Source organism: Schistocerca nitens, chromosome 11 (genome assembly GCF_023898315.1).
Source record: "Schistocerca nitens isolate TAMUIC-IGC-003100 chromosome 11, iqSchNite1.1, whole genome shotgun sequence".
Lineage (NCBI taxonomy): Eukaryota > Metazoa > Arthropoda > Insecta > Orthoptera > Acrididae > Schistocerca > Schistocerca nitens.
Window position 1 is genome coordinate 50,839,934 of NC_064624.1, and position 139,649 is coordinate 50,979,582.

General features: G+C 42.8%; 1 protein-coding gene across 1 annotated transcript; it reads left to right on the plus strand.

Moving 5' to 3' along the window:
- The first annotated feature begins 20,486 nt into the window (after positions 1 to 20,486).
- On the plus strand, positions 20,487 to 98,993 carry LOC126213122 (uncharacterized). The gene is made up of 7 exons (XM_049940731.1): positions 20,487 to 20,987; positions 22,002 to 22,090; positions 34,107 to 34,197; positions 55,387 to 55,430; positions 76,938 to 77,030; positions 78,063 to 78,155; positions 98,867 to 98,993. The coding sequence occupies exons 2-7, from the start codon at positions 22,019 to 22,021 to the stop codon at positions 98,882 to 98,884; spliced, it is 411 nt and encodes a 136-aa protein (XP_049796688.1). The 5' UTR covers positions 20,487 to 20,987; positions 22,002 to 22,018; the 3' UTR covers positions 98,885 to 98,993.
- The last annotated feature ends 40,656 nt before the right edge of the window (positions 98,994 to 139,649 follow it).

The window sequence follows — 139,649 nt, forward strand, 5'->3', positions numbered from 1 at the left end:
GCTACACCGAAGTTCTTGAGATGCAAGCGCCTATTCACCACCGCCCAAGCACATCGTATCTACGACAGAATGGAACGAGCTTTTCTTCGTGAGCGAATACATACAACATGGAGAGACTTGGCAAGAACGGATCAGCAACTTCTGGACATTTTCTATCAACTAAGTAGCAGAATGCATCGAGACGACTGGGACAAGATCGACAGCATCACTCACAGGAGCATGCAGAACGAACTCGAGCGCTGCACCGAGCGGTGAAAGAAAAAGTTTGAAAGATGCCGGAAGCAGACCGACAAGGCGATTCCCGACATGTCACACACAGTGGTCAACCTCACTGAACGACAATTGACCGAAGAGGAAGTGTCTGTTCTTCAAAAAGGAGGGAATTTCGCTATCATCCCAAGAACTATACCTATGGAGGACATCATTGCCAACACCGAAGCAGCCATTCGAACCTTTCCTTGTGAAAGGGCAGAGGAAATACGCACTGAAACAGCCAGGATACTGCGCCGAGCAAAACCACCAGCTTGCAACCTGAAGAAAGAAGAGGTACAAGCCATTAAGAATCTCAACGCCGACAAGAGTATATTGGTACTGCCTGCCGATAAGGGGAATGCGACCGTCGTAATGAAGATCGAAGATTATGAGCAAAAGATCCGAGACCTATTAGATCCGACGACGTACCGAAAACTAAGCGCAGATCCGACGCAGCGTATCACTCGGAATACGAATCGATTAATCAAGGCGTCTTCTCTGCCGGCGGACATACAGAGAAACCTGCGCAACACAGAAGCCCTACCGCCTCGGCTGTATGGATTACCCAAGATCCATAAGAACAACGTTCCACTGAGACCGATCGTTAGCGCTCCTGGCTCACCAACGTATAAACTGGCGAAACACTTGGACTCTCTGCTCCAGCCGCATGTGGGGAAGACCGACACATACATTAAGGACTCAGGACATTTCATTGAGAAGCTGAAGAAACTGAAACTTGCGCCAAACGACATCCTGGTCAGTTTTGATGTTGTTTCGTTATTTACGAAAGTGCCACTCAGTGACGCTCTGGAGCACATCGGTTCCATGTTCCCGCATGACATCAAAAAGCTCTTCCATGCATGTCTCACCACGAGCTATTTCACGTGGAATGACGATTTCTACGAACAGCTGGAAGGTGTCGCCATGGGTAGTCCTCTCAGTCCAGTGGTGGCCAACTTCTTCATGGAACAATTCGAAGCACAGGCACTGGATTCGGCGACTTGCAAACCTAAGGTGTGGTACAGGTACGTCGATGATACTTTCGTGGTGTGGAGCCATGGTGAAGAACAGCTCCGTGAATTCCTGAGACACTTGAACAGCCTCCATGCCAACGTAACATTTACCATGGAAGTAGAAAAGGACAAGAAACTGCCATTTCTAGATGTGCTGGTCACAAGGGACGGCGAAAACCTGGGACACAGCGTGTATCGGAAACCGACACACACGGACCGATACCTGCACAATCTGTCAAACCACCACCCGAGCCAGAAAAGAGGCATGATTAGTACGCTCGTAACGAGAGCAGGACGAATATGTGAGCCTCAACACCTCAAACGAGAAATGAAACACCTGGAAACTGTTCTGCGGAGCAATGGGTACTCCACAAATTACATTAGAAGTGTAACAGAGCCAAACACTCGGCGAAGTAAGGAACCAGAAAAAGAAATGTCGGGTACGGCCTTTCTGCCATACATTCCCAGAGAGACGGACAGAATCGGCCGTATATTGCGCAAACACGGCGTAAAGACGATTTTCAAACCGACAAGGAAGATCAAAGAGTGTCTTAGATCGGCGAAGGAGAAAAGAGACCCACTTGCAATGTCGGGAATATACCGTATACCATACACATGCGGAAAAGTTTATGTCGGAATGACTGGACGATCAATTAACACCAGGATCAAAGAGCATAAGCGACATTGGAGGTTGGGGCAGGTGGAGAAATCGGCCGTGGCAGAGCATGCACTGAATGAGACCGACCATGTAATAAAATTCGCCGACACGGAAGTTCTGGCTGTAGAGAAGCACTATCACACGCGCTTGTACAGAGAAGCTGTAGAAATCCAAAAACACGCGAACAGTTTCAACAAGAAAGAGGAAAGCCTTAAGGTAAACGGATCCTGGCTGCCCGTACTGCAGCGAACGACCGTCGCAAGTAGCAAGAGGAGAACCGCACCGGAAATGACCGCGGAGAAGCTGTCCGACGTTGGTGCGCCAGCTCCATATAGTCTGCGGCCGCGAGCTCGCCTCCAGTTCACCACCGGCAATGGAGGGTGAAGCTTTGACAATGCCAGCCACTCGTGCTGGCGAAACGTCAGAAAAATCATTAGATGAACGTCGGCCGAAGAACCCGAGACAGAAGCCAATAGGCAGTTTGTCATTGTTGTTAACACCATTAATAGCTTTGTTCTGATTGTCTAGCCTCCGTTCAGTTTTTTCAGACTGAGCTTCTTGCTTGGCAGACTGAGCTTCTTGCTTGGCAGCCTGAGCTTTAATTTCTGCTGATTGAGTTTCTATCTTGCTAGACTGAGCCTTGACTTCGTTAGTCAAAACATTCAATAAATCAGCTAAATTCCCGGAAACCAGCGGTTTTACTTCCGTAGCGGGTGCCTCTTTTCTTGTTCCTCCGTATTCGTCATCAAGGGGTACAGATTTGATTATCACTGCCGATTCCGAAACATTTTCTAAAGTTTGGAATTCCAATTCTGCTCTTTGTTGCGTTTCGGCGGTCGCGTCTTTCATTCTAGCCGGCTGCCCCTGAACAATGGGTACCGCGGTGCGCGTTTCCCACTGTTCGACCGATTGTTCCGTATCCAAGTCTACCAAATTTTGGTAATTGTTGCCTTCACTCATTATAATAATTTTCAATATAAATGCCAGATCTCAAATATAATTAGGATTACTCCAACTACTTATTCTCGCTGACGTAACGGCCTGTTCGTAACCAGTACTTTGTTACGAAATTTGCACAATACAAAATTCGTGTCCAGATCAATCTCAAATCTGAAGATTGTCCTGTCACCAGGTCGCCACGTGTAAACTCCCCCTCACTTATCGACCTCAATGACAGTGAAAAATTAAACCGTGTGCACCCAATGGAAATTTGGGAAAAGCAATCGTCACCGAAGTTAATTTGTCGGTAAAGAGGGAGGAAAGGGTTACATCTAAATGAAAGGAAAAATGAAAATGAAATTGGTGGAAATTAATTTTGAGAAAAAGGTAAAATTAATAAAGAAAGTAATTGTGCAGTCATTACGTTAGCAATTAATTGGCGTTAATTAGCTGTTTGAGTATTGGGGAAAATTATGGTCGCCAGTCCTATGGACCACTACTATAATAACTGAAAAAGAAAGGTTATTGCACATATAATTAGCACTAAAAGCGTGGCAACTGAAGGTTGACACGTGTTGTGTGAAAACTGAAAGTTTGTCAGAAGTAATTAATTTCGCTACACTCAGACTTCATTTAGCAAAAGAATTAATAAAACCGGAAAATTGAAAGTTAATTTAGTGACTGAAATTAATAGTGAACTTTGTTTCTGAAGCACTACGAAATTCAATAAAATAAGCTTAGTCTTGGGCTACCTCAACAATGATTTCAAAAGCTACTTGAATCTACGCAATTTAGAAATAAGAGATTTAACTTTGAACTTGAATTAAATGATTCTGAGCAATTAACAATAGTAAAATTTAGTACATACCAAGCTGGGCTGCAGTCACAGGTAAGCTAAAATATGGTAACAAAACTCGCACTTTTAATTTGTGCTTGTGTAATCTAAATATTGTAGCCAGCTATGAATACTTTAACTGAATTTTGAAATTAAAGCTGCGAAATGGAATGATATTACACTAATGCTGGCATTTGAATTGCAACGACACTCGGGTTCATTCTGGAAAAGGAAGGGAACCTGCTTGGAAATGCAATTGGGACAATGAGCAACAAAGGTTACTGTAATTTTGTGAATGGAACAATTTTAAAAGCTGAGGTCTGCCATACAGTTCTAAAAGTTTACGTGCTTCCAGTCTTCGTAGTTGGTTGATTGAAGGTTTGAAGTCGTCGGTCGAGGAGGTGGCGACAGTCACACAACACACCTGCTCAACCGCACTACTCCAGCCAGACCCTCTCTGCCCGTGCACCATGCGGCAGAGTTAACACTACCAAAGATCCTAAACACTTTGGTTCTCCACACGACCTATCGATGTACTCGTTCGATAGCATAGTTTCCCCTAGGCCAGACCAAGCGTAAAAATACAAACAATATTTACAAAACAAACGAATTATACATCGACATAAATGCATATAAATATATACATACAAACAGTAAAACAATTACAATATATAAAGAGACAAAAATGTCATATCTTCAGGTGACATAATAAGGAAAATATTTGTAGTACAATAGGTGGAAATAGCAGGATATGCATTTCCAGCGTTACAGACACTTGTACCTCTTGTGTTGGAGCTACTGTTGCAATGAATGTGATATTTTAGTATGACATATTAAAAACAACTGCAGTAAAATAAATATGTTTATTGCAAAAGGAGATATGTCTTTTACATATTTTGTATTGTCCCAATCCCTGCTCCCATCCACACCCAGAGAAACTAATTACAGAATCAGGAATCATTGCATAGTGTGTGTGGGGGAGCATCCACTAACAGTTGCTTACCTTTCTTCAAAAGTAAAACTGTGAAAGGTATGAAATTAAAATATTTTGTGATTGGTTCTGCATGGAATGTTGAACGTTTTGTTATAATATATTCATTTATTTGCTTACTGTGAACTGTTATGCATCAGCTGTATTAGGTATATTAGTGACATACGAAAATTTCTGCCGGACTGCAATTTGAGCCTCATCAAAGATTCACGGTATATATGTTTAGAATAAGGTATAATGAGCCAATTGTAACACATTCAGCCAGTGATACATAGCTTCTTATTTGGCATGTGTTCAGTTCTTTTTCTTCGATTCTTTCCACACATCACCTCTCCTCTGCTTGTAAATTCCGATTGATCCATCTGTGAGAGTACATAATGGGCTATGAAAATGAACACTTATTTACAACAGTTCCTTCCAGATATGTTCAGTTTGGTTTGACCTTTTTGATGTGACATGATACTGAAGAAATAAAACAAGTACAAGTAGTAACAGTTATGACCAGTGCTTGAGTTATAAAAAAGAAGAGGTACCAGTACTGTGACTTACCAGAGGTATCGGTATGGCATACCATCACAAATCAAGCACTGGTTATAACAACAAAAGCAGTTGTTTGGTTTAAAATAGTGATGCCAGTAACTGTACGTGGATTGCTTTGTCTTCTTACAACAAGTCTTCAGCCTACACTTCCCAGTGTCGCCGAGCCGAAGTTTGTGTCCTGTCTTCCGCCCAGCTACTGGCTAAACAGCTGGTGTCGTGTCGTGTTTGTCTCAACCCGCTCGGAATCGCACAATCTCTACCTCGCTGCACAGACAAATACTGCGCCCAGCCGCTAGCGAATCCAACATCCTTATCTGCGCCATCTCCTCTCTTCCTCTTTACTGGCGATCTAATTCTACCTTTTTCTCTATGAACTGCATTCACGATATCCCTCTTTACTTACTTCGACAGTTGCACATCTGAGCCACATTTCTTTACTAATCACCGTTTACCATATGCTCTATCAGTTATCGTACTTTTCTTCACTAGTCGGACCTCTAAGCCTAATTTCTCCGTTACTTACTGTTCATCAACTTCTCTAGTGTTTCTTTTGTCCACTTCAGTAGTCCTCGATCTGAACCAACATTTTCTATTGCTCTTTGTTCATTACATTCTCCATCACGTATTCTACTACCCAAAGTAACCGTCGTCGCCTTGAATGTTTAATACCTGCCACACAAACTGATTGGCCTCATGCCTTCTTGATACTTATAGCGAATACTAGCTGCATGGGAAAATGCGATTTTGCCACTTTCGTTGCTACTGTATTAGGACTTGTAATGTCCTTCCTATTTCTAGCTATTGTCCACATTACACAATGCCCAGTCCAGTTAATTAATAAGCAAAGTCTTTATGAAGATTATGAGAGGAGCGAAGGTTACAATAATCTTTTAAGTTTACTTAGCTTGTCATGATGAGTTGGTTCCAGTTCTTCTCGTCTAGGGGGTCTGAATGTCTCACATCAGGTCCTTGCGGTTGGTTCGAGCTAAATAAATTTGAAGATTGTTGTTGCAGATTTTTTTTTACGTTAATATGTTTTCTCATATTTAAATATATCACACAGTCTTTCGATTTTTCACATTAACAAAGCCGAATTTACATTGTTCGCATCTGTTATGCAAAAATACGTGCGATCACATCAGAGGCAAACTTACGATTTTCCCACTCTGTGGAAAAAACAACATTTCAAAGGCTTTACAATTTTTCTTAATAAATGAATTCCTACTAGCTTTCGTTACATTATTAATTTCAATTATTATTTCATAAATGAATCCAGAAATAAACATAGTAAACAGAGCAGGATTGCATAATTAATAATACAAATTTCAAGTGTGCCAATATTTTGTAAATTCAGATCCTTCTAAAAAAAATAATTTTAGCTCTACATTCAGAACTAGTACTTATCGATTATAACATCGAAACTAGAATATTTCATAAAGTAATTCCTTTTCATAAATTTTAGCTTGAAATATAACATACTGTCTTATAAAATTACACGAAATTTTTCAGAAACGCAACTAGGATAATACTCACCAGCCCAAAATCGAAAAATAACACTGGTATCGACAACTACTGTTGAGGAAAACTAATGTTAGAGGGGGATGTCCCATTACACTCTCTTCATAAAATGTCGAGACATCGATGTTTTTCCAAGAAATGACGACATGTATCGGCCATATATTTTTCACCAATACATCGATACCAAAACGGCAATATCTAGTAAGATATTTTTATAGTATATTATATTTTTTTCACAAATTTTCGCTAAACATGTCCTGCACTTTTGAAATTGTAGTAGAACATAATTTTACTTCCAGTCTGTGAGGGTTTCGTCTCGTCCAGTCTTTCTCTTTAACTGTACGGAGCAAGTAAAGGGGACACAAAGACGTACACCCATTGCAGTAGTGGGTGGCGGTGTGAATGGAATAACAAGATTTCCGATGTCAAGAAACAGCTCACCAGTGGCAGTAAAATAAATTTTTAACGCTACTAGTGTGCTACTTCTTCACACCGGCATTCTTCAAAAAACATTCGCTGAAAATGATGAACAAAAACCTGAGCGTAAAGATTGGTCTTAGCAGTGGCGGAGACGTGTGAGGGGAGATGCTGACGTAATCGGCGCTACCAACAGAAACTGCAACGTTTAGCTTCACCACGACATTTCTACACAACTGCTATGTCGCAAGCGTTGGCAGTAATGAAAAAAAAAAAAAAAAAGACAGGGAAGTGTTGTGGACAGATCCGATACGTCACGAAACTGAACGACGGACCCATCGGACACCTTTTATTGTGCCTCTTACATGCAATAACCGTTGTTACCAAAGTGGTTATCGGCAAGCGTGAACGTGCATCGCTTTCCTTTCAATTCTTGTTCTAAGGGGGATAGGCAGGCTGCTAGCTTGTTGATGTACGGAAAATCTAATAATAAATCAGTACTGAAATACACACCTCCATAAGCAGCAGTATACTTACAACGTGCAACCGATATTCTTAGAGGCAGGTACGTCGATATTTTTCTCATCAGCATGTCTATATATCGATCCCTTTTGTCGATATATTGTGTATATAATGACATTTTTTAAATATCGATATATCTTATTCTAGATTTTTTTAAAAATACCTGAGGGAGTTTCACGAAGCTATGCAAATATTTTAATAGGTTAGTAAAACTAAAGAAAAAAGTCCACATAAACACAAGTCCGCAAATGTTTAATTACAGAATTACAGGTAATAAAAGTTTTGCCTGAAATTTAGAAACTTCGCTAATATGAAGCCATCACAATATTGTACGAGGTTAAAGTAATGCACAATTTCCATTTATTTTGTTGTTATTGGTCTGGTGAATCTAATAAAACATGTCGAAGACGTGTATCCGCAGTAGTTTTCCAGAACATCCAGAGAAGCAAAGATTTATATACAAGTAAATTTGCTTACTTTCCATCAAGGATGTAGAAACGTTTATATCATTGTTGGCAACCGTTAGTGAGTTGTTTCAGTCGTTTCCTAACCTTGAAACGAGTTAGTTTTCTCTATTGTTCAGTGAAAGAACATTATAACAACAGTGTATTTAAGTGAAACCACATAGTAACTGTTGTAGTTTGTAGATTATTTATGAACTAAGGATGCCTTTCAAATGTACGACAGAGGAATATGCCGATATGGTGTTTATTTATGGCGAATGTGAAGGAAACAAATTGGGCCAAGTAGTTAATAAATTAAAAATTTCACGAAATTACTTCTTTGTTTCTCTGCACGTTCTGGAAAACTACTACAGATACACTTCTGGGACATGATTGATTAGCTTCACCAGATCAATAACAACGAAATAAATCGAAATCGTGCTTTATTGTAGCCTTGTACAATTTTGCGATTGCTTCATATAAGCGAAGTTTTTAAATTACAGGCAAAATCTTTTATTAACCGTAACTCCGCAACTAAACAGTTGCGGACCTGTGTTTATTTGAACTTTTTTCTTTAGTTTTACTTCTACAATAATATATTAAAATGTTTGCATACCTTCGTAAATTACCCTGTGTACCCATTACCTGCCTCAGCGTTTGTATGTCACAGTGGTTTTTAATAACAAATGTAACTCTGAAAAATGGAGTAAAATATCTCCTACGATATATGTCGTATGTAAAATGGCAACTAATCAAAGAGTCTTAGAATATATTGTTGTCAAATTCTCGAGGTTTCCTTCGTCTCGCGATATAGTGACGTCTGCTCCCTGCCGCCGTTGGATAAGCAGCTGCAGCAGCAAGTCGTATACTCCTAGCTCACTCATTTGTTACATAGTTTAATTCTTAATTTCTTTGCGTGTTTTTGGTACTTGCATAGTTTAATTCATAAATTTCGGGCGTATTATAGTATTTGAGAGTTGTAGCATCGCGTTTTAGTACCTGAACAGTGTAAAATCGTGTAGTCTCCTTCCGCCGCCGAGCAGTGTGTCAGCAGTGCGCAAGTAGCAGCATTACTGCATTTACTAGGCAATCTTGTATTTTAATAACCGTTTAAATTTTGTGTCGATTTGTTTGCGCTCTCTGTAGATTAGTTCAGACGTTCTTTGCGCAACAGTTTTCAGCGAGGATAGGGACTGCAACTGCTGTATTCGGATGCAGGCTGAGTTGGCATCCCTTCGCTCCCAGCTTCAGGCAGTGTTGGCTTCGGTCACACAGCTTGAGGCTGTTGCCAATGGGCATCACTGTGGGGGTCCGGATGAGGGTTTGTCGGGGACGGGTAGCTCATCCCACGCATCCCCCAACCGGACTAAGACTGTGGTTTCCCGGGATACTGCCCGCATTGAGACTGATCCCTCACCTGTGGTAGAGTGGGAGGTCGTCTCAAGGTGTGGCAGGGGGAGAAAGACATTCCGGAGGGCTGAACGGAAGGCCTCTCCAGTTTGTCTGACGAACCGGTTTCAGGCTCTGTCTCAGGCTGATACTGATCTTCGGCCTGACATGGCTGCTTGTCCTGTTCCAGAGGTTGCCCCTCAGTCTGCAAGATCCGGGCGGTCGCAGAGGGTGGGCTTACTGGCAGTTGTTAGCTCCAACGTCAGGCGTGTAATGGGGCCCGTTAGGGAAATGGCAGCAAGAGAGGGGAAGAAAACCAATGTGCACTCCGTGTGCATACCGGGGGGAGTCATTCCAGATGTGGAAAGGGTCCTTCCGGATGCCATGAAGGGTACAGGGTGCACCCATCTGCAGGTGGTCGCTCATGTTGGCACCAATGATGTGTGTCGCTATGGATCGGAGGAAATCGTCTCTGGCTTCCGGCGGCTATCTGATTTGGTGAAGACTGCCAGTCTCGCTAGCGGGATGAAAGCAGAGATCACCATCTGCAGCATCGTCGACAGTACTGAATGCGGACCTTTGGTACAGAGCCGAGTGGAGGGTCTGAATCAGAGGCTGTGACGGTTCTGCGACCGTGTGGGCTGCAGATTCCTCGACTTGCGCCATAGGGTGGTGGCGTTTCGGGTTCCGCTGGATAGGTCAGGAGTCCACTACACGCAACAAGCGGCTACACGGGTAGCAGGGGTTGTGTGGCGTGGGCTGGGCGGTTTTTTAGGTTAAATGGCCTTGGGCAAGTACAGAAAGGGCAACAGCCTCAACGGGTGCGGGACAAAGTCAGGACATGCGAGGACCAAGCAGCAATCGGTATTGTAATTGTCAACTGTCGAAGCTACGTTGGTAAAGTACCGGAACTTCAAGCACTGATAGAAAGCACCGAATCTGAAATCGTTATAGGTACAGAAAGCTGGCTGAAGCCAGAGATAAATTCTGCCGAAATTTTTACAAAGGTACAGGAGGTGTTTAGAAGGGATAGATTGCATGCATCCGGTGGTGGAGTGTTCGTCGCTGTTAGTAGTAGTTTATCCTGTAGTGAAGTAGAAGTGGATAGTTCCTGTGAATTATTATGGGTGGAGGTTACACTCAACAACCGAGCTAGGTTAATAATTGGCTCCTTTTACCGACCTCCCGACTCAGCAGCATTAGTGGCAGAACAACTGAGAGAAAATTTGGAATACATTTCACATAAATTATCTCAGCATGTTATAGTCTTAGGTGGAGATTTCAATTTCCCAGATATAGACTGGGACACTCAGATGTTTAGGACGGGTGGTAGGGACAGAGCATCGAGTGACATTATACTGAGTGCACTATCTGAAAATTACCTCGAGCAATTAAACAGAGAACTGACTCGTGGAGATAACATCTTGGACCTACTGATAACAAACAGATCCAAACTTTTCGACTCTGTATGTCGAATCAGTGATCATAAGGCCATTGCAGCATCGCTGAATATGGAAGTTAATAGGAATATAAAAAAAGGGAGGAAGGTTTATCTGTTTAGCAAGAGTAATAGAAGGCAGATTTCAGACTACCTAACAGATCAAAACGAAAATTTCTGTTCCGACACTGACAATGTTGAGTGTTTATGGAAAAAGTTCAAGGCAATCGTAAAATGCGTTTTAGACAGGTACGTGCCGAGTAAAACGGTGAGGGACGGGAAAAACCCACCGTGGTACAACAACAAAGTTAGGAAACTTCTGCGAAAGCAAAGAGAGCTTCGCTCCAAGTTTAAACGCAGCCAAAACTCTTCAGACAAACAGAAGCTAAACGATGTCAAAGTTAGCGTAAGGAGGGCTATGCGTGAAGCATTCAGTGAATTCGAAAGTAAAATTCTATGTACCGACTTGACAGAAAATCCTAGGAAGTTCTGGTCTTACGTTATATCTGTAAGTGGCTCGAAACAGCATATCCAGACACTCCGGGTTGATAATGGCATTGACACAGAGGATGACACGCGTAAAGCTGAAATACTAAACACCTTTTTCCAAAGCTGTTTCACAGAGGAAGACCGCACTGCAGTTCCTTCTCTAAATCCTCGCATATACGAAAAAATGGCTGACATCGAAATAAGTGTCCAAGGAATATAAAAGCAACTGGAATCACTCAACAGAGGAAAGTCCGCTGGACCTGAGGGGATACCAATTCGATTCTACACAGAGTACGCGAAAGAACTTGCCCCCCTTCTAACAGCCGTGTACCGCAAGTCTCTAGAGGAACGGAAGGTTCCAAATGATTGTAAAAGAGCACAGGTAGTCCCAGTCTTCAAGAAGGGTCGTCGAGCAGATGCGCAAAACTATAGACCTATATCTCTGACGTCGATCTGTTGTAGAATTTTAGAACTTGTTTTTTGCTCGAGTTTTGCTCATGTCGTTTTTGGAAACCCAGAATCTACTATGTAGGAATCAACATGGATTCCGGAAACAGCGATCATGTGAGACCCAACTCGCTTTATTTGTTGATGAGACCCAGAAAATATTAGATACAGGCTCCCAGGTAGATGCTATTTTTCTTGACTTCCGGAAGGCGTTCGATACAGTTCCGCACTGTCGCCTGCGGAATATCAGACCAGCTGTGTGGCTAGATTGAAGAGTTTTTAGCAAACAGAAAACAGCATGTTTTCATCAATGGAGAGACGTCTACAGACGTTAAAGTAACCTCTGGCGTGTCACAGGGGAGTGTTATGGGACCATTGCTTTTCACAATATATATAAATGACCTAGTAGACAGTGTCGGAAGTTCCATGCGGCTTTTCGCGGATGATGCTGTAGTATACAGAGAAGTTGCAGCATTAGAAAATTGTAGCGAAATGCAGGAAGATCTGCAGCGGATAGGCACTTGGTGCAGGGAGTGGCAACTGACCCTTAACATAGACAAATGTAATGTATTGCGAATACATAGAAAGAAGGATCCTTCTTTGTATGATTATATGATAGCGGAACAAACACTGGTAGCAGTTACTTCTGTAAAATATCTGGGAGTATGCGTGCGGAACGATTTGAAGTGGAATGATCATATAAAATTAATTGTTGGTAAGGCGGGTACCGGTTTGTGATTCATTGGGAGAGTCCTTAGAAAATGTAGTCCATCAACAAAGGAGGTGGCTTACAAATCACTCGTTCGACCTATACTTGAGTATTGCTCATCAGTGTGGGATCCGTACCAGATCGGGTTGATGGAGGAGATGGAGAAGATCCAAAGAAGAGCGGCGCGTTTTGTCACAGGGTTATTTGGTAAGCATGATAGCGTTACGGAGATGTTTAATAAACTCAAGTGGCAGACTCTGCAAGAGAGGTGCTCTGCATCGCGGTGTAGCTTGCTCGCCAGGTTTCGAGAGGGTGCGTTTCTGGATGAGGTATAGAATATATTGCTTCCCCCTACTTATACCTCCAGAGGAGATCACGAATGTAAAATTAGAGAGATTCGAGCGCGCACGGAGGCTTTCAGACAGTCGTCTTCCCGCGAACCATACGCGACTGGAACAGGAAAGGGAGGTAATGACAGTGGCACGTAAAGTGCCATCCGCCACACACCGTCGGATGGCTTGCGGAGTATAAATGTAGATGTAGATGTAGATGGTACCAAGACAGGTATCGCCGCTATAATTCATTCTCGCTGTAGGAATTACAGAGTTCGTTTGTTAGGCATTTAATTTTTCATTAACTAGCGTGGTTCTTTCATCTGAAAGTAGAAATTTGAAGTAAATCTGACAAGGACTTCGAAATAAATCGGCCAAGTACTTTTTAAGATGTTTGGTAACAACGCTTCTCGTTGATAAATGTTATATGTACATTTATATATTCTCTATATTAAAAAATATATAGCGCAGGTCCGTCCAAATGTTCATTAGGGCATCCTGTGGAAATTTCAAATAAATCGGGCAAGAACTTGTAGAGATTTTTGGTAACACCCTTTCCACTTTATACATTACATACATGTACGTTTCCATCCGGATTGCGAAATATTATGTAAACATATAAACAGATACCTTCCTCTTGCCTTGAAGGTAAAGTGTGCAAAATTTCACAAGGATCGGAATAAAATTGGATATCCAACAGAAGAAATAAAGTAAATAGCAGAGAAAATTATGAATAATAACTAATGGTATGTACATATATATATGTTATAGTGGAAGTGGAAGTTTCAGGGAAAGTATACCGTCACTGGTGATAGTGCACCTTCACTGGCCCATTTAGTGAAAGCAGATTACTGACTGCAGTTCTGTCAAACAATACACATTGACTAGGGATAGTGCACTATCACTAGTGAATGTATACCTCCATTGCCAGGAGGCAAGGAATGTGAACCATGGCTATAATAACAAAACAGTCGCAGTTTGAAAACGTAGTCATATTGTATAAAATTCATTTATTGCAGCAAGGACGGGCACCATGACACTTTGAGTTGCACAGCTCATTTTTGTTTTTGCAAAAGCGTCTCAGAGTCTGACATTCTTGTTGGCAGTTGCATCTGAATTGTGCCTAACCGCTTCCCATCGACTGAGACGCAGCAGCTGTCCTCAGGGCAACAGTTTGCTCTGCTGGAACTTCCTCCTCTGAGAAGGCAAGTACTGAACTGGGACCTGAAACAAAATGTAGCAACAGTGGCATATTGTATCGACCCTTGAGTAATTATTTAAAAACACACACTTTATTGCCATGTGTATAGTAAGCACAGCAATCGGCCGTTGTCTCGAGGACGACACTCAAGATCGACCTACCATCTCCTCTTCCTCTACTGCAGTCGGGAACTGGAACTCTCACAGTACATCCCTTTTCCACTGTTGGAAAGCAGCGACCTGAACACTTCCGTATTCTTTGCTCTTGTTTTTCTAAGCACTTGTGAGCTTCAGTTCTGTGTTTTTTAACAGCAGGAGTTGACTCGTCTGAATCAGTCAGGCAGTAGTCACTATTATTAGGAATACTCTCTTCCTCTCCATTCTCAACTTCTGTTCCTGTTGGTATGTTGTCCTCCACCAATGGAGATCTACTGTGGTCATTACCCTGCAACGTTTCAGTCCCTGTCTCACTGCTAACTTGATTAATTATATTTTCAAGGTCATCCTCAGAGTAAACGTTCATTAGTGTTTCAGGAATAAACTTGTTGAAGATAAACCATGTTTAGGAGGGCAGCCAAACATCGCTTCGAACAGAGATCTTTTAATCCCAGAATGCGTCCGTGTAGTTAACATATTTTCTGTGTCTTGATTTGCTTGCTCAACGCTGCCTTGGCTCTGACTTTGTCTAGGTTTAACGTGGACAATCTTAAAATTGGGCCAAAGTTCGGTTAAACTGTTCATTATTTTGCTAACGAAGTCTCTATCATTGTCAGACTGCAATACTGAGGGAGCGCATAACAATGTAAAAAGTCAATAATATTCTCGCATACCCCTTCAGCTGTTTTCTACTTCAGTGGCCTGAGAACAATGAATTTAGTGAGGTGGTCCTGGTAAACCATTAAGAATTTGTAATCTCCATCTGGTTCCGATTGGAAGTCGATGAGCTCAACTTGACATCTGGAATTTCGTCCCTTAAACAACTTTGGCTTCACTACTATTCCTTTTTTCTGACCTTTTTGCTTTTCTCAACAAGGCTCCCACAAACTAAGATAAATTTGGACATCTCTGTATGTTAAATTACAGAACTTTGTTTCAAGCATTTCATCATTCAGTCACATTCACCGTGGCCAGTCGTCACATGAGCATTGTGCATTACACGAGCATTGTGCATAATATCACTCAGTTCTTCATCATAAACACAGTATTTAATCTTACATTCTTCATTTACAGGTTGTCTTGATTTGGTTACCCCATTCACTTCCATCACTTCATATCTCTTCAAAAAAAGGTTAGCGTATGTGATATCAAACAGGCCAAATATTGCTCTATAATAGTAGATTCTACATCGTTCTTGTGAAACACAACTCTTTACCCACACGAAGTGTTGAGTGCTATTGACAAGGAATTTCAAATTGAATCCTTATTTTTAGATTTCCAGAAGGCCTTTGACACTGTGCCACGCAAGACACTTACAGTGAAATTGCGTGCTTATGGAATATCGTCTCAGTTATGTGACTGCATTCGTGATTTCCTGTCAGAGAGGTCACAGTTCGCAGTAACTGACAGAAAGTCATTGAGTAAACCAGAAGTTAATTCATGGCATTCCCCAGAGAAGTGTCACAGGCCCTCTGCCGTTGCTTATCTATATAAACGATCTGGGAGACAATCTGAGCAGCCGTCTTAGGCTGTTTGCAATTGATGCTGTCGTTTAGCAACTAGTAAAGTTATCAGAAGATCAAAACAAATTCCAAAACGATCTAAAAAAGATATCTAAATGGTGCGAAAATTGGCAATCGAGCTTAAATAATGAAAAGTATGAGGTCATTCACATTAGTGCTAAAAGTGATCCGTTAAACTTCGGTTACACGACGAATCAGTCTAATGTAAAGGCTGTAAATTCAACTAAATACCTACAGTCAGGCCAAAACACCAGGGATCATCATATATCGGATCGACTTTAGGAACTACAATTACGAACAACTTACAGTGCAAAGAAAATGTTGTGGGGAAGGATAACCAATGACTGCGTTTTATTGGCAGAACACTCAGAAGATGCAACAGATCTACTAAAGAGACTGCCTACACTACACCTGTCCGTCCTCCTTAAGAGTACTGCTGCGTGGTGTGGGACCCTTAACCAGATAGGATTAACGAAGTACATCGAGAAAGTCCAAAGATGAGTAGCACGTTTTGTATTATCGTGAAATATGGGTGAGAGTTTTACTGACAGGACACAGGATATGGTGTGGACATCATTTAGACAAAGGCGTTTTTCCTTGCGGCGGAATCTTCTCACGAAATATTTATCACCAACTTTATCCTCCAAGTGGGAAAATATTTTGTTGACCTACATAGGGAGAAATAAGGGAGATCAGAGATCTTTTTTCAAAAGAAAATTCCACACTGGCTGTATCAATGATTTTTATTAAATTTCAAATTGCTCTAAGCACTATGGGACTTAACATCTCAGGTCATCAGTCTCCTAGAACTTAGAACTACTTAAACCTAACTAACCTAAGGACATCACACACATCCATGCCCGAGGCAGGATTCGAACCTGCGACCGTAGCGGTCGCTCGGTTCCAGACTGAAGCGCCTAGAACCGCTCGGCCACCATCGCCCGGCTTTTTATTAAATCTGCGACCGGTTTCGCACCACTTATCGGTGCATCCTCAGCCAATCTGTACAAAAAATACTATAATAAGAGCTCATATAAACTATTCGATCCCCCAATTCTGAGGTACAAATTGAACTTTTAAACAACCAGTTTTTTTTAATGAGACAAGAAAGTACTCAAATACGCTATTTATAACATGGTAACGTTGAACATTGCCCTGTAGCCACTCCCCACCATTCACGTCCAATATACCGTCATCTTGTGAAAGCGGTAGTTAAAATTTAAAAACTTTTTAAAATTTTTTTTGAATGATGGGAGTGGGAATGACCTAAAACTAAAAATAAAATACGATGCTGATGAAACTCCCCTAGACTCGGACGACAAAGAGCGCAAACAATAGCATGAACAAACAGTGGAATTAGGGCCATGTAAACATATCAGAAGTTACTGTGCAAGCTGAGAGGAGCCGCGTGGCAGTTCAATATTACCATGTCATAAATAGCGTATGTGAGTACTTTCTTGTTTCATTCAAAAAACTGGTTGTTTAAAAGTTCAATTTATATCTCAGAATTGGGGGACCGAATAGTTTATATGAGCTCTTATTCTATTATTTTTTGTAGAGATTGCCTGAGGATGCACCGATAAGTGGTGCGAAACCAGTCGCAGATTTAATAAAAATCATTCATACATATGGGCCGGCTGGTGTGGCCATGCGGTTCTAGGCGCTTCAGTCTGAAACCGCGTCACCCATACGGTCGCAGGTTCGAATCCTGCCTTGGGCATGGATGTGTGTGATGTCCTTAGGTTGGTTAGGTTTACGTAGTTCTCAGTTCTAGGGGACTGATGACCACAGATGTTAAGTCCCATAGTGCTCAGAGCCATTTGAACCATTTCATTCATACAGCCAGTGCGGAATTTTCTTTGGGAAAATGTCGACGTTTGGCTGTGGTTGCCAGCCATACAGAACAACAAATCAGAGATCGTACAAAAAGATGTAGTGTTCGTTTTTTCTGGCCGCTGTTCGTAAGTGGAATAATGGAGAATTATTGTGAAAGTTGTTCGATGAACCCTCTGCCAGGTACTTAAGTGTTTTCAGAGTATCCATGTAGATACCTGGATGAGCAGTTGAACGGAATGGACAGTGTCTTGAAAGGGGGATATAGGATGCACATCAACATAAGCAAAACGAGGATAACGGAATGTAATCGAATTAATTTGGGTGATGCTGGGGGAATTAGGTTAGGAAATGAGACACTTAAAGTAGTAGATGACTTTTGATATTTGGGGAGCAAAATAACTGATGATGGTCGAAGTAGAGAGGATATAAAATGTAGACTGGCAATGGTGAGGAAAGCGTTTCTGAAGAAGAGAAATTAGTTAACATCGAGTATAGAGTTAAGCGTCACGAAGTCTTTTCTGAAAGTATTTGTATGGAGTGTAGCCATATATGGAGGTGAAACATGGACGATAAATAGTTTGGAAAAGAAGAGAATAGAAGCTTTCGAAATGTGGTGCTACAGAAGAATGCTGAAGATTAGATGGGTAGGTCACGTAACTAATGAGGAGGTACTGAATAGAATTTGGGAGAAGAGGAATTTGTGCCAAAACTTGACTAGAAGAAGGGATCGGTTGGTAGGACATGTTCTGAGGCTTCAAGGGAGCACCAATTTAGTATTGGAGGGCAGTGTGGAGAGTAAAAATCGTAGAGGGAGACCAAGAGATGAATAGGATGTAGGTTGCAGTAGGTACTGGGAGATGAAGAAGCTTGCACAGGACAGAGTAACATAGAGAGCTGCATCAAACTAGTCTCTGGACTGAGGACCACAACAAAGCAACCATGTAGATGTAGATGTACTGTGGACATTTCACATATTGATCAATTACCTTTCGTACTGAGGTATGTGAACGAGAATGGTGAGTGTGTTGAACGTTTGCTTTTCTTGTTACTAAACCCAGGAGTCACAAGTCTGGAAACCTAGCTGAGGCCGTACTGAAAGTCCTGTCCACAAATCCCGTTAATACTCCTGACTGTTGAGGACAGTGGCGCTAGCAATTCGTCAAGAGCTTTCACAGGTTCTCAGGCACGCAATTAGTAGCGAAATCAGAGTGTGCATTCTGTGACTCGTGCAGCACATTCTTTGAATTTAGTTGGCACCACAGTTCCGAGCTGTTGTCAGAAGGCACGTTCATTTTTCAACTTAGTGCAAAACTTTTGTAATTGTTCCACTGGTTCCACACAACGCTAGGTTTAACTTCTTTCTTTCATTAAACCGGAAGCAATCAAAAGTTTATCAAAAAAACATTGGTCGGCAGAACAGTCCAAATGAAAATTGGGAGAGTGTTATCGATGCTCTCACGCATGTTACCAATATAATCCCTGTGAGAAATCACTAGCGTGAAATGAGGCTTCAGTTTTACTGAATCAGTATTCCTGTGGCGGCAGCACCGTCCAACGCACGAAGGGCTGAACTACGGCACTGCCGACACAAGTAGGGGCAGCTGTACCGTTACGCAGAATTTCGGCAACGGTGCTTCGCACACCGGACCGCACGGGAACAAAGCAGGCGGCCAGTGCGAGCTAGTCGACGCGACGCGACACACGTCTCCCCAGTTCTTCCGCCGCGGACCACGTGCGTCGAGTCAACGTGACTCCGCCATAAATGCGTACGCGCGGTCGTAAACGCAGTCGCCGTTAAATTGTCTTTCGCTTCTTCGCGGACGTTACGGCGCCTCCGCTCACGCCAAGAGCAGAACATTCAGTGACGCGGCCTTTTGTCTCGCTCGGTCCACGCGGTCGCGCCACGGCTCGTCACTGGAGTGTACACCCTCCGGGATCGGTGACCGAGCCGTGCCGCCAGTGCAACGCGCCTGTATGGACGGACATTAGCGAAGTATATTAGTTGTCATTTATTGTAACGGTAGGAAAAATAAATGTGTCCTGTCCAGAAACCACTTTAGTCGTTTATTGCCACAAAGCCTCTCCCATGAGCATAGTGCGTGGGCGCGGCGATAAATGCCGGTTCACTGCACATGAGCGACTGTAAGCGGAGATACAACACGTTCCCGCCTCAAGCACACTGGACTCGCAATTGGGAGAACGATGGTGCAGACCAGTATCTGAGAACAGAGATTAAGGTTTTCCGTGACTTCCCTAAATTGCTCCAAGCAAAAGCTAGGGTGTTCCATTTCAAACGGCACGGCCGATTTCCTTCCCCATCCTTAACACAATCCGAGCTTGTGAACTGTCTCTAATGACCTTGATGTCGATGGGACGTTAAATCTAATCTTCCTTCCTTCTTCGGATGGGAATGTCGTAAATCAGCGTCCATTTGTTACGCGATTTAAAGAAAACTTTGAAGAAGAGTTTAGAGCTCATAACTCTAATAAGAAAACCAGAAAAATCAACAAGTTCTCACCGTCAAGCACTTTGTGCATGCCCGTCCTGCCTGTAACAAAGGAAAGTTACGACGATGTGATGTCCCTGTTCAGAATAGTGCTTCCCATACAGTACAGTGAAGATTTAAAATTCCAAAAACTTTCAAACGCATTCCTTCAATAACAACTATTTTACGTTATCTCGTTGTTGTACTAAAATAGCGATAAGGGTTTACCAAAGGGATAGAATATCATATGGAATTTAATTTTCGCATTTTATCTTTCCCTTTCTACCATACTGCTTGTCTCATAGCCCACGGCATAGAGCTTCGCCTTGGTGTAAGTTCTTTGGTTTAGCTGGTGTCAGTGTGTATCCAGCTGCAACCTCGTGATTTTGCGGAAATTTGTGTGTGACATTCTCGTGGTAATTTATAAGCGTTTATAAACTGCAAACAAGAATAAGTGAAAAAATTGTTCCGGAAGTAAATTAATACGGTATTTCATTTATATTACAATAACAGCTGAGTTGATGACGGTGTGTGAGTGTTGTAATTTTTCAGGTTATGTTCATAACAGTCAAATACCTGATTTATTAGTGGTTGCTATTTTTGGCCTGTCCGGTAAAGTCGCTACGTGTATCTTCATAAAAGAAACGGTTGAGATTATGACGTGTTGTGAGGAGCAGTTTGCCTATGCAGTGATTTCCGTCATGTATTTCGTGACTGACTGGAAAAGGCGGACAGTGAAGTTCAAACATTCGCTATGTTAGTGCGGTTATGTTGACTTAAGTGTAATAATGTTCGTGATGATAATTTGCTGTAATCTGATGTAGACATAGAGCGGCGCCAGATTGTAGTGCTAACGTAAGCATTTTTTTAATTCGTGGTTTGTTCGCATGAAAGGAAATGATGTAATTATGTTGAATTTTGTTAGTCTTCACTGTGCTTTGATTATTCGTGTCGTTATATTCGTCTAATCATGTGTAAATACCAGTTTGTTGTAGTGTGTGGGTTTTAATGGACTTCTGTATAAGAATACTGTAATTTAGGAACTGGCGAAATAAGAGGTACAAATTAACTGTAATTCGTCAAACATAAAGCATTACATGTCATCAGAACTTAATAGATCACTCATCATAGTTACAGTTAGTAGGAAGTAGTTTCAGTAAACCAGTTTCGTAAGAAAGAAAACTCACCAGTGTTTACTCTTAATGGTAATCAAGAATGAGAGCTTCCGCGTTGCAGTGTGCAATCTACGTTACATTTTTATGGTTTTCCTTAAAAGCAGGTTAAGATTCCAAAATGATGATGCTTATGGTAAATTGATTATACAACGGTGAATGAATACAGATGGAGAAAATTTCAGTAATACCTATGTTGAATATGCATATTCATTGATAAACAAACAATCTGTGTGTCCAGATTTTAATCATGTCCCTATTGAACTGAAATTAACACAACGAACAAAGTGTAGAATGAAATATTTGTTATTATCCAGTATTTTCTCTTCGATCTATTGACTGCTTGGATTGTTTGTAATACTGAAGTTAGTGCATGCACAAGAAAATACACGTTCCAAAATTGCCACATAGGGCAGTATCTATAAGCCAGTGTTACAAAGAAGCAGTAGCGACTGTAAATACTCCATTTCCAGTGCATGTTATTTTATGGTTGCTCTCACTCTTCATGACATGAAAAATGTAAATGAGCTTATATCACTGAACACACTTTTCCTCAGCCACTTTGAATCTGTTTCTTGTGTAATCGCTCATCTACTGCACCCAGTAGATGAGTGAAAATACTGCCTTTGAGCAATACCTCATGGTAAAAATGGAAACATAGTACAACTATTCTTATCTGATTGCTTTTCTTTTTCAGACTGTAGAATTTAAGCCATGGACCAGGACCCAACAATGTGGATAAAAAAAGAGGAAACAGATGAAGTAAAAACTGAGTTACGCTCGATGGTGAGTAGCTTACTCGTATTTCTTAACTGTGTTTCATTAATTTATGTGTATAGTGTGTGAATACATACAATTCATGTCATATTGCTGGAAACATGAGTAATTGTGTATACTAAAAAACTGATGAACATTCAGTCGTAAATATGACATGTTACACATTTTGAAATAAGCCGTGTATTAAACCTCAGATAGAATTGAGCAAGAGTTTCAATTTAATGTTCAGTAAACATGGAAAACCTTAATGCACAATCCAGTTACACTGATAAGGTGGTTGCCATAAAGTGGGCATATTCTGCTCTGATACACTTCTTTTAAATGACAACCTTAATGTGCAGCTTAAGAATAACTGACTATAGTGAATGTTAAGTGCCATTACATCTATAGATGGTATGGCTGCAGTTAATGCATTATTGCAGTGTATTGTGGTGTGGAGTGAGAATTGTCATTTATTTATTGATGATGTACAATAAGTTAGGCCTAATTGTAAATAACTTTAAAGTGACATTTGCATGGTCACCAACCTGAGAAGTATGTTTTGTAGTACTATTAACATTGAATATGACTAACTTTGAATATGTGAACAAAGTGTAAGTAGAACTGTCAGCACTAAAGTTAAATTTCAGACAAATATCACCTGGAAGCATAAATTGGTACACAGCCGGTAGGTGCAGAATGAATTTGTATGTTGGCAACAGTTTTGATGAAGCCGTGGGGTTACATATTAAATATTGATAGGTTTGTTCATAATCACTTTCTGCGTTTGCTGCACATTGTTACACACATTGTTTGTGAAACTGGCAGAATGTTGCAGTTACTGCTGTCAATAATCTTACATATACGTGTCACTTAAAATCTGATGTAGTACAACTGTTCGTAGGGTATTTGGCTATCAGCAGGCAAACAAATTCACTTGGTCCCACTAATATTTTTATTCTTCCAACCAGAACTGAGGGTCCTGACACAATCACACAAACTACTTGTCAACTATCTGTGCTGAACAAGTCTGTTTCAACATCCATCTTGGGTGCAACTGCAGAAGTACTGTGATAGCATTAATGCAGCATTTGCATTTGAATATATGTGAGTGTTTTACTATAGTTCGTACAAACTATGTGAGGCAATTCATTTGATGAGAAGTATCACTTTGAGGAAATGATAGGAAAGTAAATTTACTAAATTTTATTAAATACAGTAAGAGTGGTTAGACCCAACATAGTTCAGGCTTTGGCTTTTACCCCCCACATAATGATTGTTCGACATATAGAATGATGTGTATGCACAACACACAGCATGTGAATGAAAAGCAATTTGAAGAATCATTCACCTTGGACCTGAACCACAGAACTATTCAAAGGCTACAAGGTTAAAATGGGGCTCTAGCCCCCCTTGAAATATTGGTTGTGGTGACTGACCCATAGTGCAGCTCACGGCCTAGCCTAGGTTGAAAGGTGGCAGTTTGGGTGCGAGCTGACAAAGCCTAGAAATGTGAAAGTCAAATAAAGGATGTAGGAAATTGACCAGTAGCACAGCCTAATGTTTATTAAAAAATCCTAATGGTGCCTAGACTGTAACCTTTACCCACAATAAGTCTTCTCTTACAATGTGTGCTGAGTTAGTTGATGGACTGAACTTCCATATGACCTTAACAGATGCATGTAGACATTATATCAATGGAAAGCCACCTTTGCCAAATTAATTAAAACTTAATTTTTGATTGTGTATAGTTTGGGCATGAGGACATGCTGGAAAGTAATGGCTCAAAATTTTTATTTGAAAATTATTGAAGCATTTTAATTAAAACAAACTTAACATTTAACATATTTATTCTTCGTGTTTGTATATTTATTTCAAACATAGTCACCCTGGCACTGAACCCTTTCTCTCAATGAGACACCAGGTTGTTGGTGTCATTACTGTAGAATGTTTGATTTTCTTGGTAGCTCCACAGCCTCACCTCTGCTCACACCAATTCGTCACTATTATCCTTGAAGGTGTTCTTTAGGTTTTGGAAACAGTTGAAAATTCATTGAATCAAGCAAGGACACTATGGTGGATGATCAATAATAATGAATCAAGGGTGTCACTTGCAGGTTGTGTATGGTCCGGCGTTGTCATGCTGAAGGAAAGGGTGCCCCATGTGTGTGTGAACTATTTGAATCAGTGCTCTGTTTTCTGAGGGTTTTCTCACATGTCGACATGGTTAAATAACACACCCATCTTACACACTGTAATTCAAAACTCTCCAGCAGGAGGGTCCTGCATATTGTCAGAAAAGCGGAAACATCAACAGAGTAATATGCATGGCAAGTAATACTTGAACTGATATAAAGAACAGAATAAAAACTTTGGAGGCATTATTTTCTGATAGGCCCTTGTAATAAATTGATGCATTTGACAATTGCCTTGAATGTTGCAGAATGGTTCCCTTGGCATTGCCCAGCCTCCATTTGGAAGTCATAATAGTAAATCCATATACACATCAGCCAAAACATTATGACCACAGATTTGCTATCAATATAAACTCATCCAGGCAATAGCACCTAACCTTGTCTTCTAGTCAGACACACACGGTGCATGGATTATTAATGAGTATGCTGACGGAGTGTAAAATAGGGACTGCGCACAATCTATCTTAGTCTGACCGAGAGCAGATTTTGATGGCTGGAAGGCTTGGCAGGAGCATTTTGGAAGCTGCACAGCTTGTTGGTTGTTTGAGGAGTGTTGTCGCAGTTGTCTTCAACACAAGGTGAAATAGAGGTTAAACCATGCCCTGACATTATGGGGTTGGGCAAGCACCTGTCATGAGAGATGGTAGACATCATAGGTTGGGAAGACTGTTAAAACAAGACAGGCAGCAAATTATGGTGTAACTAACATCAGACTTTAATGCTTGGCAGAGTACAAGTGTGTCTGAATGCACAATGCTCAAAACACTCATAATGATGAGTCTGTTTAGCTGATGACCCACGACTGTGCCAGTGTTAATGCCATGACATCAACAACTTCAACTGAAATAGACATGTAACTATTGGTGCTGGATTTGGCACAATGGCAAACCACTGCATGGTCCTGCCTTTGCGAGGGTACATTTCCATCACCCACAAAGGGAACAGTTCCTTTACTCCAGTACTGGCAGGACCTCCATTATACTCCAGGAAAAGACCATGTGGGCACCCATGGGTTCACTGGAGCTCATGCAAGCCACTATGTTAGAAAAGGAGTATTGTGAACTGGTTGCAAACCACATCCACCTCTTACGTCGTCGTTGCGATCTTCAGTCCTGAGACTAGTTTAATGCAGCTGTCCATGCTACTCTATCCTGTGCAAGCTTCTTCATCTCTGAGTAACTGCTGCAACCCACATCCTCCTGAATCAGTTTAGTGTATTCATGCCTTGGTCTCCCACTATGATTTTTACCCTCCGAACTTACCTTCAATACTAAATTGGTGATCCTTTGCAACCTCATTACATGTCCTTGCAACTGATCCCTTCTTCTAGTAAAGTTGTGCCACAAATTGCTCTCCTCCCCAATTCTATTCGGTACCTCCTCATTAATTACATGATCTACCCATCTGATCTTCAGTGTTCTTCTATGGCACCATGTTTCGAAAGCTTCTCTTCTTGTCTAAACACTTTATTATCCATGTTTCAATTCCATACATGGATACACTCCATACAAATACTTTCAGAAAAGACTTCCTGACCCATACGTTTATACTCCATGTTAATAACTATCTCTTGGACAGAAAGGCTTTTCTTGGCATTGCCAATTTACATTCTATATCCTCTCTGCTACGACCATCATCAGTTATTTTCCTGTAGGCAGTATCTATTTTGCCCCTAGTCATATGGACTCCACATCCTTAAATTTGCTCTGTACCCACCCCTGTTTTGCCATTTTGCATTTCATGTCGATATCATTTTTGAGATGTCCGTATTCCTTTTTGGCTGCTTCATTTACTGCATTTTTATATTTTCTTCTTTCATCAATTAAATTCAATCTCTCTTCTGTTACCCAAGGATTTCTACTAGCCCTCGTCTTTTTACCTACTTGATCGTCTGCTGCCTTCACTATTTCATTTCTCAAATCTACCCTTTCCTCTTCTACTGTATCTCTTTCCCATATTCTTGTCAATGGTGTCCTAATGCCCTCTGAAACTATGCACAGCCTCTGATTCTTTTAGTTTATCCAGATCCCATCTCCTAAAATTCCTACCATTTGGCAGTTCCTTCAGTTTCAATATACAGTTCACAACCAATGAATTGCGGTCAGAGTCCACATCTGCCCCTGGAAATGTCTTACAGTTTAAAACCTGATTCCTAAATCTCTGTCTTACCACTGCATAATCTAAAACCTTCCAGTGTCTCAAGACCTCTTCCATGTGTTCAACCTTCTGTCATGATTCTTTAACGAAGTGTTAGCTACACTATGTGATCAAAAGTATCTGGACCCCAGGCTGAAAATGACTTAAAATTTCGTGGTGACCTCCATCGGTAATGCTGGAATTCAATATGATGTTCGTCCACCCTTCGCATTGATGACAGCATCTATGTTTGTGGGCATATGTTCAGTCGGGTGCTGGAATGTTTCTTGGGTAATGCCAGCCAATTTTTCACAGAATGCTGCACTGAGAAGAGGTATCAATGTCAGTCAGTGAGGCCTGGCACAACGTCGGCATTCCAAAACTTCCCAAGGATGTCGTATAGGATTCGGGTCAGGACTCCATGAAGGGCACTTCATTACAGGAATGTTATTGTCATGTAACGACTCCACCACAGGCCGTGCATCATGAATAGGTGATCGATTGTGTTGAAAGGTGCAATTGCTGTCCCCCAAATTGCTCTTCAACAGTGGGGAGCAAGAAGGTGCTTAAAACATCAATGTAGGCGTTGTGCTGTGATAGTGCCGCACAAAACAATAGGCGGTGCAAGCCCCTCCATGAAAAACACGAAACCAAGTTAGCTTAAGTTTCCTTTAATTTACGTCTATGGTCACAAACGTTTTGTTAACAGATTACCGGTTTCGGTCTATAATGACCATCATCAGATCTGCAGCACAAAATGGGAAAAACATAAATACTCGCAGATTGTCTACAGCTTAAAAAACAATAAAAAGACCATAATGAAAAGTACTACTGACATATTTCTGCATTTTAAATATGAAGAGGCATACCTGTTTCATAAAAACAAAGTCCTAATGTACTGCAGCCATAGTGGCATCGTCAAATGTTAAATGTGGAATCAGCACCAGCATCGTCAAATACATATAAATAACATCACATGCACGAGTCATGTTGTCAGTAGTGCCACTGTTTAAAACAAGCTGCTGTACAGTAGCCACAAGGTGTTTGTGTTGTACGGTCACCAGATGTCGCTAATGTCGGCATACACTAGTTTTCAATAATTAATTGAAACAGCAGAAATAAAGAGGGAAGTCTGTAGTAAGCTTATAATGTATAAAAGGCATTACAGTAATAAAAAGCAGTAAAAAAATGACATACGTAACATTGTTAAAAAGAGGAAGAGTTAAGGAACAGTGGTTGACATGTGCTCAAGTGCCAATATTCTAGATAATGACGTTAATATTGAACACCAGTGAGAGTGCACCTGGTAATATTAAACAACCATAAAACAAATTGCTAAAGGAGCCACAAATGAAAGAAAACATAGTGCTGCACATAATCAGTGCCCTCTGTTAGCGCTAACGCCAGTATTCCGCACAGGTGGGAAGTGGTTGGAGGAACGTGACCGGCAGAGGGCCCTTCGTACCCTGCGGCACTCCGTTGCAAGAAAATGACAAAATTCTGTAACAGTGGATGATCCACACTATCTGATTAATGCAGGCTATGAAATGAATAGTGAAGGAACAAGAAGATACTAGAGTCATGCGTAAAACATATGAAAACTAAGTAAATATGTGATGCACTCAATACTAGGTGAACTTATCAACACACCATATACGAGGGTCGGTCAAAAAGTAATGCCTCCCATTTTTTTTCTACTTAAAGAAATTAAGTTAAGTGAAAAATTTGAATTTGGCGCCATTCCTCAAACCTTCTTCTGCAATCCACTGCAGTAGTAACTTTCTGTGTCAACAGGTGGCAGCACAGCAGAAGTTTGTAAGATGGCCGACATCGATGTTCGTTTGAGACAGCGTTGTGTGATTGAATTCTTGAATGCAGAAGGTGAAACGCCCATACGCATTCATGAAAGACTGAAGAAGGTGTATGGTGTTGTGACAGTGGATGTCAGCACTGTTAGACGATGGGTTCGTCGTTGTAAGGAAGCTGAAGGGCAAACACCGTTGACTGACGAAAAGCGGAGCGGCAGGCCGGTGAGTGCAGTGACTCCACACAACATTCAGCAAGTTGATGACATCATTCGTGGTGACCGTCGGGTGACTGCAGATGAAGTGTGTCGCATTATTTCTCTTAGTAAAGGCAGTGTGATCACGATTATTAAACAATTGGGGTACTCAAAAGTTTGTGCACCGTGGGTTCCAAGAATGTTAACCGATCAGAATAAAGAGGCAAGGAAAACAAAAGCCTCCCAACACTTGCAGCGCTTCCGTTTGGAGGGAGATGAGTTTCTGAAAAAAATTGTGACCGGGGACGAAACATGGGTGCATTTTTTTGAACCCGAATCAAAGAGGCAGTCAATGGAGTGGCGTCACACAAGCTCGCCGAGGAAGAAAAAATTCAAAACTGTGCGATCGGCAGGGAAAGTTATGGCAACAGTTTTCTGGGATACAGAGGGTGTGATTCTGGTTGATTTTTTGGAGCAGGGATGCACAATAAATTCTGTTCAATACGTCACAACCCTCAAAAAACTTAAAGCACGTCTTCAGCGAGTTCGCCCAACAAAATCAATGGCAGATGTTCTTCTTTTGCATGACAATGCAAGACCACACACCAGTCGTCACACCTCTGACGAGATTGTCAAAATTGGATGGGAAGTTTTGCCTCATCCCCCATACAGCCCTGACCTGGCACCATCAGACTTCCATCTGTTCGGGCCACTAAAAGAAGCTCATCGTGGGATTCATTTTGAAGATGAGGAGGCCGTCAAAACATCCGTGCGTCAATGGCTTAGGAAGCAGAGCTGTGATTTTTACCGTGCTGGGATACATGCCCTTGTTCAAAGATGGACCAAAACTGTAGAGATGGGCGGAGATTACATTGAAAAATGACAAAATGATCCTCAATGTTGTGGTTTTCAACCTATGTAATTGCATTTAAATTTACTGACAATTAAACGTAGAAAAAAAAATAGGAGGCATTACTTTTTGACTGACCCTCGTATAACAGAGGCGTGCAGTGGTTAGAGTAAAACATTGTCAAGTAAAGCAAAGTAGGCACTGGGCACAATCATTTTGCCAGTTAAGCAGTTTAGTTGGTTCTCTGTTTTTTGCTTTATAAATTTCAAGCTCCTCTAACAAATTGAGTAGCTGCTTGACCATGAAATCCAAGTTTTCTCACGACTTGCCTAACTGTCATAGTACTTGCAGTTGATCCTGATGCAGTGTGCAATTCCTGTCCGTTAGTCTGGATATATGTCTGCCTATTACACATTACGACCCTCTTTAAGTGTCGGCAGTATCGGTCAGTCGACAGACAAGATCGCCCTATTCGCTTTTGTGCTGTACATGTCCCTCCATGTTTCAACGTCACTATCACATTGGAAACAGTGGACCAAGGGATGTTTAGGAGTGTGTAAATCTCACATACAGATGTATTACACAAGTGACACCCTATCACATGACCACATTCGAAGTCCATGAGTTACGCGGAGCACCCCATTCTGCTCTTTCATGACTACATAGGTCGCTGATGTGGAGTACCTTGCAGTAGGTGGCAGCACAATGCATCTATATGAGAAACTAATGTTTTTGGGGTGTGTGGATACTTTTGAGCACATAGTGTATGATGAAGTTATGTTCTGTGCAAAATTCTATCAGACGGCTTCCTCTTTCATTCCTTACCCACATTCCATATTCACCTACTACTTTTCCTTCTCTTTTCCAACTATCGAATTCCACTCCCCCGTGACTATTAAATTTTTGTCTCCCTTCACTATCTAAATAATTTTGTTTATCTCATCATACATTCCTTCTATTGTTTCATTATCCATGGATCTAGTTGGCATATAAATTTGTACTACTGTGGTAGGCATGGGCTTCATGTTCATCTTGACTACAATAATGCATTCACTATGCTGTTTGTAGTAGCTTACCCACACTCCTTTTCTTTTATCCATTATTAAACCTACACTTCCATCACCCCTATTTCATTTTTATTTATAATTCTGTATTCATTTGACGAGAAGTCTTGTTCCTCATGCCGTTGAACTTCACTAATTCCCACTATATCTAGCTTTATCCTATCCATTTCCCTTTTTAAATTTTCTAACCTACCTGCCGAATTAAGAGATCTGACATTCCATGCACCAATCTGTAGAATGCCAGTTTTCTTTCTCCTGATAATAACTTGGTCCCGAGTTATCACCACCTGGAGATTTGAATGGGGGACTATTTTACCTCCAGAATATTTTACCCAAGAGGACACCTTCACCATTTAATCACAAAGTAAAGCTGGATCCCCTCAGGAAAATTTATAGCTGTAGTTTCCCCTTGCTTTCACCTGTTTGGACTATCAGCACTGCAACACCACTCTGGTTAATGTTACAAGGCCAAATTAATCATTCATCCTGAAAGTTGCCCCTGCAACTACTGAAAAGGCGGCTGCCCCTCCTTCAGCAACCACATGTTTGTCTGGCCTCTCAGCAGATACCCCTCCGTTGCAGTTTCACCTTTGTTACAGCTGTCTGTGTTGCTGAGCCACATAAGCCTCCCAACCAGTGACAAGATCCATGGTTCATGTTAGGTCCACCTCTTCATGATGATCATATTTCGCAATGGCAGTGGCATTTTTCATCAAAATTATGCACCATTTCACAAGGCCATGAGTGTGGTGGAATGGTTTGAGGAACACAGTGGTGAGTTCCAATTGATACGATGGCCACCCAATTTGCCAGCTCTGAACCTGATCGAACACATCTGGGATGTGATTTAACATAACGTGTGCCAACTACCTCAAATGATCTACCAAGGCCTAATTGCTTCCATGCCACAATGTCTTCCTGCTGTTATCTGTGCCAAAGGTGGACATACCAACTTTTAGAGTGGTGATCATAATGTTGGGGCTGATCAGACTATGGCACTTACCATAATTGAAAGAAGATTGTTTTAGTGTAGTGATGGTGATAATGATAGTGGCACATAAAATTCGGCCAAACAGCACATGCCGCCCATGAGCCCTGCATGGCTCACCTTCCAGTCCAGCTTCAAGACACCGACTGCCTGTGAAATGCACTGCTTTTCCTTGACATCCAGTGTGGCTCCACAACACCACTGGTGCCATGAGCTCCGAGCTGTGAGATGTGACATCTGCCTGGCACATGGGGCTGGAATTCAGAGACGGACCCCACCATATCTTAACATCCCCCGCCAAACCAAATTCCCCTTGCCCCGCCATTAAAAAGCCCTTTACATGTGACTCTCCTTCACCTGGGTAATAAGCACACGTGAGTCTTTACTTGTGCAGAAATTCAGAACCAGGTGGTTTGCCTGGCTCACCACCCTGGCAATCTCATAGGGTACAGAGAACTGAGGAGCCAGCTTGCTAGCGAACCTTAACTCCCCTTTTTGAGCAATATTAGGATTTTGGACTAACACTGTCCCCAACCTTTGCACTGAACCATTTAGTCCATGATTGTTGCAGATGGCTAGCCTGTGATGTGAAATTTTAGTATTATGCCTAGCCTGGCTCCGGTTGTGCTGTGTTAATGCTAGGGTGACTTGGTCTGGAAGCAAATCATTGATTGACCACAGGTTGACAAGAGGAGAATTGACTGGATGTGCTAGCATAAGGAATACTGGAGGAGCCTCCAGGGACTTGGGTTGTGCAGTGTTAAAGACAAAATTGACCCATGGTACTGACATGTCCCACTTCATATGAGCCTTGTTGCGAAAGATAAGCACAGCCTTAAACTTGCAGTTCACCTGGTCAGCAAAGTATGCAGGTAATAAGGATTTGTGATCACATTCTTAATTACATTGACAAAGGAGAACCTCATGAATAGCTGGGAAGCAAAAGCAGCAGCATTATTGATAACAAGCACCCTGGGTGGCCCATAAAGAGAAAAAATTCATAAGAAATGCTGGATAATTACCAGAATAGTCACCCTTCTGCTCAGAATGAGAAAAAAGAGAAGTTGTTCATAATAACTAATAGGTGCCTAACACCCACACATGTGGAAGTGGTCCTATATAATCAATAAAAAATTTATGCATCAGGTGTTTCTCATGTGTAGACTCGAAAAGCCCCATGGGAGAATTCAGGTTGGGCTCAGCTCCCTTACAGCTCACACTCCCCTCCACCAAACTCTGGAAGTCCTTATACAGGGGAAACCAGGTGACATGTTGAACGATCTTGATCCCCACCAACCTCCAGCCTTTGTTATACAGGGAGGACCAGGCGATGAGTTGTCTGATCTTAACAGTTGTATAAATGCCCAAATGACTGCCTAAGAGGGTGTTATGGAAGTAATGAGCCAAAACCTAACTAAGAGGCTGAGTGTCAGTCTCTAAACAAAAGTCTCGGTGTTCAAAATAAAATCTGAATTTGTCAAGGGAAAACAGAACTGCCAAGGCTTCCTATTCATACATAAAATATTTCATCTCCACAGGTGAAAGTTTTAAGGTGCGTAGGCTATAGAGAATCAGCCTGCCACAGACCCATCTCATTCTGTTCCTGCAGGAGGCCAGCTGCCACTTTCTGTTCCAGAAGAATTACAGGTGTCCATCTGCAAGAACAACAGGAGCTCAAAATTGAGTATGGCTAATACTAGTTGGTTAGTAAGTGCCACCTTAATGCCTTCAAAAGATTCCTGATGACTTTCATCCCATTTGAAATTTCTTGAATCGTTACGGCATTTGCCGTGTCTATGAACGGTGCCACACCTTTCTTATTTCTAGGAACTGGAAATATTCACAAGTCACCAGTATACTCCTGGTCAATTCTAATGCAGTCAGTGGAACTAAGATGTCCCAAGAATGAAACCTATGTACCAGTGTGATTTTCGATGGTTTCACATCAAGTCCCACCTCCCTCTGGTCAACCAGGTCTGCAAAAAGTTGCAGCTGTCCAGACAGACTAGCACTACAAATAACAATGCCATATAGGTAATTATAGACACACTTGAAATCACCCAAAACACAATCTAGAAGGCAAGACAGAATGGCAGCTGCCACTGACAAACCAAAGGCCACCCTGTTAAAATCGTAGAGGTTCCAGTCTGTACAGAAGGCAGTACTATGCTTGGAATCCTCTGTTAGCATGATCTAATAATATGCGTGATTGAGATCCGGGACAGTAAAATACTGAGCCCCACTCAATGAAGAAAAAAAATTAGGTAGATTTGGAAGTGACAGATTCCAAAACTACCTTCTCATTAACTGCACGATAATCCACAACTGGATGAAACACTGCTCTGCTGCCCATAGGTGAGAATATGGGAGAAGCATAGGCTGAGGTTGAGGGCTCGATGACCCCATCGAACAATGTATTATTAATCAAAGCACATATACATTTCATCTTTGATAGAGAAAGTTGTAAAGATTGTACCTCTCTGGAATGTCATTTGTAAGGCGAATCTTGTACTGGATTTTATTGGTGATGTCCAGTCTGTTAGTTAACATCTGCACTAAACAATCAAGAACTTCCAGTACCTGCTTCACCTCTACTAGACCAAGGTGACTGAGCCCAAATGGCGAACGTTGCGGTAACACTATGAATTCCGGTGGCAACCTGACAGGAGCACAACATGATTTTTTCAGCTGGATTAAATTTCAAATAAACAACCCTGCCTTGACAATCTAATGCCAACCCACTGCCACTTACAAAAACACACCCCAAAATTAAATTCACTGAAAGATTTTTAATTACTTTCTACTTCACAGGCCAACAAAATTTTCCAATACTCAGTTTTGACAACCAGAGGCAACATCTGCCCAGTGAGAGCTCGACATTTGGAGAATGGATGCAAACAAGGTAATTCACAGGTATGGCAGAACTCCAGATAATCTAGACGACAAACTGAACTACTATAGCTGAGGAGGGTGCACACTGGTTCCTAGTTAAGTTGTTCCCAAAGGTAAGGCAGTGGTTTCCATACCTCAGACTTGATACACACACAGCACTCCAGTAGTAGAACACTACCATGCCTCTTCTATTCCTTGTGACATCAGCTGTTTGACTCTCCTTCCATGGAACTGGAAATTGCCATACAAGATGCCCCTCTTTGTTACACTGGCAACACATCCTTCTGGGTGGTCCCCTTTTAAATTGCCTGGAATCTCGATCTTCATCTTGATAATGATGCTGAAACCCCCATAACTACTGGTGCGCGAAACTCTGGCATCTGTAGCGGACACCAAAGCCTCTAATCCAGTAAAAGATGTGCATTTATGATCGAACGTAAGCCATGTGGCTGCATTTTCTCTAATATATTATTGAGTATTCGTATCTCTGTGACTTGCCATTCCAAGGCTGGAATGGCCATACATATTCATCTACGTACATAGGAAAAGGTTCATTAGGAAACTGCACTTACCAACATGTTTATGCTTGAGCAGCCTCTTAATATGAGATAATTTCAACCCAATAATTGATTTCCAGGATTCCTCGATCCTGCACTTTTGTGTAAAATTCGACTGAAAACACGGCTTAACACATGGGGTACAACGAATGAACAACATTATTGGAGACAGCAAAAGCATCAGCATGAAACATAAATTAGACCATGATCCACAGAATGAATTTCACCTGTCTTAAATTCTAATTTTAAAGTTCTATTATAGTTTGAAGCAGTAACATTATTTGGTAAGGTAATTTTCCAAATGAATTCCCCTCTGGTCCTTGAAGGTGTTTGTAGTATTGCTACTGCTTCCAGCAGTTATCTGTTGGTGGGAGAATCTTGCTCACTACCTATTGTGCCTAATTTCTCTAAATCAAGGTGGCTGACACCACTTTGCAAGTCATCACCTGCCCCTGTAATTGCAGAGCTAATCTAACCTGCTCAGAATAGATTACATTGTGAAATACCCCACAAGTGATTAGCTCAATGAATCAATTCTGTCTGAGTTGCGTGTATTTGCTTATGGTGCGGCTGACTACTTTCTAAACACTCTACCTCCTGACACAAGGTTGTCATGGCCAGAGCTCAGTCAGGATGTGCAACACCTACCTCCGTGGTGCAGTTCGTACTAATCACCAAGGGGTAGTCTACACCGGCATGCAGATGAGCCACAAGTTGGGCAACACTGCCCTTACATGGCAGCTGACACACTTTTAATTTGTAGATAAACTCTTGCTTCTTCAATAAGGACAAATTGGGACAGTCATTGGACCCCATGTTTAGCAGTGGATACCTATGAACACACACCTCATTGTGAATGACAGTATGAGGATATGAAACTTCCTGGCAGATTAAAACTGTGTGCCCGACTGAGACTCGAACTCGGGACCTTTGCCTTTTGCGGGCAAGTGCTCTACCATCTGAGCTACCGAAGCACGACTCACGCCCGGTCTCACAGCTTTACTTATGCCAGTATCTCGTCTCCACAATATCCTTTCTTTCAGGAGTGCTAGTTCTGCAAGGTTCGCAGGAGAGCTTCTGTAAAGTTTGGAAGGTAGGAGACGAGATACTGGCAGAAGTAAAGCTGTGAGACCGGGCGAGAGTCATGCTTCGGTAACTCAGATGGTAGAGCACTTGCCCGCGAAAGGCAAAGGTCCCGAGTTCGAGTCTCGGTCGGGCACACAGTTTTAATCTGCCAGGAAGTTTCATATCAGCGCACACTCCACTGCAGAGTGATAATCTCATTCTGGAGTATGAGAATGCCTTGCCTCCTCCCCCCTTTCCTTCCAGGAAAATAACAATCTTCTGTTACCAACTAAACATCCAGCAGGAAAAGGGAAATTAAGTGGGAGGAGGACTGGAGAGACTGGGGTCCACGAGTCACCATTGTTCATTAAAACATATTTATTTAAGAAAAATAACTAAAATCAGATACATTAAGGTATACCACAGAAAATGTGTAAGTGACATAGTAAGTGAATGTGCATGCATAGCAGTCCAGAACACCCCCCCCCCTGCGGGTCCGGGGATTAGAATAGGCCCGAGGTATTCCTGCCTGTCGTAAGAGGCGACTAAAAGGAGTCCCTCCCCCTCGAGGGGGTAGTTAGCGCCTGCGTCCGGGGACGGACGGTTCCACGACCTCTATTTGCGGTCATTTTGCTTTTTCACTTCTCGTTTCTTCCTTCCTTTGGTTGGTTCCTTTCTTTGCTCTTCTCCACCTCCCTGTCTTCCTTCCTCTTTCCCCTGCAAAATCTCCTTGCCTTCTCCTTGCCTTCTCATTGCCTTCTTCTCCTTGCCTTCTCTGGTCTCCGCCTCGGCGTTTCAGACAGTCTGTCCTCTCTCTCTTCCTTTTCCTCTTCTTCCTTCCTCCCTGTGCGCGCCTGAAGGCCGACCCACGCGTTCGCACGCGTAGCCGGTGACGGGGTAACGTGTAATTCCCCGCCCTGGGTAGACATGTAAGGCACGCGCGTACCCCCTGGTAAAGGCCAGGCCCGGGGAGGGGTGATTGCCTGAGCTGATACCTTGTGACCATGCCGATTGGTCCCTCCGTCTGTTTCTCGGGAGGTGTGACCTGAGGTGTAAACATTCACCTAAGGCGGGAGTGCCCAATGAGAGGGTCCCCACAAGGAAGGAGCGCGCCATCGGAGACGCTGGCAATCATGGGGGATTCCTCCGCAATGGATTTCACTCCATCTCTCTCGACTTCTGCCCAAAAACGGAAACTTGACCAGCTACCAGTGACAAAAGTACTACCGCCTGCCCCACAGTTCCTCGTCGTTTCTCGATCTGAGGACGGAAAGGATTTTTCCTCTGTCAACCCTTTCGTTATCCAGAAGGGCGTAGATGCCATAGCCAGATCTGTCAAATCTTGTACCAGGTTGCGTAACGGTACCTTATTACTCGAAACTGAGAGCGCCTTTCAGGCACAAAAACTGCTTCGGGCCACACTCCTGTACACGTTCCCTGTCCGGGTGGAGGCTCACCGAACTTTGAATTCGTCTCGTGGTGTGGTCTATACTAGATCCCTCGACGGCTTGACTGACGAGGAGATTCAATCTTTCCTCGCTGAGCAGGGCGTGACGGCTGTCCATAGGGTCATGTAAAAGGTCAACAATGACCTTGTACTGACCCGGACACTTTTCTTGACCTTTGATAGTGTTAAGCTGCCATCGCGCATCAAGGCGGGCTACGAGGTTATTTCTGTTCGCCCCTATGTCCCGACACCTACCCGCTGCTACCAGTGTCAGCGTTTCAATCACACTCGACAGTCTTGTTCCAATGCGGCTAAATGTGTCACTTGTGGCAGGGATGCCCATGCGGGTGACTGTCCACCTCCGTCTCCTCGTTGTGTGAACTGTCAGGGTGACCATGCCACATCCTCCCGCGACTGTCCTGTCTATAAGGAAGAACGCTGTATTCAAGAAATTTGGGTCAAAGAGAAATTGTCCACCTCGGCTGCTCGCAAGTTATTGGCTAGTAGGAAGCCCACGCTGCTCCCAGCGGGGAAATACAGTACTGTCCTCGCCTCTCCTCGGACTACCAGGGAGGTGGCAACCCAGACATGCGATCTGACCTTCAGCACCACGGTCGTCCGTTCGGCCAGTGCTAAGATTGCGCGGTCGACGTCTCCTCTTCCTCCCATCACCCCACAGACACCAGCCCCTTCATCAGCTTCTGCTAAGACGAAGACCCAGAAGTCAGATGCACGGGCCTTCAAGAAGGAACCTTCCCGTGCAGACTTCCTACGTACCTCGACCTCCCAGCCTTCGACCGGTACTTCCACCAAACGACCTTCCAAGAAGGCTCATAGGAAGCACAGTTCTCCTTCTCCGCCACGGCGCATTTCTTCTCCTGCGCCACCCAGCGGTTGCCGCCACAGGCCGTCATTCGTTTCGCCTGGCCGCACCGCTGGTAGCCGAACATCTGGCCGTTCACTGGCGGAGGAAGCTCCCCCTCCCGGCCATCTTCCCAAGATGGTCGATGAACCTATAGACCCAATGGACGATGACTGTCCGCCTACTGATAGCGGCGGCAGTGCTCGCTCGAAGCCAGGCCCTCAGCGGCCTTCGAGGTGACCCCTTCTTTCATCTTCCTTTTTCTTTTCTTACGATGGCACTTATTCACTGGAATATTCGCAGCATTCGCTCCAACCGAGAGGACTTGAAGTTGCTGCTCCGCTTGCACCGTCCGCTCGTCGTAGCCCTCCAGGAAACGAAGCTACGCCCATGCGATCAAACTGCCTTGGCACACTACACCTCTGTGCGTTTTGACCTACCCCCTGTGGTAGGTATCCTAGCTCATGGAGGGGTTATGTTGCTGGTCCGGGATGATATTTACTACGATCCCATCACGTTGCACACCGGCCTGCAGGCAGTTGCCATCCGCATTACTCTCCCCACTTCTACATTTTCCATTTGTACCGTTTACACTCCATCGTCGTCTTCCATTACCAGGGCAGACATGATGCAACTTATTGCTCAGCTACCTGCACCATTTTTGTTAACTGGAGACTTCAATGCCCACCATCCCCTTTGGGGCTCTCCAGCATCCTGCCCGAGGGGCTCCCTGTTAGCAGACCTTTTCAACCAGCTCAATCTTGTCTGCCTCAATACTGGCGCCCCTACTTTTCTTTCGGACACATCTCACTCCTATTCCCATTTAGACCTCTCTATATGTACTCCCCAACTTGCACGCCGGTTCGAGTGGTATGCACTTTCTGATACATATTCGAGCGACCACTTCCCGTGTGTTATCCATCTCCTGCAGCATACCCCTCTCCGTGCTCATCTAGTTGGAACATCTCCAAAGCAGACTGGGGGCTCTTCTCTTCCAGGGCGACCTTTCAGGATCAAACATTCACAAGCTGCGATAGTCAGGTCGCACACCTCACGGAAGTCATTCTCACTGCTGCTGAATATTCCATCCCTCACCCTACTTCTTCTCCACGTCGCGTACAGGTCCCCTGGTGGACCGCAGCATGTAGAGACGCTTTACGTGCTCGTCGTCGTGCTTTACGCACCTTTAAACGCCACCCTACAGTGGCGAATTGTATCAATTATAAACGATTACGTGCACAGTGTCATCGTATTATTAAAGAAAGCAAGAAAGCCAGCTGGGCTGCTTTCACAAGCACCTTCAACAGTTTTACTCCTTCTTCTGTTGTCTGGGGTAGCGTGCGCCGGCTATCTGGCACTAAGGTCCACTCACCAGTTTCTGGCTTGACGGTCGCGAATGACGTCCTTGTGGCCCCTGAGGCTGTCTCCAATGCCTTCGGCCGCTTTTTCGCAGAGGTTTCGAGCTCCGCTCATTACCACCCTGCCTTCCTCCCCCGCGAACAGGCAGAGGAGGCTTGGCCACCTAACTTCCGCTCCTCGAATCGTGAAAGTTATAATGCCCCATTCACCATGCGGGAACTCGAAAACGCACTTGGCCGATCACGATCCTCCGCTCCAGGGCCTGATTCTATTCATATTCAGATGCTGAAGAACCTTTCTCCTGCAGGTAAAGGTTTTCTTCTTCGTACTTACAATCGCATCTGGATTGAGGGACATGTTCCCGCATGCTGGCGCGAGTCTATTGTTGTCCCGATTCCTAAGCCGGGGAAGGACAAGCACTTGCCTTCCAGTTATCGACCCATCTCGCTTACGAGCTGTGTCTGTAAAGTGATGGAGCGAATGGTTAACTCTCGATTGGTTTGGCTGCTCGAGTCTCGACGCCTACTTACCAATGTACAATGTGGATTTCGTAGGCGCCGCTCTGCTGTTGACCATCTGGTTACCTTGTCGACCTTCATTATGAATAACTTCTTGCGGAAGCGCCCGACCGCGGCTGTGTTCTTTGATTTGGAGAAGGCTTACGACACCTGTTGGAGGGCGGGCATTCTCCGCACCATGCATACATGGGGCCTTCGCGGTCGCCTCCCTCTTTTTATTAGTTCCTTTTAATGGATCGACAGTTCGGGGTACGTGTGGGTTCTGTCCTGTCAGACACCTTTCGCCAGGAGAATGGGGTGCCACAGGGCTCAGTTTTGAGCGTCGCTCTCTTCGCCATAGCGATCAATCCAATAATGGATTGCCTCCCAGCTGATGTATCAGGCTCCCTTTTCGTGGACGATTTTACCATCTATTGCAGCGCGCAGCGTACATGTTTCCTGGAGCGCTGTCTTCAGTGTTCTCTTGACCGTCTTTACTCGTGGAGTGTCGCCAATGGCTTCCGTTTTTCTGCCAAGAAGACGGTCTATATTAACTTCTGGCGCTACAAAGAGTTTCTCCCACCGTCCTTACGACTCGGTCCCGTTGTTCTCCCATTCGTGGATACAACAAAATTTTTAGGTCTTACATTTGACAGGAAACTTAGTTGGTCTCCACATGTGTCATATTTGGCTGCCCGTTGTACCCGTTCTCTAAATGTCCTCCGTGTTCTCAGCGGTATGTCGTGGGGAGCGGATCGAACCGTCCTACTTCGCCTATATCGGTTGATCGTCCGCTCCAACCTGGATTATGGGAGCTTCGTATACTCCTCTGCACGGCCATCCATCTTATGCCGCCTCAACTCCGTACAACATCGGGGTTTAAGACTTGCGATCGGAGCGTTTTATACTAGTCCCGTCGAGAGTCTTCATGCTGAAGGTGGTGAGTTGCCACTCACCTACCGGCGCGATATACTGCTTTGTCGGTATGCCTGTCGGCTACTGGCAATGCCCGACCACCCGTCTTATCGTTCCTTTTTTGATGACTCTCTCGACAGTCAATACGGGTTGTATGTCTCTGCCCTGCTACCCCCTGGAGTTCGCTTTCGTCGCCTCCTTCAACACCTTAATTTTTCACTCCCTGCAACCTTTCGAGTGGGCGAGAGCCACACGCCACCTTGGCTCCAGGCTCAGGTTCGCGTCCACCTTGACCTCTGCTCGCTCCCGAAGGAGGTTACCCCCGGTTTAGTCTACCACTCCCGTTTTGTCAAACTTCGTTCGAAGTTCATTAATATGACCTTCATTTATACAGATGGCTCAAAGACCAATGACGGGGTCGGGTGTTCTTTAATTGTCGGGGCACAAAGTTTCAAATACCGGCTCCATGGCCATTGTTCGGTCTTCACAGCTGAGCTCTTTGCCCTCTACCAGGCTGTTCTTTACATCTGCCGCCACCGACATTCTGCATATGTCATCTGCTCCGATTCCCTGAGTGCTATCCAGAGCCTCAGTGATCCGTACCCGATTCACCCTTTCGTGCACCGGATCCAACGCTCTCTGCAGCAGCTGGTGGACGTCGGTTCTCCGGTTAGCTTTATGTGGGTTCCTGGCCATGTCGGTATCCCTGGGAACGAAGTTGCAGATGCCGCGGCCAAGGCTGCAGTCCTCCAGCCTCTGACAGCTTCTTGTTGTGTCCCTTCGTCAGATTGTAGCAGGGTAATTTGTCGGCGCATTTTATCGCTGTGGCATGCCGATTGGGCTGCACTTACAGACAACAAGCTTCGGGCCTTGAAACCTCTTCCCGTGGCTTGGACGTCTTCCTCACGCCCTTCTCGGCGGGAGGAGGTAGTTTTGGCCCGGTTACGAATTGGACACTGCCGGTTCAGCCATCGCCATCTGCTGACGGCTGCGCCGGCGCCGTTCTGCCCATGTGGGCAATTGCTGACGGTCCGCCACATTTTAACGTCCTGCCCGGATTTTAACACCCTGCGTCTTGATCTTGGCCTGACATGTACTGTAGAAGCCATTTTAGCGGATGACCCACGAGCAGCTGCTCGCGTTCTTCATTTTATCAATTTGACAACCCTCTCAAAGGACATTTGATTATGCTGTTCTCTTTTTTTTAATCCTATGCCTGTCAGTCTGTCTTTTATCGTGTTTTCCCTTTTAGTTGTTGTTTTAAACTTGTACCTCGCGGTGCATTCTAAACGTAGTCTGGGCGCTAATGACCGTTGAAGTTGTGCGCCCTAAAACCACAAAAAAAAAGAGTCCAGAACACCATTTAAAAAGGAGAACCGGTAATTAGTACCCTGAACCAACTTGTAGAAATAAGTAAGTAAAAGGTGGGGAAAGGTCATCCCATGACAACTTTAAAATATCAAACAGTTGAACAATTAAATCTAGTAAGCAGTAACTAGCCATGAGGCAGAATAAATTTCTTTCACTCTCCATCTCACAAATGGCTAGTGAACGAACACACAAAAAATCCTTCAGAGCTCAGTAACACTTGATAGTTTTACACACTTTTGCTTTTCCAGACCGTGAACCTCAACCTTTCACAAGGCTGGACATCTGAATATGACATGTGATTGACCTAGAGCCAATCAGCATCTGGCCATCCTAATAGGGCTCGACACAGTGTACAAGAAAAGCACTCGACCCAACAAACCCCCAAACACCAAAATTTACAAAATGCTAATACAAATTTCAAACAATAATTTACATAACCTCAGTGAAAGTGGTCCAAGGGTAGCTGGCAGTGGTGCATTCCATGAAGCTGATGTACTGAGTCAATTTAAACACCCACAATATGATGAGCACACACTGAGTGAAGGTCCAAGACAAAGTGTGCCAAACTGTACAAAATTGGACCATACTAAGGGAGCACCTAAATTCCACTGTCATTCACACTTAATACAGCCACATGACCACAGTAGTTGTGTAGATCAGTGGACTCTTCAGATGATTCTCATCAAAAACTTGGTCTAAGGCTAAGCATGGTCAAACTTAAAATAGTGTTCAGGATTACCAAATCATCGAATCCACTGCTGAACGAGGGGAATTGAATAACACCCCTTGTGGGTCTGGGGCTTGGAATAGGCCTGAGGTATTACTGCCTGTTGCAAGAGGCGACTAAAAGGAGCCTCACACATTTATGTAATCATCCCCTGTAAGGTTTGCCTACTATTTTTTAAAATTTTTTTGAAGAGTGAGCCAATTGGGGAAGGGCGTCTTACATGATGCATCATGTGCTGAGACCTATCGCATCCTTTGTCAACATGGATCTGCTCTTCTGCTCATTCTCCAACTGTTGAGCGATGTCACCCTCCTGGGTGCATATTTTTTAATCAACTGTGTAGAATCGTTCTCTACACTGATGATGATAATGGACTTGTTTGCTTGGTTGCACGTGATACCCAGCACGGTAGCCAGTCCGTTGTGGTGGGCCCACCATGTACCTTGTTGGTTGTAGTCCCCTGACCATGCAGGGATTGCTCTGCTGTTGCCTGCGTTGCTAACTCCCTATGTATGCCGAGGAGTAGATGCCCATCACCCTGGGGCATTGGGACTCCTGGCAATGGCCATCCAGCCAGGTGGCCTTTGCTGCGGCTGGGTGGCACCTGTGGGGAGGGCCCCTGGTAGGAGTGGGTGGCATCAGGGCAGATGACACGCAATGAAGTGTAGTACATCATCTCTTGTTGGTGGTCAAACACCAGCAGTCTCTAACCGTTTATGGGCTCAATTCATCACAAGGAAGTACAACCCCAAATCATTCCCCTCCATGGCCACACCATTGGAGGAACATCAGGCTAAGGATGGCAGTGGCTCTTATTCACCCTGGTACCTTGTGTGCTCAAGAGCTGATGGGGAATCTTACATAATGATAAAGCCTCAGTTTCTTGTTGAGCATTTAGAGGACAAGTTTGGGGAGGTGGGGGGCTTGTCCAAAATGAGATCTGGGTCAGTCTTGATCAAAACAGCATCGTCCGGCTAGTCACGGGCGTTACTGGTTTATGACAAGCTGGGGATGTTTCTGTAACCATCACGCCCCATAAGAGATTAAATATTGTCCAGGGTATCATATTTCAGAGACCTTCTTTTGCAGTCTGACAATGAGCTTCGTGCCAATTTAGTGGTGAGGTGTACATTTCATTCGACGTGTCCACCGGGTTTCGACGGATAATCAGGTGGCCATTGGTGCCTTAATCTTGGCCTTTGAGAGTGATACATTACCCGAGAAGGTCAAAGTGATGGTATATAGCTGTGATATAAAGCCCTATATCCATCCCCCAATGCAGGGCTTTAAATGCTGGAAGTTTGGATTCCTGCTGTACTTCCAGCCTCACATGTTGTGATTGCAGACGCCAGTCACATCCCAATACTCGATGTGCCCCGCCTCCCATCTGTGCAACTGCGGAGAGCACCATTCACCTTGCTCACCTGACTGCAGGATTCTCCTGACGTACACCGAGGCCAAGAGGAAATTTGAATGCCTACATCCTGTACAGACGACATCGTCTTACGCCGCCGCTACAACTGTTCTAGCCTCATCAGCTCTGCCAACTCTAGTCGCTTGTCAGTCGAAAGACTACACCTGCCCCCCTTGATGGTGGGGTGCACTACCCTCCCTGTTGCTTCTTCACCACCTGCTTCAGGAGCAATACCCCCCAACTGTCAGGGTATCAATCCCCACTTCTGCGCTGGAGAAGCGTAAGTCTTCTTTGGTTCCTCTTGCCAGGAAGGGGTCCCTTGGCTCACTCCCTTCTCAGGTTTCTGCTAGTGGGAACGATGACACCCGCCAGTGGCTGAAGAGACGAAAAGCAGCTGATCATAGGTCTTCACGCTCATTCTCAGTCCTGGAGACTGAATCAGCGAAGTCCTCCCAGCCAGGGAAACACAGAGCAGTGAGAGGAATCCGAAAAGAAGTTTCCTAGACCAAGGGAATTGTGGTGGCACCCACACCACCACTACGTACAATCTCTGCATCTGCGGATCAGGTGGGGATTGTGGCGTCTGCTGAGCACCCAGATCTCTCCAGACCTTCAGACACAATGGACATAGACTGCTTAGGCAATGAGTCGGTGGCAGCAGGTGATCCTGAGGCGTAAACTGCCTCATTGAATGTTCCATGCCTCCCCAGCCTCACAATGTCATCCCCCAGTGGAATTGCGGCAGTTTCTTCCACCGCCTGGCGCAGCTACACTCTGTTAAGCTTAACACCTGGTATCTGCATTGTCCTCCAGAAAACCTAGTTCCCGGCAATGTGGATCCCTGTCCACCACGGCTGTAAGGGATATTACAGGAACCGTATTGACTATAATCGAGTGTCAGGTGGAGTTTGCATTTATGTCATTAACTCGGTCTGTAGTGAACATGTGCCCCTTCAAACCCCTCTCGAAGCTGTGGCTGTCAGAATAAGGGTGCCGCAGGAAATAACTGTCTGCAATGTATATCTTCCTCCAGACTGTGCAGTACCCCTGAATGTGTTAGCTGCACTGATTGATCAACTCCCTAAACCTTTCGTACGTCAGGGAGATTTTAATGCCCATAACCCCTTGTGGGGTGGTACTATGCTTACTGGCTGAGGCATAGATGTCGAAACTTTACTGTTGCAATTCCACCTCTGCCTCTTAAATACTGGGGCCGCCACACATATCAGTGTGCCTCATGGTACTTACTTGGCCATTGATTTATCATTTTGCAGCCCAGGACTTCTCCCATCTTTCCACTGGAGAGCACATGATGAACTGTGTGGTAGTGACCAATTGCCCATCTTCCTAACACTGCCCCAGCGTCAGGCTCTGGTGTGATAGTGTCTTTCAATCACAATAGCGGGAGAGCACCATCATTCCGGTCCTCAAACCCAGTAAAAACCTGCTTGATGTGGATAGCTATCGGCCCATCAGCCTCACCAACGTTCTTCATAAGCTGCTGGAACGTATGGTAGTCGGAGGTTGGGTTAGGTCGGGTCCTGGAGTCAAGTGGCTTGTTGGCTCCATGTCAGGACAGCTTCCGCCAGGGTCGCTCTACCACTGATAATCTTGTCTCTGCCATCCGAACAGCCTTTTCCAGATGGCAACACTCGATTGCTCTTTTTTGACAACACTTGATTGCTGTCTTTTTGACTTACGTAAAGCATATGACACGACTTGGCGACATCATATCCTTGCCACATTGTATGAATGGGGTTTCTGGCACCACTCCTGATTTCTATCCAAAACTTCCTGTCGCTCCGTACGTTCCGTGTCCAAGTTGGTGACTCCCATAGTTCCATCCATATCCAGGAGAAGGGAGTCCCGCAGGGCTTTTTATTGAGTGTATCTCTATTTTTAGTGGCCATTAAGTCTACCCGTGGTCTAGGGGTAGCGTCTTTGATTCATAATCAAAAACGTGTTTGGTCCCGGGTTCGATCCCCGCCACTGCCTAAATTTTGATAATCAGCATTGGCGGCCGAAGACTTACGGCATAAGAAGTCGGCCTCATTCTGCCAACGGCCTTGTCAAAGCGGGCAGAGGATCGGATAGAGGTTCAGGGCACTCTCTTCTCCTAGGGGTGGGAAATAGCCCCTAAAGGCGGAAGAATAAGCAATGATCAACGACATGAGGATGCAGAAGGCAATGGAAACCACTGCATTAAAGACACGTAACGTGTATCCACAGGACATGTGGCCTGTAATTGAAGAAGTGTCATGATGATCTCTCCATTGGCAAAAGATTCTGGAATAGTCCCCCATTCGGATCTCCGGGAGGGGACTGCCAAGGGGGAGGTTACCATGAGAAAAAGATTGAATAATCTACGAAAGGATAACGTTCTACGAGTCAGGGTGTGGAATGTCAGAAGCTTGAACGTGGTAGGGAAACTAGAAAATCTGAAAAGGGAAATGCAAAGGCTCAATCTAGATATAGTAGGGGTCAGTGAAGTGAAGTGGAAGGAAGACAAGGATTTCTGGTCAGATGAGTATTGGGTAATATCAACAGCAGCAGAAAATGGTATAACAGGTGTAGGATTCGTTATGGATAGGAAGGTAGGGCAGAGGGTGTGTTACTGTGAACAGTTCAGTGACCGGGTTATTCTAATCAGAATCGACAGCAGACCAACACCGACAACGATAGTTTAGGTATACATGCCGACGTCGCAAGCTGAAGATGAACACATAGAGAAAGTGTATGAGGATATTGAAAGGGTAATGCAGTATGTAAAGGGGGACGAAAATCTAAAAGTCATGGGCGACTGGAATGCAGTTGTAGGGGAAGGAGTAGATGAAATGGTTACAGGAGAATATGGGCTTGGGACAAGGAATGAAAGAGGAGAAAGACTAATTGAGTTCTGTAATAAGTTTCAGCTAGTAATAGCGAATACCCTGTTCAAGAATCACAAGAGGAGGTATACTTGGAAAAGGCCGGGAGATACGGGAAGATTTCAATTAGATTACATCATGGTCAGACAGAGATTCCGAAATCAGATACTGGATTGTAAGGCGTACCCAGAAGCAGATATACACTCAGATCACAATATAGTAGTGATGAAGAGTAGGCTGAAGTTCAAGACATTAGTCAGGAAGAATCAATACGCAAAGAAGTGGGATACGGGAGTACTAAGGAATGATGAGATACGTTTGAAGTTCTCTAACGCTATAGATACAGCAATAAGGAATAGCGTAGTAGGCAGTACAGTTGAAGAGGAATGGACATCTCTAAAAAGGGCCATCACAGAAGTTGGGAAGGAAAACCTAGGTACAAAGAAGGTAGCTGTGAAGAAACCATGGGTAACAGAAGAAATACTTCAGTTGATTGATGAAAGGAGGAAGTACAAACATGTTCCGGGAAAATCAGGAATACAGAAATACAAGTCGCTGAGGAATGAAATAAATAGGAAGTGCAGGGCAGCTAAGACGAAATGGCTGCAGGAAAAATGTGAAGACATCGAAAAAGATAAGATTGTCGGAAGGACAGACTCAGCATACAGGAAAGTCAAAACAACCTTTGGTGACATTAAAAGCAACGGTGGTAACATTAAGAGTGCAACGGGAATTCCACTGTTAAATGCAGAGGAGAGAGCAGATAGGTGGAATGAATACATGGAAAGCCTCTATGAGGGTGAAGATTTGTCTTATGTGATAGAAGAAGAAACAGGAGTCGATTTAGAAGAGATAGGGGATCCAGTATTAGAATCGGAATTTAAAAGAGCTTTGGAGGACGTACGGTCAAATAAGGCAGAAGAGATAGATAACATTCCATCAGAATTTCTAAAATCATTGGGAGAAGTGGCAACAAAACGACTATTCACGTTGGTCTGTAGAATATACGAGTCTGGCGATATACCATCTGACTTTCGGAAAAGCATCATCCACACAATTCCGAAGACGGCAAGAACTGACAAGTGCGAGAATTATTACACAATCAGCTTAACAGCTCATGCATCTAAGCTGCTTACAAGAATAATATACAGAATAATGGAAAAGAAAATTGAGAATGCGCTAGGTGACGATCAGTTTGGCTTTAGGAAAAGTAAAGGGACGAGAGAGGCAATTCTGACGTTACGGCTAATAATGGAAGCAGGGCTAAAGAAAAATCAAGACACTTTCATAGGATTTGTCGACCTGGAAAAGGTGTTCAACAATATAAAATGGTGCAAGCTGTTCGAGATTCTGAAAAAAGTAGGGGTAAGCTATAGGGAGAGACGGGTCATATACAATATGTACAACAACCAAGAGGGAATAATAAGAGTGGACCATCAAGAACTAAGTGCTCGTATTAAGAAGGGTGTAAGACAAGGCTGTAGCCTTTCGCCCCTACTCTTCAATCTGCACATCGAGGAAGCAATGATGGAAATAAAAGAAAGGTTCAGGAGTGGAATTAAAATACAAGGTGAAAGGATATCAATGATACGATTCGCTGATGACATTGCTATCCTGAGTGAAAGTGAAGAAGAATTAAATGATCTGCTGAAGGGAATGAACAGTCTAATGAGTACACAGTATGATTTGAGAGTAAATCGGAGAAAGACGAAGGTAATGAGAAGTAGTAGAAATGAGAACAGCGAGAAACTTAACATCAGGATTGATGGTCACAAAGTCAATGAAGTTAAGGAATTTTGCTACCTAGGCAGTAAAATAACCAATGACGGATGGAGCAAGGAGGACATCAAAAGCAGACTCGCTATGGCAAAAAAGGAATTTCTGGCCAAGAGAAGTCTACTAATATCAAATACCGGCCTTAATTTGAGGAAGAAATTTCTGAGGGTGTACGTCTGGAGTACAGCATTGTATGATAGTGAAACATGGACTGTGGGAAAACCAGAACAGAAGAGAATCGAAGCATTTGAGATGTGGTGCTATAGACGAATGTTGAAAATTGGGTGGACTGATAAGGTAAGGAATGAGGAGGTTGTACGCAGAATCGGAGAGGAAAGGAATATGTGGAAAACACTGATAAGGAGAAGGGACAGGATGATAGGACATCTACTAAGACATGAGGGAATGACTTCCATGGTACTAGAGGGAGCTGTAGAGGGCAAAAACTGTAGAGGAAGACAGAGATTGGAATACGTCAAGCAAATAATTGAGGACGTTGGTTGCAAGTGCTACTCTGAGATGAAGAGGTTAGCACAGGAAAGGAATTCGTGGCGAGCCGCATCAAACCAGTCAGTAGACTGATGACCAAAAAAAGAAGTCTAGCAGCAGTTTTTGGGCCCTCGGTCTCACCTTCTGTGTATGCAAACGAATTCTGCATTTTGCACTGCTGCTCCAGTAGTGTTGTTGCTGAGTGGCACCTCCAGGGAGCCATCAACGAGGTACAGTCATGGGCTCTAGCCCACGGCTTCCAATTTTCGGCCTCAAAGTCATGTGTTAAGCACTTCTGTCAGCGTCATACCATTCATCCAGAACCCACACTTTACCTTAATGATGATGATCCACTGTAGTGGAATCATATCAATTCCTAGGACTGGTTTTCGATGCTTGATTGACTTGGTTCCTTCATCTTCCTCAGCTTAAGCAGAAGTGCTGGCAGCACCTCAATGCCCTCCATTACCTGAGCAACACCAATTGGGGTGCAGATCGCTGTACGCTGCTGCAGCTCTACAGAACCCTTGTCCAATCCTGAATTGACTATGGGAGTGTAGTTTATGGTTCGGCAGGGCCTTCAGCATTGTATTTACTTGACCCTGTGCACCACTGTTGGGTTCGAATAGCAACAGGAGCTTCTAGGGCGAGTCCGGTGACCAGCATACTGGTGGAAACTGGTGTCCCTCCACTGCAGATCAGACGTGTGCAACTGCTCGCCAGTTATGCAGCACACATTCATAGTTACCTGAGCATCCGAATTACCATCTCCTTTCCCTGTCCCCGGCAGTCTATCTCCCGCATCAGCAGCCCAGATCGGGGCTAACAATTGCAGTTCGTGTGCGGTCCCTTCTCTCCGAACTGGAGTCCTTCCCTTTACCACCTCTACTTGTGGTCCTTTCACGTACGCCTCAATGGTGTTCGTCTCGGCCGCAGCTTCGTCTGGGCCTTTTGCATTTCCCTAAGGACTGTGTTAACCTCTCCACTCTCTGCTGTCACTTACTCTCGATTCTGAAGTGGTTTACACTGATGGCTCAATGGCTGATGGTCATGTAGGCTTTGAATATGTTCATGGAGGACATATTGAGCAGCACTCCTTGCCACTTGGTTGCAGGGTTTTCACTGCAGAGCTAGTGGCCATATCTCATGCTCTGGAGTACATCCGCTCATGCCTTGGTGAGTCATATCTCCTGTGTGCTGACTCATTGAGCAGCCTACAAGCTATCGGCCAGTGCTACCCTCGCCACTCTCTGGGAGCGTCCATTCAGGAGTCCATCTATGCCCTGAAACAGTCTCGCCGTTCCGTGTTGTTTTTGTGGACCCCAGGTCATGTCAGAATACCTGGAAACTAACTTGTGAACAGGCTGTCCAATCAGGCGATGCGGAAACCGTTTCTGGAGATAGGCATATCCGAAGCTGACCTGTGTTCTGTCTTACACCGCAGGGTTTTCCGATTTTGGGAGATAGAATGGCATAACAGCATGCACAACAAACTGTGTGGTTACGGAGACTATGAATGTGCAGGCCTCTCGCAGGGAATCAGTTTTCCTCTGCCGGCTCTGCATTGGCCATATGTGGCTAACGCAAGGTTACCTACTCCGTCGCAAGGATCGACCTCAGTGTCACTGTGGCTCCCAAATGACAGTCGTCCACCTCTTGCTGGGCTGCCCACTTTCAGCCACTCTGTGGCAGACTTTTAACTTTCCCAGCACCCTGCCTTCAGTGTTGGGTGACAATGCCTCCTCAGCAGCTTTAGTCTTACGTTTTATCCGTGAGAGTGGGTTTTATACTTCTATGTAGGTTTTAGCACATGTCCTTTGTCCCTCTTTGTCCTCCACCCTAGTGCTTTTAGGACGAAGGTTTTAATGTGTTGCAGAGTGGCTGGCTTTCTCTTTTTATTCTTGTGGTTGTCTTCTTTTGTTCATTTTAGTGTTAGTTGCCTTCCTTTTGTTATTCTGGATTTTCTTTTCTTTCTGTTTTGTGTTACATGTTTCGTCCATTTTATTCTCACACTTCTGGCATTGTTTTATTAGGAACAAGGGACTGATGACCTCATAATTTGGTCCCTTTCGCCCTCTTTTAAACAAACCAACCATTTATCGATTTGCAGCCCAGGGCTGCTTCCATCTATCCACTGGAGAGCACATGACGAACTGTGTGTTAGGCCCACGGACGCCTGCCCAGATGGGCTTTAAACTCGGCGGACTGGGAAACTTTCACCACTGCTGTCACCGTTGAATCTCCCCCACAAGGAACCACTGATGTGATGGTTGAGCATGTGACTACAACAATCCTTTCTGTGGCAGGAAGCACGATCCCTCTCTCTTTAGGGTCGCCAGAAGTCACTGAAGCAATTAAGGAGCATTGGCGAGATCTACAGCAGCATAAGCAGCACCCTTCCCTGGAGCACCTCGTATCCTTTAAATGGCTCCGTGGCCACATTCGCCAACCTATCAAATGACGGAAGCAGGAGTGTTGGGAGAGATATGTCTTGACCATTGGGTGCCACACGCCACCTTCCCAAGTCTGGGCAAGGATCAAACGTGTTGTCAGGTACCAGAACCCAACAGGTGTTCCCAGTGTTAATATCAATGGCTATCTACCGACACAGTTGTGATTGCCGAGCACTTTGCTGAGGACCATGCTCAACACCCTGTGTCCGAGAAGTACCTCCCAGCCCTTCGCACTCTCAAATGGCAGCTGAAAGGGAAAATCGTCTCGTTCACTACATGCTACAGTGAATCGTATAATGCCCCATTTACAGAGTGGGAACTCCTCAGTGCCCTTGCACATTGCCCCGACACTGCTCCTGGGCCAGATCGGATCCACAGTCAGATGATTAAACATCCCTCATCTGACTAAAAGTGACGTCTCCTCATCAACTTCAACCGGATCTGGTGCGATGGCATCTTTCCATTGCGATGGCAGGACAGCACCATCATTCTGGTGATCAAACCCAGTAAAAACCCATGTTGATAGCAATCGGCCCATCAGCCTCATCAACTTCCTTTATCAGCTGCTGGAACATTTTGTGAGTTGGCAGTTGGGTCCTGGAGTCAAGCAGCCTACTGGCTCCATGTCAGGGGGTGGCTTCCGCCAGGGATGCTCTAGCACTGATAATCTTGTGTCCCTTGAGCCGATGGCTTGGTGGCTGGTGATCACGTTGATTTCGCATATGTCCATGGAGGACATACTGAACAGCATTTTGTGCTTGATGGCGGCAGTGTTTTCACTGCCAAGCTGGTGGCTATATCTCGTGCTCTCGAGCACATCCGTTCTTGCCCTGGGGAGTCGTTTCTTCTGTGTCCTGACTCCTTCAGCAGCCTACAAGCTATCGACCAGTGTTATCCTTGTCATCCTTTGCTAGCAACCATCCTGGAGTCCATCTATGCCTTCAGTCATTAAGTGGTATTTGTCTGGACCCCAGGTCATGTCAGAATCACAGGCAATAAACTTGTTGACAGGCTGGCCAAACAGGTTACTCAGAAACCGCTTATGGAGATCCGCTTTTCTGCAACTGACCTGCATTCAGTACTATGTCGCAAGGTTTTGCGGGTTTGGGAGACGTAGTGGCATGACCTAAGTATGCACAACAAACTGCGTGCCATTAAGGAGAAGACGAATGTGTGGAAGACCTCCACGCGGGCTTCTCACAGGGACTCTGTGGTTCTGTTGTCTCCGCATTGGCCACACTTGAGTGGTACATGGCTACCTCCTGTGCTGTGATGACCCACCTCAGTGTTGGTGTGGCACCCGGCTGACAGGGGCCCACGTCTTGGTCAGCTGTCTCCTTTGGCTGCCCTGTGACAGACTCTTCAGTTACCAGACTCTTTGCCATGAATTTTAGCTGACAAATCCTCGTCAGCTAATTTATTTTTACATTTTATATATGACTATGGGTTTTATCATTCTATGTAAGTTTTTGCGAAAGTCCTTTGTCGCTTTTTGTTGTCCACTGTAATACTTTTAGGCTGGACGCTTTAATGTGTCACAGAGAGGCTAGCTTTTCCTTTTTATTCTGAAATTGGCCTGCCACAGTCATCTGCTCTCTTGTTTTTATCCCTTCTACCTGTTTCTTGATTCTTTCTCTGGTTTTATCTTCCCGTTTTGTCCATAGTACTCTTGGTTGTCCTGTCGTTCTTCTGGTTCTTCCATTCTCCTGTTATTGTGCAGTACGTCTCCTTTCTTTTCTTCTTTCCCTTGTGTAATTATTTTACCGGGAACAAGGGACTGATGACTTCGCAGTTTGGTCCCTTTCCCCCTCCTTTAAACCAACCAACCAACAAGCTTTGCTGGTTGCTAGACATTACTCTAACCCCTTCCAAGGCAACACCACAAGCTATTAAGTTGTGCAGCACAACCCAAATCAGTCAGTTTTTCAGATGAGAAATCTCCTTGTGTAATGTGGCTTCCACTGAGAACAACAAGCAGCAAATGGAGATAGCAAAGACCACACCAATGTTCCATCTTTTGTTAACACCTGTGCTTGCAATTATTAACTCCGCAGAACTTTTAAATGGCTACCAGTCACTCCATTGTGTCAATTTGGCTGAATGGCAAATACTGTCTACGTACCCTGCGTGGCTCTGCCATGCTCCATGGCACCACAAGCTCCAAGCAAAAGAAGTGACATACACCAGGAGTGGGTCAGGAATTCAAAGAGGGAGCCTGCCATGGCTCAGATAGTAATAATAATAAAATCATTGTTATCATTATTGGTACTAGTATATTAGTGTTGTTGTAGGCAGTTAATTAATACAAAGATCAGTTAACAACATGATGTTGCTGTGTTTTTACTATCTGCTGCCAGCATCTCTCAAAGGCATCCTCTTTGCATACACCATTTTGCTTCATTATTTTGTCGATATACTCCTTCTGAAAGTTAAGTGGTCTATTTTGTTTCTATCAATAAGGTGATTTCTAACCAAAAACTGTTCTTTGGCTGCTAATTATCGAACATTCTCAACAGATGCCCATATCAGGTTAATGATTTTCTTTCTGTGCTATCACTGTTACATTTGTTCTCGTTCCAGCACTTCAGTATTACGGGTTTTTCAGTCTTAATATGCTGGTGCTGCTCCATAAATAATGTTTCCAGAACTTTGTCTCCTTTTGGGATCAGCAAGTAAAACCCATAGTTCAGATCCATAGAATAAGACTGGTTTAGCCTGTAGCTTTCGCTCTCTTTTTTTTTCTGTTAGAAATGTGCTTGACCAACCGAAAGAATTCATGAAGTTAGAACAGTAATAAGTAGTGTGCTGAGGTAGGGTGTGTCTTTTTTTTTAATAATTATATTGTAAATAAGCATTCAGTGAAAGAAAAGGTTTTGATGTAACTGTTGTAAACATTTTATGATTTTGATTGTAAAAGTAGTATGAATGATGTGGCTTCTGACAATCCAGTTTCTGCTCCTCCACACAATTGGTGTAAACAGTATTGTCATTCGATACGAACAATATTGATTTTGTGAATAACATTGATTTCATTGTTTCAGGTAGTAGATGTGTTATTTTATTTTATTACACTACCATTATATGCATATGAAGATAACGATCCTAGAAAATGTGATTGAAAATAATAGCATAGGGAGAAGGCTGAGTTTTAAGATCATAATGAATTTTCAAAGGCTTTGTCATTAATCAGTGTTACAATTTTTTGCTGCCTCCCATTGAAATATACCATAGTGAACTCGTCACCCAGAATTTCGAACTCAAAAGAGAACACTTAACACAGAACTACTATCTGATTATTAAGAAGTATTATGGTTGGGCTTTATGTATGTGATACATTTTGTGCAATATAGGAGGACTGTGACTGCTTAAATGCACTTATTACAGTTTATTTTTACCACAGGCTCAGGTTTACCCATCCAGCATGAGGAGGGTGTGAATAAAGAGGTAATATTAGAATTTATATGACTGCATGGAATTAATCATAGCTGAGTTGTGGTGAAAATAATGAGATGGTTGGCAATTGTGTGTGTGTTCACTTCAGCAGTCCTGTTTCATCTTTATGGTAAAGATGACAAGACTTACAGTGTTACAGTATTCCCCAGGTTGGAAATGAGGAAGCAGGTAAAATACAATATTTTGTTACACTTTACCCATATGGATTTAAACATTATCTTTGAGCAGGTGAAGTAGTTTAGTTTGTGAGTTTGTAGAATTGCTCCTTTACTTAATAAGCACAAATAAGAATTGCATGAGATTACATTGATGAAGTTATATGAAAATTGGTATTAAGTCCCAAGACTCAAACCATGATTTCCTGTTTAATGAGTAGTTCCCTTAATGGTTCCATGTCTGTGAAGTCCTTCATTGGATGTTTTTATTCGCCATGTGATACTATTTTGACAGTTACAGAATCATTCAAGGAAAATGTACACAAAGTAGGGCAAAAAAAGCAGGTGACCCTAACCTACTGAGTAGAGACTAAGATGACTGTGCATACAGTGCGGGTGGTATGTACAGCCAGTATTGTGAAGTCCTTTTGAAGAGTTTTCTGAAAGCTGTAGTAAGCTGCTAGTTTAACAGCCTACACAAAATTGTAATACTTTATACCTAGTAACTATGAACAGATGTGTCCTTCTAGATGGTATTAGTGCAGAGAGGGGTTAGTGAACATGCCATCACAGCAACAATGGTAAATGAATTTAATGAATCCTTCAAGAAGGCTAGGAGAATAGATTTGCTAGAAAGAGAAGATAAGTACTTGTTAGCATCCCATTTAAACAATGAGTGAATGTCATTTTCTTCCAATATGATGCACTTAGAGGAGTATGGGCAAATGTTAAATGGACTGTAAATCACACACCGAATAAGTAGGTGGTGAGTAACTGGATTACAGGCAGAAAAGACCCACTGTGGTTTAATAACAAAATTTGAAAATGCTGAAGAAGCAGACTGTTATACACTCAGTTCAAAAAAGTGTACACAGTGGCAACAGGCAAGAGTTGTTGGAAGTTCATGTGTATGTAAAAAGATAGATGCATGAGGCAAACAACTACCACCATCATACTTGAGGAACATATTTTTCTGAGAAAATTACATTCCTGATTTTATATAAAATCACTGAGTCAAAGACTTCTATCCAGGTAGTCATTGACCAGTCTGGTGTGGCTTTGGAGGAAAGCAGATGATGATCACTAACCTCTCTCTGTATTGAGTTTTCAAGTTTGTGCTAGAGGATCATACAAACTTATTGTTGTTTCACTGTCACACAGACTCGTGTATTGGGGACATAGCAATAGACTCCCTGGAGTAGAGTAGCAACTGGAAGAGTTGAAAACAAAGTAGTTGCCATGTCCAAATGGAATCACAAATCATTTGTCCAGAGTGTACTCTACAGCATTGGCCTCTTACTTAGCTTGCATTTATTGCAGATCTCTTGCCTAGTGCAAAGACCCAGGCAGCTGGCCAAAAGTTCACCTGACTTGTGTATATAAGAATGGTAAAAGAACATACCTGCAAAATTGTAGACCAATATCATATAATTATTTGCTCCAGAATTCCCGAATATATCCCCAGTTCAAATATAATTAATTTCTTTGAGACATAAAAGTTTCTGTCCACAAATCAACATGGATCTTCTGCAATACTCACCTTGTTCTTTTGTGACATTACGTACTGCGAACCATGGATGATGGGCACAGGCTAGATTCCACATTCGTACATTTCCGGAAAGCATTTGACACAATGCCCCACTGTGTACTTTAATGGAGGAATGAGCATGTGGAATAGGTTCCCTGATATGTGAATGGCACAAAGACCTCTGAAGTAAGAGAGACCAGTACTTTGACCTCAAGAGAGACTGTTTCTCGGCGACTGTTTCTCGGCGACTGTTTCTCGGCGACTGTTTCTCGGCGACTGTTTCTCGGCGACTGTTTCTCGGCGACTGTTTCTCGGCGACTGTTTCTCGGCGACTGTTTCTCGGCGACTGTTTCTCGGCGACTGTTTCTCGGCGACTGTTTCTCGGCGACTGTTTCTCGGCGACTGTTTCTCGGCGACTGTTTCTCGGCGACTGTTTGTCGGCGACTGTTTGTCGGCGACTGTTTGGAGTATAATCAAAAGTGCCACAGAGATGTTTTATAAGACTGTTCTTATTGTCTATATGTGAAATGATCTGATGGGCAGCATTCTGTGTCTCTTTGCTGATGGCCTTGTGTGTGGGAAAGGGTCATCATTGAGTGACTACGAGGATACGAGATGACTTGGACAAACTTTTTATTTGGTGTGATGAATGGGAGGTGTAGAAATATTCAAGTGAAAGCCGATGAGTAGTAAAAACAGTCCCATAATGTTAGAATACAACGTTGGTACTGTACAGATTAACACAGCCTGGTCAATAAAATGTCTAGGCATAACAGTGGAAACTGATATGAAATGGAACAAGCACATAGGGATGGTGGTAGGATGGAGAACGATAAACTTTTTTTGTACTGGGAAACCTGTGATTCATCTTTAATGAGCAGCAGCAGCAGCTAATCAAGTTGCAGATTCCATGAGGAATGCATTTGAAAAGACCCTTTGTAAGACTAATAAGTTGTTAACTGGAGTATGTGACAGAGCCAAGGATCAGTCATCTCTTTTTGTCATGAGAAGAATACATGACAGAAAAGTAAAAATAAAATAAAACAGCTGTCATCAGTCTGGATGTTTTCAACACTGCAGTTATCTACTACACACAGTCCTACTGACTACCATATGCTGTTGCCCTCTTTCCACCTCTGAACTGATTTTCCCAACTACACTCATGCTCATAAATTAAGGATAATCGCAGAATGTGGTGCCACACAACATGGCACTACACAAAACTGGCACAGATGGCCTAGGAACATAGATAACACACATGACACATATCTGTAAGTCCACGGTATGGGTGATAAGTTGAGAAAACCGTCCCGAAACACGTGTGCTACAAAACGCCACTGTTTCATGTGCATGTACCCCGACATCCATTGGGATATGATCACCATGCACATGTACACAGGCCGCGCGACATGTTGGCATACTCTGGATCAGGTGGACGAGCAGCTGCTGGGGTATAGCTTCCCATTCTTGCACCGGTGCCTGTTGGAGCTCCTGAATTGGCCTAGGGGTTTTAAGATGTGCAGCGATACGTTGACCGAGAGCATCCCAGACGTGCTCGATGGGGTTTAGGTCTGGAGAACAGGCAGGCCACTCCATTCACCTATATCTTCTGTTTCAAGGTACTCTTCCACTATGGCAGTTCAATGGGGCCATGTGGTACCATTAATCAGGAGGAAGGTGGGACCCACTGCACCCATGGAAAGGTGGACATACTGGTGCAAAATGACGTCCCAATACACCTGACCTGTTACAGTTCCTCTGTCAAAGACATGCAGGGGTGTAGGTGCACCAATCATAATCCCACCCCACACCATCAAACCACGACCTCCAACAGGTCCCTTTCAAGGACATTAAGGGGTTGGTATCTGGTTCCTGGTTCATGCCAGATGAAAACCCGGCGAGAATCACTGTCCAGATTATACCTGGACTGGTCCGTGAACATAACCTGGGACCACTGTTCCAAAGACAATGTACTGTGTTCTTCACACCAGGCTTTATGGGCCCTCCTGTGACCAGGAGTCAGTGGAATGCACCTTGCAGGTCTCCACACAAATAAACCATGCCTGTTCAGTTGTCTGTAGACTGTTTGTCTGGAGGAAAACGTTCCTGTCTGGAGGAAAACGATCCTGTCTGGAGGAAAACGTTCCTGTCTGGAGAAAAACGTTCCTGTCTGGAGAAAAACGTTCCTGTCTGGAGAAAAACGTTCCTGTCTGGAGAAAAACGTTCCTGTCTGGAGAAAAACGTTCCTGTCTGGAGAAAAACGTTCCAGTGGCTGCAGTAAGGTCCTGAGCAAGGCTACCTGCAGTACTTTGTGGCCGTCTGTGGGCACTGATGGTAAGATATCGGTCTTCTTGTGGTGTTGAACACTGTGGACGACCTGTACTGTAGCACCTGGACACGTTTCCTGTCTGCTGGATTCGTTGCCATAATCTTGAGGTAACACTTTGTGGCGCACAGAGGGCTTGTGCTACGACCGATGTTTGACCAGCCTCCAGTCACCCTAGTATTCTACCCCTCATAACGTTATCAACATGTGTTATTTGAGCCATTTTCAACACAGAGTCACCATTAGCACGTCTGAAAACATCTGCACGCTTACTCGCTGCACCGTACTCTGACATGCACCAACACACCTCCTCATATGTGGACTGCTGCCAGCACCACCGTCCAACGACTGCAGGTCAAAAGCACTGCATGGTCATATCCCGAGGTGATTTAAACCAGCAAACCGCCCACCAGAGTGTTGTCACCATGTAGCAGCATTATCCTTAATTTATGAGCATGAGTGTAGTTACAAAGTACCTGCAGCTCAATGATCAAGGACCTTTGAATCTGTAGTGTCACAATTACCCATTGAGCCACCTAATACTAGAAAAGGGCAGAAGCATTTAGCAATCAAGCCCAGAGTTATTCTCGTTAGGTAATAATAGCATTAGTGACATAATACGAAAAAAGAAACAAGAATAAATAGCTACATAATCTTAGATTCCATATGGAATGCAAACCAAAAGATGATACTGAACTGTGGGGAGGCCACACTACCATAAAGTGTAGTTACCAAATTGTTACAAAAAAATGGTGCTGAACTGACCCCTCTCTGCCATCAGAATTATTAATTTATGGAACAGTGGTTTGTCACATTTATAGAAAAAGGCAAAGGCTATTCGAATTTTTTGGAAATGTCACAGGAAATATGTGCCAAACTACAGACATATCTAGATGGTGTAAAAATCTTGTTAATTGATCTTGTAATTCTGTATAATGGCTCTTGAAAAAAATCAATTCATCTGCAAGAACGGAAATGGATCCCATAATTACTGGTCATGTGAAACTGTTTAGTCTGCTAATTCACAGTGTGGCCACAATGTAGTTAGCATGTAAAATGAGGCCATAGTTCTGAAGTAGTATTTGTGGGGAAGCTAGCTAAGTTGATGTGCCTTTCAATGGCTCAGCACTTCTGCTATGTAGTTAGTTGTTATCTTATGCCTTAAATTACATACAAGCACTAAGATACATTAGAACTGAATGGTACAAATGCACAGGTGCGAAGTACTTGCCATTACCACATGTAAACTATACAAATAACTTGTCTTGTGATGAAGTGTCCAACAGTCGTAGCTAATACACAAAACATATGGCTTGAAAATGAATGTCTCTACAACTGCCTAGTTATTTGTGGCAAAAAGTATTGTAAGTATAGTTATATGTTGGCATTATAAAAATTTTGAGTCTGAGAATCCTACTTTCACTAGCATTTGAGGGGTTACCACCAATAGCATATGCTTTCATTTATTGCACAAATTTTATACATATTCAGTCTTTTCCTTCCTCTCCCCTCTACTCTTCTGACACTCCCATCCCACTGGTGTGTCATCTGTCTCTTCAGTGTACATTCCATGCCTTGCTAAATAGTTCGAGGGTTTCTACTTCAGGTTTCAGCCAGTTTTCGGTTCCAAGAGTATTTTGAACATGACAACTTTCCTGGAGGGCATTAAATTCAGGAACTACAGATATGTCAAGAATTTACTGTTAAAATTTTGATGGTAGTATGGTCTCTACTTTGTATGTGGTCCGATTTCTGTATATCTGCACTGACTAGTGTGCAATTATCAAAGGACCTCAAACTACTGCCTAGCCTGAAAAAAGTTTGCTTTGTGTAGTGCACCCCTGACCCATCAAGTATTCCTAAAATTCTCCACCTCATAACACATTTCCAGTAGTCTATAGTTTCGGACAGTCAAAGAATCTATGAAGCCTTTTCTTGAGACCCTCCACTCACTCCAAACCAAAGGACTCGAATCAGTTCTGGGAATGCTGATACAAACTGTGTGTGCTGCATGCACTCCATGTGTGGGTCAAGGGCTCTTCGCCATTTGTGCTATCTGTCCATATAAACTGAGGATGGCCTCAGAACCCAAACAATGGGCATCATTGGTGCCAACATCAGCCAAAACTTGCAGACAGCTGCACCGTGCATGTTTGATAGCCACAGGCAGGACATTTTCCACATCTCGGATGAGGATCCCCGGCAGACATATTCAGTACAAATTGGATTCATTTCAAGTCCTGGATACCATTTCCCTAAGGAGCTCCATAATGCATTTAACATTGGAGCTCCTGATTAACTATCAAACCACTCTCCATTTGCGGCTGTTTCGACCCTAATGAATGAACACCTGTCACTCAACTCACTGGGTCAATGGGTGAGACCAGCCTCCGTATTCACTCTCTGCTTGAAACAGCACTAACAGTTACCACTAATCCCTCACCATTTGGTGAGGACAGCCTAGCCACATTGGGTACACAACAATGTGTCTTGACAGCAGAGCCAATGGGCAAAACAGGTGGCACCTTAGGCATCCCCATGTGATGAGCCAGGTTCTCTTCCACCGCTACGACAATTGGCAGCTGCGTGGACATTGCTGAACATGGCAAACAGCATCTTCAGCTGTTTGTGAACTGAGTCCAGCTCCTCCATCTGCACACAGTGTGCACACATTATATCCGAGTACTACTATTCAAGATTTAACTAGAAAACACACAGAGAAAGCAACATATCTAACTTGCTATTGTTCTGATGTTTCGCCAGTGGAGGCTAATGCATTACTGTGCTGTGTAGCTGTTCATTCAAAAGAATTGAGATCTGTGCAACAGACCATGAATACACTTTAAAGTTACTAAAATATGGGATTGTACCTCTTGTCTACAAAAACAAGGGAGGAATGTAATCGCAGAGAGAGAGAGAGAGAGAGAGAGAGAGAGAGAGAGAGAGAGAGAGAGAGAGGTGCCGGCTTAATCTTTTTTTTAAATAATTGTATCCTAATTCATACATGTTACTCGGTTTTGACCGCTATGGGTGTTGTTTCAGCCAGAATTTGCCTGCTCGAGAATGCTACAGTGAAGGAGTAGAGATTTTTGATTAAATAAGGTCATGAAAGTTAGTCCAAAGTAAAGTTACAAATTTTTGCCGAACATAAATGGAAGGCATCAATATCACTGCAAAATAAATTTTAATCTATATCTAATCCTTACACAGATCAAATATGTTTATGTTGTCTATTGTTTTGGACATGTCGAAGGGCACAGACAGTATTTTGATCCTGCAGCCACAATGACTAAGGGCAAAAAGGAAGTAGAGACATTAGTTGCCTGTGGGCATTAATTTACATCAATGGGGATGGTTGAAAATTTGTGCTGGACCAGGATTTGAATCAGAGTTCCATGCAGACGACTATGCCATCTGGTCGCAGTGGTCATCACATATGCATGGATTACTCTAGCATGCTTCCTGTCAGACCCAAATTCTCAACTTATTCACACACTACTGATGCAGTGCTCATGCTAATGATCCTCATTACAATGGTGTCTCACTGGTTCCTGTAAGAGTTCGAGCATGGTGTGCATCTACACTGAAACGATCATTGTCTGACATCACCTTAATTATATATGTGGTGTCCTTTCTTTCGGACTTGTCTATGTATCATCACATCCTGTTCCAACAATCCGAACATGTTTTCCTTACTGCAATCCTTTGGTCAGTGTTGTGGACATGAATGTGTAATAATGGAATTCCATATTTATGATCATTTCTTGGTAAAAACATTTGTCACAATATGGTATAATTTTGCTTGCTGGTGAAACCCACAATAATGGGGACAAACATTCGGTCAGTGCAATATTCCTACTCTCGCTGTGCCATTACAGTCAGCACTCGCTCGTTGTGCATCTGCATCACTGCAGCTGAACGCAGCTTCAACACATATTGGGAGCATTAAGTGATTGATTACCAATACTTGGTATCTTCTACTGGTGTGAATAAAATTTTCTTATTTCAGTAGGTAATTGTGCGTCCCTTACAGTGCCCTGCTGGTGTTTCACATACTGCAGTTTGAACCTCTGAGACAAGCAGTTGCTGGCCATTCAAAACAAACAAAAGATGACTGTGCAGTAGACTGCGCGAATCTACACAAGTTTTGTAAACATGAGATTACATTTCCAAAACATACTCATCGCCACTACATAGGAGCCCTACCATTTTTCACAGAATATGTAGTGGAGATCACAAAACTAATAGAAGGTCTGATCTGAATCTTAAACTCTGCTCCAAATTAGGTGTTAGTAGTTCATCCACAGCTTGACTCTAGAAATTAAAAGATGTTCTTTTGTCTCATTAACAGATGTTCATTGACACTTCGGCCAACAGACAAAATTGAGCCTAGGATGCCCTTTGAGCCCAACTAACAACTTTTGTTAATGCATACAAGCCACAGTACGGAGCTGGCCAATAGAACTTACACCAGATTTCATATGCGACGGAGGCAGATACACGAAAACCTAATAGTTCACAAGTAATGCTACGCTCTTCATCTTAACTCTCTAGAGGTTCATTGTCAATGTTTCCACTACAATCATTATCTTTATTGATGTCAATGAAACCCAAAAATCTTTCCTGTAATTTGCTATCACGATCAACATACCTTGCAGCTAAACTCAGTTGGAGAATGTGCACTCTGTCTGTAGTCTCGTCGAAGATTATGCTGAAATAACAAGAATCTTTGGTTTCCTCCAGTAGTCTCGATAATATCACTTTTTCACAGCATGAAATAAGTTTTTTCCCCATTGTTTTACATATTTAAGTGGCAATCACTTTAGTGGTCTCAAGGTCATGTTTTAGTTGCAAGTCTCCATTGTCAATTCTAAATCTTAGAAGAGCTCTTAAGTTTCCCGTGTTACTCACTATACTTTCACAATCATTATCGTTTTCTGATAGACTCCCATCATCTCTATCCCCCACAGGGGAGTACTTTGCTTTCCATGAAATATGATTGTTTTTGTTATAGGTACAAGATGGTCTCTGTTTTCCATAATGCTTTCCATTCTCTGTCTTGACAATTTATTTATGACATCAAGTTTGCATTCCTCATGTTGCCAAAAATAATTTTGCATCTGTTGACGCTTCAACATGGTACTAGAGCTGAGAGTGAGTCTCAAGATTACTGTCTATAAGATTGGCAAACTTTGTTAGTGGTTCAGTCACAAGTGTCTTGGCGATAGTCGATTTCTTTCCTCCAACCATTTTATTATTCACAAAAATTGAACAGTTAATGCAAAGAAGTCCTATTTAACTTGTGAGAACACCAGCTGTGGATACTGTTCAAAATGATGATAGTGCTTTGTGTATGTTCCACCCACCCTCTATTGTTGTGCTCAGAAGTAGGAACGACATAACCTTTTCCATTTTTCCTTGGAGCTGTGAGAAGCTTGTGTTTTATATCATCACTACTAATATTTCCTGATGCTAATACACTACTGGCCATTAAAATTGCTACACCAAGAAGAAATTCAGATGATAAACAGGTATTCATTGGACATATATATTATACTAGAAGTGACATGTGGTTACATTTTCACGCAGTTTGGGTGCATAGATCCTGAGATATCAGTACCCAAACAAGCACCTCTGGCCGTAATAACCTCCTTGATATGCCTAGGCATTGAGTCAAACTGACATTGGATGGCATGTTGAGGCACAGCTGCCGCTTGAACACGATACCGCAGTTCATCAAGAGTAGTGACTGGCGTATTGTGACGAGCCAGTTGCTCGGCCACCATTGACCAGACATTTTCAATTGGTGAGAGATCTGGAGAATGTGCTGGTCAGGGCAGCAGTCGAACATTTTCTGTATCCAGAAAGGCCCAAACAGGACCTGCAACATGCGGTCGTGCATTATCCTGCCAAAATGTAGGGTTTCGCAGGGATCGAATGACGGGTAGAGCCATGGGTTGTAACACATCTGAAATGCAACATCCCTGTTCAAAGAGCCGTCAATGCGAACAAGAGGTGACAGAGACGTGTAACCAGTGGCACCCCATACCGTCAGACCACCCCCCAGGGGGTTCACAACTCTTTTGTGGACACGTGCGTAGTGAGCACGGGACCCCGAGCTAATGTGGCCCTACTTCCTTTCCGGGCTGCATACCTTCCCTTTCCTCATCCTTCCCCCTCCCCCATCTTCGCCCCTCCCCCTCACCTCTGGCTCTTTCCTTCTCTTTCTCCCCCTCTGGGAGTAATGTTTGTGCCTACGTCCGGAGACGGACGCTCTACACCGTTACAAATTCCTTGCTTTCTCTAATTGCAAGTCTTCGTCCTTCCTCTGTCCTTCTCTTTTCCTTCTCTTTTCCTTCCCTCTTCTCTTTACCCTATTCTCCGCTGCGGCGTTTGAGACCCCTCTTCTTTCCTTTCCCTTTCTCTTTTTTCCTCCCTGTGCGTGTCTGAAGGCCGACCCACGCACTTCCATGCGTAGCCGGTGACGGGGTAACGCGTAATTCCCCGCCCCGGGTAGACAGGTAGGACACGTACGTACCCCCTGGTAACGGCCAGGCCCAGGGAGGGGTGATTACCCGAGCTGATACCTTCCGAAAGTGCCGATTGGTCCCTCCGTCCGTTTGTCGGGAGGTGTGACCTGAGGTGTGAACAATCACCTAAGGCGGGGGTGCCCTCAGTGAGGGCCCCCACAAGGGAGGAGCGCGCCATCGGAGACGCCGGTAATCATGGGGGATTCTTCCGCAATGGTTTCCTCACCTTCCACTATGTCTGCTCACAAACGAACGTTCACTGAGTCTCAGCCACAGACAGTTCTTCCATCGTTGCCACAGTTCCTTGTTGTTTCTCGGTCTGACGAAGGTCACGACTTCTCCACGGTCAACCCTTTCATTACTCAGAAAGGTGTCGACGCAATTGCAGGTCCTGTAAAGTCTTGTTCCAGATTACGGAATGGCACTCTGTTGTTGGAAACACACAGTGCCCTCCAGGCACAAAAATTGCTGCGTACGTCTCTGCTCCACACTTTCCCTGTCCGGGTGGAACCGCACCGTACCTTGAATTCCTCGCGTGGAGTCGTTTATACGCGCTCCCTCGATGGATTGTCTAACGAAGAAATTCAGCACTACCTCTCTGACCAGGGCGTAACGGCTGTTCATCGAGTTATGAAAAGGGTAGACACGAACATCATTCCAACCCGCACTGTCTTCTTGACATTTGACAGAGTTCAACTTCCATCGAAAATCAAAGCAGGCTATGAGATAATTTCCGTTCGCCCTTATGTCCCCAACCCTACGCGTTACTATCGATGTCAGCGGTTCAATCACACCAGCCAGTCCTGTTCCAATCCGGCCAAATGTGTTACGTGTGGCAAGGATGCCCATGAGGGTGCTTGCCCACCTCCGTCCCCTCGCTGCATCAACTGTATGGGTGCCCACGCTGCCTCATCTCGAGATTGCCCCATTTTTAAGGACGAAAAACTCATCCAGGAAATAAGAGTGAAGGAAAAGGTGTCGACCTTTGCTGCTCGAAAATTGTTCGCCAGTCGCCAGCCCACCATGCCTCCGACAGGAAAATACAGCACTGTCCTTGCTTCTCCTCGGCCAACTAAGGAGGCGGCCATGCAGACTTGCGACTTCGCTTTTAGTGCCACGGTTGTCAGATCGGCCAGCGCAAAGATCGCCCGTTCAACCTCGCCACTTTCGCCTGCCCAATCTATGGCTCACCCTTCGTCAGGTTCTGCTAAATCACGAGCCCAAAAGTCGGACACCAAGACTTCCAAAAAAGAGCATACTCGTGAAGAGTTTTTACGTACCGCAACTTCACAACCATCGGTTCCTCCTTCATCTAAACATCATACTTCTAAGAAGGCTACAAAGAAACCCAGTTCCTCTCCTTCTCCGCCAAGGCGTGTCCCATCTACAGCTCCACCTGGCGGAAATCGCCCTCGGCCGTCTTCTGTGTCGCCGAGGCGCACTGCTGGTGGCCGGTCAACCGGCCGATCGCTGGTGGCAGGAGCTGCTCCTGACCAACCTATGGATCAGGATCTTCTGCCTTCGGCTGAATGCCATTCCATGCTGTCGGTCGCAAGCTCTGAACAGTCGTTGAGTTGACAGCAACTTTGGTCCCATTCCTCCATTTTCTGTTCACCCCATGTCCATTATCCACTGGAATATCCGCGGCATTCGAGCCAATAGGGATTAATTGTCGATCCTCTTATGACCCTACTCGCCGGTCGTCTTCTGTCTTCAGGAAACAAAGCTGCGTCCCCATGACCGCTTTGTTCTCCCTCATTTTCAGTCTGTCCGATATGATCTCCCCTCTGTTGAAGGCACTCCAGCCCATGGTGGCCTCATGATTCTTCTCCATGATACTCTCCATTATCACCCGATCCACTTAAACACTCCATTCCAAGCAGTCGCTGTCCGCCTTTCCCTTTCTGGATATACCTTTTCTCTTTGCACGGTATACATTCCCTCGTCCACACCAATGGCACGAGCTGATCTCCTTCATCTCCTTGGTCAGCTTCCACCCCCCTATTTGCTGGTTGGGGACTTTAATGCCCACCACCCGCTTTGGGGATCTCCACATCCTTGTCTACGTGGCTCACTATTGCTAGACGTCTTCCATCAAGCGGATCTAGTTTGCCTCAACACTGGGGTCCCTACATTTTTGTCTGCCTCCACGACCAATTTATCTCATTTGGACCTTGCGGTCGGTACTGTTCCGCTAGCTCGGCGCTTTGAATGGTTCGCCCTTGATGATACACACTCGAGTGACCACTTTCCATGTGTCCTTAGACTGCAGCCTCAACTGCCATACATGCGCCCGCGACGCTGGAAGTTCGCCCAAGCTGATTGGACACTTTTTTCGTCTCTAGCGACATTCGACGACAGACACTTTCCCAGCGTCGACGATGAGGTCACCCATATTACCGACGTTATTCTTACGGCTGCGGAACATTCAATACCACGCACCTCCGACGTGCCCCGGCGCCCCCCAGTTCCTTGGTGGAACGAGGCATGCCGTGATGCAATACGTGAGCGGCGACGTGCTCTTCGCATTTTCCGCCACCATCCTACTTTGGCCAACTGTATCCGCTATAAGCAGCTCCGTGCGTGATGCCGTCGCGTCATCCGCGATAGCAAGAAGGCCAGCTGGAAATTCTTTATTAGCTCCTTTAACACCTTCACTCCCTCCTCGGACGTTTGGAGCCGGCTTCGACGGTTCTCAGGCGCGCCTAGTTTCTCCCCGGTCTCTGGGCTCACTATCGCGCATCATACATTAGTGGACCCCGTCGCAATTTCTAACTCGTTGGGTCAGCACTTTGCTGAGATTTCGAGCTCTTCCAATTACCCGCCAGCGTTTCTCCCGAAGAAACGTGCAGCGGAAGTGCGGCCTTTTGCTTTCTCCTCTCAAAATCGCGAAAGCTATAATACTGTTTTCTCTATGCGGGAACTCCAACATGCACTCTCTTCTTCTCGCTACTCCGCCCCAGGACCGGATGGTATCCACGTCCTAATGTTGCAGCATTTATCAACCCATAGTCTGCACTACCTCCTTCGCCTTTACAATCGAATTTGGACCGACAGTACTTTTCCCAGACGCTGGCGGGAAGCTATCGTCGTTCCCATTCCGAAACCTGGAAAGGACAAACATCTCCCCTCTAGCTATCGCCCCATTTCTCTCTCGAGTAGTGTTTGTAAGGTTTTGGAGCGTATGGTGAATTACCGTCTAGCGTGGTGGCTGGAATCCCGCAGTCTTTTAACGCCTGCCCAATGCGGATTCCGAAAGCATCGTTCTGCCGCTGACCATCTTGTTGCTCTCTCCACTTATATCATGAACAATTTTCTCCGGAAACGCCAAACAGTAGCAATATTTTTTGATCTGGAGAGAGCATACGATACTTGTTGGAGGACAGGCATCCTCCGCACACTGTTCTCTTGGGGCTTTCGAGGGCGGTTGCCCCTTTTTCTTCGCGAATTTATGGCAGAGCGCTCATTTAGGGTGCGGGTGAACACTACTCTCTCCCGTACTTTCTCCCAAGAAAACGGTGTACCCCAGGGCTCCGTGCTGAGTGTTGTACTGTTTGCCATTGCCATCAATGCAATTATGGATTGTCTCCTTCCTGATGTCTCGGGCTCCCTCTTTGTGGACGATTTTGCGATCTACTACAGCTCTCAACGGACCAGCCTTCTTGAACGACGTCTTCAAGGATGTCTCGATCGCCTCCACTCTTGGAGCATCGAAACCGGCGTCCGTTTTTCTCCCAGTAAGACCGTTTGTGTAAATTTTTGGCGACATAAGGAGTTTCTTCCGCCCTCGTTACATCTCGGACCTGTCAACCTTCCGTTTTCAGACGTCGCTAAATTCTTGGGTCTTATGTTTGACAGAAAACTGTGCTGGTCCTCCCACGTTTCCTATCTTTCGGCTCGCTGTCTGCGATCGCTTAACATCCTCCGTGTCCTGAATGGTACCTCCTGGGGAGCGGACCGAGTGGTCCTTCTCCGCCTCTATCGCGCCTTAGTGCGATCGAAATTGGATTATGGAAGCATAGTGTACTCCTCTGCTCGGCCGTCTATTCTTCGGCGTCTCGACTCTATCCACCACCGTGGATTACGTTTAGCGTCTGGAGCTTTTTACACTAGCCCTGTGGAAAGCCTTTATGCTGAGACTGCTGAACCTCCGCTGTCCAATCGGCGAGCAGTCCTCCTGAGTCGTTATGCTAGCCATCTGTCTTCCATGCCTGCTAATCCAGCCCATGACCTTTTTTTCGACGCCTCCTTTGATGTAGGGTATGCAGGCCGTTCCTCCTCCCTACTACCCCCGGGAGTCCGCTTCCGTCAACTGCTCCATTCTCTTTCCTTCCGCTTTCCTAAAACATTCTTGACAACTTGGGGTACAGCACCGCCTTGGCTCCGTCCCCGGATCTGCCTGCTCCGTGACCTTTGTCGATTTCCCAAGGATGGTACCCCTACACTTGTTTATCGTCGGGCATTTGCTGCTCTCTGTGCACAAATGACGGACGCCACATTTATTTACACCGACGGCTCGAAAACGTCGTTAGGTGTAGGGAGTGCCTATATTGTTGGCGACACCCCAAATCAATTTCGGCTTCCCGACCAGTGTTCGGTGTATACTGCGGAGCTTTACGCTGTTCTCCAGGCTGTCCACTACATCCGCCGCCATCCACGGATACAGTACGTACTCTGCTCAGATTCTCTCAGCTCTCTCCTCAGTCTGCAAGCTCTTTATCCTGTGCACCCTCTGGTCCACCGGATTCAGGACTGTCTGCGCTTGCTCCACCTGGGGGGCGTCTCAGTGGCGTTCCTCTGGCTCCCGGGACACGCTGGTATCTGTGGGAATGAGGCGGCCGATATAGCGGCCAAGGCTGCAGTCTCTCTACCTCGGCCAGCTATTCAGTCGCTTCCCTTCACCGATCTACGGAGCGGTTTATGTCGCAAAGTTGCTCATTTATGGCATGCGCATTGGTCAACACTTCCCCGTAATAAATTGCGGGAAGTGAAAGCCCTTCCTTGCGCTTGGACCTCTTCCTCCCGAACGCGTCGTCGGGAGGAGGTAATTTTAGCTAGACTCCGGATAGGGCACTGTCTTTTTAGCCATCAACATCTTTTAAGCGGCGATCCTCCCCCACTCTGTCCCCACTGCTCTCAGCTGTGGACGGTAAGACACCTTTTAATTGAATGCCCCTATTTTAATCCGTTACGCTCCCGTCGACAGCTATCGCCTGATCTATCGTCGATTTTAGCAGATGACACGCGCTCAGCCGACCGCGTTCTCCAGTTTATTTGTGACAGTGAAATGACGTCAGTCATTTGAAGTTTTATCGGGGACCATCAATCCCTCTCTGTAGTGGACTTTTAAGCTTTGTTCTGCTTTTAGTGTCTCCAATTTTTTGAGTTTCGTTCCCATTTTTGCTGTTTTCCATTTTCAGTTTTTATTATTTCCTCAGTCACGGACCGGGCGCTAATGACCATAGCAGTTTTGCGCCCTAAAACCACAAAAAAAAAAAAAAAAAAAACGTCAGACCAGGTGATACACCAGTATGGTGATGACGGATACATGCTTCCAATGTGCGTTCACTGCGATGTCGCCAAACACAGATGCGACCATCATGATGCTGTAAACAGAACGTGGGTTCATCCGAAAAACATTGTTTTGCCATTCGTGCACCCAGGTTCGTCGTTGAGTACACCATCGCAGGCACTCCTGTTTGTGATGCAGCATCAAGGGTAACTGCAGCCATGGTATCCGAGCTGATAGTCCATGCTGCTGCAAACGTCGTCGAACTGTTCGTGCAGATGGTTGTCATCTTGCAAACGTCCCGATCTGTTGACTCAGGGATCGAGACGTGGCTGCACGATCTGTTACAGCCATGCAGATAAGATGCGTGTTATTGAACCCACTGATTCCATATTCTGCTAAGTCATTGGATCTTGACCAACGCGAGCAGCAATGTCGCGATACGATAAACCGCAATCACGATAGGCTACAATCCAACCTGTGTCAAAGTCAGAAACGTGATGGTACGCATTTCTCCTCTGTACACGAGGCATCACAACAACGTTTCACCAGGTAACACTGGTCAGCTGCTGTTTGTGTATGAGAAATCGGTTGGAAACTTTCCTCATGTCAGCACACTGTAGGTGTCGCCACTGGCTCCAACCTTGTGTGAATGCTCTGAAAAACTAATAATTTGCATATGACAGCATCTTCTTCCTGTCGGTTAAATTTCACATCTGTAGCACGTGATCTTCGTGGTGTAGCAATTTTAATGGCCAGTAGTGTATATCCTAATAATTGCCAATATCCTTGGGATTAAATGAATCTGTCAATGAACTTTGTTGTGGAAGTTTTGATGAAGTGTTGGACTCTGCCTTTACATCTGGTGGCATTCTTGCAGCTGAATGGTGACCGGAGTCGTCAGATGTTTCTACTTTTTTCCTTATTACATAACGCTCCATTTTATTATATTGTTACGGTGTAGGTAAATCAGATGCCAATTATTCTTGAATAAATACCTTATTCACACTGAAAAATACAACACTGGTACACTTAGCAGTAAAACACACTGAGCCATCCTCCCCATATTTCTAATATCACTTAGCACAATACTGACTAAAGTCTGTGGTAATATCCGATAATGCAGTTGTTCACTTATTATCACTTCCAAGTTATCGCGGAGATTGTAGCATTCGAACTGATTACCTGTCAGCGACTCTGCTTCCCTTATGTTTGTGGCTCAGTTGTCGTCAGAACATTCGCTCCAGAATATCAAATGCACTCTGCCATTTGTAAGTCTCACAGGTGATGTTTCCCCTCGAGGTAGGTTTTCAACAGATGATGGCATTGGCAGCTACAGCAGGGTTAAGATGAACGACAAAATTAGTAAATTGAGGGCAAGGCTCTCGCACTCCCACAAAAAAGCAAAAGCTAAATAGAGATGGAGAAAAGCTTACAATATTGGTTTCCACACAGAAAGATACAGTAAAAGAAAATTATTAACCCAAATATGTTTATGCACATGCTAATACTGCTACTGCAGAAGTGCTCTATTTGTTTTGCACACATTGTACCACTCAATTAGCTTTTTACAGCAAATGCCATGAGAATCTGAGTTCAGTGGCCCAAAAAATAAATTTGTTATGCCACTGCTTTTGTAGGGATAAACTTGTGATACTGGATGTGGTGGATGCAGGTAGGAGATTTCAGAAAAATCATGAAAGAACAAATGTGGATGTAACAAGAGGGAAATGGCTGTAAAATTAACTTTGGTGGCGTGTATAGATGTTCAGTGACAACTGTAATTGTACCAAAAGTTTGACTGCATCATTACACCATTTGACTAGGGAAAGTGGTGGAGAGTAAACCAGCTGTGAATTTGTAGTCCAGTGCAGATAAACAAGTAGTCATAGCTTTTTACATCAGAAGTTATTCCTTAGTCCTGTTCATTATAGTGAAAAATTTGTTTTTAGTTTTGTGTTACTAGGACAACAACCATGGGTGTCCAGATGGCATATACGTGAGTTGTTTTTTGTGACTTCTGAAGGATTGCTAAGGGTGCAAGCAAAACGATTATATTTATTTTTATTTGTGGAGATGTAGGACAAATTCACAATCACATTCAAATGTAAAATAATTAAATTTGTAAGTTACATAGCATCCATAATTAATTACATAATGACTGTGACAGTGACACTGGAGAGAAGCAGAAAGTCCTCATGATATCTACATGTTTTATATTTTGTACAATAATGATAGGGCATTGTTTTTCAGAATGAAGGAACTTTTATTTAAGGAAACAAGTGGACTTCTTGGCTTCACCTTTTACTGTGTGCCACCTGGAGCTGTATAAAGCTCAATTCATTGAGTGGGAATTCATCAGTGTCCTTGCCCTCTACCCTGGTACAGCCCCAGGGCCCGGTCACATCGACAACCAAATGATCAAGCACCTATCAGTGGATTGTCAGCATCATACCCTTGCCATCTGTAACTTCATCTGGACCAAGGGCTAGTTCCAATCACAACAATTAGAAAGCATCATTGTCACAGTGCTGGAACTGGGTAAGCACCTTTAGAGATGAGCAGTTATCGCCCATTAAGTTCCACCAATGTTCTCTGTATATTGCTTGAATGCACAGTGAGCTGACAGCTGTGTGGCTCCTTCAGTCTCGTGGTCTTCTGGCTGCATCACAGTGTGGTTTTTGGCAAAGCTGTTTCACTACTAATAATGTGGTTTGCCTACAGTCTGCCAGCCAGTCAGCTTTTGCCCAGTGTCAATGCATTGTAGCAGTCTTCAACGACCTGCAAAAGCTGTATGACACCAGCAGGTGACACCATATCCTTGATACCTCACGCGAATAGGGTCTTTGGGATCCACTCCCAGTTTTTATATAGAATTTCGTGTCACAGTGTATATTCTAGGTTCTAGTTGGTGCTTCCACAACACTCCCCATATCCAAGAGAATGGAGTCCTACAGGGCTCTGTACTGCATGTCCTTGTGCTTCTACAAGCCATCAATAGCCACCTCTAGCTGTGAGGTCATCAGTATCACCCTCCCTGTATGCTGACTACTTCTGCCTCTTACTATTGCTCCTCTAGTGTGGGTGTCACTGACTGTAGACTACAAGGCACCATTCAAAAGAAACGATCACGGGCATTCATCCATGGCTTTTGGTTTTCAGCTGCCAAAACTCATGTCATGGTTTTCTGTCAACATCGTATGGTTCATCTACAACCAGAACTTTATCTTGATTACAAACTACTCAGTGTGGCAGGAACTTACTGTTTTAGGACTGGTCTTTGTTTCTTAATTGACATGAATTTGCAGTCTTTTGCAGTGAAAGTGCTTGCTGCACCTCAGTACACTTGGTCGCCTGAGTAACACCAACAGGGGTGCAGAGTGCACTACCCTTCTGCAGCTTTACAAAGCCATGATCAAACTGTGTCTTGGTTATGGGAGTCTGGCATATGGTTCGGCATCGCCCTCAGCATTGCGGATACTGGATCAGATACACCACTCTGGGGTTTGATTTGCAACAGGAGCCTTTTGAGCTAGTCCTATGGACAGATTACTCATGGAGGCTGGGGTCCAATCATTGTGTACCAGGTGCCAACAACAGCTTCTCAGTTGAGCTACCTATGTTTGCAACTCTCCTAAGCATCCAAACTATTGTTCCTCTTTCCATACATGGAAACCTATCTCCCACAATGGTGGCCCAGATCTGGGATTATGATTGCAGTCCACACCCTGTCCCTCCCCACTGAATTCCAGTTATTTCTTCCTCCATCTCTCCTCTGGGCCCACTCATGTACACCTCTGTGAGGAACCCCTTGGTCACAGCTTTGTCTTGACTCATCATGAGGTCCGAAAGACACGGTCCCTCCTGAGGCCTTCTGCCACCAATTTTTCTCCATTTATGGTACATACCGGGCTTCAGCAGTAGTCTATACAGATTGCTTGATGGTTGCTGATCACATGGGCTTTGCTTACACTGTCATGGGTCATACTGAACTGCCTTCCTTGCCAGAAGCTGTAGTGTTATTAGCCATCTCTCATGCTCTTGAGCATATCCTTCCCTCCAGTGGTGGGTCCTTCATCTGCCACAACCTCTTGACCAGTTTAGAAGCTCTTACCCAGTATTACCCTCAGCATCCCATGGTTATTGCTAATCAGTAATCCCAGTATTCTCTTAAGGAAGGTGGATGCTCAGTGACGATTGTTGGGATCCCTGGGAATGAACATTGCTGGTAGCTAGGCCAAACTGACTACCAGTAAACCAGCTCTGGTGATCAGTATTCTGGAAACAGACCTCTGATTGGTATTACACCATCAAGTTTTAGGAACCTGAAATATGGAATGGATCACTCTAACTTCAAACTACCAGTGATAAGGAAGACTACGAATCCTTGTAGGTCCTTTCGTGCAGGCCTCTCAGAAGTATTCTACTGTCCTTTGCCAGCTCCACATCAGCCATACCTGACTGACTTGTGGTCATCTCTTCCAGTGGGAGGACACATCCCACTGTCGTCATTCCCATTCAACAGTAGTCTACATTTTGCTGTACTCTCCATCCTTGCTATTGAGACCCATAGACAGGTTGGCAGAACACTGTTGCCTCCTCTGCACAGACCAGGCTGTGGCTGTCTGGGCTTGCTTGCCTGTCTTCCATCCTCTGTGTTCATTTTTTCTTTTGTCCCTTATATCGGTTTCACTGACCTCTCATAGACATTGGGCTTTCTTCCTCTGAATTGTGTGTGGTAGGGTCTCTCTCTCTACAGTTGTGTAGATCCACCTGCCTGTTTGAGGAAGGACAGTTGACCTAGTAGTTTGGTGCCTTTAATCATTCAGTCAGCCAACCACCTCTGTCCATCTGCTACCCCTCTCTGTCCATCTGTTTCTGCCACCTCTCTCTCTCTCTCTCTCTCTCTCTATCTCTCTCTCTCTCTCTCTCTCTCTCTCTCTCTGTCTGTTCTTCCGTTCCTCTCTCCACATCATCCTGCCCACCTCCATGGGAGGTTGCTGGTTCTTACCTTCTCAGTATTTTAGTCTAGATAGTAAGTAATACATGTACCTGGTTGTAGTCGAACCAGTGGTTTAGGAGGTGATGTAAAACACATCCACTTTTGTAGTATGTGTGGTTGCTGTGTATGCTGGTAGCTGCTTGGTATGTAAGAAATAATTTTGATCGATATTTCGGGGTCAATCACTTACTGTTGTGCCTGTCTTCAAGAATAAACAAAGATTCGGTTTCAAATATTTGAAATGTGGCACCACATTTTCTTGCTGCCTATTTCAAATTGTTGAATATATGTGATTATTAGTGTTACGGCCATGACAGTTTCTACACAAGATCTGTTTGAATGTTTCTCTCTCTCTCTCTCTCTCTCCTGTTTTCCTGCTCCTCTAAGAGAGAGCCATTTGGAACAAGACACAGAAGCCTTGATCACTTAACTTTCTTGCTTTTTTCAGTTTCTTGAAGACCCATTAAAGACTGAAGGACCTAGTGTTTCGGTAAAGCAAGATCCCGAACTGAAACAACATGCTGATGGATCAGAGCATAATGTAAGTTTTCACACAAGCACTTTATTGTGTAGGAAGTGTAGTAAGAATGTCATGACACAAATATGGGGCATTCAAGCTAAACTATCATGGATGGTGTGCAATTGTAACCTATGATACCAGCTATTTTCAAGAATGTTTGTAGTCTTCCAGTTGACTCTAGTTAGATGTGTTATTTCATGTTTATCACCAATAGTATTTTAACAGAACTTGTAACAAGCATATTTTTACGAACCATTACCCTTGTATTAATTTTTTATTATGATTGTATGCAATGAATGCATTAAGTAAATGATTGGTATCAACAGAGCAAGGAAGACTTCATCTTGGAAGACACTTAATCTCGTTACATGTCTCTGTGTCACAGTGCTGTAACAGAAGATCTGGAACTATATGTGTTGGGGTATAGTTTAGAGTTCCCAGTCACTATTTACTGTAATATTTACATTATTACTGAAATCCTGCAGTGGCTGTGTGTAATTCCTTCTGATTTCCCTCCAGTACACATGACATAAATGTGCATGGTTTCCCAAAGAGTAGGCACTGAAAATATTTGGTGAAGAGCAAGAAGCTGTGTAAATAGCATTAAATTTTGTTAATTTTGATGATGATGATGTAGAGAATGCCATAATCATTTGATTAAAGACTGAAAAGCCCTCTTATTTTTTGCTTTACAGCTGGAAGATTATTGGGGTTTCTCTATTATCTGAGTTTAATTTTGAAATGTTGCCACACACTCATATATCAAGTTTGCATATGGGAGTATGACCACCCGATTGAGCAGGCCACAGTGCCACTGAAATCAGAATGGATTATGTGATAGGAATAGAAAGTGAAAGTATACCAAATAAATACTACACAATGGCTGATAGCAAAATCAGAGACATTAGAACTGTTTTGGATGAATTGTGACACTCACTCTTTCCAGTTGATTAGAATCTCTGCAGAGTTGGATGATATTCATAAGAAAGTAATATTGAGAACTGTGTTAGAAGTTAGCAAGCAGTTATAATTGAGCATTTTTTTTTCATGCAGTCTGTTAAAGATCCATTTGGAATATCTTGGTCCACTGATTTTATCAAGGAGGATCCTGAATTGAATTTGGAAATTAATGTCACTGAGGATATTGTAAGTATTCACATCTCTAATGTATTGCATGTAGTCAAGTAATGAGTCTTTTGTTAATTGTGTAGAGTAAATGATGTATTACAGTGGAATTAGCACAGATTGTCAGTTTTCTGGAACTTTTTGCTGTTCGTAATTGTAGAGTATTTTTTTACTCCGGAACTTGACTTTCATATCATCTGTTATGTGCTGACTGTTGTAAACAGAAGTGGAAGGGGACTGGTTGCTGGTATAATCCTGTTTTCTGTAGCCCTTGTTGATATCAACTATATTGTATAATGGCTGTGTGTGATGGATAAACCTAATTCACATTTATATTAAGTGTAAGTTCTAATAGTGTAGGTCATTTTGCTGTTCTTATCTTCTGTGTGAATAATAGTTATTCTTGATTTTGTCATAAAAATTTTTTTGGTTTTGATAAAATTTGTATGTTGTAGATCAGCCCTGATACTTAGGCCACAACCTGTACATATTGTGGCAGCTTCTGTGGTGCCTGTTGTATTAGTTACAAATTTTTCAGTTATAGAAAAACCCTGTGTATGGCTTTTGGTGAATGATCGTTCACAGGTGAAGCCAACCTCAACATTTGAGTCCTGGCAGATCTAAAGAAGAAAGATTATTTGTTTAAATATGCTTTATGACCTTGCTAAGGGAAAGAGATGCTCACATTGATAAACATGTCACAGAAATAAAATTAGAGAAAGACTATACAAGCTTACAGGTCAAGGAACCAAACTATCATGCTACTGACAGCTCACAGTATGTAAAGGAGTGTAGGTGATTCACAGCTAACAGACCAAGACTTCAGGTCACAGAGACTCCTATTATGCCATTTTGAACAAATTAAAGGGATGCATTGGCATCAAAAGTAGACAGGACAATAAGTGGAACACCAGTAGTGTTGTTCCACAAGAAGGGTTTTACAGAAATAACACCATGCATAGTAGTCAGGGATGTGCAAATCAGAAGATTGGCCAAAACAATGAACTGTAGGGTGTCCTAAGGCATAGCTGTAGTTGTCAAAGTGGCTGGCTTGTAGTTGGTAACCAGTTACCATGAAAATGCAAAAGGCAGTACTGGCCTTCATATGCAACCCAAGAGATCACAGGTCGTACAGGATGCCTCCATAGCACCTGGGCCAGAGGTGCAGAGATAGTGCCCACTGCATGGAGTGCTGCTGTCAATGCAAGTGTGGAGAATAGTGTGTTGCTGGTTGTGTGGCCTGGAAAACCATGTCATGTGGTTGGCACTGAAATCACTGATGTGTACCCCACTTGTTACTTTGAAATTACGTATGAAATAGTGGTAGTCACCTGAGCAAATCATACATACAAACTAATCTATTAGTAATTCCCATAATTAGCAGTGTTAGATTAGCATTAGTTACACTTCAGAGGTAAATTCCTGTGGGAGAAGGCTACATCAGATTCGGTGGGTAGCCACTTAGGTGTCAATGGGTTGTTGCATTGGCAATCACCCATTCTTATGCCAGTTCATAAGAACAGGATCAAAGATCAGATCAGTGACATTGCAACTCATAGTATTAACTCTCTACTTAAAATAGGAAAACTAAAGATTTGATGGATGACTTAGAGAAGCAGAAAATTTTAGAAACAGGACTCCAGGAAATATGAAATACTACAGAAGAACCATTCAAATCACAAGGCTACTGAATTTACAATGGTAAACCTGGAATAAGGTTTATGAAAGAATGTCCCCAATTTGGAACTGGGTTTATAGTCAATGTGAAAATTATAGATTTGATTATTGATTTTCAAGCCACCTCCCCTAGAATTGCAACTTTGAGTTTAAAAATATGTAACAAAATTTATATCATCGTTAATGCCCATACCCCTACTAATGAAAAGAATTTTCTAACAAAGACCAGGAACGAAGTGGAAAAGTTTTGGTATCTCCTTGACCAAGCAATAAACCATGTAAGTATTAACATTGTTGAGATCCTGTTAGGGAACTTCAATACTCAACTCAGAAGAGAAAAGAAATACTGGGATATTATTGGGAAATAGGCTCCACATAAACAAATTAGAATGGTCAAAGACTTCCTGAAATCTGTAGGGAACACAAACTGATCTCAAAGTACACATACTTCAAAAGGAGGCCAAACAAATGTAAAACTTGGAAACATCCTGATTGGAGAAAAGGAGAATGGCTGCTGGATCATGTATTTATGGACAAATTCTTCCACAGAAAAATCTACGATGTTAAAATGCTCGGGCAACAAGAAGAAAATTTAGCCCCATTGAACCGACCTAATAGACATGTCTGGTGGAACTCAGAATATGACAAAATTCATAATGGAAGACATTGTGCATGGTTAAAATTTCAAACACACAAAACAGAAGAAGATGAAACCAACCTCAAAAATATCAAGCAAAAGTTCACACAAATTATCAGGCAAACCAAGAGACAATCACAGAAAGATCTAATCGACTCAATAGAAAAAATTACCATGAAACCAATTTCAGAGACTTTTACAAAATGTTTGGAAGACAATTACGAAAATTTGCCCCTGCCACATTAATGCTGAAAAGGGAAGATGGGAAAAAGCCACATAATGACAAGGTAAATGCTGAAATCATGGAAAAAGCATTTAGCAAATTTTTAAATTGTGAAGAACCCCAGGAACTTGTATCAATTAATACACACACACACACACATCAAGACTCCACCTGATCTCATGAATCCTCCAACAATTCAAGAGGTGGAAACAGCACTCAGAGATGAAAACTTATAAGACGTGCAGAGAAGACCATGTTTTTTGCAGATATGTGGACATATGCCAGTGATATAATTCAAACATCCTTACACATAGCCCTAACAAAAATCTGGATAACAGAAAAGTTTCCCAAACATTGGACCACAGTCATAATCCACCCATTCCACAAAAAAGGAGATAAAAGCAACCCAGGTAATTACAGAGGTATCTCTCTTAGACTGCACATAGATTTTCTGCACAGTCCTATACAAGAGGATTAAACAGCAAATAGAGGAAGAATTAGGTGAATACCAAGGATGCTTCAGACATTGGAGAAGCTGTGCAGAACAGATCATCAATTTAAAATTAGCCATATAATATTACAAGAAACAAAATGAACCTCTTGTAATAACCTCCATGGAATTTAAAAAAGCACATGACTGTATCCATAGATCTTCAATGTTAAAAATCTTAAGAAATTTTGGGCTCCATACAAAATTAATCAAATTGATAGAACTCACCTTAACCAACACTGTTTGATATGTCAAGTTCAGGGAGGAACTCTCTGAGCCATTCATCATAAAAGCAGGTTTAAGACAAGGAGATTGTTTGGCACTCTTGCTGTTGAACTGTGCTTTAGAATACATAATGATGAAATGGTACAACATTAACCCAAAGAACATCCAAATTGGAAGATCCAAAAACAACATAACTATAAATTGTCTAGGATTTGCTGATGACCTAGCTCTATTGTCCAACAGTATTCAGGAAACCAAACAAGAAATTCTCACTGCAGGAAATAGCACAGAATACTGGTCTTGAATTATCCTTTGAAAATCCAGTCATCATGTTAACTGACCCTACACTCATAAACAAAAATGGCATAGGAAACCAAGAAATCAAAATTGTAGATAAATTTGAATTACTGGGAGAAATCAAAACACATGAACTCCATGAAAAGCCAACATGGCATAACAGAATAAACAAATTGACTACAACACAATATATCACCAAGAACACCTACAACAAAAAGATCCTGTCAATAGCAACAAAATTAAAGCACTACAAAGCAGTCACTCAGCCCGAAATAACATACACAAGTGAAACCATCTTCAAAACCACTAACACGCAGAAATAGACAAAATACTCAAAATAGGGAGAAGAATCATCAGAATGTGCATCAACAACTCATACCAGAAAGATAGACACTGGAGAGTAGCTACAAATGAAACAGTCTACAAGGAAATAGAACTGGCAATGAGTACAATCAGGAAGAAAGAATTTAATTTTTTGGACATGTAATAAGAACACCAGAGAACAGAATCATCAGGAGGCCAATAGAAAAATTGTGGAATAGTAAGTGCAACATTAAGTGGATTACAGAAAGCAAGAAAGATATGGATGAGCTACAGATTACATTTCAAGACCTAAGAAACAAAACTGACAATCAGGAAACTCACAGACAAACAAACCAGACTGCAAATGAGAATCTACAGACAGACAATAGGAAGGGTGATTCCTGATGACAGAAGAATGAGACCTGAGAGAATGAACAAGTACTGGGCTGACAGGAAACTGAAAAATTCTTTGTAGAAAGTTGGCGAGAGTGGTCCAATGAAGGCCATAAAATGGAAATAATAATTTATTATTATTTCTTTCCTTTCTCAGACGTTATGTCTGGTAAAAAATGGAAATTGACGCGGACCTTGATCAAGCGTGACTTCCTTTTAACTGTATGGTATATGTTACATTGCATTTAGGAACTTTTGGGTTATTATTATTGAAACTCATCAAGACAAATTAAGGTTATAATACCTTACTGAAAGAAATTCTACCTGTATAAGCAATTCCTCAGGGTGTTTAAAATCATCAGATTTCACAAGGCTATAACTTTGTCATAAATAAAGGTACAGACTTGGGGTCAGTTTTGTACTTCTATAGATACCTGAGAAGCCTTTATTTACAAAGAAACGAAGATTTTCCCATTGTGAACAATTTATATGCGTGCACATACAACGTCAAGGTGCTTTTCACAGCTGTCTTTAGGATCAGATTCGTAATTTATTGATCACAAATATCGAAACTCTTTCGAACACATTTAAGCATCCAGGTGATAGACTTCATCCATGCATTTGTAATCATGTCAGTTTAGGAAACTCACTGCTGTTGCCATGTAGCATCATAGTTTAAAGTTGTTGGAAGAGGATGCACATAGGTGGAGCCTTTCAGAAACACCCACCAATAAAAAAGGTACCATACTGAGAGACGAAGCAAATTTCAAGGTCAGATCTGCAGCCCCTTATAGTTGATCAATCCCTCGGGCACCTTCTTGTTAAGAAGTGCTCCTTCGTGAAGGTATGCAATGGTACACCACCCATATGAAAAATTATGTTTTTGATCATTTTTTCATCTCTTCTGTTTTTGACCCTTTTGTGTGTTCCCTAATATTTTCCACTCCCATCGGTTTGTTACAGAATTCCCTAATCTTCAGATTCAGTTCAGTGTTAATCTCACTATACTGTTAATCACATTACATATGTTTAATAATAAATCATGATTACTACCAACAAACTTCCTGTCCTGTATTGCACAGCACATTACCCTTATTATTGTTACAGCTACCAGTTAGTCTTATCCCTCGAGGATTCATTTTGTACGTTTTCAAGCAATCAGAAATGACTTGCTGCTGGAAGAAGTAGACAGTTGGTCATACACTAAATGAAACACACTGCATAAAATTCCTTTGTGTCTGCTTGGATTTCAAATTGAAATGGGGTCAACAAATCAGTAAACTTGTCAAATAGTGTTCCGTAGTGACAGGTAGGTGCAAGATTCCCTAGGTCAATGAAGAGGTTTGGGCAAGGTGTTCACATCACATTCCTACTACAAGGTTGTATAGGATAAATCCTAGTGCCCTATAAGATTATCCTATAGGATAGGACTGAGTGAAAGCATGCTAGAAAGCATTCCTGCAAGTTGACACTCAGGAGGAACACTTAGAATTGCAAGACAGAGAGATATGAGCTTTTTGGTTAACTTGTTCTCATGCTGGTGCCTCCTTTCTATTATTCTCCTGGCTGTTTCTACTATGAATGTTTTGTTTTTTGTTGCTAAGCTAAGATTTAGTTCTTGTAAGTGTAATTCTTTTAACCCTAGTTTCCTCGAGTAAAGGGAGATCAAGGTTGTAATGTGATGCCAGTAAGTTTTCTCCACTTCTACTGCATATTTCAGTCATGCTGTAAAGTCAGCACAATATTTTACTAATTACATGGTTATGACCTTTACAAGAAGAGTTCTTGCTTCTGTGATTGATTTGACCATTCATCTGATAAAATCGATGGCTGGTCAAGTATACACTTCCTGACTGAGTGCCATGGATCTCATTTCAATGGTCACTTTTTCTCCCCAATGTTTTCAGCTACTGTTAAGAAATTGTCTTCATGACATGTTCACTGTTGGTCTTGGAGTTTATATATTGTCATTTGGAGATACCGAGTGGAACTATAGTCACTAGAAAGTGGAGTGCCAAGTTGAGAAATAGGAGCACTGTTGACATACTCATCTGCTTGGGTTCTATAGAGGGGTAACAGCAGTGGAGGCAGTCAGAAACATTTGTGCCCTGTTTGTGTTTAATGCCATTGGACAGAGCTTTGCAAGAAAATGTTTTTTTTTATTCTAATGAGACTTGTTTTGCTATTAGTGACTTACATTTGGGATTTGATTAAGATCATTTAAATGCATTAATTCACAGTGATCCATGTCATTGTACTGGAGAACTGGCAAATTCGATGAACTTTGATCATTTCATGAACTTCTGACATTTGCGTCCAATGGGGAAGACTCAAAAGTAGGGTGTATAGGTACCACAAATCACAAAAATCGATGTCCATCTGTGCTTGATTGTCATCAGTTGGCTTGTGAACAACACTAACCATTCCTGCCCTGTATCATTATGCTGATCAGAAATGGTTGCTTTGTGCTAAAATAACGAAAAAAAGAGAATGGTTGAGCCCAAACAAAGCAGCAACAAAAAGCATCCATGAAAGATAATGTTGTTCACCCAGAGTGATTTACTGTGAATTGCTTCCTCAAGGTGTAACCACTGATTACTGGTGAAATTTGTCAACAACTGAGATGTGTTGCAGATGCAGTACATGGACGACTAGGAAGACACTACTCCAGGATAAAGCCCGCCCGTAATATGCTACACTGACAAAAAAACAGTACACATGAGTTGGATTTTAAAATCATTTCACACCCACCTTATTCACCTGATCTAGCATTCGCAGATTTTCTCCTTTTCTGCTCTCTATTGAACAACCTTCAAGAAACTTCCTTTCCAGATTAAAATGCACACTGAACCTAGCTCAACGAGTTCTTCGCTTTAAAAACCATGTGACTTCTACAGTTACAGATACAAAAAGTCGCCCCAGCATTGGGAGACTGCTGTAAATAGTGAAGGAGAACATTTCATTGATTATTAAGGTCTCTCTTATTTGTATCTGTAGTGTCTATTAACTATTAAACTTACTGAAAAAATATTATGAACCATACAACAATCAAATACTTGCTGCAAATGGATGCATATGCATAACTTTTTTTTTTTTCATTTTACTGGTAAACTGTTTCCTTTCGTCTGTGTCTAACCAGTATGTACAATGTTCAAAATAATACTTGGTCAGTTGAGCCCAGTGTCTGTGTACAGATATTGCAAACACAGTTAGGTATTGTACATATCTTTCCGAATGCAGTTAACTCAGTGCATGTGTGCTAAGTGTTCAATGATGAATATTATTGTCTTGAGTTGTCAAGTTTATAAAGGATTTAATACTTTCTCAAAATAGTTCTGATCCCCAAGTGAGGTTGTGGCTGAGTAAATATCAGAAAATTGTTACTTTCTTGTCATAAAAGGATGTGGCTCTGTTGAGAGATGACTGTAATCTGTGCACCATTGATTCTTAGAACATTTTGAGTAGTAGTGTGTGGGTCAGCTCTGTTGTGACAGTCATCCAACATGAAAGCTAATTATTCGTGTTTTGACGTATTGGTGTGGACAATTTTAATGAACAACACAGATAGTACATTGATCTATTTTGTAGGTTATCAAAATATGAGCATGCTTCTGAAAGTAATTTTGTATGAAGAAAATACAATGAAGAATTTACAGAACCTGTAAAGTAGTTGATAAATTTTACATCATTGTAAAAATGACTGAACTACTAAATATCCACCAATTAATGTTGGAAATAATTTGAATTTTTTGTATGATCAGTAGGCCTGTTAGTTGCAGCGGATGGAGATACAATTATTTCTTAATGGAAAACAACAGTATACTTACTCATTAAAGGTCAGTTGAATAAAAAGTACAAATCAGCTGAGGATAGAGTGATTCCAAGTTTCCTCTTGGGCAATCACACATATGCAAAGTGAGTTTCATAAATTGTTATACTAACGTTTCCTTTTCTAAATGATTGACAATGTGTTCACACAATTGGTTGTGTGGAATTAAAGATAGCCCCTGAAAGAATTTTTTAGAATTATATTTAAATCAGAAATTGTTTGAATTGCACCCTTCCTTTAAAATACAAATACATACGGAATGGGTTAAATTAGGCATGCAATAAGTGTACATAAAACTTGAAATCTGAAAGATAAAAGTAAAAAACTAATTGCATTTCGGACGCAATAGATTTGGTACATGACTCATGCAAATAGCATAATTCTCAATGCAATTTTTTATACTCTAAGAAACTAAAACTATACATAAATTGTACAATTTTAAAACATGAGTTTTTCAATTTTTCATTATACTTCATTTTCTTAATGTTCAAATTTGTTCAGTTCTAACAAAAAGTGCTGTCACTTTGTACTTTGTGAATAAATTGTAGGCTTTGGAATGGGTTTGAAAAACATTACCATAGCTTCTGCATTTTCAGAGATGCCATAGAAATTGTTTTATACCTTTCTCATTTAAAATTTCTACAGTGACAAACAATCCAGGATTTATCAGATTAACATGCACATGCTTGCCAGCATCTGTTGCAATTGTGTCTTCAATTGCTGCATTTGATTCCCTGAAAGAATGATTTTGTTCTTATGAATACCCAGAACATCTTTGATAGGTTGCATCCACAATTATGAGAAGTTGTTTGATTTTTTTTCAAACTTAAAGCTTGTTTCGACAAGAATATTATGATACCTTAAGTTAGAAAATAATAATAGTTTTGAAAATGAGCAAAAGGTTTAACCTGAATGTAAGTTATGCTCACTCAGTTGTCCAGAAACCATCTTTCAGTATCATAAAACATGGTTTTTGCTTGAATCCGAGTTTGTGCACATTTATAAAAATCTGTAGCTCAGTCAGCATACCATTTCTGTGTTTCATCTGGTTCCACACTCCTCTCCTCATTGCACCACCAATAGCATCCATCACAAGTTCACCACGACATGCAGCAAAGAATAACAGTCCATTTCCGCTTTAAATACTTCTGAACACAAAGTGGATAATGTGTACTTGTTTTCCAATAGGGAAGTACAGCCATCTCAACAGATAGTCAACTTTTTTGAGACATGAGATGGTTTTCTTTACATCAGCTCTGATTTGTATGAGCACACGGCAACATGTGTTAGATCTCATTAGTGATGATGGCATGATGAAATGTTTCCACAACATCCAGGCAAAACCTGTGAAGCCTGAACCTGTTCATGTGATGAATGAGCAGTTTAACTTGTCTTCATTAATCAGAGAAACATTATCTACAAAGCTTGTCTGTAGATCTCCAGATTTGAGAGATCCATTTTGCACATGTCCCCAGTTCAGCAGATTGTGAATTTTTAAAGAAGGAGTGAAATATAACATTTGCTTATCAATTTCTGACACTGCATCACCAGTGGTACCATTACCTTCTGTATATTTTTGTTGCCTGTCAACATCAGTCCATTTTTTCCATTTTATTTTTTTGTCAGTCAGCGTCATTATTTAATTTGGAGTGAAATTTAGTAGTTACAGTTTTTATGCTTTATACATGAATTCACAGTACACATGAATTGACAGTAGTCTACATGTTCCAGTAACTCCTTACCTCATGATAAAATGCTCTTTTCTGTGTCATTTTTCAGTGCATTCACCAGATAATCAGAGTTGGCATGATACCTTCACACATACATTGAGGTGTGTTCAACACTAACAAAATGTGTAATGCATGAAAGTAATTTTTATTTGTACCATTTGAATGCCTGCCTAAATTTGTTTATAAGCTCCCTGAGCTGAAAATACTATTTAATGTTTTTGCAAAACTCTCTACATCTTACTCTCAGGATCTTTAAATAATTTAGTACCCATCTGTCAGGTGCTTGACCGATTGTCATCTCCGCCGTAAAAAAAAACAAACAAAAAAAACAAAAAAAAGCTGTTTGCTTCTCTTCTTCTGAAACCGTGTTATTCAATTTGTGTTGTTAATGTTTGGTTACTAGTTATGGAAGTTATTCCGCTGGAACAATTAATTTGTTTGTTACTGCATATTTCCATGTTGGGCTGTCTGGATGTAGCTATCTTTTCCTGCTTTTCTTAAAGTTTTGGGGGGATTAGTATTAACCTAAACAGGGTTCTGATGATGACACTCCAGTGACATGAGTCGTTTTGCATTTACTTTCTTTGTACAAACTCTTCACAACTCTTTCTTCCTCTTCCTTTATTTTAAATTGAGACATTTCCTAAGTTGCTGTCTTTCCTTTCTTCTGAAATCTTGTGATAATTTGTCTTTTTCTCTACATTGAACCAATTGTAATTGATTTGCTTACAGTTTTGGAATAATATATATATCTCCAATTTACTATCCATTATTAGCAGAAAGCTAGTATTAATAATGTGTAACAACGCACCAGCCTTCATATACAGATGTATTACTATGTAAAGTATTCAGCAAATGAAACTTTCATTGTTTCATCCACAAAATAATTCCCCCATAAAATCTTTGCTTTACAGCACCATTTTAAAAAAAATTGTTTAGGTTAAAGTTAACTAACAAAAAATGTAAACTTTGTTCGTGACCTACCATCTGTGTAGTAAGAATACTTGATGTTAAATTCTTCTTTGGATTTCACAACTAAATCAGCTTTTTTAGTTCCATATCTGGCATCAAACATGATGAATTTAAATTCCTTTAACACTGTAACAAAACAAAATGTATTTTGTAACATAATCTATGTAGTTCAAGTCAGTACACAGGAAGTGTCATACTAATCAGTACATTAGGTATGTATTTTGTATCACTGTAACTCTACTTCTAGCTTTCAAAAAAATAGATGTGGGAAATTACACTCCTGGAAATGGAAAAAAGAACACATTGACACCAGTGTGTCAGACCCACCATACTTGCTCCGGACACTGCGGGAGGGCTGTACAAGCAATGATCACACGCACGGCACAGCGGACACACCAGGAACCGCGGTGTTGGCCGTCGAATGGCGCTAGCTGCGCAGCATTTGTGCACCGCCGCCGTCAGTGTCAGCCAGTTTGCCGTGGCATATGGAGCTCCATCGCAGTCTTTAACACTGGTAGCATGCCGCGACAGCGTGGACGTGAACCGTGTGTGCAGTTGACGGACTTTGAGCGAGGGCGTATAGTGGGCATGCGGGAGGCCGGGTGGACGTACCGCCGAATTGCTCAACACGTGGGGCGTGAGGTCTCCACAGTACATCGATGTTGTCGCCAGTGGTCGGCGGAAGGTGCACGTGCCCGTCGACCTGGGACCGGACCGCAGCGACGCACGGATGCACGCCAAGACCGTAGGATCCTACGCAGTGCCGTAGGGGACCGCACCGCCACTTCCCAGCAAATTAGGGACACTGTTGCTCCTGGGGTATCGGCGAGGACCATTCGCAACCGTCTCCATGAAGCTGGGCTACGGTCCCGCACACCGTTAGGCCGTCTTCCGCTCACGCCCCAACATCGTGCAGCCCGCCTCCAGTGGTGTCGCGACAGGCGTGAATGGAGGGACGAATGGAGACGTGTCGTCTTCAGCGATGAGAGTCGCTTCTGCCTTGGTGCCAATGATGGTCGTATGCGTGTTTGGCGCCGTGCAGGTGAGCGCCACAATCAGGACTGCATACGACCGAGGCACACAGGGCCAACACCCGGCATCATGGTGTGGGGAGCGATCTCCTACACTGGCCGTACACCACTGGTGATCGTCGAGGGGACACTGAATAGTGCACGGTACATCCAAACCGTCATCGAACCCATCGTTCTACCATTCCTAGACCGGCAAGGGAACTTGCTGTTCCAACAGGACAATGCACGTCCGCATGTATCCCGTGCCACCCAACGTGCTCTAGAAGGTGTAAGTCAACTACCCTGGCCAGCAAGATCTCCGGATCTGTCCCCCATTGAGCATGTTTGGGACTGGATGAAGCGTCGTCTCATGCGGTCTGCACGTCCAGCACGAACGCTGGTCCAACTGAGGCGCCAGGTGGAAATGGCATGGCAAGCCGTTCCACAGGACTACATCCAGCATCTCTACGATCGTCTCCATGGGAGAATAGCAGCCTGCATTGCTGCGAAAGGTGGATATACACTGTACTAGTGCCTACATTGTGCATGCTCTGTTGCCTGTGTCTATGTGCCTGTGGTTCTGTCAGTGTGATCATGTGATGTATCTGACCCCAGGAATGTGTCAATAAAGTTTCCCCTTCCTGGGACAATGAATTCACGGTGTTCTTATTTCAATTTCCAGGAGTGTATTTGCCTTTTTCCTCCTCAGACAGGAAAATAGACATCACAGATGAAACCTGAGGCAAAAACAAAGATAAAGCTTAGAAAATTATATTTTACTCTCGAGCTTACATTCTGGAATGGCTCAAAACTACAAATTTGTCAGACAAAATGGCTGGCCTTCACTTAACTTCAAGAGTTAGTAATAGATACAGGAAGGTTATGAAAGAAGGGCAGGTCAGAGAGACCCAAAGAGTGTCACTCACAAGGAAACATCATCAGTTTGCTCTTATATTTTAGAGAGAACAAAAGCATACCATATTTTATGGAGTAAGACATTTTTTTTCTTTGAAAAATTGCCTAAAAGTTTCTGGTGTATCTTATACTCAAAACTAATATAAAAATAGCCAATGAAATTTTAAAATTTAAGTATGATATTGTAGGGCACAGGAAATAATATGGCAGGGGAATGGGCAGATAGATAAACCTGAGTACTCATTGGTATATAGTGGACCAGAAGAAAGAACAGGCCAACTTGGTACAATGTTTATAATAACTAGAGAAGTTAGGAAAAGCCTTCTAGAATTTGAACCCATTAATGAAAGGATGTGCAGACTCAGACTAAAACGTAAATTTAGTAATATCTCAATAGTTAATGCTCATGCACCAACAGAGGGAAAAGAGGATATAATTAAAGAACAGTTCTATGAAGACTTGGAAAAAGTATGCTGTGCAGTACCTAAATATGACCTGATGCTAGTAATAGAAGATTTTAATGCAAAAATAGGGAGGAATGAACATCCATATGGAGTTTCTGGAAAATATTCACTACATGAAGAAAACAATGAGAATGGAGACTAACTATGCTAATTCGCAGCAAGGAATAATATGATTATTAAAAGTACCCTCTTTCCACACAAAAGGATCCATCTGGGTACTTGGAAGTCTGCAGCCAATGGAGTAGTCAATCAGATTGACCATATTTTAGTGATTTCACGCCACTCCACATCAGTTACGGATGTACGGAGCTGCAGAGGACCAAACTGTGATTCAGACCACTTTGTGATAAAATCAGTCTTGAGAGAGAAACTGCCACTAACAAATGGCAACAGAATGGGAAAGATGATGAAATGAAATAGAAACTGAACATCCCTGATGAAGTACTAAGTAGAAAGTTGAGCAATGAAGAGACCACAGTAGGAGTAGATGAAAGGTGGAACAGGTTTGAAAAGCCATTAAGGATGCAGAGGAAATAATAGGCATAAGAAGGAACAGAAGAAACCAGGAATGGTTTGATGAAGATTGCAGGTCAGCAATAGAGGAAAAGAACAGAGCAAGAACAAAAGTGCTACAGAGGGAAACCAGAAATAGTGTGGAACAATATAGAGAATTAAGGAGAAGAGCTAACAGACTGTGCAAGAGAAAGAAGAGAGTGGAATAAGAAGAAATTCAAGAACTAGAAGAACTAAAGGAAGAGAGTGAAATAAGAAAGTTCTTTCATGCCATAGGCAAAATGAAGAATAAATTCCAACCAAAAACAGTGGCCTGTTCCAGTAAAGATGGGAAAATAAGGGAGGAAGAACAGGTAGTGGGAAGATGGGCAGGTTATTTCAAAGATACACTAAGCACCAGCCTAGAAGATATACACTAAGCACCAGCCTAGAAGATGAATAGACAGCCACACAGGAGGGAAGAGTGGAGCTGGAAGTAGACAATGAAACCAATGAGGCAAGAAAGCCAACACTACAAGAGGTCTCCCAGGCTGTGCACAAGTCAACAAACAATCGAGCCCATGGAGAAGACAGCATAATTGCTGAATTAATAAAAACTGGTTGTGATGCTGTAATAAAGGAACTGCACACATTAATATCAGATATATGGGAAACAGAAACTGTGCCAGATAATTGGAAAATTGGAGTAATAGTCCCCATTCATAAGAAAGGGGACAGAACAGCATGTGAAAACTATAGAGGTGTAACACTCCTAAGTACAGCTTATAAGATCTTCACAAGTATATTAAACGAAAGGATATAGAAGTGTGCAGAAGGCATACTAGGGGAATATCAGTGTAGCTTTCGACCAGGCAGAGGAACAGCTGATCAAATATTTGTGATAAGACAAATGATGAAAAAGTTCTATGAATATGATATAGATCTGCATTTCCTATTCATCGATTTCAAACAAGTGTTTGACAGCATAAATTGGCAAGAACTATAGAGAGTACTGAAAGAAGTTGGTGTATGTGCTAAATTAATAAGACTAATCAGACTGACAATGACATAAACAAGAGCAAAAGTAAAGGTTCTTAGCAGAACGAGTGAAAGCTTTGACTTCAATAAAGGTGTGAAAGAAGGGGATAGTCTCTCCACTGTCCTATTCAATATAGCCCTGCATAGTGTAGTAAATAAAATCAACAAAAGAGGCACCATATTTATGAAAACTAGCCAGATATGTGCATACGCTGATGACATTACTATAGTAGGAAGAAATACCAATACACTCCTAGTAACATACCGGGCAATGGAAACAGAAGCCTTAAAAATTGGCCTCATAGTAAATGAAAACAAAACAAAATATATGGTAATGTCACAATCTGAGGCCAGAAGAACCCATAAAAACCTAAAAATCAATGGGATATGCTTCAATGGAGTGTCCTCTTTTAACTACTTGGGAGCCCTAATAACTAATGACAACAGTATTGGCAAGGCTATAAGGGAAAGAATACAAGCAGGAAACAGAGCTTACTTTGCAAATATGCAGCTTTACAAAAATAGCCTTGTTACAAGAAAAACTAAACTGCTAATATATAATTCCCTAGTCTGCCCAGTTATCACATACAGCTCAGAGGAATGGACATTGACAGAACACGATAAAAATGCACTAAGAGGCATTGAGCGGAAAATACTACGCAAAATCTATGGGCCAATAAGGGAGGAAGAAGGCTGGAGAATATGCTACAATGCCGAATTAAAAGAGTTAATACAAGGCAGGGACATAATAAAATTTGTGAAATCACAGCGAATACGATGGCTAGGACACTTGGAGATAATGGCAGAGGATAGGATTCCGAAGAAAATGATGAAAGGTATGATCCATTCAGTCAGACGAAAAGGGAGACCTAGAAGAAGATGGATCTACGAAGTAATAATGGATATCACCAAATGGGAGTCCGGTGGTGGAAAACAGCAGCAAATAACCAAGAAGTGTGGAGGAAGATTGTTGAAGGAGCCAAGGCTCACAAAGGGCTGTAGCGCTACTACAGAAGAAGAATATAAAAATGTCCAGTGTTTGATTTAAAATTCGTGACAGGCTTAAAAGGGATTTAAAATTCCTGACAGGCTTAAAAGGGGCCATATATTCAATGCTGTGGGAAACCTCTCTCTATCTGGCAACACTGGATTCAACTGGCAGCAGTAGTGCACTGGTGCGATGAACACGAGTTGTGGGGCTTCACGAGCTTACTAACTCGCGCCCCCTCCTGCCCTGCCATCACAGATCCAGAACACTGTCTAGCTTATGATGTGTCACTGCAGTTTACAGTGCCAGTGAACTTGAACTAGTGATTTGTGTTATCGGAAGCAGAAGAGTATTTTTTAGTACTTTCCTAGTGGAAAAAAATAGAGGTTTCATATGATGTGGGCTCTAAATTGAAGGTAATGTCATAAGCAGAACAATATGAAAACAGAGCAGCTGAGTGGCATTTTGGTCCTCCTCCACCAGATAGAGCCATTCGTCATTGGCTTGCTAGTAAAGGAGGACTGAAAAAAAGAAGGCTACATGTGCAAATTGAGGACTGAATGCAAATGCTCAAAACTACACTGGGGTCAAAAATTAAAGCAACAAATCACAACTTCCTTGTCCTGTGTTTAATTCACAATACAATCCTACAAATTGTTAACCAGATGACCGTACAGTCACGTTCTGCATGGAAGGTGGCATTCCTGCCATATGACAACTATACCAATGTTGCGGGGGCCCCTATGAAATGAGATAGTGTTTGCTGAGTAGCCCCACATCCACAGATGCCATGTACACAGCCACATACAGTGCAGTATGACACGGAGGATATGCCTACCAGACTCAGCAGTGGAGGGCCATAGAAAGAAAGGAAGCAGGACAGTCAAAAATGGATGTGGCCTGATAGCTTAGTGTGAATTGTTTTGTTGTTTCTTGGATGTGGCGACAATTCATAGAGACAGAAGCTGTATCCCAAAGTCCAGGGCAGGGCTGACCATGTGTCACTTCAGATGAGAGGACTGTTATTTGGCTGTAAGCTCACAACAGACCGCTTTATTACTGCACGGCAAATGTCATGTGAGCTCCTGCATCCGCTGGGTGTGTTGTATCAAGGCAAACTGTGTGCAGATGGCTTTGACAGAGTGACTTTTGTCAGAGACCTGCTGTATGTGTACCTTTGACACATCTTTACAGAAGGCAATGTCTAGAATGAGCAGGCACCTTGCTTGTCACTCAGGGCAAGCTGCCTTGTCTTGTGTTCGAATGGTGGACCCCGTGCTGCATTCTGCAATGTCACTGTGGGTGTCACAGGCATGTGGCATAGGCTGTGATAGTGGGACAAGAATCATGTATACGAACCGCTGAGTACTTCTACGCTCCAGACTATGTTTGTTAAGGGTTTAAGGCATGCATTATAAATACTTCTGTGATGGCAAGTGGGGAAAAGCTTCCATCTAGCAAGTTGCAGGATTGGCTGTTGCTATACTATGCCCAGCTGGCTCTGCTTTGTAAAGCAAGTAGGCCATGTTTTGCTTTGTAATTCATAACACTCTCACCCATCTGCAGATGGCTCTGTTTCAACTCACTTCTGCTCTGGCATATTTTTTGACCATTTATGGTCGATATGCTACATTGGCCTTCTTCTTATCAAGACTCTGTACCTCGGGTTGACCAAACCATACTACCCATCACACCAGAGCTACTGGCGACCAGTATTTCCAGCCTTATTTTGCCTCTTAAATATCATTCTACAAATTAGTTACCTTAACTTTTTCACGGAATGTTATACATTTCCTTAGGTCCCCTTGTCCTACACCTGAACTCAACCACCATGGAACTTACTTAATTACTATGCTTCTTGCACAGTTCTTTTTCAACTCTATACTCCGCACTTAAAAGCAAAAATAAATCGATTATTCTTCATACTATATCACTGTGCATTCTGCTTCATTCTGCTGCTTTTATGCTTGGGTTATCCAACCCAGTGTAATCTGAACTATGGCTGGGTCCGAACTCAGTCGTGTTCTTTGTCTTTTATGTTCCAAAAGAACACCAGGCTCAGCAGAACAAGTGCCACTGCAGTAGTTGGTATGACAATAGTCGGTGTTGTCTCATTCTGATGCTGATTTTCACAATATGAATTTACATGCTGCAATAAGGTTTCCAGGGAGACTCGTCCCTCCTGCTGGTTCTGCAGTGAGTTTATAGATTACATTAATTCTGGACCTACAGTTTGATTCAAGCTGATTAGATTTGTGGTAGGTGGTATTTCCATGGGCTCCAAATGCAGCTGGGAAATACTCAAGGGAGTTATCTGTGAAATCATGGCAGACGGGCAGAATTAGGCCCCATTATGTTGCACGCTGTTCCATTTAATAAGAAAGCATTCACCTTCCATTCTAGTCTCTTTTCTGATGTACCCGTCTGCTTCTTGAAACAACTAGCTGGTACTACCATCTTGACAAAGCTAGAGTATAACCATTGTGCGTTGACCTGCTGAAAGTACAATTCAGACTTGACCATTTCTTTATTGCATTCCTTTTCCTCTAACAGTTTCACTGTACAGGAATTCTGTCCCACTCATATTACCATACCCAGACAGATGGTGATTTTTTTCCCAGTGGCATTTTTGTGATGTTGCTTCCTCCATTTCTACTTGTCTTCCTTTGTCTTTTGCAGTTAATAACAGTTGCTGAGATTTTACTCTTACAAATTTCCCCACTACTTCCCTCTTGAAGAGTTACGTACAGATTATGTAGCACTCACGATGTGCTTGATTCCCTGCTACTGTTACAGAAATGTAAATGTAAACTTTTCTTCCACCAGTTCTCTCACTGATGGTGTGTCTACTCCAAATTAATGGGCAAGTGTTTGTGCTCAGGTTCCAAAACCAGCATCAACTTTGGTGTTAGTTTCTTCTATACTTTCCTTGGACCCTTATATACTGACCTTCTTGTAACAAATTTACTCCTAGCTGAAATGCTGCCTTCTACAGACTGCAATCATTTTATCATTACTACTTTCCTATCTAAGACTTCTACTTGGGTTTTATTTCCCTGATATTTTGAGTAATATGTAATACTGCTACTCTTCTGCTTCAGCTATCTGCATTGCCATGCTTTTACTCAGTTTCATGCATAAGTTCAACATCAAATTCGCTTAGTCTTGCTGCCCATCATGTCAACCTATTGGGAAGGATTCTTTCACCACAACAACCATTTTAATGCCACACGATCTGTTATTAGTCTAAATGTATTACCATAACAGATAAAATTTGAAATATGTTAGTCTATAAATAAGGTTAACATCTCATTCTCCATTGTGGAATAATTTCATTCTGCAGAATTCTGCTGCCTTGAGCGTAAACTACTGGATGTTCTACACATTCCACCTCTTCTGATAACACACAGCCTGGTGTATTGTTTTATGAATCACATAATAAAACAAATTCTCTATTAAAATCTGCAAATGCCACAATTGGACTGTTTTAGTTAAGTACCAAAGTCATGAACCATGTAGGGTGGATCTGGTGCAAGGTGTGGTTCAGCCAAAATTGTTTCCTGTCCAATTAAATTTGTGATGCTTGAAGAAGGTTTGGAATGCAAACTAATTATATGGTCTGACCACCATGTTGGGCAGAGCAATAACTGAAGAGTTTTAGCATTTCATTTCTGTCTGGTCAACTGAAAGTACTGTGGAGAACCACATAAAAAGTTTCTATGTTCGAGTCGTAGTTTCCTACCTTGTGACAGGAACTTTGCAATGATCGAGGAAAAAAGTGTCAAAATTTATGGCTCCTTTAGAATGGAAGCATGTCAGTGCTTAGGCCTCTGTAGAACATTCAAAACTGACTTCAGGAGGTGATGGAAGACTTAAAGGGCATAGGATCCATTGAGCTGGTTCACAAAATGCCACCAGCTTTGAAAATTACTGGTGTGCTCTGGTTGAAGTTATGCAGTGACGATCCTTGAGGCATAAGTATACTTCATCCATGTGAAAGACATTTTACTTTGAAACATGGTGGTGAATGTGAAGTAAAGAAATACTGATGCCTTGTGGTTTTTGGTTGCTCTACAATGGGGTACTGAAACTTGTAAGGAGAAGAAAAGCGATCTATTGGACGTGACGAAATACATGGAATAAAAATACAGGCATTTTATGAAAACATGCAGTGTGCCAACTGAGTGTAATGTATCAGATTTGGGTCTCAACTTGATAACAAGCTTATGTTCTATAACTTTTTTAAGACTAAAGTTATCAGTTTACAATAAATATTAGTTTGTATCTTGTTATAAATTTCTTATTTAAAACTTTCAGATTCTAGGCAACCTTATCATTACAGTAGAGAAAGAGTGATCTGCTGTAATGCTGTATATCAGTTGCTATACACGGTCTTTCCATTTTAATAGTTATTTATTTTGTAAAACCTATCCTGAGCGCAATATTAAAAAGCACAACCAACTAGTTTCAGCAGTCTGCATCTACAAACAATACATATCTGCTATAATATTATTAATGGTTTTTGTCGATTTCCTAAAAACTCAAAATTGTGCCATACAGCATTATTCATGCACATGCTTCATTTTGCTATGATTATGTGCATCTATCAGGTGACATTGAGAACATGATTGATTGGTGCATTTATCCAGTTAGTAGAAAACTTTCATGGCCTCTGAGATATTTATAAACCGCCGTTAGAGAAGGAACAAGTTCAGTGTAATATGAGCAGTATTGTACAGCCATCTCATATGATCCAGTTGCCCTTTTTTTCTATTAAGTGGCTACACAGTAGAAAATCAACAGAAATTGATCATCTCAAAATCTGTCATTTTGATGTTGGTGCCGGTACTGAAAGGAGAAACTTTATTAAAAATTCCATGATAAAATTGGTTTGGAAGGGCTAATTGAATATTTTGGCCTTGTGTTTGTTATCTTCAGTTTGTGTACCAGTAGCATTACTGACTCTGTGAGCTGACTACTTACTTGAGAAAATTCAGTCAAGATGTATAATATTAATGTTCTGAAATTGGTACTATGATGTGTTTTCAGGCTGGTGAACAAAGCTGATGGTGGAATGTACCTCTACAGTCCCATGCATAGGTCAGGCCCATTCAGCACTGAGTATATACCCTGATAACACCACCAGCTGTCTACTGTAGATTTTGTCAGTCAAGCAACATGTAAAAGTATAAAGTTATTCATGCATTTCTATAGTTAACGCATAAATAAACAAGTTACTTAAACAGATGTTAAATGCAGTGGAAAGGAAATAATAAGGAAATGTAAACACAGTGGCAAAGTTAAGCTGAATGCTGTGTGCTGTCAGTGTAAGAGACTAAAATAGAAATGGCCATACTTACAATCAATAACTTGAATTATATAGGTTTACATAAGAAGCTTAAATACTAAATGCAGTGAAAGTGTGTGACTAAAAATACTCGGCAGATTCCCCAGTTACATAAGCTACTGTGACATTAGAACTAAAATCTAAGTTTCAACTATGTGTTAATATAAATTTGTTTAGTGATGCTGTGTCACTGTCCATCAAAGTACAGAAAAAAAGAACTATCAGTTGTGCAAAGTGAAAGTTCTTCAGTCTCAAAAACATAAATGAATTGAATGTAATGAGAAAACGCCAAAATCCTATCATCCATACAATTTTAGAGTGTTCAAATGGCACAACTGGTTGGCTGCCCAGAGACTTCAGTTCAACTACTGTCAAAACCTACCCAGACTTAGCAGTAACTGCTCATTAGCCCAGACTATTGAGAAACAAATATATTACCAAAGACTATGAGGCACAGCAGCACTGCTTATTTATATCCTCAAGAAACCATACCATGCTAGTCATTTTCAAAACATCATGCAAAAGTAAATTAAAATAACAGTGATTGAAAGTACACTCCTGGAAATGGAAAAAAGAACACATTGACACCGGTGTGTCAGACCCACCATACTTGCTCCGGACACTGCGAGAGGGCTGTACAAGCAATGATCACACGCACGGCACAGCGGACACACCAGGAACCGCGGTGTTGGCCGTCGAATGGCGCTAGCTGCGCAGCATTTGTGCACCGCCGCCGTCAGTGTCAGCCAGTTTGCCGTGGCATACGGAGCTCCATCGCAGTCTTTAACACTGGTAGCATGCCGCGACAGCGTGGACGTGAACCGTATGTGCAGTTGACGGACTTTGAACGAGGACGTATAGTGGGCATGCGGGAGGCCGGGTGGACGTACCGCCGAATTGCTCAACACGTGGGGCGTGAGGTCTCCACAGTACATCGATGTTGTCGCCAGTGGTCGGCGGAAGGTGCACATGCCCGTCGACCTGGGACCGGACCGCAGCGACGCACGGATGCACGCCAAGACCGTAGGATCCTACGCAGTGCCGTAGGGGACCGCACCGCCACTTCCCAGCAAATTAGGGACACTGTTGCTCCTGGGGTATCGGCGAGGACCATTCGCAACCGTCTCCATGAAGCTGGGCTACGGTCCCGCACACCGTTAGGCCGTCTTCCGCTCACGCCCCAACATCGTGCAGCCCGCCTCCAGTGGTGTCGCGACAGGCGTGAATGGAGGGACGAATGGAGACGTGTCGTCTTCAGCGATAAGAGTCGCTTCTGCCTTGGTGCCAATGATGGTTGTATGTGTGTTTGGCGCCGTGCAGGTGAGCGCCACAATCAGGACTGCATACGACCGAGGCACACAGGGCCAACACCCGGCATCATGGTGTGGGGAGCGATCTCCTACACTGGCCGTACACCACTGGTGATCGTCGAGGGGACACTGAATAGTGCACGGTACATCCAAACCGTCATCGAACCCATCGTTCTACCATTCCTAGACCGGCAAGGGAACTTGCTGTTCCAACAGGACAATGCACGTCCGCATGTATCCCGTGCCACCCAACGTGCTCTAGAAGGTGTAAGTCAACTACCCTGGCCAGCAAGATCTCCGGATCTGTCCCCCATTGAGCATGTTTGGGACTGGATGAAGCGTCGTCTCACGCGGTCTGCACGTCCAGCACGAACGCTGGTCCAACTGAGGCGCCAGGTGGAAATGGCATGGCAAGCCGTTCCACAGGACTACATCCAGCATCTCTACGATCGTCTCCATGGGAGAATAGCAGCCTGCATTGCTGCTAAAGGTGGATATACACTGTACTAGTGCCGACATTGTGCATGCTCTGTTGCCTGTGTCTATGTGCCTGTGGTTCTGTCAGTGTGATCATGTGATGTATCTGACCCCAGGAATGTGTCAATAAAGTTTCCCCTTCCTGGGACAATGAATTCACGGTGTTCTTATTTCAATTTCCAGGAGTGTACATTGTTTTTACTGAAACTAAACAACTTGAAATAAGCACCTTCCTATGCTGGTCACTTTGAAGCTTACCAAACATTCTTGGATAAATATTACATTAAATATCAGTGAAAACATGATAAACTGCCATCATATGCAACTGTTAAAATAAGTAAATACAAGGAAATATTTCGATACAAACAAGTTTGTCAAATCAGGTGAGATCATAATTTCTTGTTCATATACATTTTGCTTGAGGTTACTATGTAGCACATACCAATTGAAGTGGACCTCTCTTGATCACACTGCATAATACGAGGGCTATCCACAAAGTACATTACGTTTTGGAATTAAAAATAAATAAAGTATTGGACATTTTTTTTATTATATACAGATGAAAGCCACACTTAAATACTACTTTTCTACATAGTTGCCATTTAAATTAAGGCACTTATCGTAGCGATGGACGAGTTTGGAAATTCCTTCGTCGTAAAATTCTTAGTCACACAATTTCACTGCATTTAGTATTTAAGCTTCTTATGTAAACCTATATAATTCAAGTTATTGATTATAAGTATGGCCATTTCTATTTTAGTGTCTTACACTGACAGCACACAGCATTCAGCTTAACTTTGCCACTGTGTTCCAATAGATGATTCTATATTGAAATGGATTCAAGCACACCATCTAAATGGTACTAGATTTGCTACAAAAATGACTCAAATATATGCTTGTAAGCTAGTGCTACAGTGGAGCTTAACTGATATTAAGAGTTAAAATGTTTGGTGCTACAGGTTTATGAAGCGTCATGGACTTAGCATGCGAACCAAGACCAAAACGTCATATAAAATGCCATAAGAGTGCGAAGAGAGAGTGTTATCATTCCATCACACTATTATACAACATTGAAAGAAAATCATTGTGGAACTAAGCTAAATAGTGAATATGATGGACTTGATGTGCCAAGTAACAAAATTGTTGCCATGAAAGGTGCTAAAACAGTAACTATAAAAACAAGTGAACATGAAACATGCACTACACTATTGTTCTTTCATGTTGTGTTGGAGGTGCTGAACTAAATCCAGTGATCATTTTCAAGTTTTAAACAATGTCAGAACCTTCTGAAATACTCCCAGGTGTTGTTCACATACATGACAAGGGTTGGATGGTTGAGGCCGGTACAAAATTATGGATTGTGTTGGAGCGAAGGAAAGGCACTTCATTGAAGAAGAGTTCTCTTCTTGTGCTAGATCACTTGAGTAGTCGTTTGTAAAATTCTGTGAAAGAGAAATTGAGACAGTTAAATACAGAGCTTGCTGTTATTGCTGGAGGACTTACTTCACAATTGCAACTTCTTGATGTCGACACTACACTGAAGAGCCAAAGAAGCTGGTACACCTGTGTAATATCATGTAGGACCCCAGTAAGCATGCAGAAGTGTCACGACATGACATGGCATGGATTCAACTATTGTCTGAAGTAGTGCTGGAGGGGGAATTGACGCCATGAATCTTGCAGGGCTGACCATAAATCCAAGAGAGTACAAGGGAGCGGAGATCTTTTCTGAACAGCACATTGCAAGGCATCCCAGATACGCTTAATAATGTTAATGTTGGGGGAATTAGGGTGCTAGCAGAAGTGTTTCTCAGAAGAGTGTTCGTGGAACCACTCTGTAGCAGTTGTGGATGTGTGGGTTGTTGCACTGTCCTGCTGGAATTGCCCAAGTCTGTTGGAATGCACAATGGACATGAATGGATGCAGCTGATCAGACAGGATGCTTATGTACATGTCACCTGTCAGTCATATCTAGATGTATCAGGGGTCCCATACAACTACAGCACACACCCCACAACACCATTACAGAACCAACACGAGCTTGAACAGTCCCCTGCTGACAAGTAGGGTCCATGGATTCATGAGGCTGTCTCCATACCTATACACTTCCATCCACTCAACACAATTTGAAATTAGATTTGTCTGACCAGTCAACATGTTTCCAGTCATCAACAGTCCAATGTCGGTATTGACAGTTGCAGGTGAGGTGTAATACTTTGTGTTGTGCAGTCATCAAAGGTGCACAAGTTGACCTTTGGCTCCAAAAGCCCATATCAGTGATGTTTTGTTGAATGGTTTGCATGTTAATACTTTTTGATGGCCCAGCATTGAAACCTACAGCAATTTGCAGGATTGCACTTATGTGACATTGAATGATTCTCTTCGGTTGTTGTTGGCGCCATTCTTGCAGTATCTTTTTCCGGCCACAGCAATGTAAGAAATTTTTTGTTTTACTGGATTATTGATATTCACTGTACACTTTTGAAATGGTCTTATGAGAAGATCCCCACTTCATTGCTACCTCAGAAATGCTTTGCCCCATTGCTCATGCTCTGGCTGTAACAACACGTTCAGACTTAATTAAATCTTAATTACCTGCCATTATCGCAGCAGAAACAGCTGGTTCAGCACTTGTCGTATATAGGTATTGTGGACTGCAGTGTCATATTTTCTTTGTTTACATGTCTCTGTCTTTGAATACGATTGCTTAGACCAGTTTGTGCCACTTCAGTGTATTTACGGTGTATATGGAAGGGGATTGGAACAAATGGATGATGGATTAAGCCCAACATGAAATCATGACAAAGGGGGTCTTAAAATGATCTACAAACAAATAAGTGTGTCGGTCAATAAAGCTGTTGTGATCTAGGGTGAAAGAAAATATCACAGTTAAATCTTTCACGAAGGATGGCATAAGTAATGCTCTCAGTAGTAGTGAAGACCATCTTACATATAAAGAGGACAATGATGTGGAGGAAAGAGGGAAGTTCAGATATTGAATTTCAGTGATTTTAAAGGTCGTTTTTGTTTTATAAACTGAGAAATTTTTAGGCTGACTTTGCAATTTATTGATAAAAGTGGTAAGAATGTACTTTTCTTAAAAATTGCTTGAAAATTAAGGTGCACTTTACAGTCTGTAAAATATGGTAGTTATTTTATTTGAATGCATTTTGATTTGATCTGATGAGCTCACGTAAAATAATGTACTTAAGGATTGTTGCTGCTGTCCAGAGGGTCATCAGGTTGCGTATAGTGATCTGCAGAACAAAACAGTATTTGTACTCTGCCACTGTTTACTATTTGCTCATTTCATCTCACCATGGTTCTAAATACAGTTCTACTACAGTAACACTCAAAAATGTTTGCTAGAAAGCATTAGTTTCACTTACATAAACATAAGTGTATAATAGAAAAAACTGCCATGGGTAATTGAAAAATATGAAATTGTAATCTATTTAGTACAAGTCTACATATAGTTTAAATAAGGTTATGTTACATCAAGAGAGAAGTAATTCTTTTGACTGAAAAGTAATTTTTAGGTCTCACTATATAAGAATAAAACTATTTTGGGATCTGAAGAACAAATCACTATTTGATCACAGCTGCACATCAATTTGGCATTGAATCCACAAGCTTTTGTAATTCGTCAATTGGGAGTTCTGACCATAGGTCCAATAAGATACTAGCAAATTGATTCTTGTTCTTCTATCACGAACGCATCAATTCAGTGCATATCAGAGGCATTCAGCTGGATTTAGATCCATGCTTTGGCTTATGCACCCAAAAAGTTTGTTTTTGGTCAGAAAATAATTGTTTTGAAAATAGACAGAGGTGTGTTTAGAATCATTGACCTACTGAAATATCCAATTATTTGACATATTCATTCTGTTTACATTTAGCAGACATGCACTAAGATGGTGAGCCACTGTAAAAAAAACAAATTTTGCCCTAGAGCCAGACAGTGTTCAAATTGAGATGTTGCAGCATTCTCTTGTAGGTCAGCACCTTCTCCTTTGTAGGTACAATTATATTTGGGCAGATTGCATGTTTCCTAGATGCTGGTGTGAAGCCACTGTTATACCCAACCTAAGCCTTCCTTCTCTCACCAGCTGTGTTTCCAGGGTGATGGATGATATGATTCATGGGCAGATGGTTTTGTGGCTTGAGTCTGCCCAACTGCTAAGCACTGCACAGTGTGGATTTCGAGCATGCTGTTCTGCGTTTGACCATGTTTTCACTTCGTCGTCCGATATCATGAATGGTTCCCTGTGGAAATAAGGCTATGGCCATATTATTTGATTCGGAAGAAGTCTGATACATCTGCTGGAGGAATGGTATCATCTGAAGTCTATACATGTGGGGCTTCAGAGGCCATCTGCCCCATTTACTAGAGGAAGTTTTGAAAGATGTTTTCCCAAAGTTTATATTGTTTGGCCTTGTCACACACATTTATCCAGGAAAACGGGATGCCTGAATGCTCGTCCTGGGTAACATTGTCTTTGCTATCCCCTTTAACCATATTATGGGCTGTCTCCCACCAAGTATCTGTTGCAGTCCTACGTCAACATGTCTCCTTGAGCAGCGTCTTCAGCGTCATTCCTATCATCTTTTCTCATGGAACATGGGCAGTGGCTTTCACTTTTCCACTGTCATAACCTTTTGTATAAGTATTTGGCGGTGGAATGAGTTTCTTACACCATCTTTACATCTTGCGCCTTGTCCTCTTTCATTCACTGAAACAGGAAATTCCTGGAGCTCATGTTTGATAGGAAACTTCCTTCGTCCTCCCATGTATCGTACTTGGCTGTACATAGTACCCAATCCCTCAGTGTCCTACATCTCCTAATTGGTATTTCCAGAGGAGCGGATCAGACAGCCCTCCTCCATTTCTTGTGATCCCTTGTCAATTCATAACTAGACTGTGGGTGTTTAGTTCATTCCTCTGCACCTCTGTTCATCATATGCTGTCTGAACACACTCCATGATGGAATACGTTTCTCCAGTGGCTGCTTTTTCACCAGCCCGGTTGAGAGTCTGCAGAAGACGCTGGACTACTAGTCATACTGGCATGATGTCCTCCTGAGTGGATAGGCATGCCATTTCTCTTTCACACCTGGTCACTCATCCTATTCCATCTTATTTGATGACTCCCTTGCCTGCCAGTATGGGAAACGCCATTCTTCCCTATTACCTCCTGGAGTTCGCTTTTGGCTTCTGCTTCGGCAGTGTAACTTCAGGTTACCTCCCACGTTCCTGATGGTTGTTAACCCTTCGCCATCTTGGCTTCATGTAGCTGCCCATGTTCATCGTGGACTTCATTTTCTTCACTTTTATAAGCAGGACCCACCGTAGGAAAAAATGCATAAATAGTATGGACTAATCTGTTGTCAGGGTACAAAATTCGTTGCAATATTACACTCTACACGAATTGTACTGACTGGCAGTATGCCCACCAGTTGATAACTCAAACATTTTACCAATATTATGCATCATCACTTGTTTTTTCGGGAAACCTAGTGGCGATCCTGTTGAATATTTGTGACGGAAGTCTGCAATGTGTTCTGTTTTCATCTCTGATTTAAACATAACATTTGCATGTACCTCAAATCGTTTAAAAATATGTATCCAGTATACATATGAATTGTCAATGTTGCAAGGTCCAGGAGGTATTGTCACAATTTCCCCATTCCCTAGATGCAATTTATTATTAATTCTGTGGTGATAGCTATGCTTTTGTGTGTTTGCAGTTCACTCAATGCTGTACATCACTACCCGCTGCTCATCTGTTGCAGGAAATTAATTTGCTTTCAATTTAGACCAATTATGATTAGAGTGAACGTCATTACATCGTAGCTTCAAATGTGTGGAGACTTGCATACTGCTTGTTTTTATACAATTTTGAGGAACAATATCAGGCAGAAATATCCTCAGGTATGAACTGAAGTCATGGTAGTGTCGAACATTGTACAACAGCTGATTCCTATTGGTGAAATGACAACACAATTCTTCAGGTGGCCTTAAATTACCAAGAGCTCCATACCCCCAGCAACATCTAAATTGACAGTTCCATGTTTCTTGGATTTCCACACTGTCTCAAGCAATGTATCCTACATAAAGACTCTGTAAAATCTCGTGATTTTAAATTTTCTGACGAGATTAAGCCGATCTCCGAGTATGTTTGTAATCCTTCTCTCCATTACCATTGCTGTGGGCCTTTTTAAAATATCCAACCCAAGCCATTTCCTGTATTTTAAATATAGGCCTTAACCGATAGCGATGGCCTCCATAGTCATTATGCTTTCTGGCTATTTGTATTTGCTTTTCGCTTTTTCGGGCGTTCTCTACTGCTTGGAATATGATAGCAGCTCTCCTAGCTTATGTAACCAGAGCTGACAGCCCAGCAAATGGAGGTATTAGGAACTTAATTATTCCACCAGATGTCTTTGGTATTGGTAGGAATGTGGGCGTTTTAACAAATCATTTCCTACCTTCTTTGTGCCCCAAGGCACTTTTTGCCGCTATCACCACTGATTTGATGCAGTTTTTTAAACACCCCATTGGTTCTTCTTCTTTAGTGTGCAGTGAAGTGCATTCATTATTGCTTGAAGTTTAGTCCAATACCCAATTTAAGTTCGAGAAAACATTGCCTTATGAACCCCATATGCAGAAATAGGTTGTCCTACATCAATATCCATCCCTTGACATACCTGTGCAGCCTTATCAATGAATATTTAGTCTGCAATATGATTATATTTATTTGTAGTGCAGGAAATGTTGTGCTTTTTGCATACATTGTCCAGAACCTTAAAGCCCTTATCACCATAAGCCAGGCGCTATTTCAATTTTTTTCCAGCTCCACAGAAATTCTATTGAGAGATACAAGTTCAAATGGCAGATACCCGAGAATACCACCTTCAACTCTGTTGATGTGTTTCCTAGCACTCATGTCACACTACTGCATGGTTTGGGTTTGCTTTTCATATTACATAGCAAATTGCGAATGTTTACCCAGCTGTGGAGCTTCGATGAGAAACTAAGCAATTTCATCAATGCCTTGTTCACTCTACATTTTATGACCTGCTCTATGAGGAACATATTGGGTTCAAAGATTTTCTGTAATTCGTTTCTGACATCAATAGGTTTGTTCTTAATTGTCTGTTTAATAATGCTATTATACTTGCAATGATTTCTGGCTGATGTTCAGCCATTTGCACTTATGTTGAAGATTAAATTGCTTCCACAATAGTTTTTTGATTGTGCAGTTAAACTTTTTGGCAGTACTAGTTTCCAAATGGGAGAATGTTGAATTGTGATTTATCCCACATCATTCCAATTCTGCTTTGAAATGCCTCTCATAAAATTCACTTCCGTGGTATGCCTCAAGGTTATTGGGCAGTCAATATACTCCTGACTGCAACAATTGTTCAGAAACCTCTGAAACCACCTTCCAAGTCTTTACCTTCAAAGGTAAGCTCCAAGCGAAATTGGAATGTGTGTCTGTGACCATTAGAATGTACATGAAACCATTATTGGTTTGTAAGTATTCTTGCGTATCTAAGAGGTCCGCCTGCCATACATAATCCGTTCCTTGTATTATCAGAAATATCGTGCCTGCAGGTCTGTAAAGCGCATGAACAACTCTTTCCACAATTACTCGTCGATGCATATTTTTCGAAGCTCAGATAAGCTCGATTCTCTGCACTGGCTGAAACTGTAAGCAGTCGTAATTGATATACGATTTCATTTAATTATCATAATATATATTCTCTGGAGGTAGATTGTTCAGTCTTCTATACTGAACTAAGACTATTTTACCTGCACAATGTGGAGCTGCTACAGATGGTTTAGTTAAAAGCCTGTATTTGTCGCTCTATGATACTTCCATTCATCTTTTCGTTGTTTTACATGCATTGGTAATGTGTAATATTGGACCACATGTTTTTATAGTTTCAGGGTATATTTTTAACATTTAACATTTGACATTTTCAGAGTTATTAACTGTAGCTGCCTAGGAAATCTTTCAAATTTCTTGTTCCCAATTCTTATTGCCTTCTTGGTTAAACATATTGAGTGCTTAGATAACAAATATGGTTTTGTCCTGATGACCCCATATGTTCTGTCTTAACTCAGCATTACTCCTGTTTCTGCTTTTATCCATAGTCCACGACAGCTGCTTCAGCCTGTCACTTACTGGTTTAAATGTTACTGAGAGATACTGTTCTCATTGCAGTTGACCTAACTTTCACAAAAGTAACTTCTGTCAAATTGCCTTCTGCACCACAGTTTTTAACATTACACTTTTTCGACAACATGCTGCTGTATACTAAGCCATTTTTGAGACAGTTTAAACTTACATGTGCGTTCAGACTGAGTGGTGATGGGCATGAAGTGCCTTAGCTATCACATTTACATTCCACACATATGTTAGTTTTACATTGACTCCTTCAATTTTCTTGTCGACACACAGTTCATATTGCTGTATTCGAGAATTCAACACCTCAACATTCATAGCACCTGCTCACTCCCATTAATTTAGTGCTGACTGCTTCCATTTTTTTTTGTCAAATGCACGTGCTTTGTGTCCTCTGAATGAAAGTGCAAATTTGTACATAATGTAAAAATACTGACACAGGTGCGTTTTGGTGCATTGCCCTTTTTGAATAAATTTGTTGAAGTTTTGTTTCTATTGACCCTCATTCAGTTTACTAGTTTCATCTATAACCAGCACACTATACTGAGAGTTACTGGAGCAATCCTCACACTCAACGAATACATTGAGTGACATGTCAGTTCCTACACCTGCTTTGAAAATACGCTTTGAATTCAGATTGTCCTGTTCGAAAGTTACAAGGTTGGTGTATCCCAGACTAACAGCTTTGGTTTGCTTAAGTATGTCTCACTGAAATAAAATGTATTGACTTACATGTGGCGAGAAAGCAGAGATATCTGCAGATATTCTGATTTTCCACTGAGTTGTTGCCAAATATGAATATGCTGTTTGGTTTTACGTTTCCAGGTGGTGGAATATCACCGCTCTTGCTGGCTGTCTAGTGTGTTACTCCCTTAACTCCATGCGAAATTTCCTGCAGAAGCTGATATTTTGACTGAAACAGAATTTTTGAAAAATATATACGTGCTCTAAGTGGACTCCCACAGAGTATGTCAGCAGTGTAAAAAGTAGATTATTTTCTGCTGCTTCCCTGAAAACCAAAACACTTCTAATAGTAGGAAGTAATGATCCATTCGTCCCGTTGTTCTGGTTTCTACCTTCTTCATTGCAGGACCAGTCATTTAAAGACCCGTGTGGTGACACTGTTTCATCCACTTGGTTATGGTGGTAACTAGTTTATTTACATTGAAATGGAGGGGTTTTATAAACTTGCTTATAGCTGGCTATATAAACTAACTTAAATAAGATCATAATTCAGTGCTCACATCTGTTAATGTTGAATCATACATTTCCACTTCCATCAATGCAGAGAATGCATCATGGAGTTGAGCTATGGTAGTTTCCAATGGGTGGAGAGTTTGGCAAACTGTCGACAGCAGATCACTGCACAGTGTGTCATAGAATTGGAGGCTATGTGATTGCCTTCTTTGCCAACACATTAGCTCATCCTGTACTGCATTTCATTAGAATGTTAAAAATCTGCTCCTGTAGATCTGTGCTCCCTCTGTTATTAAATATTTTAACTGTACCAACTGAATCCCCTACAGAAATAGTAACATCAGGGGGAACAAATTTTTCCGTGGAACAAGGTTGAACTCTGCTCTGACACATTGCATGGTCAATGTCATTCATTTAAGGAGAAGTATACTTTGTCATCACTAAATTGATAGTTTTCAAGTACTACCACCCTATTTGATATTACACTGACACTGGCGTGCTTACATTCACTGGTATTCAAACAGTTGATTTGATTGAACAGCATTATGTTGACACCATATGTCTGCTGCTGCAACGACCTTACCTTTCCTGCAAGGAAAGCACATAGTGTTAGTTAGAAGCTTATTTGCTCATTTTCTCTATTCATCAGCATCAGCATTAATACTTGAACTGGCTCAGAACAGGGACTTTTGATGCATAACTTGACATCATTTTCCTTTGATGTTTGTTACAAGTGAGCGATTTATTTATCAATTGCTGTTAGTATATTTTCGCGTCATCTACTATTATTATATTTATAATTGTGATGATGATGATGATGATGATGATCTTCAAATCCCGTATTTTGTGCACATTTGTGTACTTATCAGGCACATTTATGCACTTTATTAACTGTGTAGGGCATAGAGCCACTGTCTGCATTGCATCACTCACTTGTTTTGTGTTACTTGCTGCACTTAGATCGCACAATCCAGTGATAGCTCTCATAGTAGCAGCAATAGCACATCAGAGTACTGTGAGCTGGTCCACGTTTTCGTAACAAGCGTGTTACTTTAAATTTTGTCAGTGTTCCTTATATTCAACTCCTATATTTCATATGTGTGTGTGTGTGTGTATTTACCATGCCAACTCTGGTATGGGCAGATATACACTCCTGGAAATTGAAATAAGAACACCGTGAATTCATTGTCCCAGGAAGGGGAAACTTTATTGACACATTCCTGGGGTCAGATACATCACATGATCCCCCCCAGGGGGTTCACAACTCTTTTGTGGACACGTGCGTAGCGAGCACGGGACCCCGAGCTAATGTGGCCCTACTTCCTTTCTGGGCTGCATACCTTCCCTTTCCTCATCCTTCCCCCTCCCCCATCTTCGCCCCTCCCCCTCACCTCTGGCTCTTTCCTTCTCTTTCTCCCCCTCTGGGAGTGATGTTTGTGCCTACGTCCGGAGACGGACGCTCTACACCGTTACAAATTCCTTGCTTTCTCTAATTGCAAGTCTTCGTCCTTCCTCTGTCCTTCTCTTTTCCTTCTCTTTTCCTTCCCTCTTCTCTTTGCCCTATTCTCCGCTGCGGCGTTTGAGACCCCTCTTCTTTCCTTTCCCTTTCTCTTTTTTCCTCCCTGTGCGTGTCTGAAGGCCGACCCACGCACTTCCATGCGTAGCCGGTGACGGGGTAACGCGTAATTCCCCGCCCCGGGTAGACAGGTAGGACACGTACGTACCCCCTGGTAACGGCCAGGCCCAGGGAGGGGTGATTACCCGAGCTGATACCTTCCGAAAGTGCCGATTGGTCCCTCCGTCCGTTTGTCGGGAGGTGTGACCTGAGGTGTGAACAATCACCTAAGGCGGGGGTGCCCTCAGTGAGGGCCCCCACAAGGGAGGAGCGCGCCGTCGGAGACGCCGGTAATCATGGGGGATTCTTCCGCAATGGTTTCCTCACCTTCCACTATGTCTGCTCACAAACGAAAGTTCACTGAGTCTCAGCCACAGACAGTTCTTCCATCGTTGCCACAGGTCCTTGTTGTTTCTCGGTCTGACGAAGGTCACGACTTCTCCACGGTCAACCCTTTCATTATTCAGAAAGGTGTCGACGCAATTGCAGGTCCTGTAAAGTCTTGTTCCAGATTACGGAATGGCACTCTGTTGTTGGAAACACACAGTGCCCTCCAGGCACAAAAATTGCTGCATACGTCTCTGCTCCACACTTTCCCTGTCCGGGTGGAACCGCACCGTACCTTGAATTCCTCGCGTGGAGTCGTTTATACGCGCTCCCTCGATGGATTGTCTGACGAAGAAATTCAGCACTACCTCTCTGACCAGGGCGTAACGGCTGTTCATCGAGTTATGAAAAGGGTAGACACGAACATCATTCCAACCCGCACTGTCTTCTTGACATTTGACAGAGTTCAACTACCATCGAAAATCAAAGCAGGCTATGAGATAATTTCCGTTCGCCCTTACGTCCCCAACCCTACGCGTTGCTATCGATGTCAGCGGTTCAATCACACCAGCCAGTCCTGTTCCAATCCGGCCAAATGTGTTACGTGTGGCAAGGATGCCCATGAGGGTGCTTGCCCACCTCCGTCCCCTCGCTGCATCAACTGTATGGGTGACCACGCTGCCTCATCTCGAGATTGCTCCGTTTTTAAGGACGAAAAACTCATCCAGGAAATAAGAGTGAAGGAAAAGGTGTCGACCTTTGCTGCTCGAAAATTGTTCGCCAGTCGCCAGCCCACCGTGCCTCCGACAGGAAAATACAGCACTGTCCTTGCTTCTCCTCGGCCAACTAAGGAGGCGGCCACGCAGACTTGCGACTTCGCTTTTAGTGCCACGGTTGTCAGATCGGCCAGTGCAAAGATCGCCCGTTCAAACTCGCCACTTTCGCCTGCCCAATCTATGGCTCACCCTTCGTCAGGTTCTGCTAAATCACGAGCCCAAAAGTCTGACACCAAGACTTCCAAAAAAGAGCATACTCGTGAAGAGTTTTTACGTACCGCAACTTCACAACCATCGGTTCCTCCTTCATCTAAACATCATACTTCCAAGAAGGCTACAAAGAAACCCAGTTCCTCTCCTTCTCCGCCAAGGCGTGTCCCATCTACAGCTCCACCTGGCGGAAATCGCCCTCGGCCGTCTTCTGTGTCGCCGAGGCGCACTGCTGGTGGCCGGTCAACCGGCCGATCGCTGGTGGCAGGAGCTGCTCCTGACCAACCTATGGATCAGGATCTCCTGCATTCTGCTGAATGCCATTCCATGCTGTCGGTCGCAAGCTCTGAACAGTCGTTGAGTTGACAGCAACTTTGGTCCCATTCCTCCATTTTCTGTTCACCCCATGTCCATTATCCACTGGAATATCCGCGGCATTCGAGCCAATAGGGATGAATTGTCGATCCTCTTACGACCCTACTCGCCGGTCGTCTTCTGTCTTCAGGAAACAAAGCTGCGTCCCCATGACCGCTTTGTTCTCCCTCATTTTCAGTCTGTCCGATATGATCTCCCCTCTGTTGAAGGCACTCCAGCCCATGGTGGCCTCATGATTCTTCTCCATGATACTCTCCATTATCACCCAATCCACTTAAACACTCCATTCCAAGCAGTCGCTGTCCGCCTTTCCCTTTCTGGATATACCTTTTCTCTTTGCACGGTATACATTCCATCGTCCACACCAATGGCACGAGCTGATCTCCTTCATCTCCTTGGTCAGCTTCCACCCCCCTATTTGCTGGTTGGGGACTTCAATGCCCACCACCCGCTTTGGGGATCTCCACATCCTTGTCCACGTGGCTCACTATTGCTAGACGTCTTCCATCAAGCGGATCTCGTTTGCCTCAACACTGGGGTCCCTACATTTTTGTCTGCCTCCACGACCAATTTATCTCATTTGGACCTTGCGGTTGGTACTGTTCCGCTAGCTCGGCGCTTTGAATGGTTCGCCCTTGATGATACACACTCGAGTGACCACTTTCCATGTGTCCTTAGACTGCAGCCTCAACTGCCATACATGCGCCCGCGACGCTGGAAGTTCGCCCAAGCTGATTGGACACTTTTTTCGTCTCTAGCGACATTCGACGACAGACACTTTCCCAGCGTCGACGATGAGGTCACCCATATTACCGACGTTATTCTTACGGCTGCGGAACATTCAATACCACGCACCTCCGACGTGCCCCGGCGCCCCCCAGTTCCTTGGTGGAACGAGGCATGCCGTGATGCAATACGTGAGCGGCGACGTGCTCTTCGCATTTTCCGCCACCATCCTACTTTGGCCAACTGTATCCGCTATAAGCAGCTCCGTGCGCGATGCCGTCGCGTCATCCGCGATAGCAAGAAGGCCAGCTGGAAATTCTTTATTAGCTCCTTTAACACCTTCACTCCCTCCTCGGACGTTTGGAGCCGGCTTCGACGGTTCTCAGGCGCGCCTAGTTTCTCCCCGGTCTCTGGGCTCACTATCGCGCATCATACATTAGTGGACCCCGTCGCAATTTCTAACTCGTTGGGTCAGCACTTTGCTGAGATTTCGAGCTCTTCCAATTACCCGCCAGCGTTTCTCCCGAAGAAACGTGCAGCGGAAGTGCGGCCTTTTGCTTTCTCCTCTCAAAATCGCGAAAGCTATAATACTGTTTTCTCTATGCGGGAACTCCAACATGCACTCTCTTCTTCTCGCTACTCCGCCCCAGGACCGGATGGTATCCACGTCCTAATGTTGCAGCATTTATCAACCCATAGTCTGCACTACCTCCTTCGCCTTTACAATCGAATTTGGACCGACAGTACTTTTCCCAGACGCTGGCGGGAAGCTATCGTCGTTCCCATTCCGAAACCTGGAAAGGACAAACATCTCCCCTCTAGCTATCGCCCCATTTCTCTCACGAGTAGTGTTTGTAAGGTTTTGGAGCGTATGGTGAATTACCGTCTAGCGTGGTGGCTGGAATCCCGCAGTCTTTTAACGCCTGCCCAATGCGGATTCCGAAAGCATCGTTCTGCCGCTGACCATCTTGTTGCTCTCTCCAATTATATCATGAACAATTTTCTCCGGAAACGCCAAACAGTAGCAATATTTTTTGATCTGGAGAGAGCATACGATACTTGTTGGAGGACAGGCATCCTCCGCACACTGTTCTCTTGGGGCTTTCGAGGTCGGTTGCCCCTTTTTCTTCGCGAATTTATGGCAGAGCGCTCATTTAGGGTGCGGGTGAACACTACTCTCTCCCGTACTTTCTCCCAAGAAAACGGTGTACCCCAGGGCTCCGTGCTGAGTGTTGTACTGTTTGCCATTGCCATCAATGCAATTATGGATTGTCTCCTTCCTGATGTCTCGGGCTCCCTCTTTGTGGACGATTTTGCGATCTACTACAGCTCTCAACGGACCAGCCTTCTTGAACGACGTCTTCAAGGATGTCTCGATCGCCTCCACTCTTGGAGCATCGAAACCGGCTTCCGTTTTTCTCCCAGTAAGACCGTTTGTGTAAATTTTTGGCGACGTAAAGAGTTTCTTCCGCCCTCGTTACATCTCGGACCTGTCAACCTTCCGTTTTCAGACGTCGCTAAATTCTTGGGTCTTATGTTTGACAGAAAACTGTGCTGGTCCTCCCACGTTTCCTATCTTTCGGCTCGCTGTCTGCGATCGCTTAACATCCTCCGTGTCCTGAATGGTACCTCCTGGGGAGCGGACCGAGTGGTCCTTCTCCGCCTCTATCGCGCCTTAGTGCGATCGAAATTGGATTATGGAAGCATAGTGTACTCCTCTGCTCGGCCGTCTATTCTTCGGCGTCTCGACTCTATCCACCACCGTGGATTACGTTTAGCGTCTGGAGCTTTTTACACTAGCCCTGTGGAAAGCCTTTATGCTGAGACTGCTGAACCTCCGCTGTCCAATCGGCGAGCACTCCTTCTGAGTCGTTATGCTAGCCATCTGTCTTCCATGCCTGCTAATCCAGCCCATGACCTTTTTTTCGACGCCTCCTTTGATGTAGGGTATGCAGGCCGTTCTTCCTCCCTACTACCCCCGGGAGTCCGCTTCCGTCAACTGCTCCATTCTCTTTCCTTCCGCTTTCCTAAAACCTTCTTGACAACTTGGGGTACAGCACCGCCTTGGCTCCGTCCCCTGATCTGCCTGCTCCGTGACCTTTGTCGATTTCCCAAGGATGGTACCCCTACACTTGTATATCGTCGGGCATTTGCTGCTCTCTGTGCACAAATGACGGACGCCACATTTATTTACACCGACGGCTCGAAAACGTCGTTAGGTGTAGGGAGTGCCTATATTGTTGGCGACACCCCAAATCAATTTCGGCTTCCCGACCAGTGTTCGGTGTATACTGCGGAGCTTTACGCTGTTCTCCAGGCTGTCCACTACATCCGCCGCCATCCACGGATACAGTACGTACTCTGCTCAGATTCTCTCAGCTCTCTCCTCAGTCTCCAAGCTCTTTATCCTGTGCACCCTCTGGTCCACCGGATTCAGGACTGTCTGCGCTTGCTCCACCTGGGGGGCGTCTCAGTGGCGTTCCTCTGGCTCCCGGGACACGCTGGTATCTGTGGGAATGAGGCGGCCGATATAGCGGCCAAGGCTGCAGTCTCTCTACCTCGGCCAGCTATTCAGTCGCTTCCCTTCACCGATCTACGGAGCGGTTTATGTCGCAAAGTTGCTCATTTATGGCATGCGCATTGGTCAACACTTCCCCGTAATAAATTGCGGGAAGTGAAAGCCCTTCCTTGCGCTTGGACCTCTTCCTCCCGAACGCGTCGTCGGGAGGAGGTAATTTTAGCTAGACTCCGGATAGGGCACTGTCTTTTTAGCCATTGACATCTTTTAAGCGGCGATCCTCCCCAACTCTGTCCCCACTGCTCTCAGCTGTGGACGGTAAGACACCTTTTAATTGAATGCCCCTATTTTAATCCGTTACGCTCCCGTCGACAGCTATCGCCTGATCTATCGTCGATTTTAGCAGATGACACGCGCTCAGCCGACCGCGTTCTCCAGTTTATTAGTGACAGTGAAATGACGTCAGTCATTTGAAGTTTTATCGGGGACCATCAATCCCTCTCTGTAGTGGACTTTTAAGCTTTGTTCTGCTTTTAGTGTCTCCAATTTTTTGAGTTTCGTTCCCATTTTTGCTGTTTTCCATTTTCAGTTTTTATTATTTCCTCAGTCACGGACCGGGCGCTAATGACCATAGCAGTTTTGCGCCCTAAAACCACAAAAAAAAAAAAAAAAACATCACATGATCACACTGACAGAACCACAGGCACATAGACACAGGCAACAGAGCATGCACAATGTCGGCACTAGTACAGTGTATATCCACCTTTCGCAGCAATGCAGGCTGCTATTCTCCCATGGAGACGATCGTAGAGATGCTGGATGTAGTCCTGTGGAACGGCTTGCCATGCCATTTCCACCTGGCGCCTCAGTTGGACCAGCGTTCGTGCTGGACGTGCAGACCGCGTGAGACGACGCTTCATCCAGTCCCAAACATGCTCAATGGGGGACAGATCCGGAGATCTTGCTGGCCAGGGTAGTTGACTTACACCTTCTAGAGCACGTTGGGTGGCACGGGATACATGCGGACGTGCATTGTCCTGTTGGAACAGCAAGTTTCCTTGCCGGTCTAGGAATGGTAGAACGATGGGTTCGATGACGGTTTGGATGTACCGTGCACTATTCAGTGTCCCCTCGACGATCACCAGTGGTGTACAGCCAGTGTAGGAGATCGCTCCCCACACCATGATGCCGGGTGTTGGCCCTGTGTGCCTCGGTCGTATGCAGTCCTGATTGTGGCGCTCACCTGCACGGCGCCAAACACGCATACGACCATCATTGGCACCAAGGCAGAAGCGACTCTCATCGCTGAAGACGACACGTCTCCATTCGTCCCTCCATTCACGCCTGTCGCGACACCACTGGAGGCGGGCTGCACGATGTTGGGGCGTGAGCGGAAGACGGCCTAACGGTGTGCGGGACCGTAGCCCAGCTTCATGGAGACGGTTGCGAATGGTCCTCGCCGATACCCCAGGAGCAACAGTGTCCCTAATTTGCTGGGAAGTGGCGGTGCGGTCCCCTACGGCACTGCGTAGGATCCTACGGTCTTGGCGTGCATCCGTGCGTCGCTGCGGTCCGGTCCCAGGTCGACGGGCACGTGCACCTTCCGCCGACCACTGGCGACAACATCGATGTACTGTGGAGACCTCACGCCCCACGTGTTGAGCAATTCGGCGGTACGTCCACCCGGCCTCCCGCATGCCCACTATACGCCCTCGCTCAAAGTCCGTCAACTGCACATACGGTTCACGTCCACGCTGTCGCGGCATGCTACCAGTGTTAAAGACTGCGATGGAGCTCCGTATGCCACGGCAAACTGGCTGACACTGACGGCGGCGGTGCACAAATGCTGCGCAGCTAGCGCCATTCGACGGCCAACACCGCGGTTCCTGGTGTGTCCGCTGTGCCGTGCGTGTGATCATTGCTTGTACAGCCCTCTCGCAGTGTCCGGAGCAAGTATGGTGGGTCTGACACACCGGTGTCAATGTGTTCTTTTTTCCATTTCCAGGAGTGTACTCAGTAAGGTCGTGAAAAGATTACGAAGCGGTGCAAAGATTGTCACTTCACTTACAATGTACAGGAATGTGAAACTGCGCACTTAGAAAGTTTCGTATGAATGCCGGATCTATGATCAACAGTTGGAATGTGCCGACTAGCGCAAATATCCGGGAGCAGCTGTTTGTATGTACGTGGAATGTGACGACCACAGAGGGCCAGTAGCAGGCGAGACGCGAGCCAGACTTGGGATCGTAGGCAGGACACTGGGGAGAGCGACCGTTCTCAAGTCGCTCGCGGGTCCCGTCTTGAAATATGGTCCAGGCGTGTGGGAGCCGCACCAAAGAGGACAAGCAAGGGGCTCTGGAAGGCCACAAGGACCGTTTCTGTCACTCGTGGGAGATCGCGTCAGAAACGTCGAGAAACCCGAACTTGCAGACTCTTGAAGACATACGCAAACTGTCCCACGAGAACCCGCTTACAACGTTTCACAGACGACCGTCAAGTGGTGATTACAGACACGTTATTCATCTGTGACGTGTCACTACCGACCTCATCCGTCGTATGCGACTGGAACGGGAAAAAATTCTGACAGGTGTCATGGTACATTGTACCCTCTACCATGCACTTCGCAATGGTTTTGCAGGGTTCCATCGTCGATACGCTGAATACTCTGTTTCTACGTACAACCGGAATGTGCAAGAGACCACAGCACCATTTTGGCAAAGATGTCCCAGAAATGTAAATATGTTGTTCAAAAAAAAAATGGTTCAAATGGCTCTGAGCACTGTGGGACTTAACATCTATGGTCATCAGTCCCCTAGAACTTAGAACTACTTAAACCTAACCAACCTCAGGACATCACACACATCCATGCCCGAGGCAGGATTCGAAATTGCGACCGTAGCAGTCGCGCGGCTCCGGACTGAGCGCCTAGAACCGCTAGACCACCGCGACCGGCGTAAATATGTCGTCTACAGGGCTCGCGTGATGCTTTTGCTGAGTCGCAACATAAAATGATTAATTATTATGTAGTTGGCAGCTGTATCCAGCTGAGTTAAAACCGATCGGAAAGCTGTCCGCCGTTTGCGTTTTCAAGGTGTATTAGGCGTATACTAGAGCAAAAATGAGGCGCATTAAAATGGAAAATAATTGTTTCTTCAGAAAAATCTTTTAAAGTACTCAATGCATTACTTTAGTAAGAAGAATGTCATGCCAGACACATTCGATTGCTGGGGCAGCATAGGCGGCAGTGCAGGACCGTTCGTAATGAATGAGTCGCCCCAGTGTCGATGTTGTGATGTCACCACAGTGTATCAGCAACAAACGCCTTCCGAGTCCTGAGTACATGTAACGCAACTGAAGCGAAGGGAACAGTTAATGCTGGTAAGGATGCCATATTTCTAACATTCTTCGTCATTTTCTACTTGACTTAACTAATTACAACAGTACACACCACTGTTTTAGACAGAATCACCTACAGTACTGTTGTTGTTGTTGTTGTGGTCTTCAGTCCTGAGACTGGTTTGATGCAGCTCTCCATGCTACTCTATCCTGTGCAAGTTTCTTCATCTCCCAGTACCTACTGCAACCTACATCCTTCTGAATCTGCTTAGTGTATTCATCTCTTGGTCTCCCTCTACGATTTTTACCCTCCATGCTGCCCTCCAATGCTAAATTTGTGATCCCTTGATGCCTCAAAACATGTCCTACCAACCGATCCCTTCTTCTAGTCAAGTTGTGCCACAAACTTCTCTTCTCCCCAATCCTATTCAATACCTCCTCATTAGTTACGTGATCTACCCACCTTATCTTCAGCATTCTTTTGTAGCACCACATTTCGAAAGCTTCTATTCTCTTCTTGTCCAAACTAGTTATTGTCCATGTTTCACTTCCATACATGGCTACACTCCATACAAATACTTTCAGAAACGACTTCCTGACACTTAAATCTATACTCAATGTTAACAAATTTCTCTTCTTGAGAAACGCTTTCCTTGCCATTGCCAGTCTACATTTTATATCCTCTCTACTTCGACCATCATCAGTTATTTTACTCCCTAAATAGCAAAACTCCTTTACTACTTTAAGTGTCTCATTTCCTAATATAATTCCCTCAGCATCACCCGACTTAATTTGACTACATTCCATTATCCTCGTTTTGCTTTTGTTGATGTTCATCTTATATCCTCCTTTCAAGACACTGTCCATTCCGTTCAACTGCTCTTCCAAGTCCTTTGCTGTCTCTGTTATCAACGCAATATCGAGGGATGCAGATATTGTTTTACGTAATAAAAGAGCTTTGCATTTTCTGTCATCAGAGAGGCCTCGGAGAACAGATTTAGCAACAGTAGTTCCAACCTGGACAGCGCCTATTGTCTTAGCGTCAGAGCAACTGGCCGAATTTATTGTCTCGTTGTGGGGAAACAGCGTCGCAGACATCGACACCTTCTCTAGCAGCGCGGCGGCAGTGATACGGTCCCGAAAAGAAAAGACGACGGACGTTTTCAAAGAAACCTAGAATTGTTATTCAAGTTTAACTCGCCAAGAATACGGACGGCGTCTGACGCAAGTATGCCGTCGCGAGCAGCTCCGTTCCCAGCTGTTCACGCGGAAACTAATAAACGTCGCATCATTTTAATTGTTCGTTTATCTCATACTCACGAATTACAAAGCTGTGATGCGGAGAGAAATGTGATTACGACGATGAGAGATGAAGGACTTTAGTTAGCAGTAGATTAATCACAAGCACGTAACATTTCTTATTGTGTTTTCTGTCAGTTAAGGGAGACAGCACTATGTACTTTCAGTTGATTCCTCTAACCAATGGAAGTAAAAAGTAGAACATCTAAACGAGTTTGTCAAATTACATCTTCGCCTCATTATATAGGGGGACCCGATTTGATAGCGTGTCTGGTTTGCAAACGGAGATTCAGCCGTGGGCAAAAGTTTGCTACCGTTACTAACGAGAGACGCGTCCTTACTTCCCAAATAACGCAGTGCACACAGCGAGAGCTGAATAACATGCACAAAAATAAATAAGACGAAGTTACAATATTGATTTCGTCGGTTTTATTTTTGGTTTCAATATATGTCAGTGGCACAAGACTAACATAGGGTGTGACGTTATGGTGTATGCTGAGGAATGGTTAAGCATAATATGTCAGAACAAATGGGTGCTATCGGTTCCTTACGACCTGACAACGACGTAGGTTACCAATACTGACTAAGCTGAAAGCTGCTAAATATTCGCGCCAGAACCGTAAGTAGATAATCTCCAAAACAGCAGCTGCAAGTTTCGATATTTACATCGAAGCATCGAAACAAAAGTAGTATGCGGCATTCACAGAAATGTTCTGTGTACGAGAGAAAATTTACTACATAAAGCCAGTGTATTAAAGAGAAATTAAAGACGCCAATAGTACATAGTAGTTTAAGCTTAGCAACACTGCCCTAATTTGGATGTGGCTTCAAACATCAGGTACACTTGACAGCAAAAAAAGTGGGTCACTGCCGAATACAACCAACATAACGTAGCTGTGTTGCGGGTCCTCTAAACACCAAAACACCGTGGGGTACAGTCGTTTGACTACACACAATGGGTACCACAAGAGACCACTAGAGTACAAAGATATTTATGGCAGTCAGTCTAAGCGTCAACTACTATCGTCATACAAAACATATTACAAAACACGTTCTTAGCGATGAGACACCCCATAACACTCATAAACTAACCTTAATTACAACAAGTGACATTCCAAAAGTTCTGAGAAAACGGATTATTTTACACATATCGTACAGAAATCCTTAGTCAAAATTAAATACTTGAGACAATATATGGAGTTACAAAGCTGTACAGCAATTGGAAAAAAGTTTTTCGCTCTCGAAAAGGTTTTCCATACAAGTGCCGAACGTTGCTCAACGGCGAGTGGCTCTGGAAACTGGGTATTGGACGAACCAGTAAAAAAATGCGATTAACGGCAACATGCACTGTACAGAAATCTCAACATTAACAGCGAATCACCAGTAATATCATTGTTCTCGTAACACACCAACAGCTACGTGAACACATATTTGAACTTTAAATGACATGACCAACATCGTAGTTCTGGACCTGGATTCAAACCCAGCACCTATAGCCATTGCTAACTAAGCTAAGCTTTATTTGGGCCTTATTGAAACCCGATCACTAGGCATAAAGAGACGTGAAGTATAGACGTTTGCACCAGTATCAGTTATCAATTCAGATCCTGAAAATAAATGACGAAAATTTTTGTACTGTACTGGGAATCCTGTCATAACAGTTACCTTCATGGGAACTACCCCCGACGACGATTAATATGGTGTCATTCACAAGGAACAAGGTATGCTCAGGTTTAAAATTAAAATGCCATCACGTAAAGCTTGTGACAGGGATGTGAACCCAGCACCTAATCGGTTTGTTAACGAAATACATAAAATCAGAAGTTAAATATCAAATGTTTTCACCAATACCGAGATGTTGGAACCTTAAATGACGATAGAATTGTTTTTGCCTGACTGGGATTCGAACCCAGCATCTAGCGCCGTCTTTTTTTAGCCAGGAACAGACGATAGCTACTGTTGGTTCACCAGTAGCGAGCTGTGCTCATGTTTAGCTAGACATCAAGCGACGAAAAGTTCTGTGCTGAATGGAATTCAAACCCCGCACACGTGGTCATGAAGGCATTTCAACTATCAAATTCTTTTCCAATAATAGCTAGGAGTGGTATGTTCGTACTTTCAATGATGTGATGGAAAATACTCTGCTGGCTAGAAGTTGAATCCACAACATATCGTCGTTTGTGATTACAACGAAGACAACGTTAAACCCAAATCCGTTTTCGCCAGTAGGATGGAGAGGAAAGTTTGAACTTGAAAAGATGTAGGGAAACGCTTGATCTTGTTATGTTGTGATAAAAAGCTCATCATGTGGCTGTGAGTTGAAACGAACACGCTACAGCTGACAACGCACGAAGAGACGTTGAAAATGCTACTATTTTTCACTAGTAGTTCGGAGTGCACATACTAGGGCTTGAAATGAAATAATGAATATTTTGTGCTGATCAGGATTCGAAACCAGATAGGTGCCTTTCGAGGAGGCCTAGAAGAGTTTGCAATCTTGGGGAACACAGTGAAATCAAATTCGAATCCCAGTCCAGAACCACAATTTTCAACGTCTCAGTTTCAAATAAAGTAAGAGCCTTGTGAACTTGCATGACCATTGGTTCATTAAATGAAATACGTTTTCTAGTTTACGACGGCTTGCGGGTGACAGAGTCTCTGCCTTCCGGGGTTTCTCCATCTGTCACAGCTCAAACGAATGCCGCTCTGCCCCAGTCGGCAGCGAAGGGATGTTATCTTTACTGTGGATATTGAACTACGGAGCTTACTGGCGTTCTGAACTTGGCGTTGCTAGGGGTGAAGGAGAGTTACTTGTGTGCGTTAAAAATCTTCGCCTGACGTGAGATGTGAACCTACACGTTTTACACATCAGTACAAGATTAATCCAACAGGCCACAGAACCACCTGCCAAGCACATAATTATCAATTGCAGAGTATTCATTTAGATGTAGATGCAGACGTCAAGTGACGGGTAACAGGAAGGAGAGCGGGATCTGGGAATGGATAGAAGTGCAGAAGTGCAAAATATAAGCGTGAAATGGTTGCAGAGTTTTTGCTTACTTAGATGTGTGCCACAGTTCGTTTTATCTTAGGACCGAGAGATAAGGAGGGACTGTTTTCAGAACGAAGAATGGGTTATAGGGAAGGGGAGATCAAAGAATACGGTTTCATAGGTGTTGAGAAGAATGACAGAGAGTAAAGACAGCAGCAATTAGAAGAGAAAATGTAGCGTCGATGGAAACCCCTAGATTTGTTTATAAAGTTTTGGGGGAATGAAATAGAAGGGCACTACTAGGGCACTTGCGGCGGTAGTGTCAGAGAGAGAGAGAGAGAGAGAGAGAGAGAGAGAGAGAGAGAGAGAGAGAGAGAGAGTGTGTTTGAGAGAGAATAGAGGAGATATTAACAACGAGTACACATAATATTAAATCGTTTGCGTATTGTGTGGAGGATGGAGGGTGTATTCATGGATGGAAGGGAAGAGAGAGATGTATTTGAAATAATAAAAACTACTGTGACTCAGTCCATCTACGCTGATTAGTTTGTAAGTATCTAGATAGGGTATAAATGAAATCAAAGTAGAACATTTAACAAACTGTATATTCAAAAGAAACCCACTTGAATTAAAAAGGCAGCTCAAAGGAAAACTAACCCATATTGTATCTTTTCTGTTGCCACGCGATCTTTCACTAGCTCCTAATGAGGAAAAATGACGAAAAAGAAGACATAAGAAAACATTTTAAGGACTCTAATATTTTATCCAGAATCCTTCATTATTTTGTACTTCTATCATGCGTCTTGGCATAGAACGTATAAGGCGTCGGATGTAACAGCCTGAAGAAGCAACTTTCTCCCAGGCTTCCAGGACTCAGTCTCAAAGAGCGTCCGCAGTAGTTGGTTGGTTTCGTGGCCAGTTCTCTGTTAATGTTCTGGCGACCTCAGCCCACATGTTTTCCGTGGGGTTCATATCAGCCGACCGTGGCGGCCAGTCCATGACGTTGACGCCAATCCTGGAGAGCCGCTGCTGAACAAATGCAGACTTGTGAATGGGACAATGGTCCTCTTGCAATGTGACGTCCCCTTCTGTGTACAGCATTCGCACTTACGGAATCATCACATTTTCCAATATGTGGACATACTGCACGCTGTCTAGAGTTCCTTCTGTCGTGTGAAGAATTCCCGCCCCTCTCGCAGAAATCCAACCCCAGCAGGTAACAGATAGCCAGCCACTTCTTCTCGTCGTGGTTACATATTCGCGTCGATGGCGAGACCCTTGCATCCTGTAAACGATTCATGGACCGTCGTTACTGGTGGAAAACACCTTCTCATCAGTGAAAATGACATTGTCCCACGACGCCCTCATATGGAGCTCCGCCAATGCTAGCCAGCATAAAACGTTGTCTTCACTGAGCTCTTGTTTCACGGCAGATCGTTGTGCATGCAGTCCAGCGTCTCTCAGCCTTCAGCGAATCGTCTCACTGGAGCCGGGGAAGTTGGTCTCCCGCCGCAACAGCTTCGCGTTCAGGAAGGGATTTTCTCTGCTCCTAGACACTAGGTCCCTGTCTTCCTGCTGTGAGCTCACTCTCTTCATGCCTGAGCCAGGAGCCCCATTGGTGGTGCCTCTTTCAAGGCAGATCCTCCACCATCTCATTGCAGTGGTATGTGGTACGCCATACCGTCTGCCAGCTTCTCTGATGGAACATCCTCTTTCTTCAGTGAGAGCGACATCTCGACTAGACCTCTCCCAGTGAGCCATTATGGCAGACAGCCTGATGTGTATTTCTGCTTGCTGCTCTTATACTGATTCCAGGAGAGGAGGTAAACATATTTACGTCAAACGGAGCGGCAGAGGCAGAGGCATGCGGCGCAGCCATGCTGGCTCGTTCCGGGCTGTTGACCCACCAACGCCACCGCCAGCTCGCTCACTTCCGTCTCGCCTCGGCCAGCCTGGCTGGCCCGTAGCTCGCGAGCCGCGGCTAGTACAGACCCGGGCCGCAAGGCCACGATCACCCCTTGAAGGATCAAAAGTTACACCTAACCTACCCAAGTCTGTAGTATAAACTAACGCAGCTACAGCTGTTATGCTATAGCATGTGCAGGCACACCTACAGTTGACGATTCATACAAATATTTGACGAACAATACGTTCAAAAATACATTTATTTTAAACATAGTTACCACAAAATATTTCACCTAGCTAGCAGTAGCATGAAGCAGGAAACTATTCTTTCTTGTAAGCGCTCTGCATTAGATGTAGCCTTAAGAAAACGTGTATTCAACCACGACAGCTAAGCGGAATATAAAAGTAAACAGGTTTGGCGGCAGCTTCTCCAAATAGTAGTATATACGTAGTATATAATAGACTTTTGTGCACTTATAACATGTACTCAGTTTCTCTGAAACAATACGTGCTTAGGTTAGTTAGGTTTAAGTAGTTCTAAGTTCTAGGGGACTGATGACCTCCGAAGTTAAGTCCCATAGTCCTTAGAGCCATTTGCACCTTTTTTTTTTTGAGAAAGGCCTTAAGGTTTGCAACTAAACATGCTACTCCTAGCTACTACTGAATACGAATTTGATTATTAACGTGTCTTCATAAACATGTGTGCGGTGTTCGACTCTCAGTCTCGTCTGTTCCTGGTTAGACAACGACGGCGGTAGGCGCCGGGTTCGAATCCCGGTCACGCCCAGGTTCCCGGGTTTGATTCCCGGCGGGGTCAGGGATTTTCTGTGCCTCGTGATGACTGGGTGTTGTGTGAAGTCCTTAGGTTAGTTAGGTTTAAGTAGTTCTAAGTTCTAGGCGACTGATGACCATAGATGTTAAGTCCCATAGTGCTCAGAGCCATTTCGAATCCCGGTCAGGTAATACAACTTCAGTCGTCATTTTAGGTTCCTACCTCACTACTGGTGACAAACTGTGATATCAACATTCTGATTTTACGTACTTATTCAACAATCCGATTAGGTGCTGGGTTCGCATTCTTGTCACCAGTATTACATGATGTCATTTTAATTTTAAACATGTGCATCCTTTGTTCCTTGATTATGCAACACTGTACAACGTCTTTCAAGGTTAATTACCAAGAAGGTAATTGTCATGTTAGGGTTCCTGGTTTCGTACAAACATTATCCTCATTGACGTTCAAGTTGAGAATTGATAACTGATGCTGGTGCAAACGACAATATTTGACGTCTCTTTCTGCCTAGTGCTCGAGTCTCGATAAGGTACAAAGCTTTGCTTGGTTAACAATGGCTTTATGTTCTGGGTTTGCATTCCAGATCCAGAACGAAGACGTTGGTCATGTCATTCAAAGTACAAGTTTGTGTACAAGCCACTGTTGATGAGTAATATGAACAATGATATTACTTGTGATTCGCTGTTAATGTTGGGATTTCCGTAGAGTGCTTGCCGCCGTTAATCACGTTTTCTTTTAACTGCTTAGTATTACATAAAGTTGATGCGAAACCACTCCCCATTAAACGTTGAACGACGTTCAGCATGTGTTGGGTAAACCTTTTGGACAGCAAGGAATTTGTTTCCAATTGCCATACAACTTTATAAATCCATATACTGTCTCAAATATTTAATTGTGCCTAAGGATTACTGAACGATTTATGTGACAAAATTAGTTGTCCCATAACGTTTGAAATGTCACTTATTGTAATTAAGTTTAGTTTACAAACGTTAAGGACTGTCTGCTCTCTTCTGTACTATCATGGTGTTGCTTTACATCTGGACGGGCTGTCATAAAGACCGGTGTTCTCTAGTAGTCTCTAGCGGTATCCATTGTGTATCTTACAATGACTGTACTGTGTAGGGTTGCGACGATGTGCAACACAGATATGCTATGTTGGTTGCATACAGTCAGGTGCAACCTACACGTTGGAATTCAGAGGAGACCCACTTTTTCTGCTGTCTAGTGTACATGTACTCTCAGATGCAGTGATAAGAGTATAGTGATTCGACTTATGAGGGCCAAAGTTAAGTTGTCCAGCCAATAACATAAAATAAAGCTCCGCAAGCTCACGTCTCGACAACAGTGTTTCAATTATTTAGACGAGTCAGGAGACACGGACAAAGACTTTGACTTATTACCAACACATGAAGAATTACTGATGAAGGCTAATGAATCTGATGGATTAGGTGACCGACAAAGAAAGGAACTATACGACCTGTTGACACAGTTTATCAATGTCTTTTCTAAGAAACCGGGAATCATAGCCAACTGTGTATTCGACATGAAAGTTAAGCCCCACAGCACCTCCTGTAAAACCACCTATGCAGTTCCGCAATCCCGCAAGGAAGCAGTACGACAGGAAAGCCCCAAAATGTTAAACTGGAGAATAGTTGAGCCGTCTGACTCTCTATATTCGAGCCCATTATTGTCTATATTTAAACAGGACGGAAGTGTTAGGATTGTTCTAGACGCTAGGAACATCATCAAAATTATTGTTACTGTGTGTACCCGACCGGAAGCATTGGAGGAGCAACTAAAAAGGTTTTATGGTATCAAATTTCTAACCTCCATCGACCTTCGAAGTAGCTATTGGTAGGTGAAGTTATCGCCATCTTCAAGGAAGTACACGGCCTTTATCTTTGCGGGTCGGTCATATCAATTTTGTGTTGTTTCCTTTGGCTTGAATATTAGTTCAGCTGTCTTTATTTCCGGATTTGGCCATGTCTTAGGTCATGATTTACTGTATAAAATAACTGTCTATGTCGATAATCTCTTCGTACCCTCGACTTCATGGGAGGAACATCTTCACTTAATTTGAAAAATCTTCGTGATGTTTGCTAACTTTGGCGTTACTGCCAATTTACAGAAATCAAAGTTTGTAAAAAAAGAAGTAAAATTCCATGGTCATATCATCTCTTCTGAGCGAATTTTTCCCAATCCTAACAAACTGTTTGCTATAAGGAACTTCCCTGTGACCTCTACCAAAAGACAATTAAAAGGGTTTTCTAGGGTTAACGTCTTTCTTTCGTCGCTTTATACCAAATAAATCCATGAACCATCCAGTGTTGCACAATCTACTAAAGACAAACGTTCATTGGTTATGGACCTCTGAATGTCAACAAGCCTTTGAAAAACTCAAACAAGCTCTTCTGAATAGCAATATCCTCACTCACCCAGATACGAACTCAGAATTCTGACGCCTCATTTCAAGGTTTGGGCGCTTGTTTGTTCCAGCTTAAAAAAGGTGGAGATAAAGAGGAGATTAGGACAGATAGTTTCGCCAGTCGTGTGCTGACGGAGTGCGAGATATCTTACTCTGTTACGGAGTTAGAAGGATTGGCAGTTGTAAGGGCGTTACGCCGTTTCAATTATTACATTTATGGTCATCCGATCAAAGTATATTACGACCATCAGGCTCTTAGTTTTCTCCTCTCGCGTGCGCTCTATCATCCGAGACTTACTCGCTGGTACCTATTTCTGCAAGGGTACAATTTCGAAATTGTTTACGTGTAAGGCAAGAACAACATCGTTTCAGATGCATTGTCACGCATGCCGGAAGGTACGCCGGAGCATACGGAACTTGTAGAACAGGTTTCCAATCACAAGATACACCTTGATCCCTTGAATCGTGATTATTTTCTACATCTTTGCCAACAGATGGGTAATCTGCAAGAAAGCGACCGTAAATGGAAGAGAGTCAAACAGCTTCTACAAGCCAACCATCATTTGTCGAAATTTTATAAATCACACAATGGTGTTTTATTTCATCGCACATCTATGTTGACGGAGCAATGGTGTGTTTGTATTCCTGAGGAGTACGTTGAATATCTCATATGGTACACACACCTATCCTGGGGACATTATGGCCCTGAGAAGTGTAAAAGAAAGATTTCTGCCTATTGCTACGTTCCCAATCTGCATAAGAGAATTCATAAACTGCTAAGCACTTGTTGAACCTGTCAGAAGGCAAAGCCCTTTAATCTTTGGAATGTCATACCTTTGAATCCCATCTACACTAAGCGTCCTAGCCAAATAGTCAGTCTCGACTACACAGGTCCACTTCCGAGAGGAAGAGGAGGTGCTAAGTATCTTGCTGTTTTGCTAGACCTCTTCACTAAGCGCGTGCGTTTATACGCGATGAAGTCTTCCAGTGCAAAATCTTTAATAAGACGAATAGAAAAGGATTATTTTCCTCGTTTTGGTAATCCGGAAACCATGTTGTCTCATAATGCTTCAAAATTCGTTGGAAAAGAGTGGAGGCTGTTTCTTGCTAGTAATGGTATTCCAATTTCAAGATTTAGATCCCAAAGTAACCTGACAGAATGAATCTTCAAAGAATTTAATCGATTTATTCGCACCTATGTACCGAATCAGCAAACACGGTGGGTCGATTTCGTTACTCTCGCGGTTCCAGACTGTAGCGTGTAGAACCGCTCGGCCACTCCGGCCGGCTTGCTATGTCAGCATGGCGTGATTTTGAGGTATATTTGACGATTCTTTGGAAGTGGATTTGTGCGACATTTTAATACTGAAGTCAATATATGCGGCGTGGTTGACATTAAAAGCGGTGTAGCCAACGAATTAATTTGCTAAACTGATTATTTCACCTATTACCTATCTTCGTATCTTTTATTTCTTTGCATTATCCTATTGTAGTTTTCTTCTTTAGCATTCTTACCGGCAGTAATTTTAACATTATCTGTGCTACTCTGTGGTATAAAGACACCTATATGGATACGTATGGACTGCTGCGTGCCCGCATCTCGTGGTCGTGCGGTAGCGTTCTCGCTTCCCACGCCCAGGTTCCCGGGTTCGATTCCCGGCGGGGTCAGGGATTTTCTCTGCCTCGTGATGGCTGGGTGTTGTGTGCTGTCCTTAGGTTAGTTAGGTTTAAGTAGTTCTAAGTTCTAGGGGACTGATGACCATAGATGTTAAGTCCCATAGTGCTCAGAGCCATTTGAACCATTTTTGACTGCTGCGTATGACTCACTTAATGACAAAATGATGGACACATATATAAATTGGTGCGTGTAAAATCGTAATCTGACACATGTATGGACACGAAAAACTAGTTGTCTCTTGTATGAATCAAAACTGAGATAAACTTATGGACACGTCGGATATTCCGAGGGTGAAGAAGCATTATAAGTATTCTCACGCTGCAACGACGATACAGTGGTTATCAGACAAAGGATATACAAGCTATTGTACTCACTGCAATGGGTAAACGTAGTCATTTTCATCGACGATGGTTCTTCGTCGCTGGTGCAGTCAATTTACCGTCCAGGTTGACCATGTCGCCTTGAATAGCTGCTCCAGTACCCAGGATTCAACAGAATGCACAAGTTATAAACGACTGGTAGCCACTAAACTATCTGCCTCGTGCAGGACGCGGACTGCCAACGCTGTTAAACCGCGTGACTGTGAATCACTGTGGCAACATTCAGTGACTGCTCGCCGGTCCGAGCTCAACAATAAGCATTCCTCTCCATAACGGGCGTGAGCATGCTCCAGATTTGAGATGAAAATGGAAATAAAAATAATAAAACGGTTAATAAACTATGCACGAGTTTACTATATTTACATAAAAAGGACACACATGATGACTTTTCCCTAATTATGAAATTGATACGGCAATATTGCTAAATACATTGCTTAAGAAAGACCTGTACAAGACGAAATGTGTTTTACTCAGGCTTGCTAATGAAAGAATGTGAAACCTAGATATAAACCATGAATAATATATAATATATATGTGTATAGTCTGTATAGTAATTTTTATTGTCTCAAATTCTTACTTCATACTCCCTTAGATTAAGATACTAGTTAATGAGCAATACCTAATACAGATTTTTTTCTCTGTATTTTCATGTGCTGAGACATGAATTGGAATGAGATTAAGACAGCCAACAAACTGACACATTCGTCATTAAATCAGTCATCAACTTTCCTGACTCCCGACACGACCCAATGGATCGTCGAGTCAAGATATATCACTTCCCCCTTCAAAAAGTGAAATTCCCATTGTTTTCCACCAGAATGTGAAAAGGTGATCCGCAATTATAGTGCAGTGATAATAAAAGGTGATGAAAGAACTCCCCTGTGAAAATCACCCGAGTTCATAAGAAATACTCCCAACAACCAAGTGAAGAGTGACATCGCTACGAGAAAGACTGATAAAAGTTTCATTTTCTGTTCAAAATTTTCCTCTTGGTTAAGATTAGTGTACTGGATCTTTTCAGAGAGAAAGATTTTGGGTAGCCTGCGATTCATTTAAGACTTGCTGCTTTTTAAATATTATTTTGTGAAAGTTTTATTTATTTCTTTTATCTATAGTATTTTTTCTAGCTATTGCTAAAATCTTCTTCAATTAAGCCACAGTCAAAGGTCAGATTTTTATCTGATTTAATTCCCATTCTAGCATCGCTACTTGTATTACAAATTATGTTACACAAAAAGGTTCACCATCTTTTCCCAAGAAGGTTTTGTTTAAAGAGTTCCTTTATTTTAGAGTGTAAAAGGTTTTAATTGCTCATTCTATTTTCAGGCATGTTTTATTATACTTGCTTTTCTGTGTGTTTTAGATCACTGAAGAGTGTGATACCCTCTGTTTAATAACTGATATCTGTTTGAGAAGGGAACATGTTTGAAACGCCAGACACAGCAGTTCCTGTGTAAAAACTGCTGAAAAATGTGGCAACAACAAAGGAATTCTTACCTAATTTAATGTTTAAACTTTACAGGTTTTAGAGAATCATGATTGCACATTTCTCGTGACTTTTATTGTTGTTAGTCAAATTTCTAAAATGGCCATCTTTCTATGAGTTACTTGGTATTATGAAAATATGAGAAGGTGTTGTAATATTATTAGGCTTCCCGTCGTATGAAAGCTGTGAGTACCCTTGGAAAGGCATTCACCTAGCTGTGTATTAAATGATCAACTTATGAGGTGAGATCTATGCTTTGAAAGACATTGTTTTAAATAATTTACATATCTGTAAAGATGCGCATCTAGCGCGAACGCTAATACATCGATTGCGCAGTCAAAGAAACATTTTAACAGAAGCAGAACTGAGCGTTCCGCTTCGATCTAAATAAATAAAAAAAGCTTTGTAGATCTTCAGATTTTATCGTGCTTCTGCTTGCAATGTGAAAGCGTAAAGAAGGTCGCCTTTAAGCCATACAAGTGAGCGGTCTTACCAGCGTGCAGACAATAGTTATTAATTAATAAAATTCAAGTAATTTACGTTCGATACTCTAAATCGGCAAGTTATTGTTATGAAGGTGTTGACCGGTGCAAGAATTGTCCCGAAGGAAGGAGAAAAGTAATGACTGTAATTTGTGACAAAAACGTGAACCAAGAAGGAACAGGACAGGCTGAAATCTGACCGCACTATACAGGCAGAAAATTACTTATGTAAATTATATTGTTTATAAATAAGACCTAATTGCTTGTGAGAATTATTTGAATATATTTAGTGTTTACCAGACTTCTTATTCTATTCTTTTCCTTTATATTTTTTTCACCCCCATATCATAGTATCTTTATAAATGTCAAACAGCCTTTACTACACCAGAGAATACTGCGGCATCCTGGTCGTAGACAGAAGGCCGCTCCTTGTCATCTATACAACTCATAGCTGCCCCATTTATTAATGATTTCATTTGAAAATGCAATTTTTTGTTATTGTTCATTGTTAAAGGTCCCTTAGGTAATTATAAAATTCATACTGATTACGTAAAGGAATCCTGGTTGTTCTTTTCCAAGTAATTGAAGCCTTTGCGTAATCGAAACCTAACCTCCTTCTGACAGCGATCAGGAGCCGACCAGAAGGTGGACGTCTTCGGCCTCTTCCGTGTTTCCCGTGGCAAAGCTGTGCCAAACTGGGAACACAACAATCTAGTATGAAACACAATATATATATATATATATATATATATATATATATATATATATATATATATATATATATATATATATATATATATATATAGTTATAGTTATATATATATATAACTATATCAGATTAAAAATGATAAAATTGAAATACCTGTAATATTTTTTTTTCTTTTATCATACTAGATGTGGCGCCCGAACAGGGACCTAATAAAAAAATTTAATGTGTTCTGTTATTGTTTCATGACATCATCCGGTGGAGATCGGGAAGCCGTAAAGGATGTACTGAACAAAACCGTGAAAGTATAAAAAAATTTCGAAAAATAACAGAAGTGCGCAAAACGACGGATGTAAGTACAGATTACATTACGCATAGAATTTCGCGTCTTGTATCAAAAAAACTGATTTCGGGAATTTCTTTCCTTACTGCTTCATTTTAACCTATTGCTATTAATTTCCTTGAAGAATTGCTTATCTACGTAGTTAGAATTCATTTCTGATCATCTCTTCATGCAAAGTTTGTTAGCATTATTAGCATCTTCATTGTTGCTACGGTTAAGAACACAAGATTGATGCCATAATAGTAAGAATCAGTGTCTAGTAGGTGATTGTCACTTATTTTCAAAGCTAGGTGCCATCTTGTCTTCTACCCGGTATAGCTCTGCAATTGTCAGCTACCATGGTGTGACGTTTGACTATCAGGCAGCATCGCAGTGTGCGCATCTCACAGTTGACGACCGGCGTGCCGCGAAAGATTTCTTTGAGCAGTTACATCACAAACTTGAAAATAAACATGGCAGATTACAGAGGCAAGCCGGCAAACAGTGTGGATGATGGTGATGACACAGTTGTCAAGTCATACCCACTACGTTCGTGAACGGGAACAGGTAGATCCGATTCACGAATGGAGAGAACTGCAGACGATGATAGTGTGCGTGACATATCGTCACAGCAATCATCATCACAGCAAGCGGGAGAATTTCCTATGGTTGAAATGATGAGAATTTTTTTTCAAGGAAGAGAACAGGAGAAACTGGAAAGGGAAGCTTATAAATTACGAAAACAACGTGATAGACAAGCAAGGGAACAAAAAGAAAGGGAAAAGGAACGGGAGACAGAGCGAAAATGGTTTGACCTAAATACCACCTCTGTTACTGGTACAATGAAAACTCGGTTACATAATGTTGATGCCAACTTAGAGGCAAGAATAAGGACATTCACGGTGGAATGTTTCACCAACTGCGACATGGTCGCGTATACAAACAGTGATCCAATACTCTCAAATGTTATTTATTTCAGTCTTTGATCACAATATGAATTCATTTTTATTTCAAAGAATTTCGTTATTAATATCCCGTAGGCCTTCAATCTCGAGAAATAAGTAAATATGAAACAAAACATGAAACGCCTATGCAATTCTGTAAGGGCAGCTTTGGATGCAGAATAAGGTATTACTTTAGTTTTTTTTTCTTTGTCTTTGTAATACAAGAAAAACGAATGATAATGGTTTATTCTGTGACTACTACTTTAGTCATCTGTTTTTTGTATGCTTTACTGGGTTACATTATTGGTTACTTATGTACCTAAATATGACTATGTGATATATGATGGTTACGATGTTTGATAAAGATGTTTACTGGTTTTTCATACTACTTTACATTTATAACGACGTTTGTCTTTTACTTAAATGCTCTGTTAAATTGTGCTTGGTCTACTTTCATTTAAGTGTTAGGTTTTACTGTAACAGGGTTTGATAAACAGTTCACAATGAGGTTCGGCTTTTCTTTGTGCTACCACTGGACTAGAATAATTCTCTTTTTTCATTTCCCGAGATCTAATTATAAAATTGTTATGTAGTGGCAACTATTAAGGTCAAGAAGTTTGGTGAGACATGCTGGTATATATTTCTTTCTCAGTTTCTGTGGACGCCCAGTGAAATTTTCTACTTTCATGTTAACGTGCCATGGACTAAACATTGCATTAAAAAAAATCTCAAAATTCCACCAATTTTTAAAAGTGTTATACCTTCTGTACAGTGTAAAGTATTCTGAGCGTTATATGTCTGTTGTGTGGGTCCCTGATTAGTTTTGATTAATGTTAACTCCCACTCTCAAAATAGAAATTGCTTACCATGCTTATTCAGTGGTATTGACATAGTGCATTAATTTGTCTCACGATTACGAATCTCATTATGACAATCGAAGTGTTTGAGATATTGTACTTTTTCAGTAGCTCACTGTGCCGTGGCGGCGGTATTCCCGATCGATTTTCGATCGCGCCTCCTGGCAGTGGGTGGCGCTGTCTCTGCCCAGTGACATGTGTGCTGGCAGTCAAGCTTGGGCGCGTGCGGCGCGAGCATTGCCTTTGGCGTTGCACGGTGACTTGCCGTTGGGGACAGCACGGCTCGAAACGAGACCAACCGATAGAATTTCAAGGTAGCTAGAGCCAATAGGATTGCTTCGCTTTGGATGAACCTGGCGTGGACAACTTTATCTTTGGTGTTTACACGTCATCTTCAATAACATGGAATGCACACGGGCCAATCTTTTCAGATAGTTATTGTTTTTCTCATTTATAACTGAAATTAGGCATTAATTTTAGCAATAAATAGTCTTGTCATGTTGCCTTTTCACATGTAGATATACAGTTAACGTAGTTACTGCGAAATTCCTTATGTTAGTACGATAGTTACCGTTTTTACATGCGGCCAGGTGAAACGTGTTGACAACTCTTTTTATGAGCAACAAAATTACGCATCATCAGTAAATACCTGTTTTCCTTGCACCGACAGTCTTTTAGTGGTACGATTACTAAGGAGAGGAAGACAAAACACCTGTTTGGCAACAGCTTTTTGACGATTTCTCAACTATACTAGTGGAATGTTTCGTTACGTTTTTATAAGAAGTGCAATGGTGTATTTTGTCACTGCTGTTATTTTTGTGAAAAAAGGGAGGTAAACATAACGTGGTCCATTTTTCAATACGCGTGTGCTTATCATGCTGGAACATTCACGTATTGTTTAGATCCACTGATATTTTTGTAATTTGTAGCACTTAGTTTAATGAATATATGTCTTGACGAACTTTGTTGCTCGCTACAATTATTTGTTTATTTTGTCGTTAAATGATCATTTATCTTATAACAAAAAAATGGCAGTGTCTATGCCGCGAAAAAATCACGTAAAGCCAGTAGAAAAATAATTTGTAACAGTTCAATGTAACATTCCTTTGAGAGTTTCAGTTTAGTTTCTTGTGGATATATTCAAAGCCATACACTTATGCAGCTTTTTCGATATCCCTCCAGATTAGTAATAAAGAGTTATTCCTGTGACAAACTTAAATCATTATGTTGTATGCAGTGTTAGTACGTATCACAAGAAACAATTTTGTACACAACAGAGAATGGACTGTGAGATTAAGGTGTTCGACTCTGGTTTGTTCCGTAATTTTCGCACTTTAGACATGTTTTAATTCTCATTATATTTGGGCCTAGTGAAAGTGGTTAAGATTTTACACATAAAGGGTGTAAAGCAAAGTTGTCCCATTCCCTAACTGTAGCTTCACACACACGTACTGCATGTAATGTTTAGTGGCTTTTGTTCTGAAAGTGTTACAGTTAGTGCAGTAAACTGACTGGGATATGACATGTTCCATGGTAGCTTAACATAAGTAGGGTTGAGGCACCACTGACGGCCCCATTAAGGACAATACAAGGCAGTTTATACGATAGCTATACAAAATTAGTTTACAGATTACTTCAGTAATTCTATTGTTTCAAATTCTGTGGGGAGCAAGTGTTCTAAATTATATAACAAAAGCAAACGAAAATAGTGAACATGAAATTGCACATTTCCCCAATTTTTGCCACGTTAAACCTCACTATGGCCAGACATTTACTTGCTTTTGGCTGATACCTATTGTAATGCAACTGAGGCTTTACATAATTTCAGAATCTATTAGCAGAAAAGCAATTTATTCTTTGTACTAACATCATGGTGGCCACCAAATTTGAATTTTCAAATTCATTGTTGTCATGTATTATATTTACTGTATTGGGTTAGGCATACATACTACACTAGAAAGAACAAATTGCTTGTTTTAAAAATATATGATGTCCGATATGAACCATGTCAAGTTGTACACCACATACAGCATGACTGACCAAGTGGAGTGATCATCTGAAGGATAGTGCACATCAAAATGTAACATGGTTGCATTTATGCAACACTAGCTGTTTGTTTAAGCCATACATATTAGGGTCAACTGAAGGGTTAAACGGCCAGTACATGAAAAAAGTGACACAGAACAGACAGATTAAAATCCACAGTCACATCTCATGGATTAATGATGGTAGAATGTTAGAGTTAATCTTGAAAGAAAACTTGAAGTTTCTCATCGAATTTTGTTAAGGTATTCATAATCTTACATTGATTTCTTTACAAAAAAATTCCTTTTGCAACAAATTGTCATTACGCTTACACTATGCAAGATGAAGTTAGAGAACTGTGTATTAGCTATATTTGAATAAACTGTGGCGACTCATCAATGATTACTTGGTGATGTGACAGTTTGAATGTTTGTCAAGAAAGCTTATTTTTCATCCCATCAAGTCTGTCAAGACAAGTGATCAAGTGTGTGTAAAAGGTACACCATACACCCTGCATATCCCTGCCCATCTGCATTAGCTACCCTGCAGGTTTGACATTGACCGGCCATTCTTTAGCACACTTACCGATGTATACTTTCTCAAACATCAATTTATAACATAATTTTAGGTGCTTCAGCTGACTCTTTTGTTTTCAGGGATTGTAACACATTATTTTCAGATTTCATTCCTTTTCTGGATAATTTTTGTTCTTGTTGTTTTTCAGTTTCACGTAGTTGCTTCTTTTGTCATCTACGTACAAGCAACTTGCATTACACATAGACAGAATTAAACTTCTGTTGATTTTAAAATTGTCAACACTGTGCAAGCATTATGAGCAAGCATACTTTTCACTCTAACTCTCAACAATACACGCAAAAACTTCCTCACAGATTAAAACTGTGTGCCAGACCAAGACTCGAACTCGGGCAAGTGCTCTTATCTGAACTACCCGTGCATGACTCAAACCCCAAACCTCATTTCTGCCAGTACGTCACCGCCTACTCAAGTTTGAGTCTAGCTCCGGCACACATTCTCAATCTGACGGGAAGTTTCATATCAGCGCACATGCTGCTACAGAGTGAGCATCAATTCTGGAAATACATTCAGAGTTTATTGAAAAACCTCTTTCCACA

Coding starts and splice junctions, on each gene's coding strand:
- LOC126213122 (XM_049940731.1), top strand. CDS start 22,019: ATGGACCAGGACCCAACAATGTGGATAAAAAAAGAGGAAACAGATGAA. Junction 22,091..34,106: donor AAACTGAGTTACGCTCGATG/GTGAGTAGCTTA, acceptor TCTACTTCACAG/GCCAACAAAATTTTCCAATA. Junction 77,031..78,062: donor CTGATGGATCAGAGCATAAT/GTAAGTTTTCAC, acceptor TTTTTCATGCAG/TCTGTTAAAGATCCATTTGG.